Source organism: Myxocyprinus asiaticus, chromosome 34 (genome assembly GCF_019703515.2).
Source record: "Myxocyprinus asiaticus isolate MX2 ecotype Aquarium Trade chromosome 34, UBuf_Myxa_2, whole genome shotgun sequence".
NCBI lineage: Eukaryota > Metazoa > Chordata > Actinopteri > Cypriniformes > Catostomidae > Myxocyprinus > Myxocyprinus asiaticus.
Window position 1 is genome coordinate 15,052,433 of NC_059377.1, and position 144,179 is coordinate 15,196,611.

At 42.8% G+C, this 144,179-nt stretch overlaps 1 protein-coding gene across 1 annotated transcript; it reads right to left on the reverse strand.

The window, feature by feature from the left end:
- Positions 1 to 11,651: 11,651 nt before the first annotated feature.
- On the reverse strand, positions 11,652 to 70,750 carry LOC127425206 (uncharacterized). The gene is made up of 2 exons (XM_051670926.1): positions 70,131 to 70,750; positions 11,652 to 12,029 (listed from the first exon to the last, which is right to left on the reverse strand). Exons 1-2 carry the CDS (start codon positions 70,642 to 70,644, stop codon positions 11,923 to 11,925), a joined length of 621 nt encoding a protein of 206 aa, XP_051526886.1. The 5' UTR covers positions 70,645 to 70,750; the 3' UTR covers positions 11,652 to 11,922.
- Positions 70,751 to 144,179: the final 73,429 nt, after the last annotated feature.

The window sequence follows — 144,179 nt, forward strand, 5'->3', positions numbered from 1 at the left end:
TGGAACATCTCCTTGAAAAGCTTGAAGATGTTGAGAATAGAAACCGCAGAAATAATGTTCGAATTGTTGGAATTCCTGAGCATGAGGAGGGCAGAGATATGGTGAAATTCCTAGACGAGTTTTTCCCGAGTCTGCTCGACATAACAGGCCACAAGCTGGAAATCGAGTGAGCTCACAGAGTCCCAGCTCACAGATTTGTTGAGGGAGATAGGCCCCGATCGATTCTGGCCAGATTTCTGAGATCATCCAATAAAGATCTTGTGTTGTGCCAGGCGAGGAGCAAAGGGAAGCTTTCTTGGAAGAACCATAATATTTTCTTGTTCCCGGACTTAGCGAGTTCGACAAGAGAGAAACGCGAGCGGTTCAAGGAATGCAAGAAACTCTTACATCAGAAAAAGATCTCGTTGCTCTAATGTTTCCTGCCAAACTGAGAATAGAAACGAAGGTCGGTCGCAAAGTATTCACATGTCCAAATCAGGCAATATCATTTATAGAATCAATGTCTGAGTAAACCATTGGATGTTTCCCATGTGAGTGGGCCTGACTCGCTGTACGTACTCTTGAGGAAGCTGGGCGACATTTTAGGTTTTTTGCATTGGCTCCGCCATGCAGCTGGAGATTGTTTTGTGAATAACACTTTCCTTAAAGAAACTTTTGCATTTAAGTTTCCAGACTGAATGAGAGTGGACACTATGGATGACCACAAAATATCTACATGCTCACACAAAGGATGTCTTTTATAAAGCTGACGGATTGTGTAAGTCATGGTATATACTTTTATGCAGCCTCCGAGTGAATTGACTCGATCATCTGGGGAACCGGGATGCCGGTTTTATTTCTTTTTGTACTGGTTCTGCCTAGCGGCTGGAGCTTGTTCTGTTGAATAACATTCCTTTGGAACAGCTGTTGATTCATCTGTTCGTTCTTCGTGCTTACTCGGGAGTACATTTATTGGTTGGATTAAGTTACTTTATAGACAACCTGTAGCAGTGGTACAAACAAATGGATTAATCTCAGATTATTTTACTTTGAATGGGGCACTCGGCAGGGTTGCCCTCTTTCCCCATTATTGTTCTATCTTGCCCTGGAACCATTAGCAGCTGCGATAAGAAAGGAGGATGATTTTCCAGGGGTGGTGGCGGGAGGTGTGCTGCATAAGCTTCTGCTTTACGCAGATGATATTTTATTATTTGTCTCTGAACCTACTAGATCTTTGCCTTGCCTCCACAGAATTATTAATTCCTTTTCCAAGTTCTCAGGATACAAAGTCAATTGGGCTAAATCCGAAGCTTTGGCTTTGACAGCGTACTGCCCAGTAACGGCTTTTCAGCCGGGCACCTTCCAGTGGCCCAAACAGGGCATTAAGTATTTGGGGATTTTATTCCCAGCAAATTTGTCTGATTTAGTTAGTGTTAATATTGACCCTTTAATAAAAATTTTTTCGAGCAATGTGAGTAGGTGGGCTTCATTACATTTATCGATGATTGGGAAGGTTAATGTTATTAAAATGAATTGTATTCCAAAATTTAACTACCTGCTACAATCTCTCCCTGTAGATGTCCCCCTCTCTTATTTCAAAGAATTTGATAGCATAGCGAAGTCCTTCATTTGGAATGGTAAACATCCCAGATTGCATTTTAATAAGTTACATAGGCTGATAGACAAAGGAGGGCTAGACCTTCCCAAGATTTTGTTTTATTACTATGCGTTCAGTCTCAGACATTTGGCTCATTGGTCACTTCCACCTGAGAGAGCCCCTCCCTGGTTTTTTATTGAACAGGCAGTTCTTGCCCCTATTTCGCCATTACAAATCATCTCTATCAAACTAATTGGTAAAGTTAAGTTACACCCCGTTATTTCGCATTTACACTCGGTATGGACTAAAGTGTCCAGATTGTTTAAATTGGACACTTATTTAAATGCTGCCTTGAGCATATGGCAGAACCCAAGACTGTGTATTGGCAAGTTTCCTTTCTGCTGGCCGGAGTGGATTGTAAGGGGGGTTGCTACACCCGGTGACCTATATGAAAGTGGTGTGTTGAGATCGTTTGAAAACTTGGTCCAACATTTTGGGATCCCCAGACCTCAGTTTTATAGGTATTTACAACTGCGCCACCTGCTTTGCACTATTTTTTGCACTATTTTTGGGAGTAGCACACATCCCCCTATGGAGGCAGATGCTTTGGGAGAGGTGATTGAGGCTTTTTGAAAAGGTCATGAGGCATCAGGGTACTACACCCTGTTAATTCAGAGTATGGGGGACGGAGCCTTAACTTCTCTCAAGAGAGTATGGGAGAAAGATTTCAACATGGCATTGGAGGAAGGAGTGTGGGCTAAGATTCTTAAAAACGTTAAGTCTGCATCTAGTGATGCAAGGGTGCGTCTTATACAATTCAAAATTTTGCATAGATTTTATTGGACCCCCTCTAGACTGTATAGGCTTGGTCTTAAAGACACACCCACCTGCTGGAGATGCCAATCGGAGGATGGAGACATGGCCCATGTTTTTGGTGGTGTGTCTTGATCCAGAAATTCTGGTCGAAGGTTCAGAATTTTGTGTGCGACGTGGTGGGCACTCAGGTTTCATTTTGCCGCAGACTTTGTGTTCTGGGCGATGGGGCGGTCATCGATGTGGGGGATGGCCATATAGGGAACTGGGTTCTGATATGTGTGATGATCGCTAGGCAGGTTATTTTGAGGGGTTGGAGGTCAGCTGGTGCGCCCCCATATCTGGAGTGGTGCACGGAGGTGGGGAGGGTGGCAGCTTATGAGGAGGTGTCATCTGGAAGACGGGGTGGCTTGGATAAGTTTGTTCGGAAATGGGGCAGGTATTTGGAGTTTTTGGAGTGCGGCCCCAAATTGATAAGACCACAGTGATGGCAGCCTGCCCGAGACCTAAGACCAAAAAGGAGGTGGGACAGTTCCTGGGGCTGGCTAGCTATTATTGCAGGTCTGTGCCTAATTATTTGATCTACTGATCTAACTAAAAAGGGGGCACCAGATCCAGTCCAGTGGACAGAGCCCTGTCAGCAGGCGTTCACATGGATAAAAGCTGCACTTTCCAGGGGGCGTTATTGCACTCTCCTGACTTTACTCTCCCTTTTATCTTGCAGACAGAAGATGGGGTTGGGAGCGGTACTGTCCCAGATGGTGGAGGGAGAGGAGTGCCCCATGCTGTAAATTAGTCACAAACCCTCACTGAAGGAGACTAATATAGGTACAACACGATAGAAAAGGATAGTTTGGCCATCAAGTGGGCGGTCCTCACCCACCATTACTCTCTGTTGGGGCGTGCTTTCACCCTATGTTTGGACCACGACCCACTCCAGTAGCTCATCACATGAAGGATGCCAATGCGTGGATCACCCGTTGGTATCTGGTTCTCCAGCATTTTAAGTTCGAGATGGTACACAGGCCAGGGGCACAGATGGCTGTTGCCTGTACAGAAATGGGGGGGGGTGTAAGTGACAGGCCAGATAGCTCCCCGGCCTGAGTCGGGCGATGGGAGTATGTGGTGATGGCCGAGCGACGTCTGTGGAGAGCGAGGCCAGGGGAGAGGAAGAACGGTAAGGATTGACACCAGTGGGAAATTACCTCTAACAGCTGTTCTGAGTTGCAGTGAGAGCTGGACAGGGATGAAAGAGGCAATCCAGACTGCTGGAAGAGGGATAGAGACACACAAGGCTATCTGTGTGTGTTATTGTGTATGAATTGCTGTGTGCACTGAAAAGTGTTTATCAAATGAATACGAGAGAACGTGGGCTGATTACCTGGCTCCCAATTCCTCATTCCCTTGATACAACAAAGAGAACTAGAGATCTGTCACAGTCACCTTTCACCCAAAATGTTCAATTACTCACCATAAATAGTTTCAGAATTAATTTGCTTTATTTCTTTAATGTATTTTACAATTGAGTTTAATATTTAGGCTGTCAAAAAAAGCTAAACACATTTAAAATATAATAACTAAATTATTAAAATTGGTTCAAATACAACATTTTGATAGAGGAGGCACAGTGGTCCCCCTGGTGCCTACCCCGTGACGCCACCCTGGTGCTTCTATAAAACTTTTGGCTCATGTGTCAGAGTGTGTGCTCTTCAGGACTTCTTACCCGGTATATTTTTAAGATTTACCAAGATTTATTTTAATGAATATTTAATAAGATTACAATAAATTATATTTAAATTAAATAATTTTTTTTTTAAATCCATCAAATTAAGTAATCTTTAAATGTATAAAATGTATATATATATATATATATATATATATATATATATATATATATATATATATATTAATAAAAGTACATATTTTAGATTGTATTAATTTAATTTAGTTAAAGATTACACAATTTTATTTTATGGAAATTTAAAACAAAAATTGAAATGCGTAAATCTTAAAGGAATAGTTCACCCAAAATTATAATTACCTCATCATTTACTCACCCTTATGTGGCCTCAAACTCATATAACCTTCATTCTTCTGTGGAACATAAAGATATTTTGATGGAGATATGATGTGAATATATCCATTCAATTCAAGTAAATGGAGTTCAACACTTCCATACTCCAAAAAGGACATAAAGGCAGTATAAAGGTAATCCTAAAGACTCCAGTGCATTTTCCATGTCTTCCGAAGCTATACGATCGGTTTTGGGTGAGAAGAGACCAAAATGTAACTCTTTTTTTTTTTTTTACTATCTTGCCATCTGCAGTCTGCACTCTTTACAGAAGCTTGATGACACATCAATGCACTTGATGTGAGTGCAGAGCATATAAACTAGCTTTCAAATTAGTTTGTTTGTAACGGATTCACACGATGGACAAGGAGGAAGCTGGGACCGGCTTGACACAACACTTAGATATTTATTGAACATACACTTTTCAGTGTCACACAATTAGGCTTTTCAGCCGTAACATTCAATACACGCGCTGCTTTTTAGCAGAAACATTCAACATAAAGACACACACAAGCACATTGCTTCATGCGTCTCTCTCTCCTCTCCTTAAATACTTCCACCGCCCCTCACTGGAACACGAGACCGATGTGACACACAGGTGGAACTCATTCACCACTTATCTTCCCAGCCTCGCTCTGCCCCACCCTGCTCGCCACATAGCCCCATCGCCAAACTCAGGTTGGGGAATTCTCCGGCCTGTGACCTACTCCCCCCCCCCCCATTTCAAGGGAGGGAGCGTTGGTGCATCAGGATGGTCTCCGGGTCCAACCTGCACGTGCCTGGGAGTGGGAACAGGACAGGGGGAATTGAAAGAGAGAGGAGAAAGCAGAGAGAGGGGAGAGAGAGTAGAGAGACTGGCTCACTGGCCCTGGACATGCCATCAACTGGACCTCAGCTCCCAGTACTGCTTCCATCTGTGACGCCGGGCGATGGCACTGGACCCCTCAGCCGTCCCTTTCAGTTAGCGGTTGATGCAGTGCTCCAGTGCCACTGGATCAAGCCCTCCCTCTGCATTGCAATCCTCAGTCAGCAGCGAGGATTCCTTGACGCCGCGTCCTTCCTCCTTCCCGGGTTTTGGCACCAATTTAACAGATTCACACGATGGGCAAGGAGGAAACTGGGACCAGCTTAACACAACACTTAGACATTTATTGCACATACACTTTTCAGTGTCACACAATAAGGCTTTTCAGCCGTAACATTCAATACGCACACTGCTTTTCCGCAGACACGTTCAACATAAAGACACACACAAACATTCACCACATATCTTCCTGGCCTCGCTCTGCCCAGACGCCACTCGGCCCCGCCCTGCTTGCCATAGTTATATAATGCAAATGTTATAATGTATCATCTTGTAAGTGCACTTTAGTAAAAGTGTTTAGATGGCATTGTATGAGAAAAAAGGGTGAAAAAAAGCGTTTAAGTGCTGATAATCTGCTGTTATACATATGATTTGTGTGAAAGTGAATAAAAGTCATTGTAGCACATCTAGTCTTTATTTCACCAGGAAGCTACCGCGATACATACAACGAGCCACATAAAACTTATTTAGCAAAAATGTAGGTATAGTGATGTGATTTTATGAGACCACATTGCAAATTTTAAAAATTTGCTTAATAAACCTTAAGACCTTTATCTCAACCATAATAACCGAATAAACAACCTGTCACTTGTCTAATCAAATTAGAGGACCGGAACTAACTGTAAACAAACTGTAAACTTCAGACAAAAAGTATTTGGACATTTCTGATTGTCAAATATTAGTGAAACACGTTCATAGTTAATCCTTTAATGCATGGGCCAGACATTATTACATACCTCGGGTCTTTAGCGACCTGGCACTTAAAATATATATTAATCACAAATGCATCTACAAAATGCCCAGATAGTGTAAAATTTTCAAAGCATTTTTGAGACAGTTAAAAATAATAGAATAGAATATATTCTGTTATATTTAATTTATCAAAGAGATGATGCAACAAAATTATAAAAGGGGATTCATTACTTCCATGCTAAAATTTCATGAGACACAACTGGCTGTCAAACGCATATTGAGCTACACTTAACACATAAGTAACACATATTTTTTAGGCACTTATTGAGTCTAAATAGACGTACAAATTACAGAATTTCAAAAGGACACCCAAATGTCAATAGCCATATCATACTGTTCATGTTTTACACTTGCTATAGTTTACTTCCATGTTGCTTCTTTGTCAAATGTAGTTCAAATTAATCAATGACACATCAGCGCCACTCTGAGTAACAAATATCATGTTGTGAGCGAATGAGGTTACTGGGACAGGAAGGTTAAGGTCTCAGGTGAGCTTTTAATCACAAACTTAGGGATAACACAGTCACAACTGGCACAGTAACTTCTTCAGCTTAACAAACTCTTTAGTGTCACAGGCTCCTAGTCACAGCCTCTTAATCATCACAAAGTCTTTATCACAACTCTGTAGCCTTAAATTTAAACGGCTGAAGAGCCAGGTACCAATGGGTGATCCACGCATTGGTATCTTTCATGTGGTGGAGCCACTGGAGTGGGGCGTGATCCGAGCAGAGGGTGAAGGCAGGTAGTACCGGAGAGTGAGGACCACCCACTTGATGGCAAGACACTCCTTTTCTAGGGTGCTGTACTTAGTCTCCCTCAGCGAGAGCTTGCGGCTAATGTACAGCACCGGGCACTCCTCCCCCTCCACCACCTACAAGAGTACAGCCCCCAGCCCTCTGTCTGAAGCGTCTGTCTTTAAGACAAAAGGGAGAGAGAAATCGGGTGAATGTAAATGCGGCCCCCCACAATGTGCGGCTTTAACCTGTGTGAACACCTGTTGACACTGCTCCGTCCACTGGACCTGGTCTGGAGCTCCCTTTTTAGTGAGATCAGTAAGCTGGCTGGTGACATCTGAATAATTAGGCACGAATCTCCTATAATTAGCCAGCCAGTCCCAGGAACTGTCTCACCCCCTTTTTGGTCTTGGGCCTCGGGAAGGTCGCAATTGCTGCAGTCTTGTCAATTTGGGGACGCACCTGCCCGTGGAACCCCAGATACCGTACCTCCACCTGCCCAATCGCACACTTCTTGGGGTTTGTTGTGAGTCCCGCTCGTCTCAGCGATCTCAGAACCGCCCCCAGATGCTGCATGTGCCACTGCCAATCATTACTGTAAATGATGATGTCATTTAAATAGGCAGTGGCATAAGCTGAATGCGGTCTAAGGATTCGGTCCATGAGACGCTGAAACATAGCCGGGGCTCCAAACAAACCGAACGGAAGCATCACAAATTGGTGTAATCCAAATGGTGTGGAGAAGGCTGTTTTTTTCACAGGAAATTGGTGTCAAGGGGATCTGCCAATAACCCTTTGTCAAATCCAGTGTCGAATAAAATCGAGCAGTGCCCAACCGATCGAGCAACTCATCAACGCGAGGCATTGGGTATTCATCAAATTTAGACACCGCGTTGACTTTTCTATAATCCACACAGAACCGAACAGACCCATCCCTCTTAGGAACTAGAACTGCGGAGACTAGACACCGCGGAGACCACACCTCGCCCAAAGAGAGGGGGGATATTTAAGTGGAAGAATGCGTCAAATGGTCTTTCCAACCATGTGGAGAGTCTTCAAGGTAGATCCTACCCAAAGGGGCTGTAAAACCCCTTCTTCATCTCGGCTGGAGGGACAGGTTCTATCGCGCCCTTCCATAGGAGGGTAGCGATCTCCGCGTGCAAGGTAGCAGCGTTTTCGTTCTTGACCAAGCTGAAGTGAATACCACTGAACCTGGGCAGGCACCTGGCGAACTGAATCGCGTAGCCGAGTCGGACGGTCCGGATCAGCCATCGCGATGGATTGGAAAGCGCAAGCCACGCGTCCAAGTTCCACGCAAGGGGGACAAAGTGAACAACATCGTAAGACGTACCGGCAGGTGGGGCCTCACAGCGGGGTGGAGCTCATGGTGCAAAACCACGTCATGGCCGTGCTGAGCCTAGGGACATCGAAGCACTTACCTGGCTCCTTGTGACCATCCCCGGAACAGCCTGGGACGGGGGAGGAAGAGGCCTGTCCTCGTAAACTATGGAGACTGCCACATCGGGGGCGGCTGTGTGCCACAGCTGGGCGCTTGGGGTTGGAAAGACCACCGTTGGAGCGCCAATCCTGCAAGAAAAAACCCGTGGACAGTAGTCGTGATGACGACCGTGCACACTGGGTATGTGACCCAGGGAGGTAGGAAACCGCTCTTTTTTGCTGAACTTGGGTACCGCAGACATTTGTGCATGCGGCGAAATCAAACAAAAAGGCAACAAAAGATTTTCCACCCGGCCCTCCACCAGGGGATGGAGTGGTCTTCTTACCAGCTCAAGGTGAGTGGGTTCCTTTGTCCTTGGGTCACCCGTCTCAGGGGCGCTTTGACGACCTCCGTGGGTTCTTAGGCGCTGACTGTGAAATGGGTGGCGTCTGCTTCCTGCGGTGGGCTCCACACCGGGGCCGGGCTGAAGGTGCGGGCTGTGGTGGAGCCGGTGCAGTCACCGCAGGGGGACGCCCTTGGCGACAAGCAGACAGGGTGCGGGATCTTGAGCCACGCTGGGGCAGGATGTGCCGGATCGCCTCCGTCTGCTGCTTCACTGCCGAGAACTGCTGGGCAAAGTCCTCGACTGTGTCACCGAATAGGCCAGCCTGGGAAATGGGGGCAGCAAGAAACCGTGTCTTGTCACCAAAGGTGGCGCTCCTGGACCATTAGTGTGGCCATCGTCTGCCCGAGAGACCGCGCCGTGACCTTCGTCGCTCGGAAAGCGAGGTCGGTCGGTGAGCGCAGTTCCTGCATCAAATCTGGGGCGGAACTACCCTCGTGCAATTCTTTCAATGCCTTAGCTTGGTAGACCTGCAATAGAGCCATGGCAGAGGCCCTGCATGCCAGGGACGACGTGAGCCTACAGGGCTTGGACGGGAGCTTAGGGCGTCCACGCCAGGTGGCAGCGCTCTGCGGGCATAGGTGCACCACGAGCACCTTATCCACCGGGGGAATCGCCGTATAGTCTCTGGCCGCCCCACCATCAAGGGTAGTGAGAGCAGGGGAACTAAGGAATCGGGGCCGGGCAGTGAAAGGTGCCTCCCACGATTTCGTCAGCTCCTCATGCACTTCCGGGAAGAATGGCACTGGAGCGGGGCGTGGCGTGGCTACTTTGAGCGGCGCCACGAGCCCAGGAACCAATCATCTAGCTGCGAGGGTTCAGGGGAGAGCGGAGGGTTCCACTCTAACCCGCATCTAACTCATCCGGAAGCCCGACTGGGGCAGACGAGCGTGCTGGGGAATGGGAGGTCCGAGGGGGGATACCCGGCAGAGGCGATACCATTGGGGTCCCCAAATCGCCCCCAGTGCTAGCCGCGCTGGCCTCATACCTGTAGGTAGAAGGACCGAGGCGGGGAGCCACTGGGGTGGCTTGAAAGCAAGCCGCGACCGCAACGTTGCCATGGTCATGTTCTCGCAATGAGGACATGAACCATCCACAAACGCTGCCTCCTTCTGGTCATTAAACAATTCCATTTTTATTTATTTTATTTTTATTGAATTTTTTTTTTTTTTTTTTTTTTTTTTGCAATTTTGGCTTTTTTATCATTAAACAATTCATAAGAGAAAGGTTAAGGAATACTAAAGAAGTGGGAGCATATCAGGGTAAAGGAGGTGGAATGAGGTCCAGGGTCACTAAAGACCCGAGGTCTATTTAAGGGTTAATGTGATGAACTTTTGTTTCTTTGTTAGGACACCTGTTTGAACTTGAGTGTAAATGACATACTGTCACGACTTGTATAGATGAGGTTAGAGAGAGCAGGATCTAAATGCAGCAATCCTTTAATGCACAATCAAAAGAAGATGAGAATACACAGAAGATGATGTCGTAGGTAACAAAACAAGACAGTTGTTTGTGGTAACATTAACCATGCAACAAGAACTGACAATCATGGAACAAAACTAGAGGGTATTTATACAAAAAGGTGCTGATGAGGGAATGGAGAACAGGTGAGGGAGATGGGGAACAGATGGCTGTGATGAGGGCAGTGCATACTGGGAAATGTAATTTGGGGAAAGCTAATGACAAGATGAAAACTATTTCAAAATAAGAGTCTTTTGAACAACGGTGACTGTGACACCAATAAAATGAGCTTAAAGTCAGTTGGTTAAAATAATTTGCTAAAAATGTCTATGCAAAGTTACAAAAGTTCTGAGAAGTCTAACATCATTTGTTTGCCACTTGGTTTGATATTTTGTTATTTATGTAATGAAATACATTTCTATGTGTTTAAGCAAGGGGGTTTGTGTTTTGCTTTTAAACTGGAACCCGTGAAGGGGTGCAAGGGGATCTGTGTAAAATTTCAGAGAAAATGTAAAAATAAATAAATGTCTCTGGGGTTGTAAGGAAATATTCTCTGTAAAGCTGCTTTGGAACAAAATGTATTATAAAAACACAATACAAATATACAGGTGCATCTCAATAAATTAGAATGTCGTGGAAAAGTTCATTTATTTCAGTAATTCAACTCAAATTGTGAAACTCGTGTATTAAATAAATTCAATGCACACAGACTGAAGTAGTTTAAGTCTTTGGTTCTTTTAATTGTGATGATTTTGGCTCACATTTAACAAAAACCCACCAATTCACTATCTCAACAAATTAGAATATGGTGACATGCCAATCAGCTAATCAACTCAAAACACCTGCAAAGGTTTCCTGAGCCTTCAAAATGGTCTCTCAGTTTGGTTCACTAGGCTACACAATCATTGGGAAGACTGCTGATCTGACAGTTGTCCAGAAGACAATCATTGACACTCTTCACAAGGAGGGTAAGCCACAAACATTCATTGCCAAAGAAGCTGGCTGTTCACAGAGTTCTGTATCCAAGCATGTTAACAGAAAGTTGAGTGGAAGGAAAAAGTGTGCACAACCAACCGAGAGAACCGCAGCCTTATGAGGATTGTCAAGCAAAATCGATTCAAGAATTTGGGTGAACTTCATAAGGAATGGACTGAGGCTGGGGTCAAGGCATCAAGAGCCACCACACACAGACGTGTTAAAGAATTTGGCTACAGTTGTCGTATTCCTCTTGTTAAGCCACTCCTGAACCACAGACAACGTCAGAGGCATCTTACCTGGGCTAAGGAGAAGAAAAACTGGACTGTTGCCCAATGGTCCAAAGTCCTCTTTTCAGATGAGAGCAAGTTTTGTATTTCATTTGGAAACCAAGGTCCTAGAGTCTGGAGGAAAGGTGGAGAAGCTCATAGCCCAAGTTGCTTGAAGTCCAGTGTTAAGTTTCCACAGTCTGTGATGATTTGGGGTGCAATGTCATCTGCTGGTGTTGGTCCATTGTGTTTTTTTGAAAACCAAAGTCACTGCACCCGTTTACCAAGAACTTTTGGAGCACTTCATGCTTCCTTCTGCTGACCAGCTTTTTAAAGATGCTGATTTCATTTTCCAGCAGGATTTGGCACCTGCCCACACTGCCAAAAGCACCAAAAGTTGGTTAAATGACCATGGTGTTGGTGTGCTTGACTGGCCAGCAAACTCACCAGACCTGAACCCCATAGAGAATCTATGGGGTATTGTCAAGAGGAAAATGAGAAACAAGAGACCAAAAAATGCAGATGAGCTGAAGGCCACTGTCAAAGAAACCTAGGCTTCCATACCACCTCAGCAGTGCCACAAACTGATCACCTCCATGCCATGCCGAATTGAGGCAGTAATTAAAGCAAAAAGGAGCCCCTACCAAGTATTGAGTACATATACAGTAAATGAACATACTTTCCAGAAGGCCAACAATTCATTATAAATGTTTTTTTTTATTGGTCTTATGATGTATTCTAATTTTTTGAGATAGTGAATTGGTGGGTTTTTGTTAAATGTGAGCCAAAATCATCACAATTAAAAGAACCAAAGACTTAAACTACTTCAGTCTGTGTGCATTGAATTTATTTAATACACGAGTTTCACAATTTGAGTTGAATTACTGAAATAAATGAACTTTTCCACGACATTCTAATTTATTGAGATGCACCTGTATAGTTCCCTGTCTGCCACTCACTTGACATTGTGTCGATGTAGTGACACTAGGGACACAAGGGGTTCGATCTTGAGAGCCCCAATCACCTTTGCTTAAAATAGAAAAGGCCATTGAGAATTGGCAAGTGGAATTTGCATGCCACTCTCTGCCCACGGAAATAGGGGTATAAATGGAGATGGCGTGCACCACTCATTTAGATTTTTTCTTCGGAGCCAAATGCATGCTTGTGTTCATCCTCTCACCTTTTGCCTATGCTGCTGAATTTTACGGTGCATATCAGCGTTCACCCTCGCACGGTCGAGTGTTGTGTTTCCCCTGGGCGCTTTGGCGGCTAAGTCTGCAGGTGCTAAAAGAGTATATTCAAAAGAGTATATTTCCTTCTAAAAAAGCTCGCGCAAACGCTTGCCGTCTTTTTAAAGATGTCCTTCTGCGTTTGCGCTACTGGATGTGGCCGTTATCTCTCTCCTCTGGACAGCCATGAAATCTGTCTCGAGTGCTTGGTGCACCAGCACACCGAGGCAGCTTTCGTGGAAGGGTTATGTTCTCATTGTGAGAACATGCCCATCAGAACTTTGCGGTCACGGCTCACTTCCTTCTTCATGAAGCAAGGAGCCACCGAGGCTGCTCCCCAGCCCGCTCCATCCTGGGCTAATGCTCAGCCAGCCGGGTCGGCAAGCACCGCGTGCGATCTGGATGTGGATATGGGAGCGTTTTTGCTGGCTCAACCCCCAAGGACCTCCCATCCCCCAGCATGCTCGTTCTATCCGGAAGAGCTGTCGAGCGATACAGGCAGTCCGCATCAGGGCAGATTTAATGTGTCCCACGGGTGGTAGAGCACAGGATGAGGCAGACGCTGAGATGGCAGCCATGCTTTCCTGGGTAGCAGTGAACATCTGGCTGAAGTGGAACCCTCCTCCCTGCCCTGAGCGTTCGCAGCTGTATGATTGGTTTCTGGGCTCGGAATGCGAATCAAGGCCATGCCCCGCCCTGGTGCCTTTCTTCCTGGAAGTGCATGAGGAGCTAACGAAGTCATGGAAGGCACCTTTTTCTGCCCATACATGCCTTGCAGGCACGTCCATCCTAACTACCCTCGACGGCGGATCGGCTAAGGGATATATCGAGCTCCCCCAGGTAGAGCGCGCCATAGTGGTGCATTTATGCCCGCAGGGTGCAGCCACCTTGCGCGACCGACCAAGGCTCCCTTCCAAGGCCTGTAAGTTCTCTTCCTCAATGACAAAGGCTTACAAGGCTGTGGGTCAAGCCGCTTACGCCCTGCACGCCATGGCTATCCTGTAGGTCCACCAGGCCAAGGCACTGAAAATCTGCACAAGGGTAGAACCGAACCAGGGCTGATGCAGGAACTGCTTATTGTGACCAACCTCGCCTTTTGGGCGACAAAAGTCACGGCGCATGCCCTGGGCTGGACGATGTCCACTCTTGTGGTCCAAGAGCGGCACCTGTGGCTCAATCTTGCGGAGATGCGTGACGCAGAGAAAGTCAGCTTTCTCGATGTACCCATCTCCCAAGGGGGGCTTTTTGGTGACACCGTCAAGGATTTCGCCCATCAGTTCTCGACGGTTAGGAAGCAGACCGAGGCGATTAAGCACATCTTGCCCTGGTGCGACTCGGCCGCGCCCCATCTGCTTCTTGTCAGAGCCGTTCCCCTGCGGTGCCGGCCCTGGCTCCCGTACCATCGGAGCCCATATGCCGGCCTCAGAGAAGAAGATGCTCCCGCGGGAAGTCGGCTCCACCTGCCTGTCAGCTGGCCCCCAAGAACCCCGGATGGGCTTTGAGGTGGCCTTGGCATGGGCAACTGACTCTGACCGGTCTGGCCCGGGTGAACTCTCCAGCCCCACCATCGCTCCTGGGCCAGCGCATGGTAAGTATTATATCGCCGGGTGCCCTCTGGGCCTCGGCGCCCACATGGTCAGTATAACAGCAGTTTCCTCATTCCCTGGGTCAGCGCACTTGCGACGGCCAGGTGCTGGAAGTCTTTCCGGTCAATCAGGTGAACGAGAGTACCTCCCGTTCCCTCATTCTCCATCGAGAGACAGCCGGCGAACAGGTAAGTGTGCTGGTCTCTGGGGTTGCTCACCCGCCCCAGTCACCAGCCACCATTGCAGGCTTGCAGAGCAGCACGTCCCCCCTGGGCTGTCTTCCAGGTGGGGCACCTGATCTGCCTTGACGCGAACCACCCTTCCAGGGCACGGTAAGTCCAGTCGTCCCCTAGGTGCGGATGGTGCAGAATCTGGAGGCCTGGTTAGCTCTCTCCAGCCCCTTGCTGTGGCTCATTAGGACGAATCTCCTCGGCTACGCAATCCAGTTCGCCAGATGCCCGCCCAGGTTCAGTGGCATCTTCTTCACTACGGTGTGGGGCAAGGGTGTCTCCGACCTCCAGGCGGAGGTTGCCACCCTTCTGGCGAAGGGAGCAATAGAGCCCGTCCCCATAGCCGAGTTGCGCAAGGACTTTTACAGCCCTTATTTAATCGTGCCCAAGAGAAGGGGAGGGTCGTGCCCAATCTTGGATCTGCGCACAGGGACCTTTGATTTTTTTGGCAATTTTGGCTTTGTGCTTTGAATAAAACCTTACACAGGCCTCCATTCAAGATGTTAACGCAGAAGCGCATCCTGGCGTCAGTACGATCACGTATTAATCCTTCCTCGACACAGACCCTTTCTTTGGTTTGCCTTCGAGGGATGAGCATACCAGTACAAGGTCCACCCCTTCGGCCTGTCCCTGTTCCCTCGCATCTTTATCAAAGTCGCAGAGGCTGCCCTGGCCCCGCTGAGGGAGAAGGGCATTCGCATTCTCAATTATCTCGATGATTGGCTAATCCTGGCTCACTCATGAGATCTATTGTGTGCGCATAGGAACCTTGTGCTTCAGCACCTCAACCGACTTGATCAACTGGGAGAAGAGCAAGCTCTCCCCTGTGCAGAGCATCTCTTTTCTCTGTATGGAGTTGGACTCGGTCACTCTCAAATCACGTCTTACGATCAAACAGGCTCAGTCAGTGCTGACCTCCCTGAAGACCTTCAGGCAGAAGCTAGCGGTGCCAGTGAAACAATATCAGAGGCTCCTGGGACATATGCCATCCTTGGCGGCAGTTCTCCCCCTCGGGTTGATGCATATGAGACCCCTTCAGCACTGGCTACAGACTCGAGTCCCGAGGTGGGCATGGTGCCACGGCACCTGGTGTGTGACCATCATGCCACAGTGCCATCAGACTTTCAGCCCTTGGTCAGACCTGGCATTTCTACGGGCAGGTGTTCCCCTAGAGCAGGTCTCAAGGCACGTTGTGGTTACGACAGATGCCTTGAACTTGGACTGGGGCGCCGTGTGCAATGGGCAGGCAGTCTCGGGGCTCTGGACAGCATCAACTGCTTAGAGATGCTGGCGGTATTGCTGGCCCTGCGGAGGCTTTGGCCATTGATTCAGGGCAAGCTTGTGTTGGTCCAGACCAACAACACAGCGACCGTAGTGTACATAAACCGGCAAGGCGGCGTATGCTTGCATCACAAGTCGCAACTGGCCCACTGCCTCCTCCTCTGGAGTCAGCAGACGTTGAAGTTGCTGCGAGCCACTCACCTTCTGGGCATCCTCAACCCTTACTTTGGTTGCAGCGGACGCGCCCTCATGGCAGGTAATACCCCGTGGGGAGTGGGTACTCCACCCCACGTAGTCCAGCTGATTTGGGAGAGATTCGGGGAGGCGCAGGTAGACCTGTTCGCCTTTCAAAAGTCCTCTCACTGCCCCCTTTGATACTCCCTGTCCGAGGCTCCCCTCGACACGGGTGCCTTGGCACACAACTGGCCTTGGGGGCTGCGCTAGTATATGTCTCCTTGCACAGACTCTGTGCAAAGTCAGGGAAGTTGAGCAGCAAGTCCTGTTCGTTGCACCATACTGGCTCAACCGGTCTTGGTTCTCGGATCTGATACTCCTGGTAGTAGCACCTCCCTGGCACATTCCCCTGAGGCATGACCTTCTCACTCAGGGGCAGGGCACACTCCAGCACCCGCGGCCAGACTAGCGGGACTTCCACCAGCAGTGGTAAGCACGATCACTCAGGCCAGAGTCCCCTCTACGAGGCAGCTGTATGCCTTGAAGTGGCGTCTCTTTGCGAACTGGTGTTCTTCCCGTGGGGAGCCGTCGGAAGGGCTGGAGAGACGGCTGTCTCCCTCTACCCTGAAAGTGTACGTGGCTGCCATAGCAGCTTACCACAACACACTGGAAGGGAGGCCCTCACGACAGCGCGACCTGATCAACTACTCAAGGGCGTGAGGAGGTTTAATCCTCCTAGATTGCATGTGATTCCTTCCCATCAAGAGGGTGGGGGACCTGCAGGCACTCTCTGTTACCAGTGAATGCCTGGAGTTCGGGCCAGCACACTCTCACGTGATCTTGAGACCCCAGCCTGGTTACGTGCCCAAAGTTCCCACCACTCCTTTTCTGGACCAGGTGGTGAACCTGCAAGTGCTCCCTTCAGAGTAGGAAGACCTGGCCTTGTTGTTGCTGTGTCCAATTCATGCCCTGCAATTCTATCTGGACCGCACGCAGAGCTTTAGACGCTTGGAGCAGCTCTTTGTCTGTTTTGGAAGACAGAAGAAGGGGAAAGCTGTCTCCAAGCAGAGGAAAGCACAATGGATTGTGGATGCCATTTCTCATGCATACCAATCTCAGGACTTGCCGTGCCCCTTGGGAGTCCAGACGCACTCCACTAGAGGTGTTGCGTCCTCCTGGGCACTGGCAAGGGGGACCTCTCTAGCAGACATATGCAGAGCTGTGGGTTGGGCTACACCCAATACCTTTGTGAGGTTTTATAACCATGCACAGCCCAGTTTTGACCCGAGTGTTACGTGGTAACAGCAGGTAGACAGGGCGGCCGGTTGGGTGTACCATTTGCATTGCGCCTTTCCCCTTTTTCAAAGGTGATAATGTGTGCCTTTTTGTCCACAACAGTTCCCCGTATCCGGTGAATCCCGGATGCCTCTTTAATTCTTAAGCACTGTTCGGTGACAAACTCGGTGGAGGAGTAATGACACCAGGCCCAGTACTCGTGATATGCCCCTTTTCAGGTGAGCCCGTATGCTCGGGCTCAGTGCTCCATGCATGGTGATTCCACCTTGGTAATTCCGTATGATGAGTTTCCACTGTTCGGTTTCCCCTTAGGTGAACCCTGTGTTTCCCCACGCCAGAGCTTTCTCTGCCTTGGCCACTGTGGCTGTGTACCCTCTCTGTAGATAGGGTCCGCCGGTGGTATCATTCCATATGTGAACTTCCCCGTTGGTAAGTCCATGTGAGGTATTCTCCACGTTAACCTCCCTCCGGTAGGATGTGGTCTTCGTAGTGCTCTCCTTCCTGGAGTTGGAAGAGCACTTCCCAGTGCTATCCTAGAAAGGCCACCGCCGGTAGCCTACTTTGGTAAGTGCCTCCTCCCCCCTTAACGGGACTAAGGAGACGCCTTAACTAACTTACTGGAAGGTCACAATGTGGTTGAGCGCTCGCTGCGAGGCATGCAGCAGCTTGCCCATGTCCACTCTTCCGTACCTCGTGACACAGTTAAGCGCCTGCGGCATTTCCTATAGGAGCCCCTAGTGTCACTACATCGACACAACGTTGAGTGTGACAGACAGGGAACGTCTGGGTTACTGGTGTAACCCCTGTTCCTGATGGAGTGAACGAGACCCTGGGTCCCTCTTGCCGCAGTGCTGAACCGGCTGCTGACATGGCCAGGACTCTCTATCAGCTCCTCAGCATAAATCTGAATGAGTGTTGCACGCCATATCTTTTTATACCCGTATTTCCGTGGGCGGAGAGTGGCATTTAAATTCCACTTGGCAATTTTCACTGGCCTTTTCTATTTTAAGCAAAGGTGATTGGGGCTCTCAAGATCGAACCCCTAGTATCCCTAGTGTCACTACATCGACACAGTGTCTCGTTCCCTCCATCATGGAACAGGGGTTACACCAGTAACCATCACATTTTTAAAGTAAATTTTAATTTTAAATAGAATTTAATTAAAAAAGTTTTTATTTCAGTATATATACTGTATCGCACAAACATAACTTGTAGGAAAAAAAATTCTGTGTCTGCGTAATGCTAGGTAATATTTTCTTAGCAATTTATTTTTACTTATATACAATATAAAAGCCAATAATTTAATTTTGCAAACATTCTGTATTAATAAAATCACACTGACTATTTTTGTACCACAATGTATAAATGGGTCTTTATACATGAAAATAGCTGCCTTCATATTTTAGGAAGGGTATCCCTCGCAAAGGGATCATCATATATCATCATATAGCCTTACCATCAGACAGTTTGAACACCTCTACCTTAAGCATCAAAATACTCCCTGTGGCCACTTTCATGTAGGACATAAATGTAATTTTCAGAATTCAAGCACAATTCTAAACACAAAAGAGAGGTATAACACTAATAAACTTCATATGATTTTATGATATAAGAAATTATCTCCTGTGTGCTTTACCCTTGCACATAATAAGAACTTTTCCAAAGCTGTATGTTTCATTATGTTAGTCAGTGGTGATAACAAGTGTCTTGCTAGGTTTTCATGAAACTAAAAAACAAAAACATAATAATAAAAACATGAAAACATTTCATAACATACTAGAAATCCATTACAGCCCATTTGACATATTTGTCTTGTTTTCAATTAAGTTTATGGTTTGTGAGAAATGGTGCCAGCATGAAAATGATACTCCTACTTGCACTATTCTGTTTGAGGCAAATAAAGATAACAGTTTCTGGTTTCATTATTCTGTATAATGAAATATTCAGATCCCACAGAGTCCTGGAAATAAATTCAATGAAGTTCTGTGCATCCAATAAGCCTTTTAAAGGTGAAGTATGTAAGATTCAGAAATCATTGTTATTAATGACACCTGTGGCCGTTAAGTGAACTGCAGCCTGTAGCTCGTGATCGCACGCACTCCATAGGGAACAAAGCAAAGAGACTTAACGTGATTCATTGGCTTCATGGTGATAGATGAGGTAGCATAATTAAAATTACACAGTTACGATTGTTTTACTCCAGTGCTGGAACAGGGCTAAAACAAAGTGTGGATATAGGTCTGACAATGCGAGACTGTAGTTTGAAGTAATCACTTTTCTTTGCATGATACATTGACTGCATTTATACCATAGCCTATGTCGGCATTAGCTAGCTAGCTAGCCAGCTTTATCAATAGCTGTTAGCTAAATTTGGTGGATGATGACAGTAGCTGTTTATAAAATAGATTGTACATTATAAATATGTTTATACAATTCAGTATTGATATGATTCCATCACAACTGTCATTTTGATATATCGATGCGGGATTGTTTTATAATAATAGATTATATATATATTCTGTATAAGTTAAGTTACACTAATGAATGGGTCTTTTTGCATTATCTTGAACATTGTCTAGCATTCATTTCACGTATTATTGTAGTTTACCTTGCTGAATAATTACAGATTAACATTATGTCAGTTACTGTGAATCAGCATACCTGACTTTTAGTATAAAGAGAAGATCGTTGAAATTATTTGAAAGTTACGAAGCAAGGTAACTTGCAATTCGTCAACATTAGCAGGTAAGGTTAAGTTAGCTAAAATTACACAGTCAGTTCTTATGGCACTATATTTCACATGCTTTGCAGTTATGTAAGCTTACCTGTCCAATAAGAAGAATGCCAATTCAGGGTCGGTTTTGATCCCCACGATCCACGATCATGTTTCCGCTTAGCCAGACGGGAATGTTATTTTTTTTTTTTTTTTGGCTTACTCTGAGTTTGTGTAGGAGTTGGTGTTGTGCTGGGTACAGGACATTTGCTGGATTCCATCTGTAAGATAACGTTACCTAGTGTTGCAGTTTGTTGTCGCTGTTGAATAGTGGAAGCACTGAGGCAAGGCTCTCGGGAGCGTGCATAAACGTCACATCCTTTGGATTTTCCCGGCAAAAGCGACCCGCTCCCTTCACATGAAAATCAGTCTACAGGCTTTAATAGGCAATCTAGGAAGTCCAGGAAGGGCTCATTTTTTAAGTTGCGTTACAAGCCGTTCACACATTGGCAAAAAAAAAAAACGAATATTACATGAAAAAAGTTACATATTGCAACTTTAACAGAGGGAAAAAAAGCCATAATACCTCAAAGGCAGTACATACTGGATGCAAGATTGACTATTGAAACCTTGTGTTCTTGTGACTCATATTGTAGACACAATATGGCTAGTTATTTTGTTTATTTTGCTCTGCCAATGAATCAAGCACTGCATGTCACAGAGCAACAAACACTGACAGTCTGTCTAGAATGCAGGTAGGACTTTTCCTTACTCAAACTTGTTCTGAGTGCAGAAAGGAAAATTATTGGTTTATGGAGACAACCAATGAAACCATAGGGGAAGCGGGGTCAGAGCCGTTGGAAAATTTGGAGCGATTATTTGCGATACCTCATTGTAGTGATTGGAAGTTTGGATCATTTTACTGACTTGGATCTTTGAGTCTCATTAAGCAAAATGAACAAATCTTTATTCAGGTCATTTCATTCATTTGAGCAGAATTAAATTAAAATGTTAAATCTTCAATAGACAAATTCTCCCCAACATGTCTACTTATGCAAACTTTGATTATAGTCCCAATAAGTAAAAATTATAATGCAGCCAAGAACAAATTATGAGAAACAGAAATGATTAGTTCACCTCTATAATCTTGAGAGGTGAACTAATCATTTCTGTTTCCTGTGTGAGCAATGCATAGCGTACACAGCTGTCATGTGACAAAAGAACGAACGACTCGGACCAAAAGAGTTGAAAGATGAACTAAATCATTTCTGTTTCCTGTACAGCACCTATGCGGTTTTCACATAACAAACAAACGGAGGTTGCACAATGCGCATGCGCGGCCAATACAAAATGAACGAATCACTCTCTGAGACTACTCGTTCTTCTGAGTCACATAAAAGATTCATTCAAAATAAACGAATCATTCATGAACGACCCATTACTACCTCATTAACATAATGGTTTTTTACGAAAAAAGTTTTAGCGCATCAAAATAAAGTTGATGGAAACGTAGTTAAAGAGGTAGTGATGGTCGTTCATGAATGATTCGTTCATATTTTTCTGGTTAACTCTAGCGCATAAACTCTATGTCGATACTTCAAATGTCATGAAAAACTGGTTTGGAAACACTTTTTTTCGAGAAAATTGGCATTAACGCAAAAATGTCACATGAAAGAGTTTACCCCAGTCATTATCCTGTGTTAATCATGACGACAAGGTATACATCCTTGAAAGCAAATTTATTGTATGTGATTATGGATTGATCTTAACGGCATATAGATCTGATTCTGCAAACATGACACTTCCAGGAGTGCTAACACAAATATCTCGTATCATGCACATCGACAAGCGCACAGAGAACAAATGAATGGCCACTCTTTGCGATTAATTTAATCATAGTAGACATCCGTTTATTTATTAAAGTTGCTTTTCCACACCATTCAAAATAATAGACAGCAGTCACGGAATTAGCACACAATACAAAAAACAAATAATTTATGTGAACAAAGAGGTTTTTAAATTCTAAATATATACACAATACTAGGAGAAAAGCATCAGTGTGCTTTTTTTTTTAACACTAACATATTGCCCAATTCTATAAAATTATTGTTGAGCTTACTTTTGAAAAAATGCCGGCAGAATTCCCTGTATGAAATTAAATAAATTACCAAACAAATGTTTTTATATTTTTAGACCTATATATGCCTTTCCTTTACACAAACTAAAATTAGCCTTACCCTGTCCTGTAGACAAAAAAAGTCATCTGAATGACATTCTCAGAATGTTCTACAGTTTTTTCAAGACTATAAACTCTCAGTACTATTTATCCAGTGCTGAGTTTACTTTCAGAAAACTAGCTTTTGAACATTTTAAAACGTCTAAATACTTGAAATCTAACCCACATTTGCTGAGCTTCTTCAGAAAATGTAAATTGCTTTATGACACAAAAATATTTTGAGATGACAATCAAGTTCAGTTGGTCGTTAAAAGTTGCTGGACAAATATGCGGGACATAATGCAGTTGTGATGGTGATGCTTTAGATTAGATAGCCTATTGAATATCAGGAATGTATCATATGTAAACCCTGATATTACACCGCATAATTTTTTATTTTTTTTAATAGCTGTGCACACAGCATATACACATGGATGGATGGATGGATGGATTCATTTTCGGGTCGGAACCGGAGGCAACCAGCGATAGGCGCGACATCAGGACCAATATTACAGTCCTATCAGAAGGGCAACTGTTCCCTTTTTATTGCAATTCCTCCTCTTCTGATTGCATTTATTTGTGAAATTAAAATGACAGTAATCTGGCTAATTTCAATGAATTGTCTCAATACTCTCCCCATTTTACCAAAACTTCAGAGGAAATAAATTAGGGACATCTGGGAGGCGAATTAGCAATATACACACATTTTCTGTATGGAAACTGTAACAAACTGGCCATGGAGACGGTGTTAGGATCCATGTGCAGGAAGTTTATTAAAAGAGACACAAGCAAACAATCCAAAACAGCAGGCAGAGAGATGTAGTAGAAAAGCAGGCCAATAAATCCAATAAACCAAATAGACAGTCCAACCAGGCAAACAAAACAAAGAGTAATCCAAAAAGCAGTAAATCCAGAAAAACAGGCAGTGGTCATAACATGAATCAATAAACAGTGGCAATGGAAAATGCTCTGTAAGGCAGGGTAAACTGGCAATACTTTGAAAAGTACAATGGAACTGCATGGCCATATATACATATGGTAAACAGGAAATGAGCAGTGAAGAAATGGGTGATGATCAGTATTCGGGAGAGGGCTCCCTCTGGTGGTTGGTAGGATGGGTAACAACCTCAGATGTTACAGAACCCCCCCCCCCACACACACACACACACACAAACAACTCCTGGTGTTCTTCTGCTGGGACGTCCGCTTGGTCGTGGTGCTGGATGATTAGGATGAGCTTGGTGGAACTCTTGGATCAGGGATGGGTCCAGTATGTCCTTGGCGGCTACCCACGATCTCTCCTCTGGTCCGTAGCCTTCCCAGTCCACAAGTATTGCATCTGGCTCCCTCGTCGCCTTGAGTCCATGATCTCTCTGACCATATATGCAGGTGCTCCATCAACCTCCAATGGAGGCTCGGGATTCGTGATTCCAGGGCCAGACACCGGCTGGACCAGTTTCAGCAAGGACACATGGAAGGAAGGAGAGATGCGGTAGTTAGCAGGAAGCTCTAATCGGTAAGTAACTGGGTTTATTTGATGGATAATTCTGAATGAACCCACATACTTTGGACAGAGCTTCATGCAGGGTAGCTGCAGCTTGAGATCCCTTGTGGATAACCAGACCCTCTGTCCAGGCTGATAGTTGGGGTGAGGGCACCTCCGCCAGTCAGCCTGAAAGCGTTGTGCTCAAAACGCTTGCTGTAGCCGGACATGTGCGCTGTCCCAAACCCTCTTGTTCCGCCTAATCCAATCCACCGCTGGCACTGTAGAAGGTTCTCCTGACCAAGGGAACATCGGGGGTTGGTAGCTGTAAAGAAGAGGCGAGAAGCAGCTTTCCTGGTTCAGGTAAGGATTTATTTTTTCTCTTTGCATTATTGAACTTAAATCACACACCGCTTCATTAAAATAAAACTCTCATCATCACAAAACTCTTGCTTCTTGTTCGGCTCTGTGGTGCCCAGACTCTCTCTCTTTTCTACTTGCGGTGTGGCTCTATTTATCCGCTCTCCCCGTGCTTACTGAAATTAGAGACAGGTGTTAGACATAATTTAGCTCAGATGTAAGCGCCCTTACCGCTTTCTCTCTCTCCGGAGAGATGCTTGACCACGCCCCCGGCGGGGGTAATGGCGTGGGAGCGTCCGGGGTCGCAGCTGAGGACACCTCCTGGCTGAGGTGGCTCCGGATCGCCTGCCGGTCCTCGGCTTGAGCGTGCAGGAGCTCGACAAACCGGCGATCTTGGTCTTGTCAGAGCTCAAGCAGTGTCTGTTGGTGGCTCTGATATAGGCTGGCGAGGGCTTGGAGGATCTCCGCCAACTGAGAGGACTCTACGGGACGACTTCCATCCATTTTCAACCCAAACTTCAATTTCCGGGTTTCGGCACCAGTGTAAAGAGGAGGCGAGAAGCAGCTTTCCTGGTTCAGGTAAGGATTTATTTTTTCTCTTTGCAATATTGAACTTAAATCACACACCGCTTCATTAAAATAAAACTCTCATCATCACAAAACTCTTGCTTCCTGTTCAGCTCTGTGGTGCCCAGACTCTCTCTCCTTTCTACTTGCGGTGTGGCTCTATTTATCCGCTCTCCCTGTGCTTACTGAAATTAGAGACAGGTGTTAGACATAATTTAGCTCAGGTGTAAGCGCCCTTACCGCTTCCTCTCTCTCCGGAGAGATGCTTGACCACGCCCCCGCTGCCACAGTAGCCCAGCACACATTGGAAGGGGTTAGTCCCATAGAGGTATGAGTGAGGGAATTCTGTGCATATTCGGCCCAGGGCAAGAAGTCGCTCCTCTTTTCCTGTTCACGGCAACAGTAGCTCTGAAGATATCTGCCAATCTCCTGGTTTAAACGTTCCACCTGTCCGTTGGCTTGGGGGTGATATCCTGAGGTGAGACTCACATTGATGTCCATTTACTTACAGAACACCTGCCAAACTCAGGACGTGAACTGTGAAACTCGATCAGACACGATGTCTTCTGGTAATCCATAGACTCTGAATACTTGATGAAATAGAGCATTAGCAGTTTCCATAGCCATGGGTAAACCCTTGAGAGGGACAAGTCTACATGATTTTGAGAATCGGTCGATAATTACCAGTATGGTGGTGTATACTTTGGAGTTTGGCATGTCGGTGACAAAATCGATGGACAGGTGGGACCATGGTCTTTGGTGTATTGGCAGTGGTTGGAGTAATCCCATGGGTAGTTCCCTGGGGGTCTTAGATGGTGCACACACTTGACAAGACTTCACATAGTTAGTAACATCAAAAATTATTGTTACTGATGGCCACCAGAAGGAATTACGTACCAATGAGATAGTTCTTTGGATGTCAGGGTGTCCTGTGCTCAAAGAAGTGTGGACCCATTGGATAGTTCTCAGATGTAGAGCTTGTGGTACAAAGTGCTTAGTTGGGGGGCAGTCGGGTGGTGACGGTTCGTGCTGTTGTGCTCGTTGTATTTCTTCTATGATATCCCAACTAATCAGTGCAATGAAGACAGATGGTGGTAGGATTGATCCAGGATGAGGTTGGATGTGGGGTGGATCATGCCTGCGTGAAAGTGCATCTGCTTTGCTATTCTTGCTGCCAGGGCAGTAAGTAACGGTAAAATTTAATCTGGTGAAGAACAAGGACCATCGGGCTTGACGTGGATTCAGTCTCTTGGCTGCCTTGATGTATTCAAGGTTCTTGTGATCAGTGATAACTTGGAATGGGTGGACTGCCCCCTCTAACCAGTGCTGCCACTCTTCAAGTGCTGCCTTCATGGAAAGTAATTCCTTGTTCCCCAAATTATAGTTTCGTTCAGCAGAATTTAACTTTCTGGAGAAAAGGCACAAGGGTAAATCTTTCCTGGGGTACCGTGACGTTGTGACAGGACCACACCAATCCCACAATCAGAAGCGTCTACTTCAATGATGAAAGGAAGATTGGGGTTGGGGTGTTTCAGTATAGGAGTGGTCGTGAAGCTTGACTTGAAGGAGACAAAGCTTTGGTATGCATCGTCGTTCCGGAAAACTTGTTGGGTTTTCCATTGAGCAATGACATGAGTGGGGCTGCAATGGTACTGTAGTTTCTGATGAAGTGGCGGTAGAAATTGGAAAAGCCCAGAAATCGCTGTAGTTCTTTGATTGTGGAAGGTTGAGGCCATTCAGTAACTGCTGTGATTTTAGAGACATCCATTTCTACACCTTGGTGGCTGATATTGTAACCTAGGAATGTGGTATGGGAGATATGAAACTAACATTTCTCTGCCTTGACAAATAACTGGTGTTCCTGAAGATGTGATAGGACTGTTACAGAAACGGCTTAATGGCAGATTTCTTTTGCGATAAACCAAAACCTATGCGACAAAGTGTTTTTTTTAGGCATGACGTCATCATGCACACCATTTTTATCGATAAAAGGCGATTTGAATGGAAACAGGCAGAAGACAGCAAATTGTGCATTTACTTGATATTTTGTTAATGAACAGCAATAATTAAACTCTCTAGAAAGCCTAGTAGTGAGTGATAGATTATGTTATATTAGATAGCTAACGTTTAACTAATTTAAGAGTACCTAACTAGTGTAAACATTGACGAACTATAACAACACACAGAACTGAAATTCTGCGTCTGAATAGTACATGGTATGCATTTCTGATATGATTGTTTCATCAGTCCACCGCAGTAAAGCTGCTCATATGAGTAATGTAGTAAAACAACCCTTTGTAAAACAGACATAAGCTAACCAAATGTCAGTCTGCGGATGATGGCATTTCATCCTTCAAATTTATACATCTCTTGCACTCTCGTGTTCATGTATGTGTTACATTTTGTAAGATGCTGTTCCCATAAAGAATTTGCATTTAATTTTTCTCCTAAGACAGTAATGCAACGCAGTACACTTCTTAATGGGTAATGAATGTAAAGTGCACAACACTGCTCTTAGGGCAGGAAAATTAAGCTACAGTATTCATGTATTTACAATTTTACCCGAATATTATTGTATGCATACAGAGTACTGCTGCTGTTATGGTAGGACAAAACATTGATTTGTTGATGTTATTATTATTGTACCTTCTGCTGCTCTTAGGGCAGGAGTATTCTATAGGTTCGTATCAATGTGTAATTATTAGTACACTATACTAATACTACACATTGATATTGTAACACAGACTCCGGAGAACAGAGGTTAAGATCCATATGAGGTTTAATAGTAAATGTGCAACTCATAAACAGACAGGCAGGGTAAATCACCAGTAATGGAACAGCGTAGGCAGATAAGAGACGTAGGAATAAACAGGCAATGGTCAGGGCAGGCAGCAAACAATCACAGTAAGAGTCCAGGTAAACTATGGGTAAACAAGGCAGGCAGCAGAGTATCAAACAGTGGGTAACAGGCAGAAGTCAAACACAGGCAGGCAGTATAAACAGAGGAAAACACTCAGAAATGTTAGCAGGAGCAAAACAAAACTTCGCAATGACTATTGTTAGAACAGCGCTTAAATAGTCTATGAAATAGGGAACAGGTGTGTAAGGAAGTCGACTCACTGAAGGAGGCGGGACCCGCTCAAACATCCAACAAAAGACACTTTATTGTCAGAACTTTTCAGTGTAACAAAGACATTCAGTACCACTGCTTTTCAGCAGCACGAACACACTAACAGGGTGCTTTTTCAGCTCCACATGAACACACAGCTACATTGGTCTCTCTCTCTCTCCCGGAGTCTCTCCCCCCCATTTCTGGAGAGGAGCCGCTGCCATTTCGGCCGACCCAGCGGCGGATGGACCCGAAACAGCTCTAGGGAAAGGAGAGGGAGAAGAAGGAGCGAGAGAGAAAGAGAGCGAGAAGAGTGCGAGAGGGGGGGGGAGAGAGAGGGAGAGAGCAAGAGAGAAAGAAAGAAATTAAAACAAACTCACCTCCCGAACACGCCTACCACCCATTCCTCAGCCAGCTGAAACACCTCCGTCAGCAATGCCAGGCGATGGTACTGGACTCGCTCAGCCATCCATTTCGGTAGCCTGCTGACGAGCCACTTCAGTACCACCAGATTGAATATCCTCGCCGTCGCGTTCTTGAGGGAGCAGTGAGGTATCCAGGACAGCATTGTCCTCCTTCAAGTCCCGGGTTTCGGCACCAGTGTAAGGAAGTCAAGGCACTTTATTGTCAGAACTTTTCAGTGTAACAAAGACATTCAGTACCACTGCCTTTCAGCAGCACGAACACACTAACAGGGTGCTTTTCAGCTCCACATTAAAACACATTAACAGGGTACTTTTTCAGCTCTACATAAACACACAGTTTCATTGGTCTCTCTCTCTCTCCTGGAGTCTCTCACCGACTGCCGCTCTCATCGTGGCTTTATCTCTCGCTCGTTAAGGCTGCAGTCACCCACAGCTGGGTGAGATAATCCGCTGCAGGTGTCCAACCCGGCCTCGCTCTGCACAGTCGCCGCTCGGCTTGCCCCGCTCTCCACAAGGTGTAAGTATAATCAGTCCAGGTAAGCATGCTGAGAAGTGTAGTTTGAGGTGGCCTCAGAACTCGGGCGAGGGGGTCCTCTGGTGGTGAGCAGGAGGAGTTCTTGAGTTCGTGACAGATATGAACCTATAGAATACTCCTGCCCTAAGAGCAGCAGAATGTACACAGTAATTACTCATTGACATGAACCTATAGAATACTCCTGCCCTAAGAGCAGCAGAATGTACACTAATAATTACACATTGATATGAATTTATAGAATACTATTGCCCTAAGAGCAGCAGAATGTACACTAATAATAACATTGATATGAACCTATAGAATACGCCTGCCCTAAGAGCAGCAGAATGTACACTAATAATAACATCAACAAATCAATGTTTTGTCCTGCCATATCAGCAGCAGTACTCTGTATGCATACAATAATATTCAGGTAAAATTGTAAATACATGAATACTGTAACTTAATTGCCCTAAGAGCAGTGTTGTACACTTTACATTAATTACCCATTAAGAAGTGTATTGTGTCGCATTACTGTCTTTGGAGAAAAATTAAATGCAAATTCTTTATGGGAACAGAATCTTACACAATGTAACACATACACGAACACGCGAGTGCAGAAGATGTATAAATTTGAATGATGAAATCCCACCATCCGCAGACTGACTTTTGGTTAGCTTATGTCTGTTTTACAAAGGGTTGTTTTACTGCATTACTCATATGAGCAGCTTTACTGCTGTGGACTGATGAAACAATCATATCAGAAATGCACCCCATGGACTATTCAGATGCAGAATATCAGTTCTGTGCATTGTTATAGTTCATCAATGTTTACACTAATTAGGTACTCTGTAAACGTTAGCTATCTAATATAACATAATCTGTCACTCACTACTAGGCATTCTAGAGAGTTTAATTATCGCTGTTCATTAACAAAAATCAAGTAAATGCACTTACCTTTACACAAATGTGTCGATCCACGAATTCTCAATGAGGTATCGCAAATGTTTGCTCCAAATTTTCCAACGGCACTGACCCCGCCCCCCTCTATGGTTTCATTGGTTGTCTCGGTAAACCAGTAATATTCCTTTCTGCCCCCAGAACAAGTTTGAGTAAGGAAAACTCCTACCTGCATCTAGAACGCCACAAACACAGACAAGCTGAGTGATACAATTGATAAAGTGTCCTAGTGCTGTTATACAAAAATAACTGCACTCTTGGACACTACATATCCTATCAAATTACAAGAACTGTTTTGTGTGTAAAGTGTAAAGGGTTTCTTAAGGTGAACTGACAAATAGTCAGATAGTAAAACCAAACGAATGGTTGTATAACCATTTCCACTATTAAAAACGCTTAAGGCATATGTGTGTCAATGCACATACATACAAACACTTGATAAGGCCTTACATCACTGCAAAAAGCACAAAAGAACAGCCCTTAAAGAATGAGAATTAGGTGCTGTCCTTGGCTGCATGCTCACCGTGGTCTCCTAACCGATGTTACAGTCATCACCACAGGTTTACAGCCAGACAACTCAAATCTTTAAAATCCCCTTCCAAACATCAGCCTTGACATCGCTCAGCAGCCCTCCTCGGCTATAGCCTAGAGATAGCATTTCCAACTAATTTTTTCCATGTTCTAGGCCTGACTGACACCCTCCAGGGAATATGTGTGATTGATGTGACAGAGCGGGATGAGGTTGGGCTGAAAGACTTAGGGCCATCCAATCGCTCACGATTAGGCCACAATTTGCTGCTAGCGACACGCTAACAAGACCCTGGAGATGGCACCATGCAGGTCAGTGATGCTGCTTCTGCTGACAGAGGGGTAATTAGTGACTCAGAGAGAAGATTAAGCTGGTAATACAAAACCATCCATTTAATACTCTACTGGCAAATAACTTTACTTTCCTTAACCAGTCCATTAATCACAGCTGGGATTAGCTAATCAGAGCTCATGGAAATGTGTTGGAAAAATAATTAGTGTAAACATTGGAAAAATTAAACTGTCCACTGAGCTTAAGAAAGTTATTTTGAGTGATGAATCATCCAGATGTGTGTCCTTTTTGTGTTAGATTTTAATCGAACTATAAGTGATTAAATGACGGAAGGAAGGGTTTGTGCGAGGGTGCACATCATGACTCGGTCAGCATTAGAAGTGAAAAAACCTGCATGCAATTTCTCAGAGCAAACTGAAAATATGGAATAAATAACACTGACTATAGGATGCTAGACATCAGAGTATGTGAGTGGAGAGGAGCGACAGCAATTTCCTTTTCCTAATTAAAGCATTCTGTAATCAATCTTCTCTAACTCCACTTCAGGTTTTCCACTTCCCACTCCTCACTCGATCCTCATTCACTGGTGAGAGAAACCCCAATCCAAGTTCGCTCTATTTCAAAACTTTTGCTCAGTTACCCATCCAGACAGATCTCGCTGTGAATTTGGCGACAGTAGATCAAAAAGTTATTTTTACTAAATTGGTCTTTGCTACCTGAAATTCAAAGCAATGCCCCCAGTGGCCGAAGCTGGAAGTGTTTTTGAACATGGGCATGTGTGAGATCCAGTTTCCGGGTAAAATGTCCACACAGTGGTGCCAAAACCAAGTTGTAAAGAAAATAATTTTTAGATTTAAATGATTTAATACAGTCAACAGGAATGCATATTTTATTAACCTTACACACTAACCAGTGTTGGGTGTATCCAATTACCAAGAAATTAGTTCTTTTAATCTAATTACTTTTTAGTCAAAAAAAATAGTTTAACACATTACATTTTAAATTCTTGTAATCCGATTATAGTTACTGACTTTCAATTAAGGTAATTACTTTTAAGTACATTACTTGCGCTAAAGTAATATGTATAATACATTTAAAATATGAATTAATATGTACGTCTGTTAGCGTTTATCTGACAGCTGAAGGGTGTGTGACAATGAATGAGGAAAGAATGTAGACATTTTGAATTTGAGCAGAAAACCCAAAACTTTTGTAGGAAAAGTGATTTGAAAAGTAACTTAAATGTAAAATAATTAGTAATGTGATTACTTTTTTGAGGAATTAATCAGTAATCTTATTACATATTAGAGAAGTAATTAGTCATTTGTAGTGGATTACTTATTATGAGTAACTTACCCAACACTGACACTAACCCAAACCCCAAACCTAAACCTAACCCTCAGTGAAGTAAAAATGTAATCTTAAGGCCCATGTATACTTTGTGTTTCTGCGTTTCAGATCGGATCGTGCCCAATTGACTGCAATGACTTTCAACGTTTACTATTTTGAATGCAAGCAAATAAGAATGCATTCAACGCATGCACACTACAACTGTTTTGTGATACTCTTTTAGTACAGTCAATGGCAGGCACATGCGACGACGATTCGCACAGATGAGGACTGTCTGCGTATCGTGAAAATCTGGCCCGCGACACGCTTACTGTGCTTGGAGCGATTAGCAATGCGGACAACCGAAGTATACTCAGGCCTTTAGGGTGAAAGTGCAACCTCCGAAACCCACTTACTATTGTTTAACACAATTACTTCCTGGTTTCCATGGGACCAGAACCCATGTCCTTGAGGCCACTATCAGTAGTGCCTCAGGAAAAGTAAAAAACATTTGAATTGATGCAAAGATGTCTGATGGGAGATGCCTCTTGTCAGTAACTTGGCAGAATGTGATCGATGTCCCGGAACATTCAAAAGCAGCATGTCGAGTTCCTGACCAATCAAATCAATTTGTTTTTTGTTTTTTTATATATATCAGGAAAGTCTGGGCACAAGATTTATTAAATTGAATCATATTTGCTCAATTTCTGTACAGTTAAACAGTTGCAAAAGTGATGCATTAGTAAAATGGGCCGTTAACATGTGTTATGCTTGTGATGGAGTGGTATCAGAGTGATAATAACACTGATACTTCAACTTAAATGAAAAAAATTAAAACAGTGGGCAAAATTACACACCTCTGCACTCCAATCTGCTTTCACTCTGCAGTACTCATTTACTCTGCTAGACATAGTGCTCATGTTGGAGATGCAGGTTTAAGTCTGCCCTGTGTCATGCCATTCTCTCTGCCTCGTACCCTCTTCCGGTCTCTTCTCTGCTTTCTCTATAAAAAAAAGGTCATTAAAAATGCCCCTGCCCCAATTCTAAATAAATAAATAACATTGACTTGAGTCTCTCACAGTCCAATGAAAAAACTGTATTGCTAATCTAATATCAAGAAAGGTTAAGACTAGTGACCCTATTCAAGAAATTCTACACTCTTAGTCCTTAACACCACACACACTTCTCACCCTCTCTCTGTTCCATCCCACTCAAGATCTCGGAGCAGCACGTTCCTCATTGGGATGCAGCCTGTGAGTCCCTGGTGGCTCTGTTTCCAGATTTACCTCTTTTTGAGGACTGGTTTGAGGGCAGAAGACTGAATAAATAAAAGAAACAGTCACTCCACTCTCCTTCATTTTTTCATTCTGACACTCTAACCTCTTCATGCTCATACACCAAACAGCAAACACTACCTGGAGTATTTAATACAAGCAGTAGCACCATAAAGCATTTGGATATGGAAGTCACACCTGAAAATATCTGAGTGTCATTATATTAGATAAAAACCAAGTGGCATCTGCAAACTATTGTTACTAGACCAAGATTTGTTTCTATATTTGCTTATATAATGTAGTGAAATTCATACATTTTTAAGTGTGCCTCAACTATCCAAATAGGGTAAATACAAGTAAGTGAGACTGATAATTTGTCATTGGTGTTGTTCTTAAAATATGATCTACATCAATGACTATATCAATGTAACTCCATACTAGTTTAGTCAGCTACTAGTTTAGAAAAAACTTAAAGGGATAGTTCTTAAGAATCTGAATAAAAATAATTAAATATGTAATACAACAGGCTCATTGTATCTGCTCACAATCTGTATGTAAGGAAGTTTAGCTCAAGAAGGGAATTATGATTAATTTGGGGAATATTGAAAGAATTAAGGTGTACGTCTAATCATTCGGCCACGCTGAATTGATATGATGCATCTGTTAACCCTTTAGAGTAATACTATTCTCATGCCATTGAAAATAATATCACAAACAGTGGAAATTTCTCAGGGCCAGCAAAGCCTTCTCTGCTGGTATAACATGCCTAATAAATAAATATTTTTTCATCCTTTCATTCTCATTGACCTTTTTGCCTATGTATTTTCAATCACTTTCCACTCCTAATTCATCTACAAACGAATAGCAAAAAACAAAAAGTTTATTCAATCAGAATTTATTCCTTGGTGGTTACAAGCAAAGTGTGACAACTGTTTCACAAATCGCATGCTCCTTAGCCGAAGCAGCGCATGAGTCTGAGGTCCACCCCATTAGGCCTTCAGAATTTCTGCAGAATCCCTCAACAGTGCAAGTGAATAGGCATCTAAAGTCAGATTGTCAGATTCATCAGCCAATCAGATTGATTTATGTTTTTGGTCGGTGTGGTCTTTAGGATATGTCCCAGTCCAATCCTTATAGCTGGCCTTGAGTGACACAATCACACTTTAAGTGACGTATGCAATTTGAAAGCGAAGAGCACCAGATGTTGCTGACGAGACAGCTATCATCACTGCTGTTACTGCCATTGAGAAAATTATCCTTGACCTCATGGATTTAAAAACCTGAGATGTTCTGCGTGATCTTGCGATTGATTAATTAAACAGGAAAGGAGGACTGATTTTCACTTCAAGCAAATTGGTAAGTGCTTTTTATATTGTTATAGCTACATCAGGAGTTTTCTAAGTGTAAATTAGTCTTCTTGAGCATTCAAGTTTTGAAAGTAACCATATACCCTGATGAAACAAAATTTATTGCAAGCAAAATTTACATGGCAGATATTATTCGAAAGCTTTTTCTTGATATTTGTCATGTGTATTTTGTTGATTCATGTCTTTTATTTTGAAAAGTTTAGTTCCTGTTCCCTGGTCATGTGATTTCATGTTTTCCCTCCATGTTCATGTGTCATGTTTTCATTGGTTTATTGTTTAAATATTTTGTTAGAGTTCTGTTTTTCATTGGTTAACTTGTTTGTCTTGTTCTCCCATGTATTGTATTTAAGCCCTCATGTTTGCCGTTGTCCATTGTCAAGTATTGAATGTGAATGTTGAATGTAACTTTGTAGTCAAGGCAAGCCATAGTCAAGTCCATGTTCATGTTTTACATTTTCATTCACGTTTATAGGTTTTTTGGATTATCACTTTGTAAATAAACTGCACTTGGGTTCTCTTCATCTTCACGTCACCTTCTTCATCGTTGCCATTGCCAGCGCAACGTTACACTATTAGACCTCCTTGGTTCTGGCTTTTGTGCATGGACGTGTTTTTAAAATGTCAGTTGATATTAGTTGACTGCCACGTAATGTATGATTGTGTCTTATTCATTGTGAAACTGTGTTTTCTTAATGGCATGAATTGCACTGAAGGCCTAGACTTAAAATGCACGGTCCGCGGCTGATCACAAATATGTTGAAATATTGTTCGAGCTGGGAGCATAGACATTTAAGAATCAATTGATGAGATTATTTATTAAAATATACCACAGTCCAATCCTCTTTGAATACAAACAAGACTTTATTTCTAATATACAACATCAAACTAACTAACAGACATACATAAAAAACTTTGAACTGTAACAGAAGGTGAATGGAAATTATCTGTAACAGAGAAAATGTAACTTTGTGATGTCTATAAACCATGCCCTGAACCATCATTACTTCATTTAGTATACCTAGATTTGCAATCGGGTTACCCAAAGTATTTAAATATAACACCAGCACTTTCTAGCAAAAGCCTGGAGATGTACTTGCGTTTAGTTGCTTTGGATCTTTGACTGGGTCCATAGATCGTTCTGGTTGTTCTCCGGCGATGTGTGTGCATGTCATACAGCAGAGAAGAGCCTAGAGCGATGTCCAGGCTGGTCCTTTTAATCCTTTCTTTTGGTCACACCCCGAAGAGGCTCTAAGCCAGTCAGAGGGGGCTTTTCAGAGGGCCTGTAGTCAAAGTGTCCTCCCCTCAAGATAATTAATTTATGGCCTTTGTCCCAAGGTTTGTCAGTTTTCCCACTTAAATGTGAACATACTTTTATCCTGACTTTTATGTAATGAAATCAGTGCAAGAGACATGGCATTTGTTACCATCAACATTCTCTACGTAAACAGACAAGCATTTATATATGACACATGACATATTTTTCTTTGTGGTTACTTCACTGCACATTAAAATTTGAATATACATTATTATACATTGTATACAGTAAGTGTGCATCATGTATGCACAAGGTCAGAATAATGCATTCTATGATTCTAACCACAGTTAGGCATCATGTGATGCATGTTAGCATATAAAACTTGGTTATGTGCATTGTGAAGTGTAAATTCAGATCTGAGTGATTCCAGCAATTTTGTCAATGTTCATAGATCCTTTTTAGCTGCTGTTTGCAGAATAATGATCAGAGAGGATGTCTCATGATTTCTCTTAGTTTAATTTTAAGCATAGAAATTGGTAATGAAACAGAACAAAGAAATCTGTGTTGTTTATTGCAATCATGAGGGTTTCTTGGGAGTGTCTGCTTTAGCTCTGTGTCTTGGTAATGAGCTTTTAGCACATGAGGATTATACTGACCATCACCTCTGCCCTTTAGGAGTGAGGGTCTCCTTGCTGAGATAGCCTGAGATGACCATATCAGTCATGTGATGACCATTAAAATTAGATTTTTCTGGTCTTACCACAGGAAAAAGAAAGGGGTGTAAAAGGCAACTTTGTGCTATCCTGGACAAGTTTCCTTTATTTGGTGACAGTTAAGATTAGCCAGATGCAACAAAGTCAGACTTGCTGGCACCAGGGCCTATAGCTTTATGACTTGGGGGAAATGCCAGTGTTGATCCTGGATTCATGTCATTCTGTGTAGAAATCGTTCATTCTTCTGCCCATAATTTACTACATCCCCCCTTTGATCGGGGAAGTTTGAAGTGGAATCAATTATCAGCGACCACTGGAAAACAGACAGAAAAAGCAGACAAACTCAAACAAACAACAAGACAACACCTCCATCAAAGCTAAAGCACTGGTGCAGAGTAATGAATTATTCAGTAAGTGTTCTAGCATTCAGATGAATCTTGAGATGTTCTGGTACTATCTGGACTCTTCTACGATTGTTCAGGTTTTAGAGTCATCTTTGGAAACCGGAAAAGTGTAATTTTGATTTCATTGGAGTGAATCGTCATGAATACGATCGATTGTTTGAGAAATTGAATCAATTAGAGTCAGTTCAGTTAGGTGAATTCTTTCTGCCTTCTGCCTTCCACGATTCAGAACTAAGGATGAAGGAGTACCATTTAAAACAAGACAGGTTGAGCTTAGTTTGACACTCTTCACTCAGGAAGTACCAAAAGGCTGTCATAAACATGAAGGATTGTGTTCTTATGGAAATTGATCCGTATGGTTAAATTCTGTAGCATAACGTGGTAAGTTCCTTCAATTTAGTCTGGACTGTTTCTTGTCCACACTATCATGGCATATCACGGACAAATGTCTTATTCGCACGAGGCTTTCTGAATGCTTTATTAATTCATGGTGGCTTGTAACGAAAAGCATAAGGATTCAATCCTGATATAGTGCCATTGACTTTTTTGCTGGCTAATTGGATTAGCTTTAGCATTTTGCCTATCGAAGAGGAATCGAGTTTTTCCTATCATAATGTGTAAGTTAACATAACCAGTGTTGAGGGGTTAGTGTGTACTTGTGTGAACTTAGTGTAGGGTAGCTTGGGTTTAAAATAGTGTTGAGTGCTTTATCTATGAGGAAAACAGTTTGATATTTTCCTATAGTGGTTGGATGTATTGTAAGGACAGATTGAACTATGACAGACTGTTTTAGCTGTGTGTGAGACTGTTTTCTGGGCTTTCAGAGCTCTTGTCTGTCGACTTGGTATCGGTGGACCCATTTGAAGATTGGCGATTTGTGTCTTGGCTAATCTGGATCCTCTATGTGACTGTGGGTGCTGATGAAGCCACAGTTCATGGAAGTTTTTTGCACAGTTCTTGATGTCTGTATATGACTTGTCATGAGCTTCTGTATTTTGACATGTTGCGAGTTAGGATGTGGTTGAGGTTAAGGTTAATGGCTGAGTTTTCGGTCCATAAGCCAGTGCCTTGTCAGTCACTGTTGTCCCCGGCACCTGTGCTCCTGTCATTGTTCGAGACAGGATGTGTACGAATTGTCTTTATGGTCTGCCTTGGGTGGATTCTGCTTGAATTATGCTGTGAGTAGCTTCAGCAGTTCTGGTGAGTCTTGTCTTGGTCTTTTCCAGGTTCAGTTCTGTGTCTGTCTGGACAGTGTTGAAATGGCTTTCAGAGTTGGTTGTCTTTAAATGTCCATCTGGGTTCCCATGTCATCCTCTCTCTTGAATTTCTTGAGGGATGTGGTTTGTTCCACGGTTTCTCCCAGTGGTTGGACATACATCTGGGTCTGGCGCTGATGTGTGGGTCACACTCTTGGTCCCCATGGGGTTTACTCCATTCTATGCTGAAGAACCTGTCTTTGCTGTGATGCCACATATCTTCTTATGCCAGCCCTTTGTTTTGAGAGGTAAGGCTTGAGACTGACAATGACTTGGGGGCCTTTCTTGAGGCAGTTCTTTGTTTAATATAAGCCTTATGTGCTAAGTCACGCAGTTGTTGAGCTGTCATCGTGCAAGGCCAGGCTGTGACTCTTAGATGATAGCTCACCGTGGGATGCAAGTTTCAGAGGAAGATGGTTTTGAAGTTGATTACTTCCATCTCAGGTTCGTTCCGGGACTTGAAGTAGGCATGCCATAGTCGATGGTAGTATGCTTGTATGGTCTCTTTTCGACCCTATTTGGTGTTCAGGGCAGTAAACAGTTCTTACTCAGACTCTGGGTCAGAAAATTCTTTAATCAGGACCTCTCTTAGAAGTTGGAAATCAGACTTTGTGTGGTCTGGCTGTCTGTCAAGAAAACAGTACCTCAAGGCTGAATCTGAGGCCTCATATTCAGGTGGAAGTCTATGTCACGTAGGTAGGCATTGATATCACGACCTTCAGCAGGATTTGTCAATGTTCCTTGCCAGCTTGTCAAGGTCTTCAGGTGCTGCTTCAGGGTTTATTGGGATGTTCGCAGTTTTACTGTTGTTGGAGAGGGGTTCATGGAAGAGGGCCGGTGGGGTTTTGTGACGTGGACCCTCGTTTATTTCATCATATGGCAGCTTTTGGTTGGAGGATACTGCTTTGTTGAACAGGGGTGCTGCTATGGGATGCCAGTCCATTCTAAGATCTCGCCTTAACACGTAAGAATGTTTCAGTTCATCTCTGACCATGTCAAGCTCATCTTTGGTGAGGTCAAGTTGTTGGGTCAGGGTTTCAACTTCAGTTCTGGACATTTACAGATGGCCTTCCAAGGCTTTGTTTCGATATTTAATGTCTTTCAAATCAAACCTGTCTTTTTCCAGTTGTGCTTCGGTGTGCTGGAGTTTCTTTTCCAGGTCCTCTTGGGCGGCTTTAGCCTGATGCTCTCTGTGCTTGGCAGCTGTCAGGGCTTCCTGAAGCCATTCGAATTCTCTCACTGACGCTTGTTCTAGTTGTTCGGACCCCTTGCATCGAACTTGGGCTTCAGCTTCTAGCTGGTCTATGCGGCACATGGCATACATTAGCACCTTTTGGGTCTTTGTGGACTGCAGCTTTAAGTCATTTTCTTCCTGTGTCAGATGGGTGGAGTTCTTGTCGCTCAGTTTCATCTGGCCTATGAGGTTGTGAACCAGGGTGCTGGTGATTTTTCCCAGCATGACACTCAGTCCTGCCTCCAAGTCTTTCCAGTGGGCCGTGGGGCCAGTCTTCAGCGACATGTTAGCACACTGTAGTGGAAGACTAGGGAGAGAGCTGACACAGATCTGCACAGGATTAAGGTCCTAGGTGTAGTGTTACAGCTAGGTGTTGGCTTCAGTGTGTGGAGACACAAATGAAGGGTAGTAACAGCTAAGTGTTGTTTTCAGTGAATGTGGGCAACTAGTGAAGTGCAATTAAAGTTATTTTCAGTCTGGCAGGATTGACACCATACACCTGTTTTATGCGGTACAGTTGAACTGCTTACCACAGATGCCTCAAATGCATGCTCGCTGGGCGGTGATGGTAACCTGGTGCTTCTCTCTTCGATTTATTTGTGGACGTGGTTGCATTTGGATGCCGGAATTTGGATTGCATTGATAAACACATAGAGAGTGTGGTTGCGTGAGGGTAGACTAGGGAGAACACACAAAATTTGGTAATGATTTGACATTTCAAGATGACTCTTGTTTATGACAAATTTTTTAACCAGAATTATCGGTTGTTCAACAGGCTTGGTCTCTAGACTATATACAGTAAGGAGAGAAAAGTCAGAGGGAGACAGAGAATTTAAAATGAAATTGAAAATAAACAGACTAAATGAACAAAATCCACCAATACATTTTCTGTTGTTATGCTTAATGGCAATATCAGGGATTCTGATTGAGGCTTGGTGCTCGTTGACTGTGATTGTGTAACAGAAACATTTTATTGGAGGTATTCTGTCAATTTAAAATTCCAAAATTGGGCCTGGGGGTTGAGTCGATACTGCTCTGGTGGGGGCATCTTTGTTCAGGGACACATTATTCCATTTCTGTTAATCACATTCTGTGAAACTTGTTCAGTTTATGTCTTAGTTGTTGAATCTTTTTATGTTCATACAAATATTTACACATATTAAGTTTGCTGAAAGTAAAAGCAGTTGAAAGTGAGAGGACGTTTCTTTTTTTGCTGAGTTTATATTTGATCGCTTCAGAAGACACATACTAAACCACTGGAGTCTGATGGATTACTTTTATGCTGAAATTATCTCCTTTTTGGAGCTTTTGGGGTTTTAGTCACCAATCACTTGCATTGTATGGGCCTACAGAGCTGAAATATTCTTCTAAAAATCTTTGTTTGTGTTCAGCAGAAAAAAGAAAGTCATACACATCTGGGATGGTATGAGGGTGAGTAAATGATGAGATTTTTTTATTATTTTGGTGTGAACTAACCCTTTAATGATGATTGTTTTGTTTGTTTGTTTTTTTGTTCCCTATCTGTCACTCACTCGACGTTGTGTCGATGTAGTGACACTAGGGGTCACTCTTGGGAGCCCGAGACACCTCTGGTCTTTGATAAAAGGCCAATGAAAATTGGCGAGTGGTATTTGCCTGCCACTCCCCCGGACATACAGGTATAAAAGGAGCTGGTATGCAGCCACTCATTCAGATTTTCTCTTCGGAGCCAAACGGTCATACTCATTGTGTTCTACTGTTCATTCATCTCTGCTGGATCTGATGGCGCATTTCAGCGGCTTCTTCCTCCTCTGCACTGGTGCACTGCAGAGAACGCCCCTGGGCGCTGCGGCAGAAAACAAAGACACGTCTTTTTAAAGACACGTCTTTTTAAAGATGCCTTTCCGATTGCGTGTTATTCCTGGTTGCGGTTGTTATCTCTCAACTTCGGATGGTCATGATCGCTGTCTTTTGTGTCTGGCCGCGACCCACATGGAGGCAGCATTTGTGGATGGTTCATGTTCTCATTGCGAGAACATGACCATGGCAACGTTGCGGTCGCGGCACCCCAGCGGCTCCCCGCCTCGGTCCTTCTACCTACGGGTATGAGGCCAGCGCGGCTAGCACTGGGGGTGATTTGGGGACCCCAATGGGATCGCCTCCGCTGGGTATTCCCCCCGTGGACCTCCCATTCCCCAGCACGCTCGTCTGCCCCAGTTGGGCTTCCGGATGAGTTCGCCGGCTCGTTTCACGGCGAGTCTGGCTTCTTTTTCGGAGCCCGCGAAGATGATGAGCTCTCGAGTGCAGCATCGGAGAGCGGGCTTGTCCAGTCAGAAGCAGAAGCCTCAGCTGGGCTCCCCCCCTCGGGGACGATTGCCCAGTCACAGGCTGATGCCGAAATGATGGACATGCTTTCCTGGGCGGCCGCGAGCGTCGGGTTAGAGTGGAACCCTCCGCTCTCCCCTGAACCCTCACGGCTTGATGATTGGTTCCTGGGCTCACGGCGCCACTCAATGCAGCCACGCCCCACTCCAGTGCCTTTCTTTCTGGAAGTGCACGAGGAGCTGACGAAATTGTGAGAGGCATCTTTTACTGCCCGGCCCCGATTCTGCAGTTCCCCCGCTCTCACTTCCCTCGATGGCGGGGCGGCCAGGGGCTATACAGCGATTCCCCCGGTGGATAAAGCGCTTGTGGTGCACCTATGCTCGCAGAGCGCCGCCACCTGGCGCGGACGCCCTAAGCTCCCGTCCAAGACCTGTAGGCTCACGTCATCCCTGACGGTTATAGCCTACAGTGCTGCTGGACAAGCCGCCTCTGCCGTGCACGCCATGGCTCTCCTGCAGGTCCACCAAGCCAAAGCATTGAAAGAACTGCACGAGGGTAGTTCCGCCCCAGATTTGATGCAGGAACTGCGCTCGGTGACCGACCTCGCTCTCCGAGCGACGAATGTCACGGCGCGGTCTCTCGGGCGGACGATGGCCACATTAGTGGTCCAGGAGCGCCACCTTTGGCTCAACCTGGTCGAGATGGGTGAGGCCGACAAGACACGGTTTCTTGCTGCCCCCATTTCCCAGGCTGGCCTATTCGGCGACACCGTGGAGGACTTTGCCCAGCAGTTCTCGGTGGAGAAGCAGCAGACGGAGGCCATCCGGCACATCCTGCCCCGGCGCGGCTCAAGATCCTGCACCCCGTCTGCTCATCACCAAGAGTGTCCCCCTGCGGTGACTGCACCGGCTCTGCCGCAGCCCGCCGCTTCTGCCCGGCCCCGGCGTGGAGCCCACCGCAGGAAGCAGACACCATCCGTCTCACAGTTGGCGTCTAAGTACCCACAGAGGTCGTCAAAGAGCCCCTGAGACAGGCAACCTAAGGATGATGGAACCCACTCACCTGGAACTGGTAAGAAGACCACTCCATCCAGGGAGGGTGGAAAATCTTTTGTTGCCTTTTTGTTTGATTTTGCCACATGCCCAAGTGGCTGCGGTACCCAACAGTTCAGCAAAAGAGCGGTTTCCTTCTTCCCTGGGTCACATTCCCAGTGTGCACAGTCGTCATCACAACCACCATCCACAGGTTTTTCCTTGCAGGATTGCCGCTCCAGTGGTGGTCTTTCCGCCCCTGAGCGCTCGGCTGTGGCACACAGCCGCCCCCCATGTGGCAGTCTCCATGGGTTACGAGGACAGGTCTCTTCCTCCCCTGTCCCAGGCTGTTCCGGGAGTGGTCACAAGGAGCCAGGTAAGTGCTTTGATGTCCCTAGACTCAGCACGGCCACGACGTGGTGTGGCACCTTGAGCTCCGCCCCGCAGCAAGGCCCCACCTCCAGGTACGTCCAACGACGTTGTCCCCTTGGTCCCCCTTGCGCGGAACTTGGATGTGTGGCTTGCACTTTCCAATCCATCGCAATGGCTGATCCGGACCGTCCGACCTGGCTACGTGATTCAGTTCGCCAGGCGCCCGCCCAGGTTCAGCGGTATTAACTTCACCTTGGTCAAGAACGAAAATGCTGCTATCTTGCGTGTGGAGATCGCTACCCTCCTACGGCAGGGCGCGATAGAACCTGTCCCTCCAGCTGAGATGAAGAAGGGGTTTTACAGCCCCTACTTCATCGTACTGACAAAAGGCGGTGGGTTGCGGCCAATCTTGGACCTGTGAATACTGAACCGGGCCTTACACAGACTCCCGTTCAAAATGCTGACGCAAAAACGTATTCTGGCGAGCGTCTGGCATCAAGATTGGTTTGCGGCGGTAGACCTGGCATATCAGTACAAACTCCTCCCTTTCGGCCTGTCCCTGTCTCCTCGCGTCTTCACGAAGGTCGCAGAGGCTGCCCTTGCCCCGTTAAGGGAGGTGGGCATTCGCATTCTCAACTATCTCGACGACTGGCTAATCTTAGCTCACTCTCGAGACATGTTGTGCGCACACAGGGACTTGGTGCTCTCACACCTCAGCCGACTAGGGCTTCGGGTCAACTGTGAAAAGAGCAAGCTCCTCCCAGTTCAGAGCATCTCTTTTCTCGGTTTGGAGTTGGACTCTCTTGGTCTCTTTGACAGCACGCTTCACGAACGAGTGCACCCAGTCGGTGATGGCCTGTTTGAAGGTGTTAAAACAGAAAACAGTAGTTCCACTGAAATGTTTTCAGAGGCTCCTGGGGCATATGGCATCCTCGGCGGTAGCCACCCCGCTCGGGTTGATGCATATGAGACCGCTTCAGCACTGGCTTCAGACTCTAGTCCCGAGATGTTTATGGTGCCATGGGACACATTGCGTGGTCATCACGGCGGTCTGTCACCGTCTTTTCAGCCCTTGGACCGACCTCTCGTTTCTATGCATCGTTGTCACGCCGGGCTGGGGCGCTGTTTGCAACAGGCCTGTGGACGGGCCCGTGACTGCATTGGCACATCAACTGCTTGAGCTGTTGGCAATTCTGCTCGCCCTGCGGAGGTTTCGGCCATTGATCCAGGGCAAGCACATGTTAGTTTGGACAGACAACACAGCAATGGTAGCATATGTCAACCACCAAGGTGGTCTGCGCTCTCATTGTATGTCACAACTCACCCGCCGTCTTCCCCTCTGGATTCAGCAGCACTTCAAGTCGCTGCGAGCCACTCACATCCCGGGCAACCTCAACACTACAGTGGACGAGCTGTCATGGCAGGTTACCCTCAGGGGAGAGTGGAGACTCCACCCTCAGGTGGTCCAGCTGATTTGGAGTCGATTCGGACGGGCACAGGTTGACCTGTTCGCCTCCCAAGTATCCTCCCACTGCCCGCTCTGGTAAGCCCTCACCGAGGCTCCCCTCGGCATAGATGTGCTGGCACACAGCTGGCCCCCTGGCCTGTGCAAATATGCGTTTCCCCCAGTGAGCCTACTTGCACAGACCTTGTGCAAGGTCAGGGAGGATGAGGAGCAGGTCGTCATGGTAGCACTCAACTGGCCCACCCAGACATGGTTCTCGGACCTCACGCTCCTCGCGACAGCCCCCCTGGCGAATTCCCTTGAGGAAGGACCTTCTTTCTCAGGGACGGGGCACCCTCTGGCACCCGCAACCATACCTCTGGAATCTCCATGTCTGGCCCCTGGACAGGACGCGGTCTACCACCTGCGGTCTACAGAGAACCCCCTTTGAGCCTTTGCAGTCAGCCGAGCTTAAGGCACTCTCCTTGAAGTCTGCCCTCCTGACTGCGCTCATTTCCATCAAGAGGGTAGGAGACCTGCAAGCGTTCTCTGTCAGCGAAACATGCCTGGAGTTCAGTCTGGGTTACTGTCACGTGATCCTGACACCCCGACTGGGCTATGTGCCCAAGGTTCCTACCACATCTTTTAGGGACCAGGTGGTGAACCTGCAAGCACTGCTCCAGGAGGAGGTAGACCCAGCCCTGTCGTTGCTGTGTCTGGTGCCTGCTTTATGCATCTATTTGGATCGCACGCAGAGCTTTAAGATCTCTGAGCAGCTCTTTGTCTGCTTTGGTGCACAGCGAAAAGCAAGCACTGTCTCCAAGCAGAGGATCACCCACTGGCTCACTGACACCATAACTATGGCATATCACGCCCAGGACATGCCGCCCCCGGTAGGGCTACGAGCCCATTCTACCAGGGGTGTAGCGGCTTCCTGGGTCCTGGCCAGGGGTGCCTCTCTAACAGACATTTGCAGAGCAGCAGGCTGGGCAACACCCAACACCTTTGCAAGGTTCTACAACCTCCGGGTGAAACCGTTTTCATCCCAGGTAGTGGCACGCAATACAAGCGGATAAGCCCGGGATAGCTGGCCGGGTGTATCGCTTGCACGTAGCGCCTTCCACCTCCTTTTGAGCTGAAGACGTGAGCAATTAATTCCCAGTAGTGTTAACAAACTTTGTTCCCTGGTTGACTTCCTCCGAGCCCTGTGGCAGTCGAGTTTTTGGAGAGACTCGCTGCTGGCCCAGTACACATGCTAACTAACAGTCCTGTTCTGGGGTAGTTTCTCCGCATGTAGCGGTTCCCTGTAAGGCTAACCCCATGCGATATATATCTTCTGTTAATTCGTTTCCCTGTTGGCAAACTGCATCTTCCTTGGGCAGAGCCCCTCTGCCCCAGTCTCCATGTTTGTAGTAACTCCTCCCCCTTGAAGACTCTCCACATGGTTGGAAAGACCATGTAATGTATTCTTCCACTTAAATACCCCCCCCCCTTTGGGCGAGGTGTGGTCTCTGCAGTGTCTTCCCTTGGGAGGGACACCCCCTGACTAGACCTGGCAGCCCAGTCAGATAATCCCCCTTCTTTTTTAGGGAGTGGAAAAAGAGAAGGGGAAAAGAGGCCACGACTGGGTTAAGCCTGTCTCTATCTCTTGAGTAGTCGACTTGTCCCCAAAGGGCCGTTCGACACTCATAACTATGTTGGGGGAGGTTACGTGTGCTGGCTATGAGGCACACAGTAGTCTGCCCACCAGACAACACCAGTTCACATAACACAGTTCAGCCAATTGTGGCGTTTCGTATAGGGACCCCTAGTGTCACTACATCGACAAAACGTAGAGTGAGTGACAGATAAGGAATGTCATGGTTACTTGTGTAACCTCCGTTCCCTGATAGGGGGAACGAGACGTTGTGTCCCTCCTGCCACAATGCTGAACTACCCACTGAAATGGCCGGACCTTATATTGGCACCTCATTATTAAACCTGAATGAGTGGTTGCATAGCAGCTCCTTTTATACCCGTATGTCTGGGGGAGTGGCATGCAAATACCACTCACCAATTTTTATTGGCCATTTATCAAAGACCAGAGGTGTCTCGGGCTCCCAAGAGTGACCCCTAGTGTCACTACATCGACACAACGTCTTGTTCCCTCCATCAGGGAACGGAGGTTACACAAGTAACCATGACGTTTATTGTAATAGAAGAATATACACATTATAATAGATTGAGCTTAAGGGCGTTTTCAGACCTGTAGACCATTTTCTTTGTTCTGAAACGGGAACTAAATTGTTACATTGTTACATTATCTTCATGGTTCAGTTCGCTTTCACAAGGCAACATTTCAAAACGGACCAAAACTATGTCAATAAAAGTCACATGTGAGCAAGCTATCCCCTTATTGGTCACTATGTTTGTTCACTGTTCCAGGATTAAGCTCATCCATTGATATACCAGTTAAAATTATATGCCTGTAAAACAATTGTCAATCATTATACATTTTAGAGAATTTTCGAGCGTCACATAGTTTGAGGTTGTGCTCCAAATACAAATTATCCATCACTCGGATGGATATGAGTAGTAAAGTTTCCGTCATGGTTATTTTTATCTGTGATTAGTTGCTTTTGCATTATTTCTCCATTGAAACGTGCCTGTTCTCACTGATCTCTCCCTCTCTCACACGTACACACGCACACAAACAGCAGAGTAAAGCCCCTTAAAAAAAAATTTTTATTTGTTAAAAAGTTGCTAACACCGTCCTACCTGTGTTTTGCCGCTATCCAAAAGAGAGAAATGATTGTACTAAAATTACCTCAGGAATTATAAAACAGCTCCTATTTTAAATGTGAAATTATATCTAATATAGTTGCCAAAAGGCTATATCCACATTTTGATGATGAATTATAGATAAGTGCTGATCTACAGAAGTCTTCTCAAAAGATCCCTAAGTTATGTTCATGGTTTTTATAGGCATATTGTTTGGTTCATTGGTCTGTTGGGTCGGTTTGCATTCTCACCACAAGGGAACTGCTCCAGAGTTCATTTGCAATCGGTCTGAGACCACCTCATTTTGGTGCAGATCTGAGTGTGATTGCCGTGGTCATATATACCTAAACGAACCAAACCAAGGGAGAAAACGAACCAGGTGTGAAAACACCCTAAGTGACCAACTTTGCCAAGTTTACAGTACTTGTATTCACCCTAGTTTTTGGGGCCACTGTTTACAACACCACTATGAAATTCTTCTTCTTATTATTCTTCTTATTTTATTTTTATTTTTTGGAATGTCTGCATTTTGCAGAGAGATGGTCCGTGGAGGGAGAAAGGGAGATGTTATGAATCTTTTGAATCCATAATTAATCTAGGATGTATGTCATATCTTTTGACAGTATCCTTTTAAAGGCACTTTGTTAGATCAATACATGCTCTTTGAAGATATTTCACTAAGCAAACTTTTGAGAGAACTTGGTGTTTTCAAAAACTTCCTGTCTAGATACAAAGTCACTACATAGAGTTGTGAGCGAACTGCTGTAACCCTGTTTTTTCCATCGGAGTTGAGCACATAATATATTTATACTGCCGCTGGGATTGATAAATCGACTTGTCCAAATGAATCAGTTCTTCATGTATGGATATCAGCCAGACAGTTTTCCATATACATGTATGTATAAATAAATATATATATATATATATATATATATATATATATATATATATATATATATATATATATATATATATAATATGGACGCTCACTGTAAAGATGCATAATAGATGATAATATTGTATTTCGCACAGATATGGATGCTGGCGGCTCACTTTAAGGAGAATAATTCATGCTGTCACATGCTAACGTGTTTTACATTAGTACACAGAGTGAGTTTCACCTCTCTCCCAATTTCTGTATGTTTTCAAAGAGAGAAGTGTAGGCTTAGAAAAAGACGTCTGCAACTGGACAGAGCTGTAAAATTTTGATGAAGGTGTCACTGTGTATGATGTGCTGCACTCCATCTCTTGCCTTCACACTACCTCAATCCCTTTTGCCATCCCTTTCTCACTCTCTCCATCTGTTGGAGATGTTCGCCTTTCTGACAGGGACACAGGCATTCATGCGACTGAGAGTCATTCTATTATTCAGCTTTACGTTTTGGGTGACAAAGGAAAGAGAAGAGGAGAAATTCATCCAGAGAAGTAAAAGAAAACTAACCACATTGTTTGATGCCTAGAGCAGATTTAAAAATGTTGGAAAGATTTTGATCTTGCTTCATTAAAATCTTAAACTCAAAAGCTACTGTTCTATTTAAAGGGATCGTTCACCAAAAAATGAAAATTCTGTAATCATTTACTCAATCTAATGTTGTTCCAAACCTGTATGAATTTCTTTTTTCCTTGGTTCACAAAAGGAGATGTTTGTCAGAATGATATTCTTTCATATAAAAAAGTGAATGTTGACTGGGGCTGTCAGTTCCTACAGTAACAGTCTGTGTAACATCTCATTTTGTGTTTCACATTGAAAAAGAAAGTCAAATGGGTTTGAAACATCATGAGGGTGAATAATAGATGACAGAACGTTCATTTTTAGGTGAACTATGCCTATAAAAATATTAGGGGTGTCAATAGATTTTAAAAAAAATCATGACATATATCACATTTATTATTCAGTTCTTTTTTATGGAAAAAAAAATACAATAATGTGTGTAAATTTGTGGATGACACTCACTTCAAAGGGCCATTTACTTGTCTTACTCACACTTGTCTCTCCTTCAAAATACTATAATATTCAGTCCGATCCTCCTACAGTCTTGTCTCAAAACACCAATATCAATTGTACTTATAATAAACTCTGATTCTGTATTTCTCAAAATGGAAAGTGGACACGCTGCAATCAATATATATGACAACTTTCCCCACATTTTATGGACTTAGTCTTACAAATGTATCCAGTGTTGGGTAGTAATGAGCTACATGTAATCTGGATTACGTAATCAGCATTTGTAATTAGATTACATAACATGTTTAAATATTTGTAATCAGATTACAGTTACTTTATATGGATTACATATGGATTACATTATCTATCATGTGCCCAAAGAGTATCTAAAAAGTAATCACTTAAAAAATGTACTCGTTACTCGTTTCTAATTTTGGTTGTTTAATTTCTTAACAGTATCGGATTACATTTCAGAAGTAATATACCCAAGACTGAAAGTAACTAAGATATTTTGCTGCTGGCCTGCTTCAGAAGTCATCTGATGGTCTTCTCATTAACATAAATTATGTGTTTCATTCGATTTTCATTTTATACACCTTTTTTGAGTAAAATAAATTTTTAGCTTGCTGTCAATAAAGAAGTACTTGAACCCTACCAGTAGGGCTGTGCAGATACATAAGACGAAATAGGTTGAGAAACACTGGCCTAGAGGATGAAACCTCCTTCTGTGTTTTTCTCTTGCTCTCTGACTGACATTCTTGTCCATTTTGATTAATGGACATGATTAGAAATAGACAGGCTATCAGGACACGTGTGAATCAGGCAGCCACAGCTACCCATGATGCTCTAGAGTAGTTGGTGCGGTGCAGAGTGGTGTGGATTTAATTGGCGCTTATCTGAACAATAGATAATAGAAAATGACAGATTTTTATAGGGAAAATCCATGGCAACCCCCGAAACACTATTACCACAAGGTTATCAGGCTGCAAAGGGCACCAATCAATATCATTTTGGTTACACAGCAGCTACAAGTTTGAACTGAGGAGGACAGAGGGCCAAACAATAAAAAGGAGGATGGATGGGAGCACAAATTAATAAATAATACATAATAAAAAATAAAAAAAGGTCAAGGGAAAGAGAGTAAGGACTGGGCATTTTTTGCAATACTAGGTGACTTTTGTAAAGCAAAGTTTAGAGCAGGACTCTTCAACTGGCATCCAATGGGCCAAAATCATCCTTTCAGTAATTTTTATGCAGCTCTCCAATTCATTTAGAGAAATCTCTGCACTACCTGATAAAACCCTGATGGGCTTTGTTCTGCACCTCACTAAGCTTCCATAGAGGATTCTACAAATCTATTCCTGACTTCCACAATGCACAAACTCATTCTATGAACACACTCTTCATGGATTGCCCCTTGCGCGGCCACAGTGTGTGCACTTCTCAGAGATCCCCTCCCACTGCTGCAGCCAGTGCCGGGATCCTCGATATTCACAGTGACTACTCATATTTATTGTAAATAAATATTTTGAACTGCTCTTGGGTCTGTTTGACTCACTACCTCTCGTTACAGAACAATCTAGCATAGTATAGACCCAGCAGAGGAATCCACTCTTCACTCTGCCCTCTCTCAGCAGAGAGCTTTTCTGGGACATCAGCAGGATCAAATCTTCACATCTAACCGGGCTCTGGAGATGATGGCTTCGCAGCTTGCCGAGCTCACCTCTGTCGTGCAGCAGCTCCACCTATCTCCCGATGCTGGCCCCTCTCAGGAAGCATCTTTACCGGCTCTGGCATTCCCCCTCCAACCTCTTATTCAGGTGAGAATGGATCCTGTAGCACATTCCTTTCACAATGTTCCCTGTTCTTCAGCCCTCTACTTTTGCATCAGATATGATGAAGGTGGCTTGTGTGATCACACTCCTCACCGGAAGGGCTGGTGAATGGGGCACTGCCACGTGGGACAACAGACATCCCTGCTGTGCTTCCTATCACGTCTTTTCCACGGAGCTCCACCTAGTTTTTGATCGCTCGGTTCAAGGTCTAGAGGCGAGGGTCTTATCTGGACTGACAGATTATGCGATCGAGTTTTGCACCCTGGCTGCTTCTTGTGAGTGGAATGACCATGGCTTGTGGGATCGGTTTCTGCATGGGCTTTCCGATGACATCCTGGACGAGATTTAATCTTTGGATTTGCCTCCACGCTTCAATGATTTGGTGGATCTGGCTATCTGAGTCAGTCAATGCCACCATCGACGCACTCTCCACCTACCCGGGCGGCTGATCCTCCTACCCAGTCTGCTTCTTCAGCCAGGTCACCAGTATCACAGCCCGACACTGAGCCGATGCAAATCGGAAGAACTCAAATCTCGGCTAGGGAGAAACAGCGACGCCTCATCAATGGACTATGTTTTCATTGTGCTCGGTCCGGTCATCTCTCTGCTTCCTGTCTGATAAAAGACACCACTCATCAGTAGGAAAGGGGTTACTGGCGAGTGCAACAGCATTGGACAAAACCCCTGGACTTCGGACACTTCTCCCGGCCTGGCTGCAGTATGGATCTACTGTCACATGGTCTCAGCCTTGATTGATTCTGGGGCCGAAGGGAACTTTATGGATTTTGACTTCTAAATGGCGGCTTCCTATGGTACAGTTGGATAAAGCCATCACCGCCCACACCCTCAGTGGCTCAGTGGATGATGTGAGTGGAGAAATGGATGAATGGTTTATGCCGTTCATTAAAGGAATAGTTCACCCAATGTAAATGAAAATCATTTACTCACCCTCTTGCCATCTTAAACTCATATGACTTTCTTTTTTCTACAGAACACAAAGATATTTTGAACAATATCAGTCACCTTTGTCTCTGGAAATCACATGGAGCAGTTGTCCTTTTACCTAATCCAATCTAAATCGACACCGGTAGTGTTGGGGCACAACCCACAAATAGATTAGTCAACCAACACTTTTCTTGCTTGAAGTCCTTATTGTTTGTTGCACTGTTTGTCTTAACTCTGCTGTTTCCCCTGTCCAGTCTTGCATTTCATTGCAGGATAAACCGACAGACTTATCCGGAGAAACTTTGACATACCATGACTTGAGGGCGGTTTTCAGCTGGTCCCGTGGTGCAACCTTGCGACTCTTCCACCTCATCGCCCGTACGACTGTGCGATTGAATTCCTTCCTGGCACCTTGCTGCCTCGGGGATGTCTATATTCGCTCTCGGCTCCCAAGAGGGAGGCCAAGAACGGGTATATCAATGACTCTCTGTATATCAATGACTCTCTGGCAGCTGGCCTCATCCGCCCTTCCTCATTGCTGGCAGGAGCAAGCATTCTTCTTCGTGGAGAAGAAGGATGGCTCGCTTAGACCCCGTATAGATTATCAGGGCTGAATGACATCACGGCGAATAATCACTATTCTTTGCCATTGATGTCCTCAGCTTTCGAACTCTTGCAGGGAGTGTACGTCTTTATGAAGTTGGACTTACGAAACGCTTATCACCTTGTCTGGATTCGGAAGGGGGATGAGTGGAAGACGGCTATTAAAGAGCACCTATAATGATTTTTTAAACGTGCCTAATTTTGTTTTAATGTTTTCGTTCAATAGATTTACATGCATCCAAGGTCAAAAAACACTTTAATTTGCTCATAATTTAAATTGCAGCATTACCCTTTTTTCTCAGTGTGTCAAAAATGACTCGTTCAATGATCCGTTCTAAAGGATTCATTCTAAATTCCTCCTTTCAGAGAGCCTACTCTGCTCTGCTTGGTCAGATGTCCCAGTCTGTTGTGAGTGGTCTACCGCTTAGTGTAGTGTTTGAGGGTGGGTCAAAGCTGTTCACGAGCAGCCAGTGAAGATCAGAGGTGGGTCTTTTGTTACCTAATTACATAGGTTAGTACAGGAAGTAAGTCTGGAATTACTAATGTCTGAGTTACTGGTGTAACCCCTGTTCCCTGATGGAGGGAACGAGACATTGTGTCAATGTAGTGACACTAGGGGTTCGATCTTGAGAGCCCCAATCACCTTTGCTTAAAATAGAAAAGGCCAATGAGAATTGGCAAATGGAATTTGCATGCCACTCTCCGCCCCGGACATATGGGTATAAAAGGAGATGGCATGTATCACTCATTCAGATTTATGCTGATGAGCCGATAGAGAGTCCCGGCCATGTCAGTGGCCGGTTCAGCGCCACGGCAGGAGGGACACAACGTCTCGTTCCCTCCATCAGGGAACAGGGGTTACACCAGTAATCCAGACTTTCCATGTCTGTCACTCACTCAACGTTGTGTCGATGTAGTGACACTAGGTGATCCTATAGGAAATGCCGCAGGCACTGAACCTTGTCATGTGGTATGGAAGTGTGGAAATGGGCAAGCTGCTGCGTGCCTCTCAGCGAGCGCTCAGCCACGTTGTGACCTTCCAGCGAGTGTAGGTAAGGCATCTCCCTAGTCCTGTTAAGGGGGGAGGAGGCACTTACCCAAGGAGGCTACAGCGGTGGCCTTTCCTGATATTTGCTGTTAAGCAATTTCCCGCCAAGCACCTTCTAGAATAACTCTGGGATGTGCTCTTCCCTGTCCAGGAGGGAGGGCACTATGGAGTCCACATCCTACCGGTGGGAGGTTAACATGTGGAGAATACCTCACATGGACTTACCAACGGGGAAGTTTGCATATGGAATGATACCACTGGGAGGACTCTATCTATGGAAAGGGTACACAGCAACATTGGCCGAAGCAGAGCGAGGCTCTGATGAGGGGAAACACAAGGTTCACCAGAGGGGAAACCGAACAGTGGAAATGCATCACATGGGATTACCCAGAGGGGAATCACCATGTATGGAGCACTGAGCCCAAGTACATGGGCTCACCTGAAAAGGGGCATACCACGCATATGGGGCCTGGTGGCGTCACTTCTCTGCCGAGTTCGTCACTGAACAGTCCCAAAGATTTAGAGAGGCGTCCAGTGTTCACCAGTTACGGAGAACTGTTGTGTACAAAACAACACCCATTACCTTGAAAAAGGGGAAAGGCGTAATGCAAGCGGTACACCCAGCCAACTGCCCGGCCTAACTGCTGTTACCTCGTAACACTGGGGACGAAACCGGTTCTATGCGTAGGTTGTGAAACCTCGCAAAGGTATTGGGTGTAGCCCAACCCGCAGCTCTGCATATGTCTGCTAGAGAGGCCCCCCTTCCCAGTGCCCTGGAGGATGCAACACCTCTAGTGGAGTGCGCCCGAACTCCCAAGGGGCATGGCAGGTCTTGTGACTGGTAAGCCATGGAAATGGCATCCACAATCCAATGGGCCAGCCTCCGTTTGGAGACGGACTTTCCCCTTCTGCTGCCCTCCAAAGCAGACAAAGAGCTGCTCCGAGTGTCTGAAGCTCTGCGTACGGTCCAGATAGATGCGCAGGGCGCAAACTAGTCACAGCAACGACAAGGCAGTCTTCCTCCTCTGAAGGGAGCACTTGCAGTTTCACCACCTGGTCTCGAAAGGGAGTGGTGGGAACTTTGGGCACGTAACCGGGCTGGGGTCTCAAGATCACGTGAGAGGGTGCCGGCCCGAACTTCTTAATGTTAATTTCAACATATAATAATACATTTTTAAAATCAAAAGTAGTATATGTTAACATTTGTTAATGCATTATAAACTTACATGAACTAACAATGAATACAACAATTATATTCTTTATTAACTAACATTAACAAAGATAAATAAATGCTGTTTAAATATATTAATTCATTAACTAATGTTAACGAATGGAACCTTATTGTAAAGTGTTACTGACAATTTTAATGTGACCTTGATAGAATCAAAAGAAAAAAATAACTGTAATCGGTTAATCTGAACAAAAATCAACCCCTAGGACATAAAAGTGCCTGTAGTAAACCCAGTTACTTTGTAAAATATTTGGTACTCATCGAAATCAAGATCATCTAGATCTCAAACTAAAGTAGTTGAAAAGCCTTGGTGGGATACCCAGAAATACCAGATACACAATGGGAGTAATCACAGAAAACAGCAAGCATATGCATATGTATGCATTTCATTAACACAAAAAGACATTATAGGAAGTTCAGTGGTGTGTCACAGCAGTTTGACACTCCCTCCTCTGTGAGTGTGTGCTGTTTCCACCGTGCACAACTGTTTATGTGCTGTGTGTATCCACATCTGTTCTGCAGTCCCAGCAATCAAAACACTGCCTTTTGTTTAGAATTTTCTATGGGAGTTTGTCATATGATATAGACATATGTTAATTTGGCTGGCTTTGTTCTTGGCGTGCTCATGTATCTGCAAAGCTCAGGGATTCACAGTTTAGTGGGTTACGGGTCAGGCCCATTTTCCTTGCACTTTCCACAGATATCTTTACATCCTTTTTCGTTTTGTTCAGACTCTGCAGGGGTATGATTCATATGTACAGTATTTCTTAGCAGAACACTAAAAAGTGTGGGAGTCCAACTTTTAAACAGCAGATGCTTTACTTAGTCTTAATATGAGTCCATAGAGATATGTATGAAGTAGGAGACTAAGAGAAAAAACTGAGAGAGAGAGAGAGAGAGGGAGAGAATTTAAAGTGAAACATGAAGGCAGTCTTGATTTGTTTGGTGTGTTTCTTTAGATAACATCTATACAGAGCATATTCAGTCTAATTAACTACATCTGTCAGGTCAGATGAGTGCATTCTTCTTGGTGATATTAAAGTGCCAAACATATGACTACAAACAACACCTGTCAATCATCTGTTCTGGCTCTAAAGAGAGCTTGGCTTCGAGCTCAGCAGACTTCAAATACCCGAAGAAGTTTCCTTCCCTCAGGAATAGATGAAAAGAAGTGGTTGAACCCTCCAAGTTAAGAGGTTACATAAATCTATGGGTTTGGAGAAAGAACTGAAATAGTCCCAATCATTTCAATTTCCTTTTCTACCATTTTAGCTCCTTTTTCCAAGTCCAAACTCCCTCTTTCAATTTGTGACTCACCAATTCCTTGCAATTCATTGAGAATCTCTTCTCTCTGTTTTCTCTGCCTTGTTGTCTCTTTTAGTCATTTTCTCTCTATAATTTCCCCAGATTCTCTCTCTATCTCATTCTCTCTCTCTCTCTCTCTCTCTCTCTCTCTCTCCGGTTCTGGGTTGGAGAACACAGCTTGGACCAGTAGAGAGACCATATGTACTGTATGTGGAAGGCAGAGTCAGAGCAGTCAACTGAGAAAAGTGTTTACTGAAGACAGAATGTTGTCCAATTCCAATAGCAGACATCATCAATACAGCTTAACAGGCTGCCAGTGAGTTTGAGGAGCAAACTAACTTAACATACAAAGTCACTAGTAGTTTTGTTGGGCATGTCTTTTCTAAATGTGTTTTTAAATATCTCTGGAGGATCATGTTGAACATGGTCAGATGTATCTAATAATTATAAACAATCCATAAAATCATATATCTGGAAAGAAAAAATATAGTTAATATGTTCCTCTGCCAAGTTTGGGTATTGCCAAGATTTGCTGAAATGTAAAGCCTCAATCTTCCGTGAGAAACCTGGGCAAAAGATGGAGAGAGAACAATACCTTCACACATAACAGAATACATTACTGCAGTAATGTAAAATGTATCATACACTGCAAAAAAGAAAAAAAAAAGAAAAAAATATGAAAATGTTGTCTTGTTTTTTCTGGTACAAACATCTAAACATCCTTAAAACAAGAAAACATTGCTTAAGAAGGATGACATAAAGTCTCGTTTTCAGATAAATCTAATGGATTTTAGAGTGGTTTATGCTTAAAACAAGAAAAAAAATAATTTTGCAAATGGGGTAACAAAAATAAACATGTTTTCCCTTTTAAGTTTTTTTTTCTTACCCCATTGGCAATTGTTTTTTCTTGTTATAAGCATAAATGTTACTACATTTTGTTAGATTTTTCTGAAAACAAGACAAAATATCTTGTAATTTTGCTTCTCAAGTAAATTTATCTTGTTTTTCAAAAATCATTTTCAGTTTTGTTCAAGGTCATTAAATACATTTATAATAATACTATATTATTATACTATATTATTTGGGATAAAAAATGCCCCCTGTTGCAGGGGCTAAAGACCTCTATAAAACACATTGGGGTTTTTTAAGTGGGGCGAAATGTTCAAAGAGGGCTTACATTGACTGATCCAATCACAATGGAGATTAATTTGTTTATAGAATACTTGAGATGTTATAAAATGCCAAATGTGTTTAAATTAACAGGAAATGGTGCACCCTTTTCCCAAGTTGTTATTTTGAGTAAGCATTATCTTAATTTATTACTCAAAAAAGCATCTTACTGTCTCAAAATTATTTGCATTAGTTGACAAATTATGCATTTTAACTGTTGCCCATACAGGTGCATCTCAATAAATTAGAATGTCGTGGAAAAGTTCATTTATTTCAGTAATTCAACTCAAATTGTGAAACTCGTGTATTAAATAAATTCAATGCACACAGACTGAAGTAGTTTAAGTCTTTGGTTCTTTTAATTGTGATGATTTTGGCTCACATTTAACAAAAACCCACCAATTCACTATCTCAACAAATTAGAATATGGTGACATGCCAATCAGCTAATCAGCTCAAAACACCTGCAAAGGTTTCTTGAGCCTTCAAAATGGTCTCTCAGTTTGGTTCACTAGGCTACACAATCTTGGGGAAGTCTGCTGATCTGACAGTTGTCCAGAAGACAATCATTGACACCCTTCACAAGGAGGGTAAGCCACAAACATTCATTGCCAAAGAAGCTGGCTGTTCACAGAGTGCTGTATCCAAGCATGTTAACAGAAAGTTGAGTGGAAGGAAAAAGTGTAGAAGAAAAAGATGCACAACCAACCGAGAGAACCGCAGCCTTATGAGGATTGTCAAGCAAAATCGATTCAAGAATTTGGGTGAACTTCACAAGGAATGGACTGAGGCTGGGGTCAAGGGATCAAGAGCCACCACACACAGACGTGTCAAGGAATTTGGCTACAGTTGTCGTATTCCTCTGGTTAAGCCACTCCTGAACCACAGACAACGTCAGAGGCGTCTTACCTGGGCTAAGAAGAAGAAGAACTGGACTGTTGCCCAGTGGTCCAAAGTCCTCTTTTCAGATGAGAGCAAGTTTTGTATTTCATTTGGAAACCAAGGTCCTAGAGTCTGGAGGAAGGGTGGAGAAGCTCATAGCCCAAGTTGCTTGAAGTCCAGTGTTAAGTTTCCACAGTCTGTGACGATTTGGGGTGCAATGTCATCTGCTGGTGTTGGTCCATTGTGTTTTTTGAAAACCAAAGTCACTGCACCCGTTTACCAAGAAATTTTGGAGCACTTCATGCTTCCTTCTGCTGACCAGCTTTTTAAAGATGCTGATTTCATTTTCCAGCAGGATTTGGCACCTGTTGGTTAAATGACCATGGTGTTGGTGTGCTTGACTGGCCAGCAAACTCACCAGACCTGAACCCCATCGAGAATCTGTGGGATATTGTCAAGAGGAAAATGAGAAACAAGAGCCCAAAAAATGCAGATGAGCTGAAGGCCACTGTCAAAGAAACCTGGGCTTCCATACCACCTCAGCAGTGCCACAAACTGATCACCTCCATGCCACGCTGAATTGAGGCAGTAATTAAAGCAAAAGGAGCCCCTACCAAGTATTGAGTACATATACAGTAAATGAACATACTTTCCAGAAGGCCAACAATTCACTAAAAATGTTTTTTTTATTGGTCTTATGATGTATTCTAATTTTTTGAGATAGTGAATTGGTGGGTTTTTGTTAAATGTGAGCCAAAATCATCACAATTAAAAGAACCAAAGACTTAAACTACTTCAGTCTGTGTGCATTGAATTTATTTAATACACGAGTTTCACAATTTGAGTTGAATTACTGAAATAAATGAACTTTTCCACGACATTCTAATTTATTGATATGCACCTGTATATCTACATGATATCCATCAATTTATTTATAAATCACAATAAAAACAACAATAGTTGACCACTGTGCTGTACAACCACTATGAAAGGATATCACAAAATACATCACAGACATCTCAAAAACTATGCTGTACAACCGCAATGCAAGAAAAAAGGACACCACAAGCACATGTTTAAGCTTACCCATGACAGACTCTGAGCTTGATTATAAGCCTGATCGAAAAGGTAGGTTTTAGCTTAGATTTAAATATCGCTTCTATCGAAACTGTTCTGAGGGACACAAGTAAACTGTTCCACAATTTTGGGCCGGCTATAGCAAAAGCACAGTCGTCCCTCGACTTCAGTCTAGACATAGGAACCATCAATAGTCTCTGATCAGATGACCTTATACATCTAACAGGTGTATTTATACACAGAAGGTCAGAAAGATAAGGAGGTGCCAGTCCATTTAAAGCCTTAAAAACAAAAAGTTAAAATTTTAAATCAGTTCTATAACGGACTGGCAACCAATACAAAGAGTGTTAGACAGGGGTAATGTGTTCATATTTACGAGTACTAGTCAAAAATCTAGCAGCTGCATTTTGAGAACCCATCCCATTGCTGCTAATGCAATGTGCTTCCAGTCACGCCACAGAGGAAGGCAGACTCATTTTAGCCAATGAAAAAATGTCTGATCGGAGCTGGCGCTTGTCAGTGAGTCGGCAAAATGTGGCTGACCCTATGATACTGGAAGTCTTGGAAACAACATGCTGACTTCCCGTGTGATCATGTTGAATGATCTCAAGAAACACAAAAAAAGGAATGAGATTCATCTGTTTATCACCATTGTAGTAGCCTCATCCTAATGCTGACCTAAGAAAGAAACATAGCAAGCATGCAAAACTCTGTGTTTGTTTTCTGCAGGGAGAGTTTAGAGCCACTGGACCGTCAGTTTTTGCATCAAGGACAAAAAGAAACATTCTTCCATTTTGTAGGGAGGCTCAGTCCTATTACACCCGTCATAAATAGGCCAGGCCACTCTGCAGCAGTATGCTAGAAAAACCAGCACTAACACACATGAACGAAACAGGTTGTCTATTGTCCTCATTACCTTGTCTGTTGTCCTCATTACCTGCACCCCCTCCTGTGCAGGCTCACTATACATTTAGAGAGGTTTGCAACACAATGGGCCAGTGTCCAGCTACCATTTCCTAACCTCCTCTCAGCCAGCCCACTGTTGAATATGCAAATCGACATCTGCTACAGGACTCTTTCTCCTATGTGATATGCAAATTTCGCCTGCTTTGCCTTTGCATTTCTCTCTCTTCTGATTCTCTCTATTCCTCCGCTCATCGGTGCCCATTCCTGCCTCCTTCCTGGTGTCTGCATTCCCCGAGCTTGCCAGGCGAGCAGATGTGTGCAAAAGGAGAGCAAAACTTCAAACAGCCATAGTAATGATGTTGCAGATCGCAAGCAAAAACAGTCGGTGAAGACGAAGTTCTGTGCTTATTAGCAAACAGTGATGGGGAGCAGGGCGTAGAGTCAGGTTTCATGGAGGGGATCTCAGGTCTCTTTTCCTGAGGCCTCGTTATGAGCCGAAAATCATTTCTCATCCTTTGTTTTCCATATTTTCTCTTAATGAGGATGAAGGCTGGCAACCTTCCTCGCACTCTTGGCATTTTGTTATGAGATTATTTGTATTATGAGCACAGTATTTAAATAAATAAGTAGATGAAACTGGATTCTGTATGTAGGCAACTGTTGGCAATCCAGCACTTTGATTAGTGTGAGCACATGTGGAAATTATTGCATTGTTAAAAAAATAAAAAAATAAATTATGCAATATTGTTTTGTGCCACAAATATGATTTTCATCCTTGCATTTAAGATTATAGAAAGTGACCCTTTAAAGGCTCACTTTTGTTTTATTTTAAAATATAAAAAAGACATGCAAGAAAGGATTGGTCTCACAGCAAATGCACATATCATTTTAATTTTATTTTGAGTCAGTCCAAGATTTAGTTCTTGAGTAACACTTCTGAGAAAACGTGCTGCTACTATCAGGCAGTTACTGTAGAAGTCGCATCAAAACTTCAGTGTTTGAAAAGCCATCTAAAGACACTATTTTTATACAATCCAGTGAAGAAAATGAGTATTGATAAGAATTTTTAAATTAAAATGGCATTAATACATCAAATGTGACCTGATTTATTTATTTTTGTTTTTTTAAAAGCAATATTCTGTATTAAACGTAACATGAACATTTAATGAACATGAAATGAAAACATTTAGAGTGCCTTTTGAGCAAAAATTTAAATAAATGAATACAAATTAATGCTATTAATACTGTCTGTAATTATAATGTATAAATGTAAAAAACAAATTCATCACATGGGCTTTCAAGAACTGGCTCCATTGACCACTATTGTTCCTAATAATCCCACTAAGCTGATAACCTATTGAACATAATGTAAAAAGCATTAACTGAATAATGTTGCTCAGAACACCCCATTTTAATGCACAAGCTTTTCATTTTCATTGTAGGGACAAGATGGGCTGAGACAAAAATAACAGGGATTGCCTAAAAATAAGGGAAGCCTGCCATGAGTACTAAGCAAGTCTCACAAACAGACAGATGCTGTCAATAAAAAATGTACTTTTCGACATCATCAGAAAGTTGTAAAGTCTTTTTTAGATATAAGAATATGTTAGAGGCACCATGTGTTCTCCCTCTGAAAAATTTATAGACTGACCAGTAACGTTTAGTTACTACTATATGGATGCTGAAAATGTTCCATATGTGTCCAGTTTTTGTTTAGCAGTTTCTAATTAGATGATTAATAAAACAAAATAAAAAATAAAAAATTCTGTAATCAAATGTGAAGCATTTAAATTAAAAAAGCACGAATGGGGGTGTGTGTGTGTGGGGGGGGGGGGGGGGTATACATACATGTATACAGTATGGTGCAATATGTGCATGTACAACAAACATGTAAATGTTTATATTTATACATGCTACCAATACATACCCATGTGTTCAGTATGCAAAAACTATTTTTACGTTTTCTTTTTCATATTTACACTACTACCTGTTCAAATCCATACCTCTTTGCACATAGTTTCTTTGCACATTCCTGTATAACAACCTTATGTTCATATACTATTCATCTTATTCTGTAATTCTGTGTGTAGCTGTTGTATTTCTGTATACTGAAAGTATTTCTCTAAATACTGGAAACTTTTGTTCAGAGGCCAAATTCCTTTTGTGTGTGTGTGTGTGTGTGTGTGTGTGTGAGAGAGAGAGAGAGAGAGAGAGAGAGAGAGAGAGCACATTTGGGCAGTAACACTCTGATTTAAGATTGTAATACTATATTACTTTGACATACAATTGCCATATTTATGTACCATTACCATATTAATTTTACATGCTGTATTTACATGGTGCTTTCATTTATGGTTACTTATGTAGGCTACTATATAGGCTATTGTCTTACATGGTGCTTCATGGTCATTCAAAGAATACCATGGTACTACCATGGTACTTCGGTGTATGATTACCATATTCATATACCATTGTATTTACATGGTGCTTCAAGGTAATGATGCATGTCCAAAATGCCATGGAACTTTTTTGTGTTTTCATGTAGGCTACTAAGTGATAATCTTTTGGAAAATGTCTTTACCTGCAGTAGTCATTCACAAGCTGCACACATGTTGAACTTAATAAAGACTTTCTACATCTCTGGCAAACAAAATAACAAAGGATTGGTTTCCATTGATTGTAGATAAATATCCACTGCAACCAGCGTTCTCTTTGTTCTCCTTGTTTTAAAGTTTTCTGTTAGTGTGTTGGCGAGTGAGAAACCACTCAACATAATTCAGTGTGTGCATGAGCAGTCTGGGTCATTCAAATTAAATCGACTGTGCCGATGCAAATCAATTCATTGAAAAGAACCAACTCAGAAGAGTGATTGGGATATCTTTAGATTCAAAACTGCCAACAGTAAACACATACAAGGCATGATTTTGTCAGTACTACCCTGCTACCTATTTAGTAAAACAGCTTCGCTACTGAAAAGTTACATGATTTAAAAACTAGCGAAGCTACCACCTCGCTACCAATAAATGTAGTGAAGCTACTTCCGATCACTGAACTCATACTGTCTGCATTATAATCTTGGCTCAATGTGTTGGAGTATGTGTACTAACAGCTAAGCCTCGGCTCTGACAGGTGTTTTTGTATCTAATTTTTTTTCTCTTGTTTCTGCCAAGTATAACCCTTCATATAAAATATTGTTTGGAATAAAGTACGGTCTGCCACAAGGCACCTCGTTGTATGTGTTACCTTTAGGTTATATCATTATGAAACATGGCATGGCATTAGCTTTAATTGTTATGCAGATGACACTCAGCTTTATATATTCTAGAGAACAAATAAAATATCACAGCTTTCAAAGTTGATGGACTGCATTTAGGACTAACCCTAAACCTAACTAACCCTAGCATTGACTGGATGCTGATTAATTTCATTCTGCTACAGTATGTTGTGCTCAAAAGTTTACATACCCTTGGAGAATTGGAAATATATGTACCATTTTTAAAGATAACATGAGTGAGCAGGCAAAACACATTTCTTTTATTTCTTATGGGATTCATATTCAACTGTAGGTTATAACAGAATGGCACAATCATAAAACAAAACAATCAGTTTTGTCTCAATCAGTTGTTAAACCTGTAATGTCATTATACAAACAAACTTTAAAAGTAATGGATCAGAAACCAATGAAATGGCATCATTGTCAAATTGTCCAAAAGTATGATTTGTTAAGTTTTGATAATTTTTTTTAAAGTTTTCATTTATAAAAACAGTATTTAAGTGTATATATGGCCATGCCCCTGATGTAATCTGTCAGTTGATACAAAAATACAGTAGTGATGAATTGTAGAGTTCAGAGATGCAGAACTGCTGTGGGTCAATCATTCTTTTCAGTGAAAGGTTCACATCTATGGAACACTATGCCTGTAGATTTAAAGTTGCAATCAGAACTCACAGTTTTGGGGCCTGGGTAGCTCAGTGGTAAAATATGCTGGCTACCACCCCTGGAGTTCGCTATTTCGAATCCCAGGGCATGCTGAGTGACTCCAGCCAGGTCTCCTAAGCAACCAAATTGGCCCGGTTGCTAGGGAGGTTAGAGTCACATGGGGTAATCTCCTCATGGTCACTATAATGTGGTTCGTTCTCGGTGGAGTGCGTGGTGAGTTGAGCGTGGTTGGCGTGAAGCCTCCACACACGCTATGTCTCCGTGGCAACGCGCTCAACAAACCACATGATAAGATGCACGGGTTGACGGTCTCAGACGCGGAGGTAACTGGGATTCGTCCTCCACCACCCGGACTGAGGCGAATTGCTCAGCGGTCTCCTTCGGATCCGTTAGAGTGTTCGGTTGAACACAGAGTAATCTCAACTCGTCCAGCGAGATGGAGATTGTATGGCTACAGTTTCAAGTCGGACATTACTTCCTTAAGCCACGAGGTTGCACCGGAGAGCAGCAAAAAGCTACGTCCGTATTCGGTGAACGAAGTCGCTGGAAGCCACTTTGGAAGCATTTCAGAATTATTTGAAGTCCTGATGATGTCATGTTTGAGGGACGTTCTGTGGTGTGCCTCATCCAATAGGAGTTGAGAGCTTGATCCTTTAGAGGGCAAGGCTTCATGGATCTGTAGTCTGTTTTGGACTCCCTTTGTTTGATTTTGGCGTGATTTTTATCAGTACAACATCTGACTTAGAAGGACTTATGACTCTGACTTATATTTTATGTTTTGTGACTTTGTATAAAGTTATATATGTACTTAGGTATGTCAATATGCCATTGATTGTTTAGGTACAACATATACACACATAGTTATCTGTATATACATATGAGTCTTTGTATTTGTTTTGTTTCTTGTGATGATTGTGTTTGTTTTTTATTTTTTATTTTTTATTTTGATGTTTTGATTTTATGTAAACGCCTAACCAGGGACGAGCGATGCAAACTAGCTTTATGCTATATGCCCTATTTACACGGCATCGGTTGTCGATGTGTAACAATGCCTAGTGTATTGTCCCTGTTAAATAAATAAATTAAATGACCCCTGTTCATAAATCTGCATACCCTTAGTTCTTAATACTCTGTATTGCCCCCTTTAGCATCAATGACAGCGTGCAGTTTTTTGTAATAGTTGTGTATGAGGCCCCATATTCTTGCAGGTGGTATAGCTGAACCTTCACCTTTTTCTGCTGTAACCACTGGAGGGTCAACTTGGCCTTGTGCTTAGGGTCATTGTCATGCTGGAAAGTCCAAGAGTGTTCCATGCGCAGCTTTCGTGCAGAAGAATGCAACTTGTCTGCCAGTATTTTCTGATAACATGCTGCATTCATCTTGCCAACAATTTTCATAAGATTCCCCGTGCCTTTAGAGCTCACACACCCCCAAAGCTTCAGTGAGCCATTACCACGCTTCACAGTGGGGATGGTATTCTTTTCACTATAGGCCTTGTTGACCCCTCTCCAAACATAACGCTTATGGTTGTGACCATAAAGCTCTATTTTTTGTTCTCGTCACTCCAAATTACAGTGTGCCAGAAGCTGTGAGGCGTGTCAAGGTGTTGTCGGGCATATTGTAACTGGGCTTTTTTGTGGCATTGGTGCAGTAAAGGCTTCTTTCTGGCAATTCGACCATGCAGCTCATTTTTGTTCAAGTATCGTCGTATTGTGCTCCGTGAAACAACCACATTTTTTTCCAGAGCAGCCTGTATTTCTCCTGAGGTTACCTGTGGGTTTTTCTTTGTATCCTGAACAATTCTTCTGGCAGTTGTGGCTGAAATCTTTCTTGATCTACCTGTCCTTGGCTTGGTATCAAGAGATCCCCGAATTTTCCACTTCTTAATAAGTGATTGAACAGTACTGACTGGCACTTTGGATATCTTTTTATATCCTTTTCCATCTTTATAAAGTTCCATTACCTTGTTACGCAGGTCTTTTGACAGTTCTTTTCTGCTCCCCATGGCTCAGTATCTAGCCTGCTCAGTGCATCCACATGAGAGCTAACAAACACATTGACTATTTATACACAGACACTAAATGCAATTTAAAAAGCCACAGGTGTGGGAAATTAACATTTAATTGCCATTTAAACCTGTGTTTGTCACCTTGTGTGTCTGTAACAAGGCCAAACATTCAAGGGTATGTAAACCTTTGATCAGGGCCATTTGGGTGATTTCTGTTATCATTATGATTTAAAAAGGAGCCAAAAAACTATGTGATAATAAATGGCTTCATATGATCACTATCCTTCAATAAAAGACAGTTTTTTTGCAAGATCAGTCATATTTTCAAAATCAATGTTAAAATTTCACAATTTCTGCCAGGGTATGCAAACTTTTGAGCACAACTGTATATTCTGATAAAACGGTAATACTAGTCATAGGACCAAATATAGCAGTGATTGATAGTTAAAATGTGGTGTCTTGGTTCAATGTTATTATTATTAAAAATTCTAATATAATTAACCCTTTAATACATATCTTGGGTCTTAAGTGACCCGGGACCTCATTTCACCCCCTGTACCCCATCCATTTTTTTTAGTTATGCCCACACCTCTTTAGTATTCCTCATCTTTTCTTTTCTGAATAGTGTAACAAAAACACAACAAAAAAAGGTGTTTTTGTTACACTATTCAGACAAAATTGCAAAAACATAATATATATATATATATTATGTTTTTGCAATTTTGCCTTTTTTACTGCTTAATTACCTATAGGGTAATTAAAGACACTAGATATTTAATAGTGTTTTTTATTTTTATTTTTATTTTTTTTTATTTTTTTTTTGCGCTTCCATAAATCATATTTTTATAATTATTTAGTATCTATATAAGTTTACTATCACAGGATATATATTTCTTTGTTTATTACAAGACAAAAGTGTACTATATTCATACCAATAAATACTATATCACATTCATTTCCTGTGTGACAATGGTGAATTATCAGTATGCATGTACACAAATTTTATACATGCTATTTCTAACTTAATGTGATGCTGATGTGTCAGTGATTGACTTTATTTACATTTGGCATTGCTATTTGACAAAGAAGCAACATGGAAGTAAACTATGGCAAGTGTAATACATGAATAGTATGATTTGGCTATTGTCATTTGGGTGTACTACTGAAATTAAGTTTTGTGTCTATCTAGATACAAAAAGTGTTTCACAGCCAGTTGCGTTTCATGAAATTTCAGTGTGGAAGTAATAAACCCTGTTTTATATTTATTGCATCATCTCTTTCATATATGAAAAATGAAACAGAGAAATATTTCTGAATATTCTGTTATTTTCAAATTGTCTTGAAAATGTTTTGAAAATTTGACGCTATCTGGGAATTTTGTTGATCCATTTGTGATAGCTATACATAGTGGTTCTCTAATGACCCGAGTTTGTAATAATGTTTGGTGATACACCCATGAATTTTAAAGTTAACTGGTACCCAGTTTACCATTATGATGCAACAGGCTGATATTGGTTTCACTGACCCTAAAAAATAAACATGGCCAATCCCCAATGGTATTATTCCCATGAGGTCCAGACAGTTGTCTGGGTCAGCTGGTGATGATGTGGTGTCTACATGAGCTGAACTTTTAGAGAGGCCACAGAAACCTGGAGAAAGTTCTTGGTAATCAATCAGCTTAATAAGATGTTCCTCGGGTTCCACAAAGAGCTCACTAGGACTGTCAGGGAGCACTGTCACAGCAACATTAGCCAGCTTCCTCATTAATCAAAATGTGTGTATATTTGTGTGTATGTGTGTGGGATTGTATATAGAGAAAGATAGGACCAACTTCATCTCCGAAAATCATAGACAAATATCAACAGCTATGCCTAGATAGAAACAGTTGTTCCGGAGTAGGTGTGGATTGCATTCCTGGTGTGTGTTTGTGTCGATTTGGCAGAGCAATGGTGATAGCGCGCGCTGGAGAGGGACAACGTGTAAGCATTTCTTTATCACATTTCCTGTAACAACTGGCTAGTGGGTGGACAGCTCTCTTTGACAGTGCATCTCTTACATTCACATTTTTTATGTCGCCCTTCATTAGAGAAAAAGAGAATAGCGGGGGTAGCTGAGAGCAAATGTTACTGGTCTGAACAGATACTGTGAAATGCAGAGAAAGGGAGGAAAGCACAATTATCTTATCTGCAGCTTGGTTCGAAATCCTGTGATTTAAGCAATGAACACGGATCCGACATTCATCCACCGCAGAGAGCATATGACTCAGACCAAGACAAGCAAAGCGGCATTATGCAGTAGACAAGTGACACTGGTGCCCAGCTTCCTGGTAGCATACAGCCTACCGCAGTTCTCATTATAACATAAATGACAGGATACTATAAACAACACTTTATGAAATTTCATATTTTTTGAGCAAGTTTTAAAAGCTGGAAAATGCATCTCCTGCACATTCTCATGATATTTTGACAAAAGTTCACCTTGAGATGCAATTATTAATGTGCATGATAGAGTGTGCTATTCAGAGATTGTAAAATCATATGAATTTGATTGATTTCTTTGCATAAGAAAGAAGTCTGGTTACTCTAACAATAGATCTTAGATTAATTTCCGCTCTTCTTCACGGCTGAAATATTCATGGCGGATATTTAGATATGGCATGAATATCTGAGATTACATCACAGAATATGAGTGTGAATATTTAACATGAGTTTTAATAATTTAAATAACACAGATGATGAGTTACTCTGCATATTGAGACATCAATTTTTAGCAAAACAGCTTTTCTGTTCACAGTTCGTTCAGAAAAGAAGAATGAAAGAATATACTAATTCCATACAGTGACTGGATTTGGCAAGTCAAAAGCTATAACAGCATTCAACACATCATGCAAATGGAGGTTGCATGCTGGTGATCAACAGTTATCTTACTGAGGCTGTGTCTTGTTTAGCTGCACTCAGTTCTACTTTTCTCAAGAATAAGAGTAAAAACCAATCCAACCATCCTTCCATATTCCATTATATTTTTAACAATGTGGCATTTCCTGAATAGCTGAGAGCTGTTCATTATAGGGTGTCATTTCATGGAAAGAAGGATGTTTCTAGCTTCTCTGAAAGAATTTTCCCTGCTTTTCCCTACCCAGTCCACTTACAGGTGCATCTCAATAAATTAGAATGTCATGGAAAAGTTCATTTATTTCAGTAATTCAACTCAAATTGTGAAACTCGTGTATTAAATAAATTCAATGCACACAGACTGAAGTAGTTTAAGTCTTTGGTTCTTTTAATTGTGATGTTTTGGCTCACATTTAACAAAAACCCACCAATTCACTATCTCAACAAATTAGAATACATCATAAGACCAATAAGAAAAACATTTTTAGTGAATTGTTGGCCTTCTGGAAAGTATGTTCATTTACTGTATATGTACTCAATACTTGGTAGGGGCTCCTTTTGCTTTAATTACTGCCTCAATTCGGCGTGGCATGGAGGTGATCAGTTTGTGGCACTGCTGAGGTGGTATGGAAGCCCAGGTTTCTTTGACAGTGGCCTTCAGCTCATCTGCATTTTTTGGTCTCTTGTTTCTCATTTTCCTCTTGACAATACCCCATAGATTCTCTATGGGGTTCAAGTCTGGTGAGTTTGCTGGCCAGTCAAGCACACCAACACCATGGTCATTTAACCAACTTTTGGTGCTTTTGGCAGTGTGGGCAGGTGCCAAATCCTGCTGGAAAATGAAATCAGCATCTTTAAAAAGCTGGTCAGCAGAAGGAAGCATGAAGTGCTCCAAAATTTCTTGGTAAACGGGTGCAGTGACTTTGGTTTTCAAAAAAACACAATGGACCAACACCAGCAGATGACATTGCACCCCAAATCATCACAGACTGTGGAAACTTAACACTGGACTTCAAGCAACTTGGGCTATGATCTTCTCCACCCTTCCTCCAGACTCTAGGACCTTGGTTTCCAGATGAAATACAAAACTTGCTCTCATCTGAAAAGAGGACTTTGGACCACTGGGCAACAGTCCAGTTCTTCTTCTCCTTAGCCCAGGTAAGACGCCTCTGACATTGTCTGTGGTTCAGGAGTGGCTTAACAAGAGGAATACGACAACTGTAGCCAAATTCCTTGACACGTCTGTGTGTGGTGGCTCTTGATGCCTTGACCCCAGCCTCAGTCCATTCCTTGTGAAGTTCACCCAAATTCTTGAATCGATTTTGCTTGACAATCCTCATAAGGCTGCGGTTCTCTCGGTTGGTTGTGCATCTTTTTCTTCCACACTTTTTCCTTCCACTCAACTTTCTGTTAACATGCTTGGATACAGCACTCTGTGAACAGCCAGCTTCTTTGGCAATGAATGTTTGTGGCTTACCCTCCTTGTGAAGGGTGTCAATGATTGTCTTCTGGACAACTGTCAGATCAGCAGTCTTCCCCATGATTGTGTAGCCTAGTGAACCAAACTGAGAGACCATTTTGAAGGCTCAGGAAACCTTTGCAGGTGTTTTGAGTTGATTAGCTGATTGGCATGTCACCATATTCTAATTTGTTGAGATAGTGAATTGGTGGGTTTTTGTTAAATGTGAGCCAAAATCATCACAATTAAAAGAACCAAAGACTTAAACTACTTCAGTCTGTGTGCATTGAATTTATTTAATACACAAGTTTCACAATTTGAGTTGAATTACTGAAATAAATGAACTTTTCCACGACATTCTAATTTATTGAGATGCACCTGTATATTATTTATTGAAATTAAGTTGCAAAACTGTTCTTTCAAAATTAATTGGTAACACTTTACATTAAGGTTCCATTTGTTAACATTAGTTAACAAAACTTTTAAAGCATTTAGTAATCTCTAAATGTGCTGTGGTTAATGTTAATTTCAATATATACTGTAGTAATACAATTTTCAAATCAAAAGTTGTATATGTTAACATTAGTTAATTCACTATAAACAAACATGAACTAACAATGAACAATTGTATTTTTATTAACTAACATTAACAAAAAATAAAAAATGCTGTAAAAAATATATTATTAATAGTTAGTTCATGATACCTAATTCAATAACTAATGTTAACGAATGGAACCTTATTGTAAAGTGTTAACAATTAATTATGGTATAGATGTTACAACCATGAGCAAAATAACATATAAGCAGGCATGTCTACATACTTTTGACTGTTTGATATTAAGCAACTTGGCAGAAGTGTTGTTACTCATTGCACGTGCAGAGGTTAATCAGTCAGAAAAGAGGTCATTTACATATTGAAATATTAAAGATACAATAACAGCCTGTTTAAGGTTCAAAAGTTTAAACTATACACTAAAGTATGACTATTTATTGCAAGAAATATTTACTAACATAATAAGTGGACACAAGGGACAACTGTAATATGTTACAAAAGTGTAGTATTGTGGACAGGCGCTACTCTGATTTAGATTCTATCTGTCAGTTTGCTACCACATTGTTTGTGTAAATGTCCAATTAAACACAGGTTAAGTATGGTGTGCCACAAGGCTCGGTCTTGGGTCCTTTGTTATTCTTCTTCTATAGTATGCTACCTTTGGGTTATATAGTTAAGAACATGTCATTGCATTAGCTTTCATTTTTATGCAGCTTTATATCCCCTCAAGTCCAGAGAGATGGTGGAAAATAGTCTTGCAAAACTTTAAACAAAATGACTGTTTTTGGTGCAAGAAACCTTGACTACAATTATTTGGACTCCAGAGAAAAATATGAAAATATACAAATGTGTATAATATTGCCCCAATAAAGCATAGCACTTACAAACCAAACTAAGTGGGTTGCAGAAGGGCACTGGGAGAGGTGGGAACATGTCTGTAATTCATGTAAATGTAACCTACTTCTACCTGCAAGTCCAGCCAACTCCTCTCCTGACTGTTATTCCTGCAGTAATGGCCTGGCTTGTGACAGCAAACACATCCATCCACATGACCCCCGAGATGATAATTCCCAAAACGTACTGCAGACAAACACACCCAGAGTAGTGTCAGATGAAGATAGACACTCCCACACTCTGTAACCAATACAGTGGTATTTTAAAACAATGCATTCCCTTAAAATATAAATAAGAAATAAAGAGGTGAACTCTATTTCAAAAGCAAACTCCCACACCTGGAGGACCTGTCAAGCACTGTCTGCTATTGAGCTCCAACACTATATCAAGCTAATGGGGGGAAAAGTGGGTCAACATGAATTATTCACGAGGTTCTTCCATTTAAAAGCAGACACTTTGAGGATGTCTCTGAAAAAAATAGAAGAAGTCTCAGACAACACTGTGGATTAGACAGATATCTGAATTTAAAATCACATAAGTCATTAGTTCAGCCTGCTACAACAACTGATGCTACCCATGCATCTAATGATCGATAAACTCAAAAAGCATCCAGAGATTGACACAATGATAATCTGTAATTATAATTCATAATCTGTAGAAATGCATGGTTATTCTGTATTACCTCTCACATTCACAATTTTATGCAACAGAATGGGGACGGATTAATAAGGAATATTTGATATTCAATAACAAAATTCAAAAATTACAAAGATATCAGATCATTTCTCATCTTTTTCTCTCATTTAGAGAAACATCTGAGACAAAGTTGAAACAAAGTTCATACTGAATATATGAAAGAGTGACCTTTAAACAATAAAAAAATATTTCTGGAGAGGCTTCTCAAACATGCCACAACTGCCTACATAAGAGATGATTAATCGAAACACTATTGATAATGTAACTGCGAGACAGAGAAATGTGTTTTTGTTAGATTATTTTTAACAGTACGTGTGTGTCTTTTCCTGAGAGGTAAAGAGAGAAAGAGAGAAAGAGAGATACAGGAGGAATGAGTGTGAGTGAGCGATATGCATTGAATAAATAATTGAATGTATCGAGGAAGACACGCAATGGACGCAGGTTTAATGCCCCAGCCTTAAATTGAGCTGCTCTCTGCAGTTAGGCGCGTGATTTGGTATTTTTATCATAAGAGTGTTTTTCTGTGGGCTGGTATTATAATGACAGATCAGAGCAAAGGGCTGAAAAGGTCAGATTCAGTACAAGCTCAATCTGGAGTACTGTCTTCATTGTACTCCTAATTAAATGTCAGCATCATGGCCAGGAGGAGACAAAGCAGGGGAGAACACCTGGATCTAAATGTCACTTCCCACACAAGCCTGTTCCCTGTCTGTCACTCACTCTTGAGAGCCCCAGTCACCTCTGATTTATTCAGAAAAGGCCAATGAGACTTGCCGAGTGGAATTTGCATGCCACTCTCCGCCCCGGACCTATAGGTATAAAAGCTGGCGTGCACCACTCATTCAGAGCCGAGTACATCTATTGTGTTTGTCCCTTCACCTCATTCCACATACTGCTGGATTTAAGGCGCAGATCAGTGGTCTCTCTCGCACGGTCGAGTGTTGTTTTTCTCCTGGGCGCTTTGGCATCTGAGTTCACAGGTGTAAAAGAGCAATTCCGTAAAAGAGTAATTTCCTCTAAAAGAGCTCGCACAAACGGCTGGAGTCTTTTTAAAGATGTCCTTTCGCTTTTGTGCTACTGGGTGCGGCCGTTATCTCTCCCCATCGGACGGCCACAAAATCTGTCTCGAGTGCTTGGGTCGCCAGCACGCTGAGGCAACATTTGTGGATGGGACATGTTCTCACTGTGAGAATATGCCCATGAGAACATTGCGGTCATGGCTCTCTTCTTTCATTGTGAAGCAGAGAGCCACTGCAGCTGCTCCCCAACTCAGTCCGTCCTGTGTTGAAGCACACGGCGAGCGCCATGAGCGATTTGGGGGCGGCTATGGGAGTCTATCCACCGGCTCAGTCCCCATGTACCTCCCATCCCTCAGCATGCTCATTCTGCCTGGTAGAGTTCACGAGCGAGGCAGGCGGTCCGCCTCAGGGTGGATTTAATGTCTTGTTCGGGGCTCGCGTTGAGGATGAATTATTGGTTGCAGCATCAGAGGGTTGGCTGCTGCTTTCAGAAGTGGACGAGTCTACTGAGCGCCTGCTCTTGGGGGGTAGAGCTCAGGATGAAGCGGATGCTGAGTTAGCAGCCGTGCTTGCCCGGGCAGCTGTGAACATCGGGCTTGAGTGGAAACATCCACCCTTCCCTGGGCATTCGCGGCTGGATGATTGGTTTTTGGGTTTGGAGTGCGACTCACGGCAGCACCCTGCCCCAGTGCCGTTCTTCCCGGAAGTGCACGAGGAGCTCACAAAGTCATGGAAGGTGCCTTTCTCCATCCGTACACGCTCGCGGGCTCGGTAAGTAAACTTACAAGCCTTGGAAAGGAGCCTTGGTCGGTTCCTCCAGGTGGCTGCGTTTTGCGGGCATAGGTGCACCGCCACAGCACGCTTCCCCTCGACACTCCCCCAGGTAGAGCATGCTGTGGCGGTGCACCTATGCCCGCAAAATGCAGCCACCTGGAGGAACCCACCAAGGCTCCTTTCCAAGGCTTTTAAGTTTACTTTGTCATTAGTGGCGAAGGCTTGCAATGCCACGGGCCAGGCCACCTCTGCCCTTTATTCCATGGCCATCCTGCAGGTCCACCAGGCCAAGATGCTTAAAGATCTGCACGAGGGTAGGACTGACCCAGGGCTGATGCAGGAACACTGTGACCAACCTCGCTCTACGGGCAACGAAAGTCACGGTGCACGCCCTGGGTCGGACGATGTCCACCTTGGTGGTCCAAGAGTGACAACTGTGGCTCAAACTTGTGGAGATGTGCGACGCCAAGAAGGTTCGCTTTCTCGATGCACCCATCTCCCAAGGGGGGCTTTTTCGCGACACTGTCGAGGACTTCGCACATCAGTTCTCGACAGTGAAAAAGCAGACGGAGGCCATTAAACACATCCTGCCATGGCACGACTCGGCCACCTACAGGCCTCCGAAGTCCTGCGCTCCATCTGCCCCTCGCCAAGGCCATCCTCCTGGTGCCATTAGCACAGAGGCTGGGAGCCTGGTTAGCACTCTCCAGCCCATCGCAATGGCTTATCAGGACGATCCGTCTCAGCTACACGATCAAGTTCGCCAGACGCCCACCTCGATCCTTCGGGCGGAGGTCACTACCCTTCTGGCGAAGGGAGCGATAGTGCCCGTCCCTCTAGCCAAGACGCACAAGGGTTTCTACAGCCCTTATTTTATCGTGTCCAAGAGAGCGGGTGGGCTAACATAGATGCTAACATAGAAGCACATCCTGGGGTCAGTGCGACATCAGGATTGATTTGCGGCCATCGACCTGAAGGACATGTCCTTCCATGTATCGATCCTTCCTCGACACAGACTGTTTCTTCGATTTTCCGGAGGGGGTGAGCATTGGAGAATGACCCAGGGAATGAGGAAACTGCTCTTTTATTGACAATTTGGGTGCCAGAGCCCAGAAGGCATTCGGCGATGTTAGGATACCCACCTCGTGCTGACCCAGGGGTGGGAGTGGGGCTTGTGGCACACCTGGGTCAGAGTCGTCAATGAGAGTTGCCTCATCCCCGAGTCACCCATCTCAGGACCACCTCGAAGCCCGTCCGGGGTTTCTTGATGGCCGGCTGGTGGGCAGGTGGTGCCGCCTTCCTGTGGGAGGATCTTCTACTCAAAGACCGGCATATGGGCGATTTTGGGGGAGCCGGGGCCGGCACCGCAGGACGACATCCCTGGCGAGAGGCAGACGGGGCACGGGACTTCGGAGGCCTAAAGGCGGCCAAGTCGTGCCGCGGCAGGATGTCTTTGATGGCCTCCGTCTGTTTCTTCACCGTCGAGAACTGGTGGGCGAAATCATCGACAATGTCGCCAAAGAGCCCCCCTTGGGAGATGGGCGCATCGAGAAAGCAGACCTTCTCGGCATCACGCATCTCCACAAGGTTGAGCCACAGGTGCCGCTCTTGGACCACCAAGGTGGACATCATCTGGCCCAGGGCATGCGCCGTGATTTTCGTCACCCATAGAGCGAGGCCGGTCGCGGTACGCAGTTCCTGCATAAGCCCTGGGTCGGTCCTACCCTTGTGCAGATCTTTGAGCACCTTGGCCTGGTGGACCTGCAGGATGGCCATGGCATGCAGGGCAGAAGCGGCCTGACCCGCAGCATTGTAAGCCTTCGCCACGAGTGACGAAGAAAACTTACATGCCTTGGAAGTGAGCCTTGGTCAGTTCCACCAGGTGGCTGCACCCTGCGGGCATAAATGCACCACAACGGCGCGCTCTATCTGGGGAAGCTTGATATATCCCTTAGCCGCTCTGCCGTCGAGGGTAGTCAGCGTGGATGAGCCAGCGAAGCATGTACGGGCAGAGAAAGGTGCCTTCCACAACTTTGCGAGCTCCTCATGCACTCCCGGGAAGAAGGGAACTAGGGCGGGGCATGGCCGTGAGTCGTGCTCTGAGCCCAGAAACCAATCATTTAGCCACGAACGCTCAGGGCAGTGTGGAGTGTTCCACTCAAGCCTGATGTTCGCAGCCGCCCGGGCAAGCACGGCTACCAACTCAGCGTCTGGCTGATCCTGAGCTCTACTACCCAAGAGCGGGAGCTCAGAAGATTCATCCGCTTCCATAAGCAGAAGCCCACCCTCTGATGCTGTAACCGATATCTCATCCTCGTCGTGAGCTCCGATCGAGATATTAAATCCGCCCTGAGGCAGACCGCCTACCTCACTTGTGAACCCTATTGGGCAGAACAAGCGTGCTGGGGGCTGGGAGGTCTGTGGGGATTGAGCCGGCGGGAACACTCCCATATCCACATCCAGATTGCCCGCAGCACTCGCTGACACAGCCGCCTGAGTTTCAACCCAAGATGGACCGGGTCGGGAAGCAGCCGCGGTGGCTCTCTGCTTCACGAAGAAGGAAGAGAGCCGTGACCATAACGTTTTCATGGGCATGTTCTCGCAGTGAGAACATGACCCCTCCACGAAAGCTGCCTCAGCATGCTGGCGACCCAAGCACTCGAGACAGATTTCATGGCCATCCAGTGGGGAGAGATAACAGCCGCACCCCGTAGCACAAAGGCGAAAGGACATCTTTAAAAAGACGCCAATCGTTTGTGCGAGCTCTTTTAGAGACAATAAACTCTTTTGGAATATACTATTTTAACACCTGTGGACTCAGCCGCCAAAGCGCCCAGGGGAAGCACAACACTTGACCGTGCGAGGGTGACCACTGATATGCACCGTAAATTCCAGCAGCAGAAGATAAGGTGACGGGACGAACACACACACACACATGCGCTCATTGGCCTTTTCTGAATAAAGCAAAGGTGATTGGGGCTCTCAAGAGCGAACCCCTAGTGTCACTACATTGACACAACGTCGAGTGAGTGACAGACAGGAAACAAGTTCATATTAATTTTTAAACAACACAATACTAATGTTTTAACTTAGGAAGAGTTCAGAAATCAATATTTGGTGGAACAACCCTGATTTTCAATCACAGCTTTCATGCATCTTTGCATGCTCTCTACCAGTCTTTCACTTTGCTGTTGGGTGACTTTATGCCACTCCTTGCAGCAACTCGGCTTTGTATGATGGCTTGTGACCGTCCATCTTCCTCTTGTTCACATTCCAGAGGTTTTCAATGGGGTTCAGGTCTGGAGATTGGAATGGCCATGACAGGGTCTTGACCTGATGTTCCTCCATCCACACTTTGATTGACCTGGCTGTGTGGCATGGTGCATTATCCTGTTGGAAAAACCAATCCTCAGAGTTGGGGAACATTGTAAGAGCAGAAGGAAGCAAGTTTTCTTCCAGGATAACCTTGTACGGGTCTTGATTCATGCGTCCTTCACAAAGATGAATCTGCCCGATTCCAGCCTTGCTGAAGCACCCCCAGATCATCACCGATCAAAAATTAATTTTTTAAAACAGTGATGATGCTGTTTTGTTTTTAATCAGTAATGTCCTGACTATACTTTGTGATCAGTTGAATGCCACTTTGGTGAATTAAAATACCAATTTCCTTCCAAAACAGCAAAATCTGTACATTAATTTTTTATTACAGAAATTTTGTATTTTGTCAGTTGAGAGGCAGAGAGATGCAGAATCTATAAAGATGGATGTTTATTTAGTCTTAGCTTTCACATTCCTTTGCACTGAGTGCAAATAGTGGTAGATGCTATTTACATCAAGTGTAAATAGCAACAAAAAGCATCTTCTTTACACTAAGTGCAAAAAGCGATGGTTGCTATTTACAATAAGTGTAAATAGCAAAAATCAGTATCTTCACACTAAGTGCAAATAGCATTAAATGCTATTTACACCAAGTGTAAATAGTCAGGGTTGGGAGGATTACTTTTTAAATGTATTCCACTACAGATTACAAAATACATGCTGTAAAATGTAATTTGTAACATATTCCGTTAGATTACTCAAGGTCAGTAACGTATTCTAAATACTTTGAATTACTTCTACAGCACTGGTAGATTTTTTTTACTTGTTCTGTCAGTACAGTAAGACAAAATACACATTAAAAATACATTCTCTGAAAAACCTAAATATCTTATGCAGTGTTGTTTCTAAAACAAGATTAATCAAATTGATCTTGTTTTAAGGATTTTTAGATATTTTGACAGGAAAACAATACAAAAATGATTATCAAGAATACGATTTTTGCCCTAATATCAAAGGTCTTTCTAGAAAAAATAAATTATGATCCAATGTGAATTTTCCTGATAAAAAAATATTATCCTGCCTGGTAACATATGCATTTAAAATGGCTAGAAATATTATTTTAGCTTAGCGTAATTTACACAAGGTTTATTTCTATTTCTTCCGCTCCAAACTTCTCTGTCTGCTCGTATGAATGTAACACATCATAAGAAAGTGTTTCGCCGCTGTTCAAATGCACTTTGGATTGCATCATTTATATGTATAAATGTTTTCCATCTGAAAGGCCTAAATATTAAATGAAACAAATGACAATAAAATACAAAGTAATCTCTTCAATAATAAAAATACTTTTTGAATGTAACTTTATTCTAAATGCCAACAATGTAAATTGTAACTGTAGTGGAATACAGTTACTTATATTTTGTATTTTAAATACATTTTCCCGTTACATGTATTTTGTTACTCCCCAACCCTGTAAATAGTAGGTAAATGCTATTTACACTTAGTGCAAAAAGCAATGGTTGCTACTTACACTGTGTAAATAGCAAAAAATCAGCATCTTCACACTAAGTTCAAATAGTGTTAAATACTATTTACACTAGGTGTACATAGTTGGTAGATGCTATTTTCACTAAGTTTCTATTTAGGTAGATGCTATTTACACCTACTGCCGATTGTGATAAATGCTTTTTCACACATTTAAAAAACAGTTTATATGGTATTTACAAAAAGTGTAAAACAAGTAAAATACTAGTCAGTGAAACAGATTCAGGATGGTAGTTGCACTGAGTGTACAAATAAGTAATGCGCTGTCATTTATACTCAAGTGTAATAGTGTCAGTAGTGGAGCGCATGAGTAATTTTGGAAAATTATTTTACATGATGTAAAAGAGGTTAGCGGTTATTTATTTTAAATGTATTTAACAGCATTACAATGTATTTAAACTAAATGTTTATAGAAACAGACACAAGACACATTTAAAAAGAAGCATCTTATTTATTTTGTTTATTTCCACCCTGTACAAGTTTTTGTTATGAACTTTCCGAGCTCATTAATGTCTTTCTGCAGGATCAAGTTGCACCTCACATTCTGCAACAAGGCCTCCGCATTCTAAAAAAAAAAAAACAGAATGAAAAGCTTGTTAGCACACATATCAAGTATACTTAAAGTTGAGTGTGAAATTGCCACGAATGGAATTGCAAAACTAAACATTGTTTTCAAAACATACTACAGTAGAATTAATGGTTAATCAAACATCATTGTCATTTTATGAATTGACACAAAATTATCAAGCAGTTGCTAACCATCAGAAGGAAAACTCCACAGCTTGACCCATATGATTGGACTGTGACATCAACAGAACCTAGAGTCCAACCATCCAGGGTTTCAATGCCCAAAGAGGCCCGTGTCTTCATGAAATTGATGTTGGAAAAAAGAAGTCCTATTAGACCTATAAGTGTAATAAAGGAACTAGAAACTCCTGGCAGTACAGGAAAAGAACAACAATAAAGGTTCTGTCACATCCACACTGAACTCCCCCTCTCACTCCACACTCCGTTCACTCTCCCTGGACTACTAATCACTTACACCTGATCCCAATCCATCACACAATTACCTCACCTCTATAAATACTCACCACGCCACTCCATCCTTGTCTAGTCTCCACAAGGAACTCTCAGACTCTCCTGCTTGCCTTGAATTCTTCTTGAAGCTACATTAGTGCCCTCAAATCCCTTGAAATTCCAAGGTTTCATCTTCTTCCTTCGACTTCCTGGAGTGGCGATCCTTCCGCATTCTCCCTGGAAACACGAACGCTGTCATTCCAAGCTAAGTTACCAATCCCTCATATAAATGCTGACTTATCTGAAAAGTATCTTCTTCAATAAAGCTCCAGCTACTGGTTTCAACATGTCATCTGTGTCTGTGTGTGTCGTGACAGAAGACTAGACCCAACAACCATGAATCCAGCAAGAGCCGATCTGACCACCTTCAATGATATGATTGACACTCTGGTGAATCAACTATGACAGACATTGCTCACCGCTGAGCTATTAACATCCCTGTAACGTCTCAACAAGACCCGAATGAGACTTCAGCAGCCACAGCCTCTGCTACTTCCGCATCTTCTTCTTCGACGTACATTCCCACTTCCATGGCGACACTAGCACCCTTCTCTGTGGTGTCCTGGATGTCAGGAGAGGTGCTGTCTTGGGGTCCAAATTGTTTCCACAGGTGTCTAATCCTCCACCATCAGCAGCAGAAGAACGCTGTTCCCTCCAAGAGCCCAAGCCCTGGAATTGCTCAGAGGAGCAACGGTGTTCACTAAACTGGCCCTGCGCAGCGCTTACAACCTGATCCGGATTCGGAAGAGGGACAAGTGGAAGACCGCCTTCGTCATGCCCACAGGGCATTATGAGTACCGGGTGATGCCGTATGGCCTGGCCAACACCCCCTCCATATTCCAAGGTTTTATGAATGAGATCTTCAGGGAATTCCTCCATTCCTTCATGATCATATACATAGATGACGTCCTCATCTTCTCCCGAAACCTTCCTGAGCATATCCATCATGTGATGCGGGTCATGTAGAAGCTCCGCGAACATTGTTTGTTCCTCAAATCAGAGAAGTGCACTTTCCATCAGCCCTCTGTCCAATTCCTGGGTTATAACATCGGCCCAGAGGGAGTGGAGATGGACCAAGGGAAGGTTCAGGCAGTCCAGTCTTGGCCACCACCGACCACAATAAAGAAGTTGCAATGCTTCCTCAGATTTGCTAATTTCTACCGCCGGTTCATCAGAAATTACAGCATCCTCGCCTCACCCCTCACTTCGCTCCTCCGTTCCAAGCCCAAGTCCCTGACCTGGCCTATGTCTGCAACCGCCGCCTTTCAACGACTCAAGGATGCCTTCGCCTCCGCTCCCATCCTCATACATCTTAATCCCGAACTACCTTTCGTGGTCGAAGTTGACACCTCCACCACCGGTGTCGGAGCTGTCCTCTACCAGCAGCAGGGGAGTCCCACCATGCTGCACCCTTCCGCATTCTTCTAATGTAAGCTATCCCCGGTGGAGCAAAACTACGACATTGGCAAACAGGAGCTTCCGGCCATCAAGCTGGTACTCGAGGAATGGTGCCACTGGCTGGAGGGTTCCCGTCACCCATTTCAAGTCATCACCGACCATCGTAACTTGGAGTACCTTAGGGATATGCGATGGTTGAACCCACACCAGGCCTGGTGGGCGTTGTTCTTCACCAGGTTCCACTTCCAAGTCACATATCATCCAGGGTCCAAGAACACCAAGGCGGATGCTCTCTCCTGACTACATGCTCCAGATCCCATCACCACTACACCTGACACCATCTTACCATCCTCTCTGATAGTCAGTCCCATTCACTGGACCCTGGACGACCAGATCTCTGAGGCCACCATCGCCAAACCTGCTCCATTGCTTAGGGACACTCCTACGTCCCCACTCCTCTCCACCTACAATTACTGGAAACAGTCCACTCCTCCCTTAGAACAGGACATCCTGGAGTCCACCAGACCCTCCTCAAAGATCGCTATTGGTGGCCCTGAATGTCTCGGGAAGTTCAACAATTCAATTTACATCAAGAGTGTGGAAGGCCTTCTTCTCCCTCCTAGGTGTGTCAGTAAGCTTCCCATCCAGGTATCACCCACAGACCAACAGACAAACTGAATGAAAGATTCAGGAGATTGGACACTTTCTGAGGACCTACTGCCACCACAACCAGCACGGCTAGAACAGGTACCTCCCCTGGGCCAAGTATGCCCAAAATTCCCTGCACCAACCAGTCACCAGCCTAACTCACTTCCAGTGCATGCTCAGTTTCCAGCCACCCCTGGTCCTGTGGTCTGGAGAACCTTCCGACGTTCCAGCCATCAACCACTGGTTCTCGGAGAGCGAGAGAGTCTGGGATGCTGATCATGTCCACCTCCAAAGAGCCGTCCGACACCACAAAGATCAGGCAGATGTTCAACGCTCCACTCCACCTCCCTACCAGCCCGGACAGAAGGTTTAGCTCTCCACTCAAGACATCAGACTCTGACTGCCCTGCAAGAAGCGAAGTCCTCGATACATAGGCCCCTTCACTATTTTACAACAGATAAACCCAGTCGCATACCATCTCCAACTCCCCACACACTATCGTATCTCACCTACCTTTCATGTATCCCTCGTAAAACCTTATCACTCATCTCTGTCTTCTTCTTCCCCAGGGTATGGTGAGGTTGTGGGCCCCCCTCCACCGCTGCTCCTAGACGATGGCCCAGTCTACGGCGTGCGTGAGATCTTGGACTCTCGACATCGAAGAGGTCGTCTCGAGTACCTCATCGACTGGGAGGGGTAGGGCCCAGAAGAAAGATCATGGGTGGCTCGGGATGACATGCTGGACCCAGCCCTGTTAACCAGCTTCCATGCAAACCATCCCCAGTGTCCTGCTCCACGTGGACGGGGCTGGCCTCAACATCGGGAGTTCCACATCCACACCAGACTCCCCTTCTCACTCCACATTCTGTTCTCTCTCACCAGACTACTAATCTCTTACACCTGATCCCAAACCATCATGCAAATACCTCACCTCTATAAATACTCACCCCCCACTCAATCCTTGTTTAGTCTCCACAAGGAACTCTCAGACTCACCTGCTTGCCTTCAATTCTTCGTGAAGCTACATCAGTACCCTCGAATCCCTCATCCTCGATATTCTAAGGTTTCATCTTATTCCTTCAACTTACTGGAGTGGCGATCCTTCCACATTCTTCCTGGAAACACGAACTCTGTCATTCCAAGCTAAGTTACCAATCCCTCGTATAACTGTTGACTTACCTGAAAAGTATTTTCTTCAATAGAGCTCCCGCTACTGGGTTCAACCTGTCATCCTTGTCTGTGTGTCGTGACGGGTTCACTGTTTGACTGATTAAGACTGAATTATTTAGTCTGGTTAAAATATACAAGTATGATCCATATGTTGGAGCCTGGGTAGCTCAGTGGTAAAATACGCTGGCTACCACCCCTGGAGTTCGCTAGTTTGAATACCAGGGCATGCTGAGTGACTCCAGCCAGGTCTCCTAAGCAACCAAATTGGCCCAGTTGCTAGGGAGGGTAGAGTCACATGGGGTAACCTCCTTGTGGTAGCTATAATGTGGTTCGTTCTTGGTAGGGCGCGTGGTAAGTTGGGCGCAGATTCCGCGATGGATGGCGTGAAGCCTCCATGCATGCTATGTCTCCGTAGCAACGCGCTCAACAAGCTATGTAATAAGATGCACGGGTTGATGGTCTCAGACGTGGAGGCAACTGGATTGAGGTGAATCACTATGCGAACATGAGGACTTAAAAAAGCGCTCTGGGAATTGGGCTTTCCAAATTGGGTGAAAAAGGGCAAAAATCCAAAAAAAAAAAAAAGTATGATCCATATGCCCAGGACTATCACATAAGTCTACTACTGGGCAAGACACGTAGAGAAAAATCTCTTAGCATGGCTACTCAATCTAGAAAATAAAACATTCCCTCACCCAACCTATTGTACAATATCTATGGAAATGTTCTAATTCATTCACAGCAGTGAATAAAATCTGGATAGGATTCTGAAGTTAGGTCAAGTGTTCAAGTCTTTGCATCTGACAAAATCTTGTCCTTGGCATGACCTTAAAATATATTCCAGGGGCTGGATTCATGAAATTCTTCTTTAAAATAAATAAATAAATAATCTGAATATAAACTTTAAGTTTGTGAGAATGTTCCTAAGTGCAATTGTTGAAAAATTCTTATGTTTTTAAATGTTCCAAAAATTGATAAAGTCAACACAAACAGATACTGGAGTGATATAAAATTGGTGAGATATGTCTAGCTGCAAAGCTGTAGAGCAGCATTTTCATGCCAGAAGCAGTCTCAGGCTGGAAGTCAGGGCGGAGCTAAGAGCGCATATCGTAAAGCATGCCCAGTATGGTTTGGGTTAGAGGTAGGTGTATGGGGTGGGCACTGGCAATCAACAAACAAAATAGTAAATCATGACATCACCCTTTGACTTCCGACTTGAGACTGCTGCTGGCTGGAAACTGCTGCTCTGGGGCTCTGAAATTGGTTCTGAATTGAACCATAATGAATCATTACTCATTTAAAAGTGGCATTTTTCTATAGTAACACAGACCATCATATTCCAAATGCATACTGTATCTTCTGATACAGACGGATATAGATCCCTAAAATGTAGATCCATAAAACTTACGTTTATCAGCACCCAAAATCAACGGCATAGGTTGCAGTTAGGTTATGTTAAGTGTTTGTGTTAGCAAATGTAAGTTTTAATGTGTTTACTCACTTTGTATTTCCTGGCTTTTGCCATAATGCCAGGAATGCCAGGAATAACTAGGTTGTATACAACTCTAGACTGCAATGACTGATCAAAGCCTTACTGATCTTTCTATATGCATGGGGTGAAACCCTCTCTGACTCCACCTCTCAACTGCTGTCTTAGCATCACTGTAACTTGGGAAACTTTGGCCCTTGAAAAAACCAGTGAGCTCTCCTGTTAAGATCACAGAGAACAGACATAAGCACCAAATGTTTGTTAAAGAAGGAAAGGTAGTAATTGCTTTACTGACATGTTAAATTACAAAGCAATGAACAGGACTAATACGATTGTTCTAATATTACTTACCAGATTACGCTGTAATCTGTAGTATGTGTGGCAGCGGGGGCGTGGTCAAGCATCTCTCCGGAGAGAGAGAAAGCAGTAAGGGCGCTTACACCTGAGCTAAATTTATGTCTAACACCTGTCTCTAATTTCAGTGAGCACGGGAGAGCGGCTTAAAAGAGCCACACCGGCAGCAGTCGGGGAGAGAGATTGGGCAAGGAAGGCCACGGTGTTATATGTTGTTATGCTGATGATGTAATGAAGTGGGACTATTTAAGTAACTATTTGCTTGTGAAACTGTTGAGTGTGTGGAACTGTAAGCGACAGGGTGCACAATTAAACGCCTACCTGAACCAAGAAACCTTGCTTCTAGCTAGCTTTGCAGAATGTCTCAGGATCTACTGTAGGTTAAAACAGTCCATATCAATGTGTGAAATGTTGATTGGGTGTTTAGGGTTTTGGAAATTAACACAAGTAAATGAGAAAGTGTTCTGGGTTTGCTGCCTCTAAATGTATTACTTTTATACATGTAAACTATGTTTGATAATAGAATACATAAAAGACAATAGAGTTTGAAAGCTTACTTAAATTAAAATATACTGAACTGACTGTAATGAGGCAGGCAAGGAATGAGGATCTAAACACAGCTTTAATTAAACAAAAGATAAACAAAGTACTCAGAATATAAAGAAACAAAACACAGGAACAAAACACAGGGAACCAAGTACAGAGCATAACAACACATGCGAAGACTGACAAAGAAACCAGGGGAAACAAGGGCTTAAATACACAAGGGCAATCATGAAAGAAAACTACATAACTAACAGGAAACAGGAACGGGGAACTGAACAAGAATTTCAAAATAAAAGTCTAAGCACAAAAACAGGGAATACATGACAGAGTCCCCCTTTAAGGAGCGGATTCCAGACGCTCCAAAAAAAATATTTGTCCATGGGGTGTGGGGGGAAAAAGAAAACAGGCAGTTCATGGGGGCACAAGGGGTAAGGGGAGCAGATGAACAAGGCAAAGTCAGGGAGACTTGAGACCAAGGTGGAGTCAGAGGGATGGAGAGCCAGGGTGACACTGCAGGCTCGGAGGACCAAGCTGGAGCCAGATGTTCAGAGGGCTGAGGTGGAGCTGGGGGCTTGAAAGACCGAGGCAGAGCCGGTGGGAGTGAGGATCAAAGTGGAGCTGGAGACCAAAGAGGCCAGAGCAGATCAGGCAGACAGTCAGGAGACCAAGGAGACCAGAGCAGATCAGGTGGATGGCCAGGAGACCAAGGAGACTGGAGCAGATCAGGTGGACAGCCAGGAGACCAAGGAGACTGGAGCAGATCAGGTGGATGGCCAGGAGACCAAGGAGACTGGAGCAGATCAGGTGGATGGCCAGGAGACCAAGGAGACCGAAGCAGATCAGGCGGATGGCCAGGAGACCAAGGAGACCAGAGCAGATCAGGCGGACGGCCAGGAGACCAGAGCAGATCAGATCAGGCGGACAGCCAGGAGACCAAGGAGACCACCTCAGGGTAAGGACTGGGTCAGGAGTCTTGGCAGGCTCTGGGAAGGCAGATGGAACCGCTGGAGGAGGAGTCTCTGGGGGAGCAGGCGGAGTGGGGTGAGCCACTGGAGGAGGAGTCTCTGGAGGAGCTGGCGGAACCACTGGAGGAGGAGTCTCAGGGGGAGCGGGCGGAGCATGGAAGACTCTGAGGGCAGAGCCGGGAGAGGCTCGAAGGCAGGCGGAGCTGGCAGAGGCTCGACAAGGGCAGGCGGAGCTGGGAGAGGCTCGACAAGGGCAGGCGGAGCCGTGGGGGGCTCAAGGGGCAAAGCCATGGAAGGCGGAGCCATGGGAGGCTCGAGGGGCTAAGCCATGGATGGCAGAGCCGTGGAAGGCTCGAGGGGCCAAGCCATGGAAGGCGGAGCTGTGGGGGGCTCAAGGGGCGAAGCCATGGAAGGCAGAGCCGTGGGAGGCTCGAGGGGCGAAGCCATGGAAGGCAGAGCCATGGAAGGTTCGACAAGAGCTGGCAGCGACTGGGAAAAGACCTCCATGATCGTGAGCACTGGCAGCGACTCTGGAATGACCTCCGTGGTCGTAAACAGGGGCAGAGACTTGGGAACGACCTCTGTGGTTGTGAACACTGGCAGAGACTTGGGAACGACCTCTGTGGTCGTGAACATGGGCAGAGACTCAGGAACGACCTCTGTGGTCGTGAACATGGGCAGAGACTCAGGAATGACCTCCATGGTCGTGAGCACTGTCAGCGACTGGGGAATGACCTCCATGGTAGTGAGCACTGGCAGTGACTGGGGAACGACCTCCGTGGTCGTGAGAACTGGCAGCGACTGGGGAACGACCTCCGTGATCGTGAGCACTGGCAGCAACTCTGGAATGACCTCCGTGGTCGTGAACACGGGCAGAGACTTGGGAACGACCTCCGTGGTCGTGAGCATTGGCAGCGACTGGGTAATGACCTCCGTGGTAGTGAGCACTGGCAGTGACTGGGGAATGACCTCCGTGGTCGTGAGCACTGGCAGCGACTGGGGAACGACCTCCATGGTCGTGAGCACTGGCAGCAACTGGGGAGAAGGTGTCCTTTTCCTTCTGCTCCTTTTCCGGACAGCTGGGAGCGTAGTCATGGCAGCGGACAAGGCCACAGGCATAGGTGCTGGCTCGTTGGCCGTGGCAGGCCTGGGCGCTGGTTCGTTTAGTCATGTAACGATACACAATTTTTATGATATGATACAAAGCCTCATGATACGATACAATATGATTAAAAATTAAAAATAATTTTAAAAAAAAAACAGCACCCACAAATGTTTCTTTCAAACTTATTCAAGAATTGAACATAAATTTATTTTGTCATAAATGACACAACAGTGTCTGACACTGGCAACAAAAAGTAGAGCTCTATAATAAAGTAACTTAAACAACAGCACTGCATTAATTCTGTTTGATTGTAAACTATATGAACTTAAATGTTTCATGTTTTTCTTGAGAATTTTTTTTTTTTGTTGTTGTTGTTTTTTTTGTCTACACAAGTCATTTATATTTGTATATCACTTTTCACAATACACGTAGTTTCAAAGCAGCTTTATAGAAAATCATGTCTTAATGTCTTAAAGCCCCCTGTGAACAAGTTTAAGTGACTGTAGCAAGGGCATAGAGTTGGCTTGAATATTGGGGGGGTTGCAGCGTGAAGCATCTACATGTTTCCATTGATCATGGTATAAATATTGGAGGGGTTGTACTTGCTTGTTTTGATTATTGGGGGGGTTACCCCCCATCCCCTCTGGAAACTACGCCCCTGGACTGTAGCAAGAAAAAAATAACTCCAGAGGAACCTGACCTCTGGTTTTATGATATATACACATAATCCAATATTATTTTGTGGCTTGAGCTAAAATCGATCGGCACACGTAATTTTTTTGGCCTCTTCCCCTGTTTCACTTTGCATGTAAACTTTACCAGCGTTATTACCTGCTTATAACATGTGTGCAAGTGTTGTGCTGATACCCATTTATATTTCATTGTCAAAACCAGAGAATAATAAGTCTTGTGTATTGTCAGAGTTTCGAATAAGCTTGTTTTTGTTACTTACGAGCGTCTTGCTCAGTGTCATGCTCCGTGTCGTCTGGAAGAGGCTGGCTGATAAATGCAACTTTGCTGCTGCTGTGTTTCTGCACAGCAAATCCACCAATTTGCATGGTAATGTTGGCGTAAATAAAACAAAATGTTTGATGTACTGTTGCGCCGGGACATGACACCATTGTTTGGCAAATTCGACAAGCTGTAACGCTACAATCTACTTGCCATTTGCCATCGATCTTTTCACCTGTGTACTGTAGATATGTTGCTCTGTTTTTCCTGTGAGCGCTCAGCGCCCCCTCACGGCAGAGGATATTGTTTTGCAGCTCTCAGTGTTGCACTGCTTGCTTTTAATTACACTATAATGTGTTTATGTATCATACAATACATATGTTATTGTATAGTGTGCCTCATATCGTACGATACAATATTTTTTACACCCCTAATATATATATATATATATATATATATATATATATATATATATATATATATATATATATATATATATACAGTACTGTGCAAAAGTCTTAGGCACATAAGATGTTTCACAAAAGCATTTGTCTTAAGATGGTTATTTATATCTGCTACTTCAGTGTGTCAATAGGAAATATAAATGTTAAGACTCCCAAGCATTACTTTTGCAAATAGAAAAGATTAGAATAGAAGAACAGGGAGCCCTGCAACAGATGTCATGGTCCCCACAAAGCCCCCCACTGAATATCGTGTCAGTCTGAGATTACATAAAGTGACAGAAGCAATTGAGACAGTCTAAATAGATAGAAGAACTGTGGTGAATTCTCCAAGAAGCTTGGAAAATCCTATCTGCCAACAGCCAAAAAAAACTGTGTCCATGTGTACCTAGGAGAATTGGTGCTGTTTTAAAGGCAAAGGTGGTCACACTGAATATTGATTTAGCTTTTTTATGTTTACTGGACTTTGTATGACATTAATTGATAAATGAAAACTATTTATGTCATTATTTTTGAAGACATCCTCACTATGCAACATTTTTCACAAGTGCCTACATTTTTTGCATAGTACTGTATATATATATAGCCAATATTTCCATTCTGTTGAATAAAATACCTTTAATGCAAAGGAATGTGAAAGGTAAGGCTGAATAAACATCTATCTTTACAGATTCTACATCTCTCTGCCTCTCAACTGACAAAATAATACATTTTTGTTGATAATTTAAGGAGATCCAACTGTCCATTTCTCTCAGTCATTAAGACTGATTCAATTAGTTTTTGATCATTTAATGAGGAAATGCATTATTAAAATGATGCTTGGTTGAGTTGCACACTATTACATAATTTACTTTCATGATTTGCTTCAAACGACAAGGATGACAAGGAGTCGAGATGAGCTGGGTTATATGGAAAAAATTTGCAAACAAAAAGGTAAGACTCATCTTAGCTTTCAGTTGTAAAATATAAATCTTGAGATCTTTCATCCCTTTTTTCCAGCTGTGCAAAACAGCAAAACTACCCGCAAGACTGTTTCTGTAGTCTGAGAGAGCTCTCCACATACACTCAACATCTCTAAATAGCCACTCTGCACCCTAGGTTGTCCATCAGTTTTTAGAAATGTGACCCCAATACCGGGGACCACGGAGACTTGACATAGTCTTGTCAGCCAAAAGTGTCCAGATGTCTCTGCGATATTGGGCACACGTCCAAACTGTCTGAGTGGCCGAAATACTTCTCATGCCTAAAGAAGGGCGGTGTTGGGGAAACTACTAATATTTTAAAGTACAGTAGTTAAACTATAGTCAAGCTACACTTTTGAAAATGTTGTTAGCTACACTACAACCTACTAAAAGAGTAGCTAACTACATTAAAGCTACTTAACTTTTAAACAGACTGATCTCACTGTCAATTTGGCGACAGTTAGTCGAAAGTTCTTCTGCTGAAATCAGTCTGTGCTTACCCAAATTCGAAATACTGCCCCAGTGGCCGAAGTGGGGAAAGTTTTTGAACATATAGTGACGTGTGAGCTCCAGTTTCCAGAGGGCATTAAAAGCAAGTTGTTAAGTGATTTGTTGTTAGTAGTTGTAAATTATGTAATACAGTGAAGAGAAATGCATATTTTATTAACCATGCGCTCCAACCCCAACCCAAAACTTAATGTCAATTGAGTAAAAAGTTTATCTCTGAGGGAAAATGGTGCTTGTCATTAATTATGCAAACACAATAACACATGTAAACACACGTGAACTGATACAAAAATGTCTGATGTGAAATGCCGCTTCTCAGTAACTCAGCAGAATAGGACCAATGTCAGGGTACTGGAACATTTGGTAGCAATATGTTGACTTCACGTGTGATCATTTTGTTTTAACTATACAATGATATAGTTTATAATTTAATCAGAGCCAAATTTTTCTGGCACAAAATGTATTGTTTTTCAGTGAACAATCTTAATTTGGGTGACCATCAACTTAAACAGATAAATCAATACTACATACAACTAAAAACTATATAACTTAGTCGAAAACATATTAATGAACATCAGAATTTAACTTGATATTTTGCTATTAAAATATGACCTAAAATACCAAGAATCAGTGAATAATTTTTTTGAATCTCTTTATTTACATGAAGAGCATCAATGCTTCAGTGCTACAAGTGAAAGAGAGAAGGGACTTTTGATTTACTTGAATGACTCCAAGGACTTTCCAATGCTACCTGAGAGAACAGTTTAGGACTAATCAATTCACTAGAGAATGAGTCAGATTTTTCAACACTACATTTGGGACAGAGGACAGCATTTCAATGTAACTTCCTCTTGCGCGGCTGTGATGCTATATGCGCAAACAATGTGTTATAAAAAAACAACACTGTAGCATTTGGTCATGTTATACCGTTAATTGTTGGAAAATGTAGACAGGAAAAGCTACATTATTTTCAAAAAAGCTGAACTAATGTCATGCTAATGGAAAATGTAATTCAGGTATTAGTTTCTCTACTTTTAATTAGCTAGTTCCAAGGGGGGTTAAGTGATGCTACTAATTTAACTAAATTTTTCAGTAGCATGACAGCAATCTTTTAAATTAATTTTACCACTACAAGTACAAGGTAGCACAACAAAATGCTACATCGCTGTTTTTAATGTCTCATTGTATTGTGTGTGCAGTCAGTCAAGCAAGCTGAGGTAATATCTCGCTAACTTGCCTAAACAGTCCTCTTTCTGATATATAGTGTTGGAAAGTCAGATTTTTTCTGGTTTATTGCATGTAAATTAGCCAATTAAAAAAATGTCACCGATTTGAGTGCCTGCGTGGCACTTTTAGATCTTCCTTTTATAAAGAAATATTTAGCTAAATGCTGCTGTTTTATGCTTTTGACTCTGTAATATAAATTAGGATGTATTCTAATTTTGTTGTTGCAGTTGCTTCTGTGTTTAGTGTAAATGCTATCTTTTCAAGTTTAATGCTGTTACCCTAATTGAGATTTTAGTCACTCAAAAATCCACATTGATTTTGAGCCAGAAAGACATGTTTCTGATTAAATTATATAAGCATGCAGTGTAGCTAGCTTCTTTTTCAAAAGCGGAGCTTGACAATGGTTTAACTACTTTACATTTTTAGTAGTTTGTTGCAGGCAAACTACACTTTCAAACCAGCTTCCCCAACACTGATCATAAAAGGGGAAGTGAACAGCTTGCAGGTAGAAGGTCAGTCACCTAGAGTTCACTGAAAAGAGACTGGCTCTGAAAGGTGTACAGGCACTAACAGTGACTGGCTTTGACAGTGAGACATTGGAGAGAGGTCCAAAAGGAAGTGACAGAGGAGAGTTCCTGTGTGAGTGAGGCAGAGAGGCTGAGACGATGCACATATGGTGAAGGGTATCATAGTTCCTGTCTGTAGCTCTCAGAGGAGGCCATATGCCCCCACAGCAGGCCTGGCCACCTATGGACCGCCATTATCTGCATAATTTAACATGTAGAACAAGAACAGAGAACACAGTAAATGAGGCATGTGCTCCTGGACAAATAAGAAGAATGGTGAAGAGGGCAATAATAGCTTTGGCACCACAGGGCAGTGAAGAAACTTCTGGAAGGTTGTAACTGTCCTATTATTATGGACTTCAAAAAAAAACAAAAAAAAAAGGCAGATGCTATTTGTACCCTGGTGCAAATAAAGGTAGATGCTATTAACACCTCAGTGCAAATAGTATCAGATACTATTTGCACCCCTAATTAAATACTAACTTACAGTATATTGGCATAATGGCAGAATGCTTATTGTGTTTATTTAGAGTCCCACAGACACACTACACCAACCCCTACTACTAAACCTAACATTAACCTTTCTTTACAAAAATTAACCATGGTTTTTCTACAGTAACCATGGTATTTTGTAGTAAAATCACAGTAACCACAAAATTAGACATGGTTACTACTGTATATTAACATCATATTTCTGTAATTACACTATTGTTAATTGCATCAAATCTATGGTTTCCACCAAAAAACATGGTTACTACAATATTACTATAGTAAAACTACCTTTATATTAATTTTTATGTAACATTATAAGAAGCATAAAAAAAAATAAAAAATAAAAAAAAATTAAGAGAGGAGACAGGAAACAGAAAGGGGAAAAGAGTGCAACAAACGCGGAATCGAACCCAGGTCGAAAAAGGCACTGTCTCACCTGTGTTACACCCTATGCAACTGAAGCGACACTCGCATTGCTGTTAGTCATACATTTCTATATTTCCAATAGACTATTGGGGTGCAAATAGCCGCGCTGTGTGGCAAGTGTTGTTTACACCTTCAATTTACACCTACAAATATTAATTATACTATAAGGTAAACTTAGAGTGATACATAAAGTAAAAGAATAATTGTGAGTTCCTTGAACTTCTTTGGCTTAAAAATCATTTTAAAGATTTTAAGTACTACTAACTCAAACGATCAATTACAGAACTGAGGTTGTGGGGAATATCCATAAGCCCATGCGCTGGAATCATTTATGCATGTTTGTATGGTCAAAAGGAACTTATTGGGGCATTTAATTAGTTGCTAAAAACTCATAGAGATTTTAGCTCTTTTAAGTATTATTGATGTTGTTTTACTGTAATTAGTTGTTTTGTGTAAAGTCACCATTAGATTGATAAGTGTTTCCTTTGGTGATTTTTCCTTGCATATGTGAATGTGTGCAGCTTAAGTGCATTTCTTTGAGGAATCGATTGATTAATGACTGACCTTAACCATTATTTTCTTTTCTTTTCTTTTGAGAAATAAAGTTATAAAAAAAAAAACATGCTATTAGTTGTTAATTAGTTGTCTTATTCATGAGACATTCCTTTTTAAGTAAATAAAATGTAATGAACTGATACAGTTGTGTATATCTAACAAAGGTTTTATAGTTATGCTGACATAAAATGACCATATGTTGTATTTACTTAAAAAGCATGATGCAAAAATGCTACATATATATTTTAGTAAAATATATAAGTAAATCCAACACATAATTTGTTTTAGTGTGCACACTTGTCTCTTCTCACCAACTCCTCTCTCCCTCTTCTCTTCCACCAGGCCCAGGTCACTGAAAGTTCACTCAGAATGCCAAAAGTTTACCCAAATGCCACATACAGTATAATGTACTCAATGTTTTTTTCCCTTTCATGTTTGGTACCTGTGGCAAGGAGGAGGGCGGGGACGTGATGATGCATGCCCGGCCCCTAATCAGGCTAATCAAGCCGACGAGAGGGATAAAGGTGGCTGGAGGCGGCAGTTTGGCAGAGAGAGAGAGCTACAGGCAGCTGCCCTGTATGTGTGTGGGTGTTGTATGTCTTTTGCTTTAAGTTAATCATTAAATTATTATTTATATTGTCAAGCCACCTCCTTTCCCTTTTACCCCTTTTAATGTTACAGTATCATTTTAAATGTCTCTTTAAATGTCAAACTTAGGAGAATTCTGTTCTCTTGTTGTGGGTTGTGCCCCTCTTAAGGCACAACCTTTGCCGCAGGCGAAATATATGTTGTGTCTGAATATCCATACCACCCTACAATATAATATGGCAAAAACAGTATGTAAATTGAGTAGTATGTCTGAATCCTCAGTATTCATAAAACATTAAGAAATACCCGGATGACCTACTATGTGCGCGAGAATCTGAAGTGTGGATCGACTGGACACTTTACAATCCCATAATCCCTCGAGAGCTGAGGAGACATCACGTTCTAAATGCTGGATTTAAAAGAACAGAGTTGAACCCATGTCAGACAGCTCTTTTCAACTGTAAGTTCTACCCACATCTATTATATCGCTTCAGAAGACATAGATTTAACCACTGGTGTCGTATGGATTAATTTTACACTGCCTTTATGTGCTTTTTGGAGCTTAAAAGTTCTGGCCATCATTCACTTGCATTGTATGGACTTACAGAGCTGAGATATGTTTCTGAAAATCTTCATTGTGTTCTGCTGAAGAAAGAAAGTCATAGACATCTGAGATGGCATGAGGGTGAGTAAATGATGAGAGAATTTTCATTTTAGGGTGAACTATCCCTTCAAGCGATCTTTTACAGCAGCGAAAGAAAAGACATACATGCAAAAGCCCTTTACCTACGTCACTGGATTCCGTCATTGGGCTAGTGGGTGGTTCTTATACCATGTCAAAAAATAATATAATATAAAATGTAAACAAAGCCATGGTAATACCATGGCACTTTTGTGTGATTTTTTTTCTTCTTTCTTTGTAAGTGGCACTGTAACCTTGTTTTTTCTTAACATCATCCGACATGGTGTGCAGTTGGCACAGCTTAAATCTCTCATATTTATTTTTCTGTATTGTACTATATCCTGAGTAAAATAAAAAGGATCGCTATAAAAGATATATTTTGTTGTCTGTAAAACAACATTAATCTACTAAACTCTCATTTCGTTTGAAGATAAATAGGGTATTCTACAAAAAAACGCCTTAGCTGCATCTAGAATCCTGCACTACAACTTTGCTTACCCAATGTTGTGCTGTTTTTTTAGACAGACAGGAATATTTAATAAATTACAACTATGGGCAAAGTATCAAAGAGCGCTTGCAAGAATTTAGAGAAAAAAGATCTGCATTTGGCAATCATCATTGTTGTTTCATCCCAAATCTCCATTATCCACATTTCATACCTCAACTTCATCCATCGTTCATCACACGTTCCCCATCACACTGTCCTATGTTCAACCCCAAACTCCCCTTCTGTCTCCTTTCCTCTCTCTTTCTTTCACTTCTGACATCCAAATCATGGCACAGGATCTGACAAAGAAAGAGCACCCACATCATTAAGTCTATCAAAAAGCAGAGAGCTGCTGGTGCTGCTCTCTCCGGTGGGTTGATTCTCTGTGCACAAGTTTCTCTCCCACAACTCACTCAACCAAAGGATTGAATTAAAATGGCAGGGGAAAAATATTCCCCATTCTGTGCTGGAGACTGCCTTGTTCTGGTGTGATGTGAAAACACAAATTGCACATGCTCACCCCCTTCTAGTGTAAATATCAGCCCTAATTAAAAGAAGAGGGGGAACATTAAAAAGTTATGTGGCAAGTGGGGAGTGGTGAGGAGATGTGGGACACTCAGACTAATGAAAGTGAATGAGGAATTTGGGAAAAAGTCTAGAATTTACAGCTTTGCAAAACTATATGTAGTCTTTTGGGGTTCATATCAAAGAGAGTATGACCTTTGATCCAGTTTGTTAGTTTTTTGGAAAGTCTCTTATACTGCAAAAGCAAGAGAAATATGATGTCGTCCATCTTGATTTGTCAGAAAGGAATTCTTTGAATCCGCACAAATGTCAGTCCAACTGCAGAAGAACTTAATACACACTGAAGTCCTCCCTGAGAGCTACATGAAACCACATATCAAATGTGAGACTTTGGGGTTGTTTACTGTGCAAGATGATACTAAGTAACCATCACAGTTAACCCTTCCTATACACACAGAAAGTTAGCCAGTACAACTTATTCTAAACAACATAGATTTTTCCATGTTTTATTGTTAATATTCACTTTTGTGATATTAAATTTACTGTGACAGCAAAAGTAAAAGAGCCAATGAATATAAGATTATCTCAGGATCTTTAGGACAAGGAAAGAAGTGACAAAAGTTCGGAACTTAAGGAACTTGACGGTTCCAGTTCCTCATAACGATTCCGGTTACTTAATTGTTCCCTTAACAATTTTTGTGCTTTTGATGAAGACATATTTGGAAATAAGAAATGCCATTCTTATTGCATTTACTGCCCTCAGCAGCCTGTTGCTAAATAACTGAGGTAATTTCATATCAGAACAAATCAGAAATAAATGAATGTAACATATTTAAGTCATTTATTTATTATTTTATAAAATTCCACTGATTACAACAAAACATGTGCCTTTAACTACACATTGTCATATGAACAACCAGTCAGTAAGTGCACTGCCTGAAGTATCACAAGCCTCAAGTAACACTTACAGTTTTATTTCACTTTCACATGTAAATACAGTATAAACCAAAAGCATCTTCTTTGCATTAAGTGCAAATAGTGTTAGATGTTATTTGCACCCAGTGCAAATAGTGGCAGATACTGTTTGCACTACTAATTAAATACTAACATACAGTATCACTGCAGTGTGTTTATTATGTTTATTTAGAGCCCCACAGACACCCTACACCAATCCCTAACCTTCCTTACAAAAATTAACCATGGTTTTACAACAGTAACCATAGTATCACAATGGTGTTTTGTGGTAAAATCATAGTATAGACTATTGGAGTACAAATAACCACATTGTGCTATTTACACCTAATGCAAATAGTCACTCTGCAGATGATTTCAATAGCCATTCCGACTGATATATAAGTGTTTTTGATTCACTAATAGGAGCCAGCTCATTGGTTCAAAACTCATAGTATACTGGCCAAGCTTTATGTTTCACGCTGTAGATTTTTTTTTTTTTTTGAAATGCTCATTGGGTCATTCTTTTGGAAATCGGACTTCATTGGTCGTGCTATGTTTTTGCAAGGTAGATTTTGTAGATTCAGAGCTGGCACTGAACTGTGCTGCAGGAAACACTGTCAAGAGTATTTTAGTATGATGTTCAGTCCACATCTGTGGAAAATTGCATGTTAAGAAACTATTAATGGAACTAAAAGTCATGAAAATTAAATGCTTGAGGTACGTTTAAAAATATGGAACCTGTTCCCATTTTCACAACTCTATCAACAGTGCTGAGTAAATTACTTCTATTGTAATCAGTACTTAAATTGCAGTCAGTAACTGTAAAAAAAGAAATGTAAAAAATTAAATTTTTTAAGTAAGCTTTTAGATTAGTTTTGGATTACTTTTGACCTAATTCTTGTTTATTTAATGTCAAATGCATTTAAGTAGGATAAGCTTGTATCATTTTGAAATAATGTTGCTTGAATGTAAAGTAAAAAAGTAAAAAACGTACTTAATGGATCAAATTATGAGATTTATTGAGTGTGATATGCTCACTATTTGTCTGTTTCTGAGTAAAATAAAAAAGCACTTAATTAATGTTCTTAATCTTGCAATTTTGGCATTACAAACACCAGTAATGTGTGGTAATAGATCAGACCAGTTGTATTTGTGAAAAAGTGATTTCATGGAGTACAAATCAATTCTTAAAACTAAACTAAATTTTACTGCACTAATATGGGATCAAAATCTCGCCGAAACTATTGCGGTCACGGATCCAAAAATAATACATGTATAATAAGCGCAAAAATAAATAAAAAGTGCAGATCAAAATAATTGGCACAGATCAAAAAATAACAAGCATGAATCAAAAATATATAAATACATTTAAAATATGTTGCAAAAAAACAGCAGAAAAATTCAAGCAAAGTCATCAGAATTGCAAACAAAATCAAGTTTTCCTTGGTTATATTAGTTTACTGTGCTCTCTGACAATTTTGCTCATATTTTCATTTTTATTTTTTTATTTTTTTTTTTTTGTATGGTTACGCTGTATTTTTCTTTGCATTTGTTTCCAAGTTCTGCGCTTGGTTTTCCAAAACTTGTGAGTAGAGATTCATGTAAATCGGGGGCATTTTGCGTCCCTGTTGGTCCACTAGTTCTTGATCGACAGCTCCTCCTCTAGCCAATCATTTGAAGAGGGGAGGTGACGTCACTCCAATGCGACTCCGACGGCTGCTGCTCAATGTTATATTCTTTGTGGTTGATAGATACGCTGCTTGTGTCTGTTTTGAGTATTTTCTGCCAGCTCTAGGAAACAATGTGTTGTCCGAGTTATCCATTATCATAGTCCGTTAAAACATGTATCAAGTCTGATGAATTTAGTTAGCAGAGTCTTAAGTTTAGGCATTATTTAAGACTTCCTTGTTTGTAGGTTATTGGCTGCATATCTAAATAAAAACAAAGGCTGGGTTGGTGTGGATGTTTGATGCATGTTTTTACTAGCTGTATCAATGTAGTCGTGAGTTCAGAACCCAACTTGATCTGCTTTTCCATGTTGCTGAATGTGCCGTAATGTACTGATCCTACGTTGGCATCGTTGGCACGGCTACTTGTAGTTTATTTTTCCACGATACTGCAGCGAAATCAGAAACAAGTGACCAAGCGTCCCCACTTCAATAAATAATACAATAAAGTTGGCTTGACTTGGACATTATTCATAAATAGTTGCAAATTTAGGGACCATCTCTAAAGATACAGGGAACATTGGAGCATACATATCCAAAACATTTACACACATTTCCATAACATAGAGTATACAACTTCTGTAACATTTGAAGCAAATGACTTACAATCATACAACCAACTCCAAAGTGTGCATGTAGGTGTCAGCAATAATGCACGCCTTTTAGATTTTTGATATGATTTAAAAAAAAAATGTATATTATCTAATTATATGTAAGCATTTCTGTATTCATTAGCATTGTAATAGGCCTTGGTGTCGGGATCTGGATTTTAATTCATGGAAAAGCGGATCAAGTTGGGTTCTGAACTCGTGACTACATTGGTACAGCTAGTAAAACCATGCATCAAACATCCACACCAACCCAGCCTTGATTTTTTAGATATGCAGACAATAACCTACAAACAAGGAAGTCTTAAATAATGCTTAAATTAAAGACTCTGCTAACTAACTTCATCTGACTCGATACATGTGTTAACGGACTATGACAGTGTTTCACAACCACTGTGTGCCGTGAAAGACTGTCAGGTGTGCCGTGGAAAATTATCAAATGCCACAAAATAAATAAATGTATGAAAAAAAAATTATAATTTCAGGGATCCAAACTCCTCACCTTCTGGAGAAATTCGCCATTTTGAAACCAAAATCGGTCACTTTTGTGATTGTGAAGAGCAATGAATAATGTGCAAAAGTGACTGATATTTATACGTGTTAAGAGTCTTTCACATGACTCGCAACAGCGCTGCAGAATACATTGAAGTCTATGAAGTGACGCCACTTTACACCGAAGTGTTTTGCACGTACGTATTCGCTTCACCAATAATGTCTTTGAGAGTACTAAGCAACAAGAAATATTTAAAAACTGTCAAAATTTGTGAAGAGACATTGAATGTCTCATAATTTCTTTTAATTAAATATTACCTTATCGTTTACGAATATCAGAGACCCCAGTTATTGAACTAATTTAAATTCACCAAGAAACGTTTAGACCTAAACATAAATGAGTCCTTTTATTACTTTCTACTATCAAAGCAACTGCAAGCTTTTTTACTCTCTTCCAAATACGTTTTCAATGTTTATTGTGCACACCTCCCACTTTTTACATGGCAAACTATTGCCCCTCTGTGACACTTTCTGTAACTCTTGTCATGTGGAGGGCAATGCGGCGCTTGACGCTGGCGTTGAACGGAGCGTTGACGCCTCGACTCAACTCATGTGAAATGCGCTTTACAATGACGAAAGAACATTACTGAAACTCAAAATTGTTATTATTTGTCTATTATTGTGGTCTTTTCTGATAAAAGCCATGCTCAGCAGTTTAAATAGGCTACTGTAGGAAAATGATACTGTAGATCTGCTTTGTGTTTATAATTCTTATATTGAAGTCAGAAGATTTGTAGCCATGCAAGTTTTAATAAAGGAGAAGGATGTTATTGAAACTCACTATTATTAGACTATTATTGTTGTCTTTTTGGATGAAAAATAATGCTCAGACTGAAGGAAAACTGTAGAACTGCTTTGTTCTTTTAATGCTTAAACACTATAAAGTCTCTTGGTAGATTTCGGTCATGAATGACTCAGAATGATTCAGTGACTCACTCATAGATCATAAGATGCTCATTTGTCGCCACCTAGTGACATTTCCAGAAGGGATCACTGAATAAATCAACTAATTCAACAAATTTGTGAAACAGAAGCAAGCCTCACCAAAATACTCTTTATTTTGCAGCTAATTCTGCACAGTTGTAAACTTGAATAAACTTGAATCACTAAAATAGCTGGAATTGGTGCTTTTAGCTTATTCTTTTAAAAAAATATCCCCAGAAAAAATGTCCATGGACCAGTGATTGTCTTACCTTTTTCACCCCTCATGAGTTTGCATCCCTGGAGTTTGTTTGGGCATTGCAAGAACAAATCTACAAATTAGAAAAGAAGCACATTTTTTGTTTTTTCATTACCCATTTAGCGCTCTTGCCACCTGTGACCTCACACAGCATAGCCTACCTATGTGACTTTTTTTGGTTGTTTGTTTTTTTGCATAGGCGAATTTCAAACATTACAAGTAAACATGCTACTAAGATGGACAGAAAACATGGACAAGTTCTTGAAAAGGAAAAATATTGACGATGGTTAGCCTATGTGGGAAAGTGGTGTGCCGTTGAATTTTTTAGTCATAAAAAGTGTGCCTCCCCTCTTCAAATGATTGGCTAGAGGAGGAGCTGTCGATCAAGAACTAGTGGACCAATAGGGACTCAAAACACCCCCTGATTTACATGAATCTCTACTCACAAGTTTTGGAAAACCAAGCGCAGAACTTGGAAACAAAAGCAAAGAAAAATACAGCGTAACCATACAAAAAAATGAAAATATGAGCAAAATTGTCAGAGAGCACAAAAAACTAATATAACCAAGGACAATATGATTTTGTTTGCAATTCTGATGACTTTGCTTTAATTTTTCTGTTGTTTTTTTTGCAGCATATTTTAAATGTGTTTATATATTTTTGATTCATGCCATTTATTTTTTGATTCACGCTAATTATTTTGATTCACGCTTATTATTTTTTATTATTTATCACTACATCTTAAGTGTAATTATGGCTGGTGGCAGTTATCAGTTTTTTATGTGCGTGGAATTGCACATGAATATTTATCTATAGAAAATCAGCTGTAGGCTGCTTTTGTATGACAAATTTTAAATATTTAAAAAGAAGAATTAGAGTGATCAATTAATCATGAACAATTTACTGTCTTTGCCTGATTAATCATGTGATCATTTAATTCATAAAAAGAAACTGCAATCTCATTACAAGTATTTTAAAATGTAATTTAATCTAATTACAAGTACTCTATTTTTGTAATATGATTATGTACAACAGATTACATATAATCAATTACTACCCAGCACTGCCTATCAATAAAAACTTTCTCTCACCAATGGCTTCAAAGTCAGTTTCAAAGACATCAGTGCACATTATTCCAAAGAAAAAAAGTTTGTCTTTTGTTTTGTTTGTCGTAATCTTTCATCAAAACTTAACTTCCACTGCCGCTAAAATTACTGTAATGCTATAGATTTACAAAAGTGTTACTACTGGGTATCAGCAGTGTTTTGGTCTGATATTAGTACTCTATAATTTACTACAAACTTGTGTTTCAGCTTCATTCTGGCATGGAACACCTACTTTATGATGCCATCAAGACCCATCCTGGATTTTCTTTATGTTGAATATATAATATCCACCAGATATGTAAAATTACATAAGTAAAATAAGATGTGAAACTCATTTCATATTGATTTAAACACAATTGGCTTTTTGATATCAATGTTATCAAAAACACAGGCCAGAGTGCATCCATCACAACACCAGAGCTCCTGAACTAAGCTTGACTAAGATCAGACATCTAAAACGTTTTCATGTGTCACCTAAAGAGTGTGTAATTTTTCAGTGGTAATATACGTTCTCCTTTTTCCGTTTAATATGCAAAATTCACCATTTTATTGCATTTTTTTGCATTTCTCTCTCTCTCTCTTTCTCTCTCTCTCTCTCTCAATCTCTCTATCTCTCTCTCCTTTACCCTGTGACCCTCTGTGGTTTATTCTACCCTGAGCAGTAGCAAAGGGCAAGCACAGAGGAGAGGCACTCATTAAACATTCATAGCCTGCCTGCATATATCCGTCACATATTAATGTGTGCAAAACACATAATGCCTGCATGCAAGGGGATTGTTGGCTCTGTCCCCACAGGTGGGACTTACTGACAGAAATCAGTGCAGTTGCTTGTCCATATGTTACACAGGGTGCACAGTAGAGAACAAATGGTAAGAAAAAAGAAAGAGAGAGAGTTTCAGAAAAGAATGGATCTGAGTAAGCATATTCCTGCAGTGGAGGTTTAGTTTTCACACACATGCAGAAAATGGTCTGGCCCGAGGCCAAACCCAGGAAAACCAGACCCACTGAGAAACACTCACTCTGTCCTTTCTACCTGTGGTCTGATGCTCTCTAAGAAATGTGATTTGGGTAGATTCACAACTCACACCTACATTGCTTTTTAAAGGGATAGTCCACCCCAAAAAATGAAAATCTCTCGTCATTTACTCACCCTCATGCCATTCTAGATGTCTATGACTTTATTTCTTCTGCTGAACAGAAACAAAGATTTAAAAAGAATATCTCAGCTCTGCAGGTCCATTCAATGCATGTGAATGGTGGCCAGAACTTTGAAGGTCCAAAAAGCTTATAAAGGCAGAATAAATATAATCCATATGATTTGAGTGGTTTAATCCATGTCTTCAGAAGATATATGGTAGGTGTGGGTGAGAAACGGATCAACATTTAAGTTGTTTTTTACAATAAATTCTCCTCCCTGCCAAGTGGGTGGCAATATGCACAAAGAATGTGAATCGCCAAACACAAAAGAAGAAGAATGTGAAAGTGAAAGTGGAGATTGATAGTAAAAAAGGACTTAAATATTGATTTTTCTCACCCACAGGACTGGATTGAGACTACAACCTCAAAGGGTGAATATAGTATATTTCATCATCCTCTCCGGTTCGGAAAACTCCACCTACAAATTGTATGGCTATTCAGAAATGAAAACAGTCTAAAATGACCAAAATGCCCATCTTTAAACTGGATTAACAGAAATATCATGATAAGCCATGCTTGTCACAGTTGACCACATGATTTCCTCTCTGAGGATGTGCTGTATCATAACTGATCACAGAGTCCTAAAGGGGTGACATGAGTGATGGCCAAAGAAAATGTCAGGTCTTCTCGCATTCAGCTTTCCCTCACTGGCCAGCTGAACGGTAACCAGATCACGGGCTATTAGTGTCACAAACACTAACCCATCCCAGTGGAGGACAGGGAGCTCAAAGGGTGATATTATAAGAGTGAGAGTGAGTCATGCGGCATGGATTATTTGAATGAGGCTTTATTTAATGTGAGTCAGTATCTTTACTGGAGCTATAACAGTGGGGATGTCTGAATATGTAAAAGATGAGAGAAAGACGTGTGTGAGTATGTGTGAGTTAATATGGCCCCTGGGGATGATGAAGCAGCTCAGAAGTGTATTGCGCTTATGTGTGATGATGGGCTCACTCGATTGCATAATTGAGTGAGATCTCGTCCTCTTCACTTTCTGTAGTAACTTGATATCTAAAACCGTGACTTCTGCTCTCAGACGCCACACACAATGAAAACCTGAGTGGTGATGACTGGCAATAAGGCACACAGTGTTCACAAGTCCTCTCTTTTAATATTCAAGGAATAGTTGGGCCAAAATTCGGACATTTCTTTCATTTACCTAGCATGTCGTTCCTTCCACGGAACACAAAAGGAACAATTTATTAAAATGTCCAAGCTACCCGTTTACATACAACCAAAGCAAAAAGTCAGAGCCAACAAAGGTCCATAACAAAGTTTTTTTCTCTCTCTCTAATTAAAGAAGTACCCTGCTGAGAAGACCAACTTAGACCAGAATTAATTTCCATACTGCTCTAGGCTGCTTTTGCTAACAAGTACTGATTGAGTCAGCCTGATCTAATGAATATTACGTGATTGTTGCGACATTTAATCATCATGATGGCGGATGGCTACCTCGGCGTGGAGCTCCTCAGTTATTTTGTTGTTTTTGTTTGTTTGTCCTGTGTTTAGTAATCTTTTTCCAGTCAGTTTTAACAGAGATGAACTGCTGAACATTCGACAGCATATACCAGACAATCTTTTCCCGGTTTTCGAATATTCAGACATTTTGCTAGACATTTTAGTTGGAGGCGCAGCTCTGCTGTTCAAGAGATGCAGGCGAGGGAGACGAGCCAGTGCTCTGGTCAAACTCCGTCGGCACAGATTTCGAACAGTGCTGCCGAGTATTCACTTAGCGAATCTCCACTGTCTTCCTAACAAAACGGAACTACATCTCTTCACCTGCACAAACAAGGACTTTTCAACCTCTGCTGCCTTGTGCTTCACAGAAACCTGGCTGAGTGAAGCCATTCCAGACAGCGCGTTACATCTGCCAAGCTTCCAGCTGTTCAGAGCGGATCGCATCGCGGAGTTAACGGGGAAAACGAGAGGCAGTGGAACATGCTTTTACATCAATGAAAGTTGGTGTACAGATGTAACAACGTTAAAGAGGATGTGCTGTCCTAATTTGGAAGCGTCTTTATTAACTGTAAGCCTTTCTACTCGCCACGGGAGTTTTCCTTGTTTATTCTGGTGAGTGCGTATATCGCGCCAAACGCGTGTTTGAATGCGGCGCTGCAACAGCTGGCTGATCAAATCACAGACACGGAACAACAATACCCGGACTCAGTTATTATTATTCTTGGGGATTTTAACAAAGCAAATCTCACACGTGAACTGCCCAAATACAAACAGCACATCACATGCCTCACCAGAGACAGGAACATACTGGATCATTGTTACACAACAATAAAGGATGCATATCTCTTTGTCCCTAGAGCAGCTTTGGGACTCTCTGATCACTGTCTGGTTCATCTTCTTCCAACCTACAGGCAGAAATTAAAATCAACCAAGCCAGTAGTAAGGACTGTAAAGAGATGGACCAATGAAGCTGAGCGGGAACTACAAGCCTGCTTCGATTGCACGAATTGGAGTGTTTTTGAGGCTGCAGCCACAGACCTGGATGAGCTCACAGATACTGTTACATCATATATCAGTTTCTGTGAGGATATGTGAAGTTCCTGCTAGGACTTATTTAAAGTTCAACAATGACAAACCATCGTTTACAGCAGAGCTCAGGCAGCTTCGTCAGGCCAAAGAGGATGCTTACAGGGGTGGGGATAAAGTCTTGTACAATCAGGCCAGGAACACACTTAACAGGGAAATCAGAGTGGCTAAAAGAAGATACTCTGAGAAGCTGAAATCTTGCATCAGTGTGGAGTGGCATGAAACAACTCACAAATTACAGGACTCCTACCCCCAACACTGTAGGGAACCAACAACTGGCTGATGACCTGAATGTGTTCTACTGCAGATTTGAAAGGCCCAGTCTCACACCCCACACCCACTCTGATCTTCACTTCACACAAACACCAACACCTCCTGCAACCCCCCTCCTCCCCTTTCCTGCTACTCAACCTGCACTTAAGATCTGTGAAGATGATGTGAGCTGCATCTTTCGGAAACAAAAGACGAGGAAGTCTTCAGGCCCAGATGGCGTCTCACCAGTGTGTCTTCGATCCTGTGCTAACCAGCTGGCCCCCATCTTCACACAGATCTTCAATAGATCACTGGAGCACCATTCTAAACAGCACTGTGGCAGCAGTGGAGTCATTCGGGTTCCTGGGCACTACCATCTCACAGGACCTGAAGTGGGAGACCCACATTGACTCCATTGTGAAAAAGGCCCAGAAGAGGTTGTACTTCCTTCACCAGCTGAGGAAATTCAACCTGCCACAGGCGCAGCTGATATAGTTTTACTCAGCAGTCATTGAGTCTGTCCTCTACACTTCAATAACTGTCTGGTTTGGTTCAGCTACGAAATCAGACATCAGAAGACTACAAAGGACATTTCGGACTGCTGAGAGGATTATTGGTTGCCCAATCATACCAACTTACCACTAGGTGGTGACAGTGCGAAGAAACGTGATGAAAATGTTGTTGTGAGAATCACACCGGCACCTACTGAAATTAACTGGGCCTCACACAAGACACAAAAGTATGTGGTGATTTTTGATCACACTTCATTTAAGGTGTATGTGTTTGTGATTATTAATATCAAAGTTGTGGCTGTTGTAAGGATGCTTTATAATATCCTGATGCAGAGGAGATTTCAGTTTGGTGCTTCTTGTTTCAGGGTTATGATTGGCTGCTGACATCGGAGGGGGCCCACACAATGTGGCTCATTCTCCCCATGGCCGTATCCACCACTGAGGTCACCGAGGCTCGGACCTCGTTATTTTTTCCCGAGGTGTATATTAAAAGTAATAAAATAATTGCCTAATAATAACTCTGGTGCCGCAAAGATACCCGACCTTCTCAGGTGACTGCTTGCTTGAGTTGACCAATGAAATCGGCTGGGGGCCGGGCTTTGCGCTCCACTGTGCTGGACTATGTCAACATACCAGGCAGGGCAGGCACCTTAATCCGCCCAAGCGTTATGTGGTAACTAGAGAAACGGCCTGATAATGATATGCTTTTCTTTAACATCAGTTTGTGTAGGGTTGAAATGCATGTTAAAATTATGAGGTACCACTATATATTTTTATTTTCATTGCAAGATTATCCTAGCAGAGGCCAGTAACATTTGCAAGTAAATATCAATTTACCCTGTGTTTACTTTCTTTACTGACACAGATGAAAATGAAAAGACTGCATCAATTAAAGCTCAGCTTTGGGAAGGGAAGCAACAGGGGACAAGATGAGACTGAGAGAAAAAGAAAAAGAGAAGATGATGGAGATGAGAGAGGAAGAGCAGCATTACCCACTGTGCCCAGAATATGATTAGCATTACGTTACTGTGCTGTTTAACACAAGCAAAAACTGACCTCATCTCATTCAAACAATGTAGGCCTAATTACCACAGAGATATATGTTCTTTGGTAATTACAGTGAAGCCTATAGGTTCAATTTAATTTCATAAGTATAGTGTCACAATACAGTATAGTACTATTGTATAGATATCATTTTGTATAAAACACATTTTTCCTAAGTTTATGTACTGCTTGAGACACATTTTTATAATTCAAATCCAAAAAGATAATTTATGCTACTGCACACTGACATGGTTTTAAAGCTATTATTATCCAACATCTTAAAATGCACATATGTCGATCAGGGAAATCAATATTTTTCGCCCCCCAACCCTGCTAGCAACTTAGTTTTTGGACCTCTGTATTTTTTAACCCTGCATATGGCCATGATTCTCCCTTCTGTGTGCGGAACATTTGCATATTTTAAAGTACATAGTTCCTTATCTGTCACTCACTCAACGTTGTGTCGATGTAGTGACACTAGGGGTCACTCTTGGGAGCCCGAGACACCTCTGGTCTTTGATAAAAGGCCAATGAAAATTGGCGAGTGGTATTTGCATGCCACTCCCCCGGACATACGGGTATAAAAGGAGCTGGTATGCAACCACTCATTCAGATTTTCTCTTCAGAGCCGAATGGTCATGCTCACTGAGCTGAATTCTACTGTTCATTCATCTCTGCTGGATCTGACGGTGCATTTCAGCGGCTTCTCCCTCCTCTGCACTGGTGCACTGCAGAGAACGCCCCTGGGCGCTTCGGCAGAAAACAAAGAGAGTATATTTTCTGATAGAGCCTTTTCCTCTAAAAGAGTATATTTCTCTAAAAGAGTGGCACACACGGAATGTCTTTTTAAAGACACGTCTTTTTAAAGATGCCTTTCTGATTGTGTGTTATTCCTGGTTGCGGTCATTATCTCTCAACTTCGGATGATCATGATGGTCTCACGGCGAGTCTGGCTTCTTGTTCGGAGCCCGCAAAGATGATGAGCTCTCGAGCACAGCATCGGAGAGCGGGCTTGTCCATTCAGATGCAGAAGCCTCAGCTGGGCTCCCCCCCTCGGGGACGATTGCCCAGTCACAAGCTGATGTGATCAAATGACGGACATGCTTTCCCGTGCGGCCGCGAGCGTCGGGTTAGAGCGGAACCCTCCACTCTCCCCTGAACCCTCGCGGCTTGATGATTGGTTCCTGGGCTCGCGGCACCGCTCAAAGCAGCCACACCCTGCTCCAGTGCCTTTCTTCCCTGAAGTGCACAAGTAGCTGACGAAATCGTGGGAGGCACCTTTTACTGCCCGGCCCCGATTCCGCAGTTCCCCCGCTCTCACTACCCTCGATGGTGGGTGGACAGGGGCTATACGGCGATTCCCCCGGTGGATAAGGCGCTCGCGGACGCCCTAAGCTCCTGTCCAAGCCCTGTAGGCTCACGTCGTCCCTGACGGCTAAAGCCTACAGCGCTGCTGGACAAGCCGCCTCTGCCCTGCACGACATGGCTCTCCTGCAGGTCCACCAAGCCAAGGCGTTGAAAGAACTGCACAAGGGTATTTCAGCCCCAGATTTGATGCAAGAACTGCGCTCGGTGACTGACCTCGCTCTCCGAGCAACGAAGGTCATGGCACGGTCTCTCGGGCGGACGATGGCCACATTAGTGGTCCAGGAGCGCCACCTTTGTCTCAACCTGGTCAAGATGGGTAAGGCCGACAAGACACGGTTTCTTGCTGCCCCCATTTCCCGGGCTGGCCTATTCGGCGACACCGTCGAGGACTTTGCCCAGCAGTTCTCGGCAGTGAAGTAGCAGACAGAGGCTATTCGGCACATCCTGCCCCGGTGCGGCTCAAGATCCCACACCCCGTCTGCTCGTTGCCAAGGGCATCCCTCTGCGGTGACTGCACCGGCTCCGCCGCAGCCCGCCCCTTCGGCCTGGTCCCGGCATGGAGCCTACTGTAGGAAGCAGATGCCACCCATCTCACAGTCGGCGCCTAAGAACCCACGGAGGTTGTCAAAGCGCCCCTGAGACGGGCGACCCAAGGACGAAGGAACCCACTCACCTGGAGCTGGTAAGAACACCACTCCATCCCCCGGTGGAGGGCCGGGTGGAAAATCTTTTGTTGCCTTTTTGTTTGATTTCACTGCATGCCCAAGTGGCTGCAGTACCCAACAGTTCAGCAAAAGAGAAGTTTCCTTCCTCCCTGGGTCACATACCTGGTGTGCACGGTCGTCATCACGACAACCGTTCACGGGTTATTCCTTGCAGGATTGGTGCTCCAGCGGTGGTCTTTCCGCCCCTGAGCACCCAGCTGTGGCACACAGCCACCCCCAATGTGGCAGTCTTCATGGGTTACGAGGACAGGCCTCTTTCTCCCCTGTCCCAGGCTGCTCCGGGGGTGGTCACAAGGAGCCAGGTAAGTGCTTCGATGTCCCTAGACTCAGCACGGACACGACATGGTGTGGTACCTCGAGCTCCGCCTTGCCGTGAGGCCCCACCTGCCGGTACGTCCAACGACGTTGTCCCCTTGGTCCCCCTTGCGCGGAACTTGGATGCGTGACTTGCGCTTTCCAATCCATCGCGATGGCTGATCCGGACCGTCCGACCCGGCTACGCAATTCAGTTCACCATGCATCCGCCTAGGTTCAGCGGTATTCACTTCACCTTTGTCAAGGACGAAAACACTGCTACCTTGCGCGTGGAGATCGCTACCCTCCTATGGAAGGGCGCAATAAAACCTGTCTCTCCAGCCAAGATGAAGAAGGGGTTTTACAGCCCCTACTTCATCGTACCAAAAAAAGGTGGTGGGTTGCAGCCAATCTTGGACCTGCGAGTACTGAACCGGGCCTTACACAGACTCACGTTCAAGATGCTGATGCAAAAACGCATTCTGGCGAGCGTCCGGCATAAAGATTGGTTTGCGGCGGTAGACCTGAAGGACATGTACTTCCACGTCTCTATCCTTCCTCGACACAGACCCTTCCTGTGGTTTGCATTCAAGGGTCAGGCGTATCAGTACGAAGTCCTCCCTTTCGGCCTGTCCCTGTCTCCTCGCGGCTTCACGAAGGTCGCAGAGGCTGCCCTTGCCCCATTAAGGGAGGTGGGCATTCGCATTCTCAACTATCTCGACGACTGGCTAATCCTAGCTCATTCTCGAGACATGTTATGCGCACACAGGGACTTGGTGCTCTCACACCTCAGCCGACTAGGGCTTCGGGTCAACTGGGAAAAGAGCAAGCTCCTCCCGGTTCAGAGCATCTCTATTCTCGGTTTGGAGCTGGACTCCACTTACGAACGAGTGCGCCCAGTCGGTGCTGGCCTGTTTGAAGACGTTCAAACAGAAAACAGCAGTTCCACTGAAACTTTTTCAGAGGCTCCTGGGGCATAGGGACACGGAGGTGGTAGACATGATCACTCAGGCTAGGGCCCCCTCTATGAGATGACTGTATGCCTTTAAGTGGCGTCTGTTTGCTAAGTGGTGTTCTTCCCGATGGGAAGACCCCCAGAGATGTGCAGTCGGATCAGTACTTTCCTTCCTGCAGGAGAGGTTGGAAGGGAGGCTGTCCCCTTCCACCTTGAAGATGTATGTTGCCACCATAGCAGCACACCACGATGCAGTCAAAGGTAAGTCCTTAGGGAAGCACGACCTGATCATCAGGTTCCTAAGAGGCACCGGGAGGCTGAATCCCTCCAGACTGCGCCTCGTTCCCTCATGGGACCTCTCTGTAGTTCTTCAGGGTCTACAGAGAGCCCCCTTTGAGCCTTTGCAGTCAGCCGAGCTTAAGGCACTCTCCTTGAAGACTGCCCTCCTGACTGCGCTCACTTCCATCAAGAGGGTAGGAGACCTGCAAGCATTCTCTGTCAGTGAAACGTGCCTGGAGTTCGGTCCGGGTTACTCTCATGTGATCCTGAGACCCTAACTGGGCTATGTACCCAAGGTTCCCGCGACCCCTTTTAGGGACCGGGTAGTGAACCTGCAAGCACTGCCCCAGGAGGAGGCAGACCCAGCCCTGTCGTTGCTGTGTCTGGTGTGCGCTTTACGCATCTATTTGGATCGTACACAGAGCTTTAGGATTTATGAGCAGCTCTTTGTCTGTTTTGGTGCACAGCGGAAAGGAAGCGCTGTCCCCAAGCAGAGGATCGCCCACTGGCTCATGGCATATCACACCCAGGACATGCCGCCCCCGGTAGGGCTACGAGCCCATTCTACCAGGGGTGTAGCGGCTTCCTGGGCCTTGGCCAGGGGTGCCTCTCTAACAGACATTTGCAGAGCAGCAGGTTGGGCAACACCCAACACCTTTGCAAGGTTCTACAACCTCCGGGTGGAACCGGTTTCATCCCAGGTAGTGGCACGCAATACAAGCGGATAAGCCCGGGATAGCCGGCCGGGTGTATCGCTTGCACATAGCGCCTTCCACCTCCTTTTGAGCTGAAGACGTGCACCATTAATTCCCAGTAGTGTTCACAAGTTTTGTTCCCTGGTTGACTTCCTCCAAGCCCTGTGGCAGTTGAGTTTTCGGAGAGACTCGCTGCCGGCCTAGTACACATGCTAACTAAGAGTCCTGTTCTGGGGTAGGTGCTCCGCATGTGGCGGTTCCCTGTAAGGCTAACACCATGCGATGTATATCTTCCGCTAATTCGTTTCCCTGTTGGCAAACTGCGTCTTCCTTGGGCAGTGCCCCTCTGCCCCAGTCTCCATGTTTGTAGTAACTCCTCCCCTGTTGGGTAGGATCTACCTTGAAGACTCTCCACATGGTCGTAAAGACCATGTGACATATTTTGCCACTTAAATATCCCCCCCTCTCTTTGGGCGAGGTGTGGTCTCCGCGGTGTCTTCCCCTTGGGAGGGACACCCCCCGACTAGACCTGGTGGCCCAGTCGGATAATCCCCCTTCTTTATTAGGGAGTGGAAAAAGAGAAGGGGAAAAGAGGCCATGACTGGGTTAGCCTGTCTCTATCTTTTGGGTAGTCGACTTGTCCCCGAAGGGCCGTTCGACACTCATAACTATGTTGGGGGAGGTTACGTGTCGACCTGGTGTGCTGGCTATGAGGCACACAGTGGTCTGCCCACCACACACCACCAGTTCACGTAACACAGTTCAGCCAGTTGTGGTGTTTCATATAGTGACCCCTAGTGTCACTACATCGACACAACGTCGAGTGAGTGACAGATAGGGAACGTCATGGTTACTTGTGTAACCTCCGTTCCCTGATGGAGGGAACGAGACATTGTGTCCCTCCTGCCACAACGCTGAACTACCCGCTGAAATGGCCGGACCTTATCGGCTCCTCAGCATAAAACCTGAATGAGTGGTTGCATACCAGCTCCTTTTATACCCGTATGTCCGGGGGAGTGGCATGCAAATACCACTCGCCAATTTTCATTGGCCTTTTATCAAAGACCAGAGGTGTCTCGGGCTCCCAAGAGTGACCCCTAGTGTCACTACATTGACACAACGTCTCGTTCCCTCCATCAAGGAGCGGAGGTTACACAAGTAACCATGACATTAGAACAATGTCTTTAAAGTCTCGTCTATTTAGACGTTACTTGGAGTGGGCATGTCGTGTATTGGGTGTTCCTTGCAAGGTTCAGAGGTGAAATGTCCACTGTGTGGCACTAAAAGCGAGTTAAACTTCTTCCAAATATTGATTTTTAAGGTTTTAAACTTTAAACCTTAAAACTAAACCTGAACGACAGTGTCATAAAAAGCAAATGTGAGATTGAAAAACGCAATTGTTGAAGCAACCAAGTAATTTTGTGGTGCTTCTATGACACCTTTGACTAACACATCACAAGTGCAATGCTCTTTCCGTTGAGCTTGAAGGAAGCTTGAAATGTAGTTAGTTATTTAATGCAAATAGTAAAAGATTTTTGGTGTCATAAGATAGCTTTGTGTGAGGAACAGGGTGCAAAGTGTTTGTGTTTGTTGCTGTTTTACTTGTGTGAAAGTGAATTGCATTGTTGTAGCACCTCTAATTTTTATTTCACCAGGAAACTGCTGCGGTATGTACAACGAGCCACGTAAGTCATTTTTTCAGATATATAGGTATAGTAACATGATTTTATGAGACCAGGTTGGGTTTAGTGCTGGTCTAGCTGGTGGACCAGTACAGCCATTCTGTAACAAATTAAATTTAAAGAAACAGTTCACCCAAAAATTTAAATTCTGTCACACACCCTTATGTTGTCCCAAACCAGCATGACTTTATTTCTTATGTGGAACATACAGTAAAAGGATAAATTATAATTAATTTACTAGTCTGTCTTTCAATACAATGGCAGTTGATATTGACTCACTTTAAAGCTAAAATAGGATCCAAAAGTATACTGTGCATCATATTACAAGTCTTATAAAAGCATCCTATAGGTTTTGGTGAGAAACAACATGGAAATTAAATAATTGTTCACGTTAGTTGCAGCGCTAAATACAGCGCAACTCTTACAAAAAATCTAAAGTTCTAGCAAACTAGCCACAAACTTGCCACTCATTATTTTCACATGCAAATGAGCTTGTGATTCACCGCAAATCTTTGCAAGAAGTTTGAAGCCATTCACCAATAGTGGTGAACCTGCTGCAAACTTTGGCAACAATGGACAATTTGCCGCAAGTTTGCCACAAATGTGCCTTGAACTGTCGATTTTTGTAAGGGAAGTTTTCATGTGAACATGCGAGCCTATGTAAATGAGCTTGAGACATGAATCAATGGCATTAGTCAAACCTGGCATGACGCATCTTGATATGTACATGTGTGAATGAGATTTGAGAGCTTTGGCAGAGTGCAAGAAGATCAGTGAATAGCAACTTACTGTAAACTACAGTCTGGTTCCTCACACAAGGCTATTATTGCCCTGCAAAGGCAAAATGCAGTAACTAGTTTATTATTTTCACATGCAAATGAGCTTGTGATTCACCGCAAATGTTTGCCAGAGGTTTGCAGCTCTTCGCCAGTAGTATTGAATCTGCAACAAACCTTTGGCAACAATGGACGACTTACCACAAGTTTGCCGCAAAGTTCATTTGCATGTGAAAATGATTAGTGGCGAATTTGCAGCAAGTTTGCGGCAAATCAATATCAAATCAAATTACTTTTATTGTCACACAACCATATACACAAGTGCAATTGTGTGTGAAATTCTTGGGTGCAGTTCTGATCAACATAGCAGTCGTGACAGTGATAAGACATATACCAATTTACAATAAACATCAGATTTACACAACACAATTTAAAATCTAATATACGCATAATTACACATAACACTATATACAAATAATAACATGCAATGTACATTATACAATACACACAATATAGAATACACATTATACAATAAAAATAGTATATATAGTATATATAAAATGTACAGTAGGTTGTATTGTACTGTATTGCCATTCAGGCTGTCGGTTGATAGTAAGATGACAGTGTGTTGTTAAGAGAGAATATAATTTATGACAGTCTGGTGTGAGATATAAGAGTAATAAAGTGCAGTGCTGATGTATTTTGATCGTGAGAGATCAAGAGTTCAAAAGTCTGATTGCTTGGGGGAAGAAGCTGTCATGTAGTCAGCTGGTGCAGGTCCTGATGCTGCGATACTGCCTGCCTGATGGTAGCAGTGAGAGCAGCCCATGGCTCGGCTGGCTGGAGTCTCTGATGTTCCTCCGAGCTTTTTTCACACACCACCTGGTATAGATGTCCTGGAGGGAGGGAAGCTCACCTACGATGATGTGTCTGGCAGTTCGCACCACCCTTTGCAGGGCTTTGCGGTTGTGGGCGGTGCTATTGCCGTACCAGGCGAAGATGCAGCCAGTCAGGATGCTCTCTACGGTGCAGGTGTAGAACCGTGTGAGGATGTGGCGGTTCATTCCAAACTTCCTCAGCCATCTCAGGAAGAAGAGGCGCTGATGAGCCTTCTTCATGACGGCCTCAGTGTGGACGGACCATGTGAGTTCCTCAGTGATGTGGACACCCAGGAACTTGAAGCTGCTGACTCTCTCCACTGGTGCTCCATTGATGGTGATGGGGCTGTGTTCTCTATCTCTTCTCCTGAAGTCCACTACAAGCTCCTTTGTCTTACTGACATTGAGGGAGAGATTGTGCTCCTGACACCAGTGTGTCAGAGTGTGCACCTCCTCTCTGTAGGCTGTTTCATCATTGTCAGTGATCAGACCTACCACTGTCGTATCATCAGCAAACTTAATGATGGCATTGGAGCTGTGTGTTGCCACACAGTCATGTGTGTACAGGGAATACAGGAGTGGGCTGAGAACACAGCCCTGTGGGACTCCAGTGTTGAGGGTCAGTGATGAGGAGATGTTGCTGCCCATTCTAACCACCTGGCGTCTGCTTGACAGGAAGTCCAGGATCCAGCTGCACAGTGAGCTGTTTAAGCCAAGAGCCCGGAGTTTCTCATCAAGCTTGGAGGGCACTATGGCATTGAATGCTGAGCTATAGTCTACAAACAGCATTTTTCCAGGTGGGAGAGAGCAGTGTGTATTGTAGATGCAATGGCATCATCAGTGGAGCGGTTGTTGCGGTAAGCAAACTGCAATGGTCCAGTGATGGAGGCAGCACAGAGCAGACGTAATCTCTGATTAGTCTCTCAAAGCATTTGCTGATGATGGGGGTCAGAGCAACAGGACGCCAGACATTTAAACAACTGATTTTGGATTGCTTTGGAACAGGCACAATGGTGGACATTTTAAAGCATGTGGGGACTACAGACAAAGAGAGGGAAAGCTTGAAAATGTCCGTAAAAACACCAGCCAGTTGGTTCACACACGCTCTGATGATGCGGCCCGGAATGCCATCTGGACCCGTGGCTTTGCAGATATTCACCCGTCGGAAGGATCGGGTTACATCCGCTACAGAGACGGAGAGTGAACTAACCTCTGTAGCTTTGGCCGCGAGAGCTCTCTCCGCGAGGGCGGTGTTATTTCCCTCGAAACGAGCATAAAAAGTATTTAGCTCATCCGGGAGAGAGGCAGCGATGTTCACGGCGGAGTTTTTATTCCCTTTAAAGTCCGTGATGATGTTATTTTCCTGCCACATGCTTCTAGAGTTGGTGGTGTTGAACTGTCCTTAAATTTTGTTCCTGTACTGACGTTTTGCTGTTCTAATAGTTTTTTGGAGGGCATAACTGGCTTGTTTATGTTCCTCCGCGTTCCCGGAATTAAAAGCGGAGGTCCGTGCATCAAGTGCCGCACGAACATCGCTATTAATCCAAAGTTTCTGGTTCGGATAGATACGAATTGTTTTGCTCGGAACAACGTCCTCTACGCACTTTCTGATGAAACATGTTATGCTATCAGCGTAAAGCTCGATGTCGTCATCAGAGGCGGACCAGAACATCTCCCAGTCCCGTATGATCAAAACAGTCTTGTAGCATAGAGTCTGATTGGTCCGACCAGCACTGGATCGTTCTGAGGGTGGGTGCTTCCTGTTTCAGTTTCTGCCTGTAAGCGGGCAGAAGCAGAATGGAAGAGTGGTCCAATTTGCCAAATGGTGGGCGGGGGAGGGATTTGTAGCCATCCCGGAAGGGAGAGTAGCAATGGTCCAAAACCCAGTCCCCTCTTGTGTTAAAACTAATGTGCTGGTGGTATTTTGGTGCGACTGATTTGAGATTGGCTTTGTTAAAGTCCCCGGTCACAATGAACGCGGCCTCGGGGTGCGCGGTTTCCTGCCTGCTTATAATCCCGTACAGTTCCTTAAGTGCCCGGTCTGTGTCGGCTTGTGGCGGGATGTACACAGCTGTGATAATGACCGCTGTGAATTCCCTCGGTAGCCAGAATGGTCATCACAGAAGCATGAGAAATTCCAGATCAGGAGAGCAGAAAGACTTGATAGAATGTACGTTCCTCTGATCACACCATGATTTGTTGTTCATAAAACATACACCACCACCTCTGCTTTTACCTTAGAGGTCTTTTGCTCTGTCTGCTTGGTGCACGGAGAACCCCGCGGGTTCAATGGCTGAGTCTGGAATCTCCGCAGACATCCAAGTTTCCGTAAGGCAGATAATGCAGCAGTCCCTCATCTCTCGTTGGAAAGAGATCCGCGCTCTCAGCTCGCAGAGCTTGTTGTCCAGAGACTGAACATTTGCCAGTAGAATACTGGGTAGCGGGGGTCGGTTTCCACGGCCGGGCAGCCCAGACAAAGGGCTCCACTGGTGTGTTTGTAAACAGCGGGTCGGCATTGAGGAATTTGAAGTCCGGTCTACGGTGTGTAATTACAGAACCAATGTCCAAAAGTGTTTGTCTATCGTAGACAATAAAGCAGACAACATTCAAGACAAAAAACATAAGAATTGTAACAAAACAAACAAAACACTACAATGTTGTGTTGGAGCTCGCAACGCAGCAGCCATACTCGGTGCCATCTTGAGTCCAAAAAAAAAAAAAACTTTGATCAACTTTAAAAGTTTGACTTTAGCATCAAATTTGTTATGAACTCTATTTTTGTAAGGGCCACATTTAACTGGACAATCAGAAAAATCTTTGAAGCAGTTTTTGTGTTGCCATTATTGTGTTTAGGATTTGTAGGTCAGTATAGCATTACTTCAAGAAAAACAGGCTGAATAGGATACACAGTTTAACATTAAACCACAATCACGTGACTTTGCAAAGTACTCAAACAAACACCTGCACTCACAATACATTCACAAGTGAGGTGATCTTATAATCAGTCAGCGCTGTGGTGAAGGGACCAGTCTCGAGCTGTCGACTGACATGGTCTGCCTTCAGGGAGGGTGTGAAGCGAAACTGGTATGACATAGTGATTGATGCTCCCAATCTGTCTTCATTACACATAGTTCCACATGACTGTCACTCTGTGGTGGTCTCGCTCCCAATAGCTCTGGATGCTGTGATGTGGACAGGGCGATGAGAAGATAGAGAGGAAGGGAGAGAGAGAAACTTTTTAGATGGTTAAAAGGAACAATTCACCCAAAAATGAGAATTCTGTCATCATTTACTCAACCTCATGTTATTCCAAACCCTCATGGCTTCCATGGAACACAAAAAGAGACATTTTTAAAGATGTGTCCCAAATGACGCACTATACACTATGCACTCAGCCATGTCTGAATTTTCCAAGTGTAGTATCATCCCAAATTGAACATTTAACTTTTTTTTTTGTCTTTTTTTTTTTGTGTTTAACAGCTGACATAAGTGTAGTTTCAAATGCATGTGATGTGTTGCCACTAGCTTTAGCGCATTAGCCAACCTCAGTTCAACATTTATATTTAAAATAATGTAGATATTCACACAGTATAGGGTGAAGGTAAAGCATTCAACTTATATTTGTAAGGTTCTGTCTTGACTGAAGTTTCACTAGTTGCCATATTCACTATTGTTTACAATTGTTTTGTCAGACCAGCAATGCAGCCAGTTAACTCCGCCCCTTCCAGTGCACTACTTACAATATAATATGACGTAGAATATTGCAGAAGTCTGCAATTTGGGACACTCATTATGTCCTGGCTACTCGTTTTCGCATAATGAAAGTAAATAGAGACTGCGTCTGTCAAGCTTAAAAATTACACGAAAGCACCATAGTATCATAAAAGTTGTTAATACGAATTGTGTGCTATATTCCAAGCCTTCAGACACATTTGTGTGAGGAACAAACATCATTTACATCAAGATTACCATATTGATTTGAGAGCTACAGTGGAGGGAAATGTTTTCAGTGAATAATGACTTACATTTTAGTTTACTTCCCACACAAAAGTACTATATGGCTTCAGAAGTCTTGGAATATAGCACATGAGTCATATTGCCCAAAAAAATCATTTTTGGCATTTTGGAGCTTGACAGACCCAATCTCCATTCACTTTCATTGTATGGGAAAGAGTGGATAATACCAGCTGGAATATTCTTCTAAAAATTGACAAATTGTTTTCTATGGGAAGTCATATGGGTTTGTCATGACATGAAGGTGAGTAAATGATGACAGAACTTTCATTTTGGGGGGAACTATTTATTTAATGTGACATGAATCTGAAAAGGATGGCTACGAGAAAATGCTGTAATTTAGAAGCCAGTCTTATCACTGCTAAAAACCCATGTTAGACATCTGTTTACAATGTTTCTAACATTATGAAAATATCCATAGTAGTTGCTGACAGAAAGCTGGTGTATGACTAGAAAAACAGCAGCACTTCTGAAGGTTGGCCCGACAACACAATCTGAGCCGCACCGCCAGAGACTTCATCTCTGTGTCCCCCTGAAGTGAGAATTAGTCATACTGTCTACCTCTCTCGAATGTTACAGTCTTATTTTCAGAGGAAAGAAAGCCTCTACCTCATGCCTTGCCTCTGTTGGAGAAGAATCAATGAGTAAACAAAACAACAACAGAAACTTGAAAAGGTCGACACTCGCATGAAAATAAAGACCTTGTCCCTCATTCCAAATGCTCAGATTTTCCATCATGCATTACAAAAAACATATAACAAAAGGTTAGCTTATGTGCTCACACCTTTCCTTGAAACAGAGACAAAGGTCAGAATCGAGTTCCCCACATGTGTGCAGCAGCAAGTTTTATCTGAATTCAGCAGTCAAAGAGCAGTCATATAGCTTGTCAACTAGGGCTGCCCCCTGATAGTGGACTAAAGATTAGTGATGAGAAGAGTCTTGGTCGACCAAGTTTTGATTGGTTGGTTGGTCGCAGAAAAAACTCCACATAAAAACAACGAACACCGGTATTAGCACTGGTTGGACGCTAGGTGGTACTATGGGGTAATTTCCGTTAAGCAGGGTTAGGGTTAAGCCTACACAATAAAGCAAGACAGCTTGATTTCAAACTTAGGACTTTATTTTTTATTTATTTTAACTAAAAATTCAAATGAAACTGAAAAAAAAAAAATAAGTGCAATTAAAATGTGTGTTGTTCAACTTTTTGAAAGATGGTTTTACAACAGTTGTCAACATCTCTATGGCAAAGAACCTACTTCATCTGTGCATTCTCTACTGGTCGGGTATTTCGTTGTCTGGGAAAATACATAAAGTGTGAGAATAAATTTGTTTTGTTCCCTCCTTCACGATATATATATATATATATATATCCAATTAAATCGGCAACCCCTGGGCTGAGGGATTGGTGAATATACTTGCTTTAGTGATTTTGCATTTAAAATCACATTAATTTATTTAAAAAACAAAAAACTTCCTAAATTCAAATTGCACTCCAAACGAAATGAAAAAGCAATTAAAATAATGAAGCGATAAAAGAATTAGATATATATATATATATATATATATATATATATATATATATATATATATATATATATATATATATATATATATACAGGTGCATCTCAATAAATTAGAATGTCGTGGAAAAGTTCATTTATTTCAGTAACTCAACTCAAATTGTGAAACTCGTGTATTAAATAAATTCAATGCACACAGACTGAAGTAGTTTAAGTCTTTGGTTCTTTTAATTGTGATGATTTTAGCTCACATTTAACAAAAACCCACCAATTCACTATCTCAACAAATTAGAATATGGTGACATGCCAATCAGCTAATCAACTCAAAACACCTGAAAGGTTTCCTGAGCCTTCAAAATGGTCTCTCAGTTTGATTCACTAGGCTACACAATCATGGGGAAGACTGCTGATCTGACAGTTGTCCAGAAGACAATCATTGACACCCTTCACAAGGAGGGTAAGCCACAAACATTCATTGCCAAAGAAGCTGGCTATTCACAGAGTGCTGTATCCAAGCATGTTAACAGAAAGTTGAGTGGAAGGAAAAAGTGTGGAAAAAAAAGATGCACAACCAACCGAGAGAACCGCAGCCTTATGACTGTCAAGCAAAATCGATTCAAGAATTTGGGTGAACTTCACAAGGAATGGACTGAGGCTGGGGTCAAGGCATCACACACAGGCATGTCAAGGAATTTGGCTACAGTTGTCGTATTCCTCTTGTTAAGCCACTCCTGAAACACAGACAACGTCAAAGGCATCTTACCTGGGCTAAGGAGAAGAAGAACTGGACTGTTGCCCAGTGTTCCAAAGTCCTCTTTTCAGATGAGAGCAAGTTTTGTATTTCATTTGGAAACCAAGGTCCTAGAGTCTGGAGGAAGGGTGGAGAAGCTCATAGCCCAAGTTGCTTGAAGTCCAGTGTTAAGTTTCCACAGTCTGTGATGATTTGGGGTGCAATGTCATCTGCTGGTGTTGGTCCATTGTGTTTTTTGAAAACCAAAGTCACTGCACCCGTTTACCAAGAAATTTTGGAGCACTTCATGCTTCCTTCTGCTGACCAGCTTTTTAAAGATGCTGATTTCATTTTCCAGCAGGATTTGGCACCTGCCCACACTGCCAAAAGCACCAAAAGTTGGTTAAATGACCATGGTGTTGGTGTACTTGACTGGCCAGTAAACTCACCAGACCTGAACCCCATAGAGAATCTATGGGGTATTGTCAAGAGGAAAATGAGAAACAAGAGACCAAAAAATGCAGATGAGCTGAAGGCCACTGTCAAAGAAACCTGGGCTTCCATACCACCTCAGCAGTGCCACGAACTGATCACCTCCATGCCACGCCGAATTGAGGCAGTAATTAAAGCAAAAGGAGCCCCTACCAAGTATTGAGTACATATACAGTAAATGAACATACTTTCCAGAAGGACAACAATTCACTAAAAATGTTTTTTTTTATTGGTCTTATGATGTATTCTAATTTTTTGAGATAGTGAATTGGTGGGTTTTTGTTAAATGTGAGCCAAAATCATCACAATTAAAAGAACCAAAGACTTAAACTACTTCAGTCTGTGTGCATTGAATTTATTTAATACACGAGTTTCACAATTTGAGTTGAATTACTGAAATAAATGAACTTTTCCACGACATTCTAATTTATTGAGATGCACCTGTATATACCTTGCCATTTACCGTCAGGCAAGTATCTGTCTTAAAATCATGGTGGAAAATTAATTACACAAATGAAGACATAAAAACAAATAATTATATTGATGATAATAATCATTGAAATATAAATCATGGTTCGAGGTGAAAGTGTTTTTGTATTATTTTATGTTAAATCATAAAAAAAGGCTGCAGAGTTGCGTTTACAATAAACTGCTCTGTGGAAATAAAGTGAACTGAACTCAAAACACCTCCTGAGCTGAGATGTCTGAGGTCATTTGCAGCACTCATAGACAATACTGTTCTTCAAAAAAAAATTACAATAAAAAATTTAATAAATCGGAAGACAGAAACAAAGAGTGAGAACCTTTTAGATGCGTGTGTTCCACGAGACTGCACGCCTCCTTATCAGTGCATCATATATGCGCATAGACGGCTTTTCTGTCTTCTGTTCTTAATAATATAATAAAGTGTGTTTCTTCAAGCGCGTGTCTGTGTGTCTATGGGAAAATTATTTGTAATATTAATTTGATCATAATAGCCTAATAATAATAATAATAATATTTTAATACATGGGAAAATGAGCAAAATATCGTCTTGACATTGTCAAAGGCATCAGCTATTGGTGATCACTCTGACAATCGTCCATCCCCGAGATCATCGTCAGTTGGCACAACCCTAAAGTGCATTTCTCTCTATAAATTAACAAAATGTGCAGACAGACTCTTTTCTGGTTTTTCCGACACATTCAGAATCATTACCGCTTTTGCCGGTGTCACTGTGGCTCGCTTCGTGCATGTGCTTGTAAAATGTATATTTTAAAGGCTCATTATTATGGTTTAGTATTTCTCTGTAATGTAGAACAGTGTTAGCAATGTTACTTATAACATTTTTTCTCAGCCCTGGAACTCAAACCATTTTCTGATTAAATTATTAAATTAATATCATAAACGTGCGACTAGTCGACTAATGGCTTAAATTAACTCCTACTAGTCGACTAGGAAAATCTTTGGTCGGCGGCAGCCCTATTGTCAACCATCCGAAAACTGTAGGAAATGTACTTTTTGCTGGTAGTACAATATATATATATATATATATATATATATATATATATATATATATATATATATATATATATAATCTTTGAAAACAAACAAGACTTCTAAATCTAAAACATAATCTAAACATAAAAACTAATCTAACACACAAACATGAAAGAGGTTGGTGAGTAAAGTGAACAGAGTGACTTGGATGGAAAGGATCTATACAGAGAAAAGGAACTTTATGGAGTCTGTAGACGATGCCTTGAGAACCATTGATACTTAATTCAGTCTAACTTGATTAATCGATTTGCATATATATATATATATATATATATATATATATATAAATGATTGTGGTTAATTAAGCCAATAAGCCACGAGAGGCTGTGTGCTACAGTTGTAGGATCGGAGTAGCCTGGTAGAATGAAATTAAGAAGAATTAAAACATAATTTCACTAAGATGGCCTATAACACCGGAAATTCCTCAGAGCCATAAAAATAAGAGCTGGCAAAATGACTCCCTAAAGTCTGGCATGGCCCAGCTAAATTAGAAGAACCACATCTGGCCAATAAAACGAACAAAAGAGACTTGTCCAGATAGCACATACTTGAAAACACTCATGTTAATAAATTGTTCGCATGACTGGAGGACTGATCTTCTAGAGAGGACCCCCCACTGCTTTGCGGACAGAGGTGATGGGCAATAAAAGACACAGAGTTAAACAAGCTCTCCTTGTGAGACCCTCCTGAATTACAATGAACAACACAACGCCAATTCTCTGACGCTTTATTCTGGACAATAACCAATTTTCTAGGCTCCAAATTAGTCATGAGACATCCTCTCTGATCATTATTCTGCAAACAGCAGCTAAAAAAAGAAATCCCTTTGTTTCATTTATTTAGTAACACACGAACACTTAAAAATGAGACATTTCCTGTGTCACATGTTAAAAAACTCATTTCCAAGACACAGAGCTAAAGACTCTCACATGATTCTAGTACTAAGACATTTCATCTTAATCCAGGAACATTTCACACAAAGTCACAGTACTTTGCTGAGTTAACCCTCTAAATACACAATGACCTGTGATCACTTTCATAACTGACAAATTAATGATTATAGCCTGATGTACCTTTTAAAATATGTGTAGTGATTTGTAATCACTTATAACTGACAAATCGATGATTATAATCTTTAATCTTGTGTTATTCATATCATTATACTTAGAATGGTAACTATTCATGATAAAGCACATCATGTTTACTATCGTTGAGATTCTTTCTGCATTTCAGGAATGTTTATGTTAATTAATTTTGGATATATTCAGTTGTATCCATGATATAAAATGTATGGTTAAGGAAGGAGGGAGTTGACCATGTGACTCTGGAAAACCACCTCTGATTGGCTTAGAGCCTCTTTGGGGTGTGAACAAACCGAATGGGTTAAAAGGCAAGCTTTGACAACCCCAAGTGTAGTAAGAGTTCTGAGTTCTTCTCTTGCTACACGCTCCACTTCCTCTTCAGCTCTGCGCTCTGGCCCTCGTGGCTTGTAGCCTCTTGTCCCTCAAGTTCCATGCAATGTAGAAGTCCAGGAGGCCTCGGAGTAAAGCTCAGAGGAAACCCTTCTCTTCTCTGCGCTACGACACACACACGTGACGGGAGTCAAGGTGATCTGTCTTCCTTGCGGAAGGCCTCGCTTCAAAGCCCACCTCATCATCCATCGACACAATAGACAATAAATGATCCACGTTCTTAACAGATGTCCAAACCATCGACAGAACAACCCAAATTTTCTACAAAGAGCCAAAGAACCAAGCAACACAAGGAAACACAAGTACATCTCCAGACTTTGTTGAAAGTGCTGGTGTCTCTCTAATATAATTTGAGTTACTCGATTGCAAATCAAGTTAGACTGAATTAAGTATCAGTGGTTCTCAAGCCATTGTCTACAGACTCCATAAAGTTCCTTTTCTCTGTATAGATCCTTTCCATCCAAGTCACTCTGTTCACTTTACTCACCAACCTGTTTCATGTTTGTAAGTGTTTAGCAATAAAGTTTGTTTTCAAAGATAATTTGACTGTGGTATATTTTGATAAATAATCTCATCACTTGATTTTCCAAAGATCCGGCCCTAAAGCTATACCTGTCCATTTGCCTAACCTCATAATCGACAACTCATTGTGTGACCTCAAAGGGTCCTTGCGTAATCTGGAGCTCGAGGTGGGCAGCAATACAAGCACTTTATCTCCCTGTGCAAATTCCTATAGTCGAGTGCCCCTGTCGTACAGTCGGCGTTGACGTTCTTGTGCTTGTAGCAAATTCTCCTGTGTTACCTGCCCCAAAGTGTGGAGTTTTGCTCTAAGGTCAAGAACATATTGAATTTGGTTTTTGCTATTCGAAGGTCCTTCCTCCCAAGCTTCCCGTATAACGTCAAGCACGCCGCACGGCCGACACCCATACAGTAGCTCAAATGGGGAAAACCCTGTGGAGGCTTGCGGGACCTCTCATACTGCAAACAACAGGGGTTCGAGCTACTTATCCCAATTTTTTGCGTCTTCATTTACAAACTTAAGAAACATGTTTTTCAAAGTCTTATTAAATCATTCGACCAACCTGTCAGTTTGCGGGTGATAAACGCTGGTGCAAATCGATTTAATGCCTAATAATTCGTACAGTTTGCATAGTGTATGTGACATGAATTTTGTTCCTTGGTCAGTGAGGATTTCCTTTGGAACCCCCACTCTAGAGATAATTCTGAAGAGTGCCTCCGCAACACTACGTGCTGAGATGTTGCGTATAGGCACTGCTTCCGGATATTGTGTTGCATAGTCCACCAGAACTAATACAAAGCGATGGCTGCGTGCAGTCTGCTCTAATGGCCTGATGAGGTCCATGACAATTCTCTCGAAGGGGACCTCGATCAACGGCAGAGGGCGCAATGGCGTTTTGGGGTGGCCGGTGGATTCACCAACTGGCATTCTTGGCATGCCACACACCATTTGCATACGTCGCCGTGAATGCCCTGCCAAATAAATCGGGCCATTATATGATTCAAAATTTTTTCGTGACCTAAGTGACCAGCCATTGGGTTATAGTGAGGTGAAAACACTCTTCCAGGCGGGTCTTTGGTACTAATAGCTGTGTTGTATTCTCTTTGAGTGTCCTGCTTTACTCTATGAAACCGCTTTTTAATAATAGAAAAGTACGGGTATGTGAACGCAACATTTGGCTGAAGCTGTTGACCATCAATTACTTTCACCTGGTCAAAGGCATGCTTGAGGGACTTGTCACACGACTGCTCCAGAGGGTAATCTCCCTCAGGGAAACCCCTGAGTACGGGAATTCCCCCGTCTGCATCATCAGGACGTGGAGCAGATGTCGACGGCCCTGGCACCACCTCCCCCCATAGCATCACATGTCACACACCGCAACACTATTTTGCTGGGCCCATCCACACACATTACCCTCAATCTATTTTTAAAACCAGGCCAATTGGTAATGGTAACCACTGGATACTTATGAATGTCACCATGCACACACCTCACCCTCACCCACTTATTCCTATCCAATGCCTCGCCTTGCACCAAGCGTTGGTGGATCGAGGTTTGAGAACAACCCGTATCCACCAAAGCCTGATGTGTATCCCCTTTTACTCTTACCAGTATCCGATACGCCCCTGCCCGATTGGGGGCGGCCTGTGGAACTTCGGGGATCTGGACTGGTGTCCGCATCTCCATCACAGGACACCGATTCTGACAGTGTCTGGCTTCCCCACAGTTCCAGCAGACCGGCCCAGGCCTTCCTTCCGTACTCGTGGGGGCCTCAACAACCTGGGGTGGATAGCGGAGGAAGACAGGGGGAGTAGGAGGGACAGACAAGGGGAAGGGTCCCCTGGACCAGGGATGTGAAACCATCTGAATAAGATGCAACTACTAGCCAATGGTCGAGGAAGCGATCCAACTAAGAAGACTGAGATGGTTCGGGCACATCTGCAGAATGAGCATCACCAGGACACCATACCAGCTTCTCTGGCAAAAATATCCAACAGGGTGGAAAGTTCAAAGAGCAGCACCCAAGAAGACATGGTCAAAACAAATTGAATAAGACCTGAAAAACCGGCGATCCACCCTGTGTGATGCCAAGGCCATTGCCATGGATCGAAAAGCATGTGAAAGCATTCTGAGCGAAGTCCAAAATCCAGCGGCACCCACAGTACCATATGGGCTCTGGAGGAAACCCCCTCCTATCGTTGACTAGGGATCAAAGAAGAAGAAAGAAGGACCAGGGATGGGGTTTTGGCGGGGCTCCTCCCCACTTCTGAGGAGCCAGAACTGGGCGGGATTGAGGGGGATGGGGGGGGAGCATGAGACACAGAGGGTAAGAAGAGAGAAGAGAGAGGAGAGAGAGAAGAAAACACTGCTTCGCTGCCTCCTGGAAACGCCGCCATGTAGTCCTCTGCCAGCTGGATGGCCTCCTCCAGCGACACCGGGCACTGGACCCACTCAGACATGCCTTGAGGAAGTTGGGAGATGAACTGTTCCAGCACCACCAGATCGACATCTTCCACGGCGCTACAGGTTCCCCCCACCAGCAACCATTTCTGGCAGGCATCACGGAGCTGCTGCGCAAAAGCGAACAGGCAGCCATGCTTCCCGAAGCTCAGGGACCTAAAGAGCTGCCAACTCTGCTCTGGGCTACGACCGACCCGTTGCTGGATGGCCTTTTTCAGGTGATTGTAATTAAGGAGGCTGGCGGTAGGAAGTTGTTGTGCCATTAGCTGTGCCTCCCTGGAGAGTAAGAGCAACAGGCGGGCCACCCACTGATCGGGAGGCCACCTCCATACCTTGGCTGTCCTCTCGAACAGGACGAGGAAGGCCTACGGATCATCATTTGGTCCCATTTTCATCAGAGCCACTGGCGATCAGGCTCCGGAGCACCTGCCGGTCCACTTGTGCCGAGCAGGACTTGGAAGCATTATTCCTGCTCCAGACGCACCTCAATGAGGGCTTGATGCTGGCTCTGCTGAATGCTGGTGAGGGTCTTGAAGACTTCGCCCAGCGGTGAGGACTCCATAACAGCGATTTCCTCCAAAGCTGGGTTTTCAGCACCACTGTGATAAGGATAGGTTCGTGGGCAATGAAGGAGTCAGGAGACAGTGAACAGTTGATTGTTTATTCTTTAATTCAGCTGCATACACACGTACAAACATAAAGAAAAAACAACAATCGCACACCATACAAATTATCATTGTTAAAGTTCATTGTTACTGACGTAGCTTCTTCATTCTGATCGATTAATGCTGAATCTGGTTGATTCGCCGTTGAGTGAATTTGCTGCTAATTTAATTATGGTAATTGTTAAATACGCTAGCTGATTTAATCTGGAAAGAGTCCATTTTAGGGAGCGAGAAGGGGTGCTCCGAACAAGTTGACTGTCACTGGTGCATGCATTAAAATCTACTTGGTGTATGGATTGATAAAAACAAATGAAGATTAGAAATAAGGCTTATAGATTATATATTTAGAAATAAAGCTTGCATAATAAAACCTTAGAGCCTCTGATACAGAAAAACTGCACCCCTGTGAGAGAAAATAGAAAGCTCCAACTCGAGGCATTCGTAACTTGTCTGATGAACTTGAGCACAAACAGCAGGTAAAAAAAGTGTGCACTGTCAATTAATGCAAGTTGGGCTCACTGATCGGAATTAATTTACATATGAAGCCAGAATTGCAGCCTGCCGTGTTGCTTTTGTACCCTGATGTAATGAACATTAGGCTAAGCCTTACATTTTTCTTTTTTCTTTTTTACATCACAAAAAAATAAATAAATACATTTAAAAAAAAAAAAAACATTTGGGCTATTAACAAAAGATCCGGGGCTTCAGCCTTATCAGCCAGGGTCTAGCTACACACCTGCTAATTACTGCAAAACGTTAACTTGGAAACACTTCTAAAATCACAGCCGTAGCAATAAATTTGACACTACAATATGTTACATGCAGCACGTTTTTGAAGTCTACTGCAGTGCGAAATTAGAAGATGGCAAAAAGCCTATTTGTGAGATGGATGCAACAAACATTTATGTATGACAGTGTGACCAATTCTGCACGTGGTAAATGCACATTAATTTCTTTAAAAAACACACACCTTCACTTCAGTAATTTATATTCATTAGTATTTTCACTTATATACTATATGCATCCAAACATGATGGCCTGGGCATTTGGAAAAGATCACATTCCTCATATGCATTGCAACACCTTTGTGCAAATCTCCTGGCTAATCTATTCTGTTTTACCACAGCATTGTTAAATTATTGGTTTTGATTGGTTGACACATGTTCCAAGGATGTTGATTAACACACTATAAATGCACAGCTGTAGTAGTTCCAAGTTTGTTGACCACAATATATTTCAATATCACTTTGTCATACTCTTTGCAAACACTGTTGAATTAGTAATAGTACTAAACATTTGGGTCTTATTCCCATATTGAGTATGTATTCATTAAACAATATTTAGCTTTTTAGGTAAATGTTATTGTTAATTAAGCAAAATTAAGCTGCTTTTATACAATAGTTCATAATTTATTATTGAAATGGCCATGTAACACCTCATCTTAACCAGACGCGACACGATAAGATTTTAGCGACAAGCAATCTTTCTGTCCACACCAAGCACAACGTGACACCGTGATATTAATACAATAAAATGAGTATTATTAACAATAAAATGTAGAAAACAGAGTGTGGCAGCGGGGGCGTGGTCAAGCGCCCGTCCGGAGAGAGAGAAATTGGTAAGGGCGCTTACACCTGAGCTAAATTATGCCTAACACCTGTTTCTAATTCCAGTTAGCATGGGGAGAGCGGCATAAAAGCAGCCACACAACCAGCAGACGAGATAGAGCCTGGGTCCAGAAAGTTATTATTGTGAAGCTGAAGAGATTATTATTGTGAAGTTAAGAATTTATTATTGTGAAGCTAAGAATTTATTATTGTAGCTGAAGAGATCAGTGTGTGAAGCTGTAAGTGCTGAAGTGTGGTCATGTGAGTGGAGCAACCTGCCTCCCTTGTCCTCCTTATCGACTGCCTTCACACTGGTGCCAAAACCCGGAATCCGAAGTTGGAAGTACGACCCATGGAGCCCTCCACCCAGTTGGCCGAAGTCCTCCAGTCCCTTGCCGGCCTGTATCAAACTCACCAACAAACCCTGTTTGAGCTGTGCCAAGAAAAAGACAGCCGGTTCTTTGAGATTCTGCGAGCTCAAGCAGAGGACCAGCACACAATCCGGAGCCTCCTCAACCAGGAGAGAGCCCCGGCTGCGACCCCGGACAGCCACAGCCCCCTGCCCCCACCCACACTCTTAAAGATGGGGGCAGAAGACGACCCAGAGGCCTTCCTCGATCTCTTTGAGCGAACCGCGGAGATCTGGGGTTGGTCACGTGACCAGTGGGCGGCCAGACTCTTTCCGTTGCTGTGCAGGGAAGCCCAGCTCACGGCGCAACAACTGCCAGTGGCTAACCTCCTGGCTTATGAGGATCTAAAGAAGACTATTCTGCAACGGGTTGGCCGCAGTCTAGAGCAGTACCGCCAGCTCTTCAGAACCCTGAAGCTGGAGAGGACCAGCCGCCCGTTTGTGTTCTCCCGAGACGCATGCCGGAAGTGGCTGCTGGCGGGGACTCGTGACGTCAAGGGAGTGGTCGACCGAGTGGTGCCGGAACAGCTGATCCTTCAACTGCCAAAGGGAACAGTGGAGTGGGTCCAGTGCCACCGCCCGGCGTCGCTAGAGGAAGGAGTCCGACTGGTGGAGGATCATACGGTGGCATACTCAAGCGCGGAAGAGCCCTCTTCTCTCTCTCTCTCTCTTCCCCCTCCCCCATGTGTTCCCCCCCTTGATCAGGCTGCAGCCCCTCCCATCCTCGGGGATTTCCCGAAGGAGATTTCCCTTTGGAGCAGTCATGAGACGAAACCCTCAAGCATGCCTTCGACCAAGTGAGAGTGGTTGATGGTCAACAACTCCGACCAAGCGTCGCATTTTCATATCCCTATTTTTCGATTATAAACGAGTGGTTGTATAGAGTGACGCAGGATGCTCAAACAAAGGAAGATACAACCCAGCTCTTAATACCACAGAGCCACCAGGAAATGGTGTTACTATAGGCAGCTTACTATAATCCGATGGCAGGTCACCTAGGGGAAAGAAAGACACTGAACCGCTTAATAGTCCATTTTTACTGGCCAGGCATTGGCGGCGATGTCCGCAGGTGGTGTGCGGCATGCCGTGAATGTCAGCTGGTGAATCCACCAGCCACCCCTAAAGCGCCGTTGCGCTCCCTTCCACTGATAAAGGTCCCCTTCGAGAGAATTGACATGGACCTCGTCGGGCCATTGGAGCGGACAGCACGTGGACATTGCTTTGTATTAGTCCTAGTGGATTATGCAACGCGATATCCGGAAGTAGTGCCTTTGCGCAACATCTCAGCACGCAGTGTTGCGGAGGCACTCTTCAAAATAATCTCCCGGGTGGGGATTCCGAAAGAAATCCTTACCGATCAGGGCACAACTTTTATGTCACGGACACTATGCGAGCTGTATGAATTATTGGGCATTAAGTCAATCAGCACCAGCATTTACCATCCACAAACAGATTGCCTGGTCAAGCGATTTAATGAAACCCTTAAGAACATGATTCATAAGTTCGTGCACGGGGATGCCAGAAATTGGGATAAATGGCTCGACCCCCTGTTATTTGCAGTACGAGAGGTCCCGCAAGCCTCCACAGGGTTTTCCCCATTCGAGGTGCTGTATGGGCAGCGCCCGCGTGGATTGCTTGACGTCATCCACGAAGCTTGGGAGGAGGGACCTTCAGATAGCAAAAATGAAATCCAGTACGTTCTTGATCTTAGAGCAAAACTCCACACCTTGGGGCAACTAAAACAGGAGAATTTGCTCCAAGTTCAAGAACGACAGAGTCGACTGTATAACGGGAGCTCGGCTGCATGAATTTGCTCGATAAGGTACTCGTATTACTCCTCACATCGAACTCCAAATTGCTCACCAAGTGGCAAGGACCCTTTGAGGTCACACAACGAGTGGGGGATCTCGATTATGAGGTAAAGCGAACCGATAGAGGGGGCGCACGTCAAATATATCACCTCAACCTCCTGAAGTTGTGCAGGGTGGCGGTCCCTGTGACGTTGGCTACGGTAGTTCCGGAGAGGGCGGAGCTCGGGCCGGAGGTGAATAAAAAACCTAATCAGAACACTCCGGTCACTTGCGGAGACCACCTCTCACTGTACCAGCTCGCAGGGGTTGCCAAGTTGCAACAAGAATTTGAAGACGTGTTCTCCCCTCTACCAGATCATACGAACCTCATCCAGCATCACATCAAGACCAAACCGGGAGTGGTGGTACGTAGCCGTCCCTATCGCTTGCCCAAACACAAAAAGGAAATTGTTCGGGAGGAATTGGATGCAATGCTCGATATGGGGGTAATAGAGGAATCCCACAGTGATTGGTCCAGCCCGGTTGTTCTAGTTCCCAAGAGCGATGGGTCTGTATGGTTCTGTGTGGATTATAGAAAAGTCAACGTGGTGTCTAAATTTGATATGTGTACCCAATGCCCCGCGTTGATGAGTTGCTCGATCAGTTAGGTACTGCTCAATTTTATTCGACATTGGATTTGACAAAGGGTTATTGGCAGATCCCCTTGACACCAATTTCCTGCGAAAAAACAGCCTTCTCCACGCCGTTTGGATTGCATCAATTTGTGACGCTTCCATTCGGTTTGTTTGGGGCCCCAGCTACTTTTCAGCATCTCATGGACCGAATCCTCAGACCGCTTTCGGCTTATGCTGCTGCCTATCTAGATGACATCATCATTTATAGCAACGATTGGCAACGGCACGTGCAGCATCTGAGGGCGGTTCTGAGATCGCTGCGACGGGCAGGTCTCACAGCAAACCCCAAGAAGTGCGCGATTGGGCGGGTGTATCTGGGGTTCCACCTGGGCCACGGGCAGATGCGTCCCCAAATTGACAAAACTGCGGCGATTGCGACCTGCCCGAGTCCCAAGACCAAAAAGGGGGTGAGACAGTGCCTGGGGCTGGCTGGCTATTACAGGAAGTTTGTGCCTAATTATTCGTACGTCACCAGCCCGCTGACTGATCTCACTAAAAAGGGGGCTCCAGACCCGGTCCAGTGGACGGAGCAGTGCCAACAGGAGTTCTCGCAGGTTAAAGCTGCACTTTGCAGGTGGCCGCTTTTGCATGCACCCAACTTCTCTCTCCCTTTTGTATTGCAGACGGACACTTCAGACAGAGGTCTGGGGGCCGTACTCTCGCAGGTGGTGGGGTTGGAGGAGCAGCCGGTGCTGTACATCAGCCGTAAGCTCTCCTTAATGGAGACAAATTACAGCACCGTTGAGAAGGAGTGTCTGGCCATCAAGTGGGCGGTCCTCATTCTCCGGTACTACCTGCTGGGTCAGGCCTTCACCCTCTGCTTGGATCACGCCCCACTCCAATGGCTCCACCGCATGACGGATTCCAACGTGCGGATCACCCGGTGGTATCTAGCTCTCCAGCCTTTTAAATTCAAGGTGATCCACAGACCGGGGGCGCAGATGGCTGTCACTGACTTCCTTTCCAGAAATGGGGGGGAGTGGTAGGCAGGCCGGATGGGTCCCCGGCCTGAGTCAGGCGGCAGGGGTATTTGGCAGCGGGGGCGTGGTCAAGCGCCCGTCTGGAGAGAGAGAAAGTGGTAAGGGCACATACACCTGAGCTAAATTATGCCTAACACCTGTTTCTAATTCCAGTAAGCATGGGGAGAGCAGCATAAAAGCAACCAGCAGACGAGAGAGAGCCTGGATCCAGAAAGTTATTATTGTGAAGCTGAAGAGATTATTATTGTGAAGCTAAGAATTTATTATTGTGAAGCTGAAGAGATTAGTGTGTGAAGCTGTGAGCGCTGAAGTGTGGTCATTAAAATCCTTACCTGTGAGTGGAGCAACCTGCCTCCCGTGTCCTCTTTATCGACCGCCTTCACACAGAGCAATTACAGATGGAACAGTCTGTTTATTGAAGGCAACTCATTTTCTCACATAAGCTCCGTAACAATTTCTACGGCAAACCCTGAGGGGATAAATACACAATCACACACATACACAGGGCAAAGTTACGTTATGAATCGCATCCTTATTTAGTCTGTTACGATTGTTTATGTTCACGCTGTACTCCTGATGTTATTTCGCCAATCTCCACATGACAGGGAAGCGGAGAGAAAGTCAGAATAAGCCTGTATGTCTCCCCAATGCCATTCTGAACCGGTATGCGTGTGTGTGACAGCGCTGGCTGAAGAGAGCGAGACCACAAACAAAACATTTGGTAGGTGTGCGACATCCTCGGCGAAAATAAAGTTGTTTTGCACCAGCTAGTGAGACTCTGGCTTTATTATACTGTTATGAGAAAGGTTTAGACCAGTGGTTCCCAACCCTGTTCCTGGAGGCCCCCCCAGCACTACACATTTTGGATATCTCCCTAATCAAACACACCTGATTCAACTCATCAGCTCGTTAGTGGAGTCTCCAAGACCTGAACTGGGTGTGTCAAAAAAGGGAGATATACAAAATTGCAGTGTTGGGTAGCCTCCAGGAACAGGGTTGGGAACCACTGATTTAGACCATTTGTTGAATGGGCTGCCCGGCGCGATATCACAGAAAATAGAAACCATTAAAAAAATAGAAAGCCCTGTCACTCGTCCTATGTTAGGACGAAAACTCTGATTAACATGGAAAAGATACCTTTTTCCATGTTAATCGCATGTCGCAGCGTTGCGTCTGATTAGGACACGGTGTAATAGAGTTAATATTGAGTAAATTACGTTGGGCCTTACCTCTTCCTCTATAATCCATTTGTACGAAAACACCCAAACATCAAAGCTGACAACTAAGTGGATTCATCCCTTCACGTTACATTTCCCCAGCACTGCCACTCAACCAAGCGTGCTTAACTAGAACTCACATCCTCACTCAGGTGAGGGCAAAAGTCACTGCCTCAAAAATTTCCTTTGCATGTTAGGAGATGAAGTGTGGCGTAGTTGTCAGGCCCCACACCAGCCCACCTCCCTCCCATTAACCGAAGAAACCCTAGAAGACCGATACTTTAACCTCCTGGTATTTTCCCTTTTTCTGACATTGAACTCCTCCAGTGACAGTACATCGTCTATAAAAGTGGGGTCCAAAATGTTTTAATTGCAAATTATAATAGTAACAATTTATGTAAGTGAAAAGTTTAATAGAAAAATTACACATTGAATGGCAGAGTAAATTATGAAAAAAAAATAATATTTTGGGGGATCTTTAACATGGTCAATGTTAAAAATGTGTTACTTTTCATTAGTAACCTAGAAATAGTGAAATCATAAAAAGTTTATCTTTTTACATCATGACATTTCTTTGTTTTAAATCTTTCAAAATACCAAAAACACTGTTTATTTCCAGGTTAAAACTTGATTTTTAATCCCAGATTTTTAACGTGGACTTTTGAACCCCACTGTACAGTATGTCTTCACAATCAAACCATCTGTTAGCTGCCTCTGCATTATCACCTCACCATCATTGCTACATATGTATGTGCACACATTTAGCAAATGTCTTTCTTACAATTAGAATATACGAGAGGTGCTGCGAGGTATATGTATGCGACATGGCGAATACTGTACCTGTCAAAACTCTGGAATTATTACAATCACACCCTGAAGCATGCCGGAAAGCTTGTCAGGTGGAGATGTCTTTCTCTTTGAATATGTAGCTGCATCTAATATGCAAATGAGTCATACAGACAAATCGTGTTCTGCACAGAGAGGTAGGGAGCCAGGATCAAACGGTCTCATTGTGAACAAACCCGAAATGCACTCCAAATTGGAATTTGTTCATTAACTATATTTGATGTGCCCTCAAAATATGTAGGTTGAAAAATCCTGTTTTGTGGCCTAGTGTTGATTTTAGCCAATCTGCAATATGTAAGTAATAAATGTCTGTCATCTATAAGAGTGTCGTTTGTATTTTCTTCCTGCACAGGGTCATGACTTCTAGAAAAGTTTGAAGTAATGAATTGAGAGGCAAAACAGAAAAGCGGTTAAGGCTCTGGGTTACTGACCAGAAGGTTGGGGGTTCAAGCCCCAGCACTGCCACTGTTAGGCCCTTGAGCAAGGCCCTTGACCCTATTTGCTCCAGGGGCAGCATATCATGGCTGACCTTGGCTTAGCTGGGATACAGTGCATCCATAAAGTATTCATAGCGCTTCACTTTTTCCACATTTTGTTATGTTACAGCCTTATTCCAAAATGGATTAAATTCATTATTTTCCTCAAAATTCTACAAACAATACCCCATAATGACAACGTGAAAGAAGCTTGTTTGAAATCTTTGCAAATTTATTAAAAAGAAAAAAGATAAAAGAAAATCACATGTACATAAGTATTCACAGCCTTTGCCATGACACTCAAAATTGAGCTCAGGTGCATCCTGTTTCCACTGATCATCCTTGAGATGTTTCTACAACTTGATTGGAGTCCACCTGTGGTAAATTCAGTTGATTGGACATGATTTGGAAAGGCACACACCTGTCTATATAAGGTCCCACAGTTAACAGTGCATGTCAGAGCACAAACCAAGCCATGAAGTCCAAGGAATTGTCTGTAGACCTCCGAGACAGGATTGTATCGAGGCACAGATCTGGAGAAGGGTACAGAAACATTTCTGCATTGAATGTCCTAATGAGCACAGTGGCCTCCATCATCCGTAAATGGAAGAAGTTTGGAACCACCAGGACTCTTCCTAGAGCTGGCCGCCTGGCCAAACTGAGTGACCGGGGGAGAAGGGCCTTAGTCAGGGAGGTGACCAAGAACCCGATGGTCACTCTGACAGAGCTCCAGCATTTCTCTGTGGAGAGAGGAGAACCTTCCAGAAGAACAACCATCTCTGCAGCACTCCACCAATTGGGCCTGTATGGTAGAGTGGCCAGACGGAAGCCACTCCTCAGTAAAAGTGGCCCAGCCAGAGCCCAGACTTGAACCCGATTGAACATCTCTGGAGAGATCTGAAAATGGCTGTGCACCGACGCTCCCCATGCAACCTGATGGAGCTTGAGAGGTCCTGCAAAGAAGAATGGAAGAAACTGCCCAAAAATAGGTGTGCCAAGCTTGTAGCATCATACTTGAGGCTGTAATTGGTGCCAAAGGTGCTTCAACAAAGTACCAAGCAAAGGCTGTGAATACTTATGTACATGTGATTTTTTTTTATTTTTTATTTTTTATTTTTTTTCTAATAAATTTAGCAAAGATTTAAAACAAACTTCTTTCACGTTGTCATTATGGGGTATTGTTTGTAGAATTTTGAGGAAAATAATGAATTAATCCATTTTGGAATAAGGCTGTAACATAACAAAATGTGGAAAAAGTGAAGCGCTGTGAATACTTTCCGGATGCACTGTATGTGGAAAAAAAGAATTTCACTGTATATATGCAAAAATGTATAATGTGTGACAGAATAAAGGCTTCTTCTATCACAGAGTAGTGAAACATCACAAACTGTTGTTGTGAATATAGCCAGCTATATACACTACCGGTCAAACGTTTTGAAACACTTGGCTGAAATGTTTCTCATGATCTTAAAAATCTTTTGATCTGAAGGTGTATGCTTAAATGTTTGAAATTAGTTTTGTAGACAAAAATATAATTGTGCCACCATATTAATTTATTACATTATAAAACTAAAATTTAATTAAAAAAAAGTTTTTGAAATTGATGACTTGGACCAAATAATAAAGAAAAGCAGCCAATAAGTGCCCAACATAGATGGGAACTCCTTCAATACTGTTTAAAAAGCATCCCAGGGTGATACCTCAAGAAGTTGGTTGAGAAAATGTCAAGAGTACATGTCTGCAAATTCTAGGCAAAGTGTGACTACTTTGAAGATGCTAAAATATAACAAAGTTTTGATTTATTTTGGATTTTGTTTAGTCACAACATAATTCCCATAGTTCCATTTATGTTATTCCATAGTTTTGATGACTTTACTATTATTCTAAAATGTGAAAAAAAGAAAAGAAATTATAATATAGAATGAATAAGTGTTTCAAAACTTTTGACCGGTAGTGTATCTGATCTAAGTTTTTGCAACAAAACCACTATAGCACTTTCATAAACACTGTAGTACTGCAACAAATTGTTTTGTTTTTTTAAGTGGGAGTAAAGGATTTGTTCGATGCATGTGCAAAGTGGTTTCATATGTCGTGGCCTAGTTAAAATGCTAATTAATTAGGCATACAAATAGGCATAAACTAAAGAAAACAATTGCTCTAAATGTACAGAATAATACAGAAGTTGTAATAAAGTACAGTACATGAGATATATAAAAAGGCAAAAATAGTAGTAATAATACTGTAATAATACTTGAAATAAACAGTAAACCCTTTGCTAAATTTGTGTCCTAAAGTTCTTTAACATGTCTTTTTACACCAAATGTGTTACTCCATCAATATTCAATTAAACATACTCACTGAGCACTTTATTAGGAACACTGGTCCTAATAAAGTGCCCGATATGGTCTTCTACTATTGTAGCCCATCTGCCTCGAGGTTCGACATGTTGTGCATTCTGAGATGCTATTCTGCTCGCTACAATTGTACAGGGTGGCTATCTGAGTTACTGTAGTCTTTCTGTCAGCTCGAACCAGTCTGGCCATTCTCTGTTAACCTCTCTCATCAACAAGGTGTTTCCTTCCACAGAACTGCCTCTCACTGGATGGTTTTTGTTTTTGGCACCATTCTGAGTAAACTCTAGAGAAAATCCCAGGAGATCAGCAGTTACAGAAATACTCAAACCAGCCTGTCTGAACTGAAGCTCCAGATCCATATTTGCATGATTTCATGCATTGCACTGCTGCTGATTAGATAATCGTATGAATAAGCAGGTGTACATACGTTCCTAATAAAGTGTTAAGTTAATGGACTTTTAAACATGGATCAATTAAATGACAATCAAATTAGCCAAAACATCTCTTATATGAACATGCATGGGGGGGTTGAGCTGTGTTGAACTTTCTGGAGAATTTGCAGTCTGGACACATGCACATTGCATGTGGGTGTATTGATGGGCACTGAATAGCATTAGCAAGAATGACACTACGTAAACCACACATCTGGCTAAACATTATGGCGCATAACATTTATAGTTCAAAAGAGGCCATAAAGTATTGAATGTAAGAAATAAAGGGAGCAAAAAGGTTGGGTATTCATGCATAGATATTGGAAAATTATTCTCTGTTATATGAAGTATCGTTGAGAGATAGGACAATGTTGAGGAGAGCCTGATGTCTTTCATTAAAATGCAAAACAGGTGCAAAGGTGCAGCTGGAAGACAACACATTTTATCAATGCGCCCTTGCCATTACATCTCTAACAGAATGACACTTTATAAAGAACAAGATATGGCTAAATCTACAGAATCTGATACATTAAATAATAAAACATTTTTTTAAAAATGACATTTTGGGAACTCACTGACAATGAATTACACCATGAATTACATTGCTTATTTGCATGTGCTGCTGGCATTGTTTGAGCATCCGATTCGGATTCGGTAAAGGAATTATGCAGATCAGGTAACAGTGCAAACACCCCCCAAAATTAGTGCTGAATGTACTGAGATTGAGGTTGTGAAGGATGCAGCAGACTACGATCTGGCATACTTTAGTGATGGAGAGAGACTGGCCATGTGCATTATTTTCAGTTCACACAAAATGCTGCTCAAACATTTATTTTATTTTATTTTTTTAAACAAAATGAAATGTCTGTTAAGCCATCGATTATGATACCACTGGAACACTGAACTGGCTCAACTGTGGGATCTTGTGTATGGGTTCCTCCTTTTTATGCATCTATTAAAGTCTCAATCAGACAGTCTTTTTTTGTTTGTGTCTACATTCAACAACGTTACACAAGTACAGTATGCCCTGTGTTTTATTCCATTTTTAAAGCAGCATATTGCATTCGATATTGTGTGACTTGAAGAGGTAAGTGTTGAAGAGGTAAGTCAGGGGCCTTCGAATGTTAAATATGTTGTTTTATGTTATGTAAAAGAGTTATTTTTTTTGTTACCCTTGGTGAGATTAGTGTTGCTTTGAGATAGGAGTGATCCTGTGGTAATCAATGAAAAGCAATTCTTGAATGTCTTCATTGTTGATTAACAGTGGCTAAAGACTCACTATGCTTGGTCTCCCAACTCTCTTCCTAGTTATACCCATGCTGTAATACTTTTAATGCAAGTGCCAGAAGTACATATATTAATGCCAGCCAAAATTCAGTTGTAGTGTGGGCCAGCATATATTATCAGCATAACATTAATGAATGTCCAGCACTCTTACAGTGTAATGGAGTTGCAAATGTAATGACACCAATATACATTATAAGTATACACTGAGTAAATTCTGTGTATTTCGAAAAATTAAATACAAGGGTAGATATTTAATGTGTGCTAAAGTATACTTGAGATAGTTCCATTTTAGCACAAACAAATATACTTAACACATCTTTAGTTGCACCACAGCACTGCTTTCGGCAAACCAAAGTGCATTAAGTACAAAATTAGTTGTTCCAATTTAGCAGACTTTAAGTATTCCAATTTATAGCCTGCCAGCAATACACTTTAGTATACTGAAGCACCCACTAATAAAGTTGCACTAGGGTATATGCCCAGTATAACAATCTTCTCCATCATTTGATCATAATTTGATGAATAACTGCTGCCATGATCAATAGAAAAGGAACATAAACATGTCTTTTTAATAAAATTCTGTCATTTGCATGCCAAAATTAATGCATTCATAACACTTTCACTTTCACATTCTTCTATTGTTTTTGGAGATTCCAAAAATTTTTGAATCTCCCAAAAAAAAAAAAAAAAAAAAAAACAATTGCCACCTACTGGGCAAGAAGGATAGTTTATAGTAAAAAAGGACTTAAATATTTATCTGTTTTTCACCCACACCTATCATATCGCTTCTGAAGACTTGGATTTAACCACTGGAGTCTTATAGATACTTTTATGCTGCTTTTATGTGCTTTTTGGAGCTTCAAAGTTTTGGTCACCATTCACTTGCATTGAATGGACCTACAGAGCTGAGATATTCTTCTAAAAATCTTTGTTTGCATTCAGCAGAAGAAAGTCACACATTTGTGATGGCATGAAGGTGAGTAAAATGATGAGAGAATTTAAATGTTTGAACTATCCCTTTAATTTAAATATACATGGCACTGTGCTATACCAGTGCATATACTGTAATGCCTGGTTAAGCTGGATTGTGAATGGTTAGTGAAAAAGATGCAGATTTTGCACTGAAATACCACACGCTGAAGTGTTACTTATATTTTCATGTAAGGGTTTGAACCAGAACTGTTCAATAAGTCCATTACACTGAATATTATGTTTGTATTTGTTGGGAAGAAGGAAAATGCTGCTGTGGGATCTGATTAATGTTATCTGCATGACAAATTCACAGATAGGCAATGAAAGAGTTTCAGAAGCCCCAAAAAAGGAGAAGACTTTTGTGCTGAAGTCTCTTGATTTATCATCTGAGAAGACAAGCTTACACTTTGTACTTAAAAACCAACCACCAAGTGTGCTCGACAATCAAATGCATCTTCACGCACATTGCTAACATTCACACAAACATTGCACATAAACCTACCGATGTTTCATGATAACAAAGATGTCAGAGAGAAAGTATATTTTAAACCATTGCTAAAAATAGCATTTCTCCATGGAATAACCAGCATGTTGGAAAAGGAATATTTTTATCAAAAGACTTGGGACATATTGAGGTCAGTCTGATGTGGCAGAGTCCGTAGATAAAGACAGCGTGAATTAAACATGGTAGCCTACAGTTTCTTTTTAATACCGTGTCATTTGCGCAAAATGCATCTAGTCACTTCTGTAAACACACCCCACCGCACGGACAATGTTTTCCACAGTGCGTTTTACTTTTGGCATATGATTCAGAGAGCTGTAATCTATTTTGATGTAGCAATGCCCCCTAACTGAGCAGGGCCAGGCTAATGCATTCCCTTTGAACATTGTTGGATGGAGGTGTCCATCAAATGGCAAGTTGACTGCATCCAGCCTCCCTCTCACATCCTTACACACATTCTCGCCTGCTCATCCAGCGCTATACTTGACATAGGTGGTCAAATAGGGGTGGCTGCGGCAACAGTGCTCAAAACACAGCCAATCCCCAGAGATAGACTGTAAAGCTGCTACCAACCAAACACAACCCTGCACTGTTTTACTGCTGTTCGTCCAATTATTTTATAAAAATCGAATATTTCCTTTACACTGTAAACATTGTCCTTTTAATGGGACACAAAGTAGACCCAAAGTAGAGAGATAGTTATAAGCATTTTATATGACCAGATTCAACACTTTATAACTTTATTACACAGCTCTCTGAAGTACTTCTGCTTCTAATTGATCGATCGTGGCATTCTGCCATCAAATATTTGAGTATAATGACTGCTAAACTGTATATTTGACCATTGTCCCAATCTCCGACACTACTGTATGCTGCTTTCAATCTCTTGTAGCACTTTGTTCTCCTTTCTCACATAATATTCATACATAATCATTTCAACTAAAATCAATATTTCCTGTTTGGCAATTCACTTATTTGGTAGATACCTGCATAGCAAGCCAGATATTGTACAGTACAATCAACATAAACCCCATCATGATATGAGACCCCTCAGAGTCAGGCTGGGTCCTGATCACCCTGTCAGGGTTTATTCTGTGATAATTACCAGCTGACTGTATATTATACTGTACTTGTATTGTAGTGTTTTCACTGGCTTCAGTTAAAGGCGCAATGAAATCAAAATTAAAGTTTTGTCACTTTTAGCCCATGTCTGTTAGTTTTAAGGTCATCTACAGCAGGGGGTTTCAAACTTTTTGATGCAAAGGACCGCAAACATTATGATCCCCTTGTGAGGGACCCCTTCCTAAAATATAAAAATAGCTATATATTTTTATGTATAAAGACACATTCATATTATGTGAGAAAAA

Coding starts and splice junctions, on each gene's coding strand:
- LOC127425206 (XM_051670926.1), bottom strand. CDS start 70,644: ATGGTCTCTCAGTTTGGTTCACTAGGCTACACAATCATGGGGAAGACT. Junction 12,030..70,130: donor TATTTCATCTGGAAACCAAG/GTCCTAGAGTCT, acceptor TATGGGGTTCAG/GTCTGGTGAGTTTGCTGGCC.